At 40.9% G+C, this 144179-nt stretch overlaps 2 protein-coding genes across 6 annotated transcripts; one reads left to right on the top strand and one right to left on the bottom strand.

Moving 5' to 3' along the window:
* Positions 1–22727: 22727 nt before the first annotated feature.
* On the top strand, positions 22728–98443 carry LOC145435789 (receptor-type tyrosine-protein phosphatase delta-like). 5 transcript variants are annotated; one of them, XM_080313058.1, is made up of 41 exons: positions 22731–23285; positions 23730–23795; positions 25009–25133; positions 27834–28011; positions 59762–59944; positions 62555–62587; positions 64768–64878; positions 66760–66885; positions 67538–67719; positions 68384–68547; positions 69503–69618; positions 70100–70246; positions 70357–70509; positions 71059–71216; positions 71423–71576; positions 72593–72928; positions 74251–74462; positions 76239–76286; positions 77699–77816; positions 78730–78844; positions 78916–79058; positions 79748–80054; positions 80926–81123; positions 82134–82270; positions 82779–82920; positions 82979–83105; positions 83750–83911; positions 84824–84978; positions 86544–86656; positions 87205–87302; positions 87368–87540; positions 87714–87840; positions 88392–88511; positions 89250–89528; positions 90734–90895; positions 91963–92141; positions 92692–92818; positions 94436–94546; positions 94614–94727; positions 95381–95524; positions 97146–98443. In XM_080313058.1, the coding sequence occupies exons 1-41, from the start codon at positions 23186–23188 to the stop codon at positions 97266–97268; spliced, it is 6066 nt and encodes a 2021-aa protein (XP_080169184.1). In that variant the 5' UTR covers positions 22731–23185; the 3' UTR covers positions 97269–98443. The 5 variants fall into 5 exon arrangements, with proteins under 5 accessions (XP_080169188.1, XP_080169184.1, XP_080169186.1 ...); XM_080313062.1 differs by lacking the exon at positions 72593–72928 and having other exon boundaries at positions 22728–23285; XM_080313060.1 differs by lacking the exon at positions 76239–76286 and having other exon boundaries at positions 22732–23285.
* A 36485-nt stretch (positions 98444–134928) lies between these two features.
* Positions 134929–141274, bottom strand: LOC145435788 (uncharacterized). Its single transcript, XM_080313057.1, has 7 exons — positions 141145–141274; positions 140379–140514; positions 138924–139054; positions 138474–138547; positions 138066–138131; positions 136276–136356; positions 134929–135194 (listed from the first exon to the last, which is right to left on the bottom strand). Exons 2-7 carry the CDS (start codon positions 140490–140492, stop codon positions 135058–135060), a joined length of 603 nt encoding a protein of 200 aa, XP_080169183.1. The 5' UTR covers positions 140493–140514; positions 141145–141274; the 3' UTR covers positions 134929–135057.
* Between the last annotated feature and the right edge of the window lie 2905 nt (positions 141275–144179).

The raw sequence follows: 144179 nt of genomic DNA, 5'->3' as shown, positions 1-144179 counted from the left end.
TAACGATTTAATAAAGTAACCCGCAAGATTCAGGAAAAAAGGTTACTTTTGAACAGCCCTACTGCACAATGTAGCACTGAGCCGTGATACGTTGCTATTAGATCAATCTACTGCTAGTACATCAACGTAAGCTGTGATTATTTCGTTTGCAGTTAACTTATTTGTGATGTATTCATTGGCGGATCATTGAAACGTACAATCAATGAATGACCGGTTTCTCTCACAAGTGACACCGGCGTATCGCTCATAATCCGAACAATACCAAATCACAGCGATTTATTCGACACCGTTTACTTGATGACTTGAAACTGACTCGTAAATGTTTCCTGAGTCACGAGTCAATCCACATTTCTGAAGCGCCGAGTCAAATCATGTCAAGTCATACTAAAAAGTTGACTCGACGCAAGTCATGACTCGAGACATCCCAACACTGCCCCGGATATGATGTCCGAGTAGCAACAAAGCCGGAACATGCCCCAGAGATGGTGTCTTAGTATTTATACTGTCCTAATCCACGCCAGACATAAGGCTGCCCGGCCGCATGCATCTACAATATATGTTCACGATGAGACCAGCAATCGCTAGCTGCATCTGGGTATACTCAACTGCGAGTCACGTGCTGCGCATCTAACTTCGACGTGCAGCCGATTGCTCCACTCAAACCGAGGGCGCCGCGTCTGATTACTTATACCAAGAATAAGCCGAGAAAACGTTAGTGGGAAACAGAAATACTAAATTCTGTTCCCTATTAACCTTGGTATATATATTTGATGACGATAGGGTCATACTGTATTGCATGTACTGTATTGTATGTATTGCATAGGTACATAATTCAACGTTGTAGAGAGCCCTGAGTCGACACTCTACGTCGAGCAGGCGATAATTTCTGATCAAAACAATACCGACCGTTTTAGTAAACTCATATAAGCTATGAAAATTCACAGATACGATCTATGAAGGTATATCACTATTAGAACTCGATGCATATCCCGTTATGGGACGGGTATTCATTAGGGCTGTTCAGAAACAACTTTTTTCTGGATTCCAGTCATTCAGTAGGTTTAGAATAACCTGACAATTTAATCACTGAATGGCTGGAATCCAAACAAAAAGTAATTTTTGAACAGCCCTAGTATTCATCTATCAGCTTGAAGCTGGTACGGTAGTCTGTGAGAATCCGCTTCCCTATTTTCAAATGCAACCTTGAGCGGTGTAGACAGCTAGTGTACAGAGGTGGTCAGTAACGAAGTACTTCTACTCTTTGAAGTTCTTGAAGTAGATTTCGCCTACTCACACTACTTTTTAAGTAGTTATGATTTTAGACTACTTCTACTTCTACTTGACTGTTTTCAGTTTCTTAAGCAAAAAATAAGCGTAGAATACCATTTACTTACTTACATGTGAACCACCACTCCTACTTGAGTAGAAATTCCGACGTTACTTCTACTTCTACTTGAGTAGCGATGGTGACTACTTTGACCACCCCTGCTAGTATAGTTGTTTTAGCAAAAAACAGAAGCTGACAAGTGCTATTCATAACAACAAACTACAAATGGCTATGACGAATAAAACTAAATATACGACAGTTACGACGGTTATCAGGAACGCGCGTGTCCGCGAAATGATGCGATCGGCGGATATTTTGTCACGCGGTCTATCACATAGCTTTTGAACACCTTATATGTAACTAATATGAGCTATGAGGATATGCGTGGACTTGTATGGACACTAGCTTTTCACAGAATGAAGCAACTATGCCCTATAAGACGGCTAGAACGAAGCACACAGGATGTTATCTGACAGTGGACAGTGACGCGCGCGTTGCCGAGACAGTGTATTTTGCGACATATTTATCTACGGTGTTTGATATCCGATTTCGACGTCTTCGATGCAATAAATATCAAAGAACAAGGTATCAAAGAACTTGCACGAACAATATCCATTCACAGAAATGAACAGCAACGACGCAGCACGATTAGAATGAAATATATCGTGGTTTCGATCGTACCGGAATGTCGAAAAATAGACACGCTGGTGCCAAACGGTAGCGGGGTATCTTAAAGGATGGCTCGAGCCCTCGAACATTGGCATCGGAGTGATGGAATTTCTTTTCCGAAAAATTGTTCTTCGCTCTTCTCACGATTATTGTTCGATCGTTTATCTCAGGGGTGGGCAAACTACGGCCCGCGGGCCGCATGCGGCCCGCAACACCGTTCTGTGCGGCCCGCGAGAGTCAACAGAATTATTTTTAAACATTGAGAAAATGCGTACTAAAAATCGAATTAATGCAGAGACTTGATTAAACGTTTTCTTAATATATTTCACCATGATGATTCTAAGACAGTGGTTCTCAAACTGGGTGGCTCACCCCATTTGGGGGCGTGAAAGCATCTGAAGGGGGGCGCGAAGTTGAGCTAAACTGAATTTTTTTTTCGCGCTTCACGTGATTTACATCCAGTTCATATTTGTTGCTCTGTATTTAGTCTGAATTTCATATTTCAAAATATCTCATTCACAGTCGTAACCTGCCATGCCATTAAACTATCCGTTAGGTCTGCTAGCATCGTGGTTACGTTATGTGATGTGACGATAGGGGGGAGCGAAATCTTTCATCATCATAAGGGGGGGGGTGTCCTAAAAAATTGAGAACCATTGTTCTAAGGTAAATACTTCCTATATTCTTTTTTACGTTTAATTTCTGGCGCGACAGCCCGATCTCAAGGCCCACGCAGTTTGAAAGGTTTCAACTGCTAAACATCACAGAAATCCTAAACGAGATTGACATAATTCGGATCGCGAGTGTGATTTTAGATCGGCCACTCCAGTTTTAAGTATTTCAGTGATGTGCTTATAAAAACGATTCGAGCGTGTTTTAGGTAGATTCGTTCTCTCTGTATACGTAGAATTGGGGTATTAATATATTATATCTACACATAGTAAAAACTTGTCTGAAGCTAGCGCATGGTTATGATGCTGTCAGCATTGTGTGTCACGGAACTGAACCTAAACTGGAATTAGTAAATCTATGAACAGATCGCTGCTCACAGATTTAAATTTCAATCCCGTTCTAAGAATCGGGACAGCCGACTTTCATCTCTGTAGTTTTGACAAATTGGTTATTGAGGTCGACCAGCCTATAAAATCTCTCCACTATGTTTCTGAAGGCTGCTGCACACTGACTTTGCGACACGACTAAAACAGGTACGTAATTCCCCGATCGTGTCGCACTCACGATCGCGGTGGTTGCGTTCCGCTGCACACTGGGACACCGAGTCGTAACGTAGGCCTATCTGTTCAGTAGCAGCTTAATGATTTCGTAACAGTATAGGTTCTTGGTCATTAGTATTGAAGAACATATCAAGATACTTCCTAGACATAAATGTGTTTTCTCCTACACATAAATGTGTTTTCTATGTGTCCTGACAGCATTTTGCTGATGCCACGAATTTTGATAAGGAATACACCATAGTGCCACTAAGATATTCTCAAATTCGAAAACTCAGTTTATTATTTCAACTCAAGACGCAGATGCACAATACAAAGTACCGAAGATACAAATAATATAAACAAGAAGGTGTCTAGTCGTTGAAATGCCCTGACATAGTCCATCAATCAGATATCTGTATGATATAGAGGCCTACCGGGGCCTACTCTTCTTGGCCTACCGGTACTTTCGTAATGTCAAGCATTTCAGTGGCATTGGCGGGCTAGGGGTCATGTTCTCTGTTATTCATCTTGTATTGTGAACATATAGTAATTTAATCATCAAATATATCTTCACTTCACTTCACGTTCATCCACCTTTAAGTTATCAACTTGAGGTTGAATCATTCTTTTTCTGGGCTTGTTGGATATCATACAGCGCCGTGAGTCAATCCCAAGATAAATTACGCATCTGGTACACGAGAATGTTAAATTATGAAGTTGAACGACTAGAAAAGATTGCAACAGCACCGTCGAAATAAGAGCGCGTGTTTATTTTCTACTGCGACTGAGCCCGCAACTCGCGACAAAGTTGAAAAATTTTCAACTTTGTCGGCGAGTTGCGCAGCCCGCTCGCCGACGCTTTGTTGCGTAGTCTGGTGACGCGGTGTGCATGGTTTTGTCACAGACAGGCGCTCTCGTTTTGTCGTGTCGCGAGAGCCAGTGTGCAGCAGCCTAGACTCGTGTACGAACTATACGATATCATCAAAGCAATGTTTGGTTTGTTTTAAATAGTCACATATATTATCTCTATGTCCTCACTATATGTAATCAAAAACCAATATTGCGTTTTGGTTTATAATCCCAATTTTATATAGTGCGGCCCGCGGATGGTTTCATATGTTGAATGCGGCCCGCGAGCTCAAAAGTTTGCCCACCCCTGGTTTATCTGTATCTGAGGTCACTCGTTGGGCATTGCAGCCAAAAAGCGATACATGCTGAGATGCCGTTAAAATATGGCTAAATCATGAAAATGTACAGCCGTTTGTATTGCACAATTTGGATTGAATTCACGATGAGATTATTCGACACTGGTTTCTCTGAAAAACACCGTCGCAGACTTTACGGAGGCTTTAGTGCAGCAGTGTACCTGTACAACCAGCGGGTGTGAGACTAATAGACACATTTCGTGGCTAACCCTTTCCGTGCCAGGACATATGAAGACATAAAGATCTGGCCAACATGCGACTGAGCAAAGTGCGGTGTCGAGAAGATCGGCCACAACCTTGGCCAGCGGCCAGGATCGCAAACCACAAGCGTATTGCCGATTGTCGAACAAGCGATTGGGCATTTGCTCGCTTGCTCCTGAGCTGTTTCATCGTCATCTAGACCAGTGCTCTTCAACCTTTTTCGTCGTGGTACACCCTTTTTAGGTTTACTTGAAACTGGTACACCCCTGACCGGATAACTCCGTATAGTAAGCCTAGACCAGGGGTGTTCACTGTTCAACCTCCTTGTTATTCACGGTCGTGCTTCGATTCCTTACATAGCATACTACCGCATTCCGGCGTAGAGTCGTAGTGGCCCATCTGGGCGTCATATAATCAGGACTCTAACTGCCGCACCCCAAACCCATCGATTGGGGAGGAGGCGAGCTCGAAGGGGTCCCAAAATTATTTCTTGAATAAACATAAATTATAGAGTATATTTTTAAAAATTTGTTCAACTTTATTCAATTTTTTTCGTCCTATGCTCGATTTAATGTCAAATTTCTTGATTATTGGGTGGCCTTCCCCCCAAAAAATATGCAAGATTAATAGCAATGGGCATTTCTGGTGTCGGCCATTACTGTGCCACGACGCTCCAAGACATTTAACCAAATGCGATCCTAGAAGTGTGCCAGAATGATCGGCAGCGAGAAAACATTGGTCAAAAAGGACCGCCCTTGTCCTGACTGAAAACCCCGAGGGGACCAAGGGGCCCACCCGAATTATTTTTATTTACGGGCCCTCCATTTTCCAAAACATTCCATTTTAATTGTTAATCTTGAAGTAAATCTGATTACCTGGGCAGAGAGAGAGAATAACAAAATTTATAACAATATGTATGCAATTTCTGATATTATTGACGGATTCAATCACGAATTATAGAAAATTTCACGCCTCGCGCGATCTTACGCTATAAAGTAGCACACTAACGTGTATAACAAATTTCGCTGACAAAGTAGCGGTTATAAATCGTAGACCGTGATGAGGGGTCTACTGTTTGGTTTATGACGCTATGGGGGCCCAAGACCAACGTTTTTTTAGGAGGGGCTGACGAAGTGCTGTTTCGGCCCTGCATATACTCATGTTAAATTGGCTACTGGCAACTACACACCGCGATGAGCGCTTGTGGTGTTCTGCGCCATCACTAGAAGTTTTTAATTATAACAGTAGTCGCACGGGCGCTATAAACTTTTACATGTGGAAGATTTGTTTTGTCTATAATATGGGTAGTTTCATATATTACTGTCAACTAATTATCCATTATTGGCCCACGGGAATGATTAAGCGATGGAGCTGATGGAGGGGGTGTAGGCATACACGCATACGAATCCGTCTTTGTATTTCTTTATGGGGTGCATCCTTTTCCTTTACGGTTTGCATTGGTTCGGTGGGACTCAGATTACACTATATACAAAATACGAAAAATCCGGGTCCCCTGAATCGCGCAAGCGTGAATAAAATTTTCAAGTTCAAAATCTCTCAAAGATTTGAGAACCTATTCGTTAATTCAAATTTCATTTTAAGGGACGCCAAAACACGCTCTAATTTAATTAATATGTTTTGCGTAAATATTGTTTAACGGCTGCATGCGATCGTATGACTGCAGGTGCTGGCCTGTTGAAATGAGGATGAACAATGCTGCAACGTGTTTGAATTGCTAAATACTAATCTGGGCTCGAGGATCCGGACCACCAGCTAGCAAAGTGGGTCTCAAACTAGACCCCTCGAGACCCCCTGGCTACGCCCCTGTAATGATGTACACTGCGCTATTTATAAGCAGCTCACAGAAAGTACAAATTCAATATTTCTGAACCGTCGCAGTGGTTTCCTCAAGCATCATTATAGACGGATATTGCAACCGAAACACATGTCATCTCCATCCCTTTCTACTCCAAAAGGAATCAAAAAATCCATATACCAACATTTAAGTGATGTGCACATTGCACAAACATATGCTTATGATACACCAAAAGGAATATAGCTTACAAGCTCGTACAGCTGATATCAACATATTTACGATAATGCACGCCCGGTCAACATATTGATGTTCTGAAGCATACATTGCCAGTTTATTGTGATAGCTATATAGTCATCGGTCCATTTTAATTCGGATCTGGAACACCCCTGTACACCTCATGTGAGTGGTACACCCTTTTAAAATTTTTGTACACCCTAGGGTGTACGAAAACCCCGGTTGAAGAGCACTGATCTAGACCTGTGGTTCCAAACCTATTTCGACTCATCACCCCATTATCACGCTCGACCCAAATTTTCGCCACCAAATTTACGGATCCGCAAAAGAGGTCATATAAAAGGGAAATTTATTCACCAAACCCTGATTCTTGGTGAATTGACTAATAAAAGGGTCATTTGTTTTCGAGTAGACACTCGGAAAATCGGTTTTCGCGTATACTTTCTGTTGAGTTGACCTGTTGTTGCGTCATATGCTGAATAAACTGTCTTCTCGTACATATGTTGCCCGTGTTTCCGCAATCAGTACCTCGGTAGTTTTCGATTGATGCCAATTTTATCAAATTTTCCTGTCGATAATCCAGCTCAAATAGTGCCGTATATTGCACTTGGTCACATGGACAACATGACGTAACCCAATCACTGTGAACCGTGCGATTTGGTTGTGTCCACACAGCTGTAGGACACTATGCTTCCATAACTCATTTTAACACCCGCTAACATGCGCTAAAAGTGCGCGGAATTTGAGCCACACAAACATCGTAACCCTAGCCCAGTCCCAATTGTAAGTTTCAAGAGATACTGCCCGGGAAACCGTCCCTCACACTAATTAACAATGTCAGCCGTATCTAGAGAGGAATAAAACTAACGTATTTGGCTAATGTGTTTTCAGTCTGATGGTCACCATTAGTTGCAAACATACGGACTGATTTCACCATCACTTTGAAAAGAACAGGTAATAATGTAGCGTATCCGGACAACAGCTAAGAGTGCAAGTTCTGAAAACAAGATAAAATCAAGCAGGGCAGTTTCCGATTCACAGTCAGTCTCATTTTTATACCGTCGACTCGGGTCAATTCGATTTATTTTCAATTGAAAACCGTGTTAAGTCCTAGTCAGGGTGCCAATGGACAAATCAAATCCACAGTGCTTACGCGGGTGAGATGGCAAGGAGGAGCCCAGATACACCTCCAATACTTGTGCAGGAATTCAAAAGTCGACCTCGGTCGTACTCGAATGAACAACACATCGGTGTTCCAGCTGTGGATTATACCACTACGCTATCTCGTCACATGTCACATTCATAATATATTGATATCTCTCACTCCCATAACATGTTCAATTGTTCATGGAACACATAAAGACAATTCAAACACTGTTTTAAAGTCCCGGCATGGACATACGAGACACCAATATTACATTAACTTTATTAGTTTTCTAAGTTACAATAAAGCTACTGTCTTCGCTGTCTGATGCACCACCAATAACTAGGGTTACCATATGTCCTCTTTAAGGCGGATTTGTCCTCATTTCCCGTATTAATGAATGCTTCTTTATCTTTGTCGCCTTGTAAAAATAATCCTTATTCGGCGCTCAGAATATAGGAGCCCTGACAATGTTTCCTATGAGCTGCGCACGTGCGCAATTGCGCACTGCGCAGTGCCAACACGGTCTCAGTGCAAAAAAATGTACGCTGCGCAAAAAAAGGCCGAAGTGATGACTGTTCTTTAGTCGACCAAGGGACCGCGCAGTGAGTTGGTGAGTGCGCGCAGACTGGTGAAAAATTGAGGGAACATCGGACCCTATAATAGCCTATATTTACCTGCGTGTCTTCTATTCGAATTCCCTGGCTGTGGCCCGCAAATAATTGATTATCGGGTTATGTAAAGTTATTTGAAGTATATATATATATATATATCGATATGTGATATTGTGTCACGCGTTTACCCACTGAGCCTGCATCCATGTAAAAATACCACCGGAGACTACACGAAAAACATGCGATCTGCGATTCCGGGAGATGGCGCTAAATAGCTAATAGAGATGTGTGTCATTTGAGCTGGTAAAGGGCAACGGTGTATGATATTAATTGGACACATGATTAATAGACTATTTCGCATTAAATGATTTGACATAATCTTCAACTCTATAAAACATTTTATGCAATACTATACCATAGATATCGCAATGAAAGAGTAGTGAGTTTTGTTGAAATTCAAATAGTAAGTTGGAAGGTGCTTATCTTGTTTTAATCAAATATTGCACCGACTGTGTCTATGATGCATACCCATTACCCAGACATATGCGCAGTTTACATTTCACGCGATAATTTTAATAACCCGCGTTTGTCGAAATCAAGTAAGAAATTCGGAAGATGGCGCAAATTCCCTGATCGTGAGGTAAAGCTGAATCACACTTATTAAAAGTAATGACCTATTTACCTATCATTACATAGTGTTTGCTATCCAGGATTTCAGGGTAAAAAACACACCATAAAATACGTTACGGCTTCGTTGGCGGATGGCGAGTGGATATGTGATGTACGTAAACATCCGATTTCTATATATGATATCTCTATTATCAGATACGGTTATCGCTATAACTGTTATCTGTTTATTCCGCACCAAATTAATCCATAGATTTACGTGCTTCGTGGCGTTGCCCATCTTCAGTTTTTCTCATCAGCGCCTTGTAACCTCTTTTCAGCGGTGTGAATATAATTACTAAACAAGGTCTGGAAAATGCCTTTGCTGTATGAGGCAAGCGTTGGCATTCTTTGTGTGGCGCAATGATGGTAAATGTGATTAATTAGCAATTGGTCGCAACCTGGTCGCGAGAGGTTGATGTTATTGCTGTTGTCGTTGTTTGTGGTATTTCCCGGGTATGATGATAATTTACATCGAGCCGATATTGTCTCATGATCCCGAATCCACCTATTCTTGTAGCACTGCCCACTTCTGAGCCTCTTAAAAATATAAGATGGACCGAGGTAATACATAATATCAGGGGTGGCCATTGGCCAACTTGCGGCCGTAGAGCGAAATTTGTGCGGCCGTCGACACGTAATTCAATTAGTATGTGTTGACGGCCGTCGTCATGCAATTTGAATTTAAGGAATTGACTCCCGATTTCTTGAAAGATTTTATTTATCCTTGAAATTTTCTTCGCGCTGGCACGATTCAATGTGACTTCATTTATCGATGTTACTATAATAGCGCCCATTGCAATCAGAGCCCTACGATACAGATGCGAACAGCAGAGGAAAATCCTGAAAAAAATGGTAAATTTTTCCCACTTCGTGGTCGTTAACTAAAAAAAGGTCAACTTTCTCGCTCAGCTCCAATCCAATACAGTTCATTATCAGTTGGTTTACTTAAAAAAGGCAATTTTGCGGCTCAGCTCCCCAAATAGCCGCCGCAGCGTCACTTCAATGCCGATTTACTGTATCTCAGTCGGACTTTGCCCTCTATTTATGCGAAATTCTCAGAAAAGAGGACACAATCTATAAAAAAAAGATGACATTTGGGCGTCCTCCGAGGACACTTTCAAATAAGTCGAAACAGAGGACAAATCCTTTTAAAAGAGGACGTATGGTAACACCTACTTTTATGGGTACACATACGGACACGCCGCCGGTTGTACCAGTGCCGATTAGTTTTTGGACTAGACATACCATAACTTACAAACCTTCCTACGACAGAACACCTCCCTAATATCGATATCCACTGTCCAATCAAAGATTTACCAGCAATCTCGCCGAAGGATTGTTTTGATACATACTCGCAGCCGCTGTCAACGTGATATACTCGTGACATCTCGGGAAGGAAAAACATCGGCGCCAAGAAACGCACTGAAATCCACGACTTTTCATTTGAGTGATGATTCAGAATAACGTTGATTTGATTGGAATATAATTCAAGTTAGATTAGGATCAACTTAATATCAGTGAAAATTCATTATAGTCGCAATGCAGATGATGGTCATTTGAATGAAAAAAATTTCCGAGTTGTCTTTGGATTCGGGTTAAGATTTAGACAGGACGAATCAATTATATAGAACCGACAAAAGTGGCGGTCCAAACAAAGGTATTGCTGCCACTCAAACTATTAAAACATCAATTTTAAATATCCACCTCAAAAGCAGGCAATCCTGTTATTGAAAAGAGCTGTCACTCTGCTGATATACACCCTGAGTAAATATTGTATTGTGCGCTAAATATGGCTAGTTTTATACTCCATCACAAAAAAACGTACGATCTAATGCGGATGCATTGTCAGATACTCAAGTCAAAATAAGTTTGCTGGAAAAATGAGAATATTTGTTTATAAAGCAACAAATCGGCATGGCACGGCGTTGCACGTAACGTTTGCACAAAACGTTCATCACATCGATTTAACACCATCAAGTTTACGATGTTTACTTTGTTTTCCCGCGAATATTTGGCACATATCATCGCACCTGCAGCAGCATGAATTTAAGTTATAGTGGCGGAAGAGCGTCTAGGTATCAAACCCCCACATGAGTATAACGTGATACATGTATACGTACACTTATACAAACTCGATTTATTGCGTGCCGAAGTGTAACGCCACGCCGCAACCTCCACTTCATTCTTCATTGAATTCATTTCGAGATTTGTACGTTCTAACCATAGCATAAAATGCCTCACGTAGCGGCAATACAAACTCTATCGTGTGTAAAGTAATGATTGTCCTCATACATGCCGAAAGAAGACAGGGACTATAATTTAGGCTTACCATATTTCGGAAATGAAAAAAGAGGACACTTTTTCAGAAATTTCAGACAAGCAAAACTGGAGAAGAATTCTCAAAAACAGGTAAATTTCACCCGCTTCATGATCGGTTGACTAAAAAAAAAAAAAAAGAAAAAAAAAAAGGTCATCACTTCCGCTCAGAGCTCAAAAACACGTTTTTCACTCCACATTGCTAGGTTGATGACTAAAAAAAAAAAAAAAAGGTCTTCTTTCCGCTCAGAGCTGAAATCACCACTTTTCCCTCCGAAATACCCGCCGGAGCTTCACTGCTGCGCTAATTTACGGCATATCACTCGCAATTTCCTCTAAATCTGACCTAAATTTTCAAAAAAGAGGACAAAATCTCAAAAAAGAGGACAAAAGGGCGTCCTCCGAGGACACTTTCAAAAAAGTCAAAAAAGAGGACAAATCCTCTTAAAAGAGGACGTATGGTAAGCCTACTATAATTGGACTTGATAATAACCGTGCAGGACCCAATGCACTCTATCCTAAATTCTATCCGAAGCTAAATGTCCTAAAAACTATCTCAACCTTGTCATTTATCTGTGGAACGTACAGCATAGACATTGTGAACCTAGACATAGAGGATTCATTTGTTTTAGTCGGTGGTGGCGTGTTACCAAGTAACTCAAGTAGGTTTTGACAACGCAAATCGCTACTTCTATTTGTAATTCAGTAGCGTTTACGCTTACGCAAACTACTTTTATCGCATCTGCCCTTAGTAAGGGAATGAATTGTGGTATTGGGTCGGACGCATATTTGAGTAGGGCAGCGCACCCTGACGGCAGCTATTCTACATTCCGATATCACCGCGCACAGAGTCAGAATCCTTTCCCGCTTCCTATCGACGTTTTGCGGCTGCCTAAGGCAAGGGTCACCAACTTGAAGCGGGTCGCGGACCACTTTTCAAATTTCGTAGAGGCCGCGGGCTGCAAGAATGCAATGTCGAGACAAAATAGGCCACGCCTGTAGCAATCACGTTTAAAACTTTACGTCGGTACATCGTGGTGCCCTTTAACATGGTCGACAGTCACAGTTACCACAAAATGAATAATATCTTATAAAATAAATACAAATACAACAAAAAAGATCACGATCATTACTGTCATTTTATTTTGAACTATGAGCAGCGATACCCGACAACGCTTTTCAGAGACTAAGACATCGGCATTGGGGATAGAGGGACAGTACATCCGTAAAGCTTGATCTTGTGAGGAAGCCCTCCGCCGTTTTCGAAGCGTCTCGGTCTTGGCAGTGTCTGGGCCATTGCACGTCAAAGCAATATGACCATCAGCTGATTCTCCCTTGATACAATGTTGTTGCAGTCGTCAAAGCCAGTTCAGCTATTGACGAATCGCGATGTTGGGCAGAGCCGAATAACTTATTTCGAAACAACAACAATAATATTTTGAAACCTATATCAATTTTGTGTTGGTGACCCCTGTCCTAAGGTATACTCGACTTGCGTCTCAGTGTATGTTTGAGTTTAACGGTGTGAAGTCCCTTCTGCAACATATAGAAGAGGAATACAAAATGTCGAGTTCGCTGCAGTACAAACGAACAAACAATTTCAAATCTTTGTATGTTGTAGGCGTGTTCCCTATCCACGAGGGCCACATACTAATAAACCAAAATATACAATTGCAGCGAACTTAATTGCCATTTTAACAGGTAGTAAAATATTTTACGGCTCATTATGGCGACGGCAGCATTTTGCTGCCACGATTGTTTCGACTTTTACAACGACTGGGTTGTGAAAGGCGATAAAACTCTGGTTACCTGCCACCCCGAGAATAATTAATAAACTGACAATGTTCCTGAGATATATACATGGTGAACAGGGAATCGAGTTTGCTCTCAATCAGAGCTGGTAGAGCAGCAATATAATGCGATCTCTTTTCTCAATTGCGGTAGATGTCTGTAACGACGTCCTTCCACTTTTTCGAGTATTCTGACCGAGGATTTCCCCTACTTGTGTCGTATAGGGTTTTATTTGAAACAAATTGTTGTTTAAACCATGTTTTGAACAAAGGTATTTAAAAAAATTGTTTTTTTTAAGTTGTATAATTATGCCATTATTGTGTAAATACTTTCCAAAAAACACGTTGTTGTGCCTATACGGACAATTACCACCCGATGTAGCAAACGTATGCGATATGGGATGGTTACAACTCTCAAAATAGTCGGTTCGACAGCTATAGTAAGTAGGTATTTTGTCAAAGGAGCTATATTTACCCTAAATTTTCAATTGTTAATGTCACTTCACTATGATGTAACAATTGAATATTCGGCCTTTGTTTTAAACATGTTTATTTTAAATTGCTTTTTGTTTGAAATGCAACACTAGTGACGCGTTTTGAAGCAAGTTCGATTGTATATTGTATATTGCACATCAGTGGTTCTGAAACCTTTTTCATACTGCATGCTACCGAGGTTCTATGATTTTGTTGAGTACCACCAAATTAAACGTAGCTTTACTCGAAATGTTTTCAAAACATTGTTAATTGGCGAGCCAGTAAATACGCTGGCCCGGACATTTCGAAACAAATGCGTCCCACGAGCTAATTATCCAATGATTATTAATTACACACACTATAACGATGCAAAATTGAATGTCACGGTTGCAGTTGTTTCTTCTCCGCAATCCGATATAGGCGGGCTACAACTGATTCGAATGACGCATGCAGTAGTTATCTGTGGATTTCATGAATACATTTCTTAAATTAAAAATAAAATACGCCAACAATTTGCGAAAACTGTAATTGTACTTAAAAGGAAATGCATTTACTGCGTACACGCTGAAATGACATGTTCAAAACCTCTGATCTACATGGCATTGAGTGCCGCACTGAACTACGACATTTTTCCTGTTCTAATGTTTGATTCGCGACAAAATCGAAAGTCGCATTCTCCGATGATACCCATTAACTGTGTGTGATAGGATGTTCAAATCTCAAAGAGTTACTATCATGCACAAGAATTTCTCACCCTTTAATGAAGGAGATCTTTTGAATAATCTACAACGCTCTAATCGAGAGATGATATGGGATGTTGCTTCGTATGTCTAACGTCCATGGATCCCTGAAAATACACAGATCAGGCATCTCAATAAGACCAAGCAAACAGCAAAAGGTCATAATTTTGTTTGCATTACCTCAAACCTTCCTAATTATTTCCTGAGAGACGAGCCAGCTGATGTGTATCGTGTAGAAAGCAGTTTGACGACCATCTGCAAACATACGCGATCCGCTTTCAACTTGTTTAAACAGGGACAGTGCGAAGACCCTCATTAAAATTGCCATGAACAAATTAGGGTGAGCAATTTTTAATTATTTCGAACTGCATTGTTGGAGGGTTCAATAGATTGTGGCGACAAAGGATGTAGCAAGTGGTAAACTCGAGAAATAATTTGACCAGCACACAAGCTACTTTGCGATCAATATCTTTTAATCAGGTGAACACTTCGACCCAGTGACCAAGTCATATGCCGTGGATTTCATGAATAGAGATTTATCATCTGATAGAACAGGTGATATAGATAACTGTTAGAGGTTTGCTAAGGCCGCTGTTACAAAGCAATTATTTTAAGGCGCACGCGAGTGCGTATCAAGAAAGCTTTTTTAAAGCATCCGTCAGATGTCAGGCAAGGGGAAGTTTGAAGACAGTCTTCAAAAGGCAAAGGTGGGGAAGTTTGAAGACAGTCTTCAGAAGGCAATGGTAGAGACGTCCCCGTGTATATGAGTCGGGGTGACCAGACAGCTTTTGATAAAATGGGCCAAACAGAGTTTAAACAATGGCCAAAAAGGGCCATATTATTCAATAGCGTTGAAAACGATATTAATAATACACAATAATGTTACAACGTCAATAACGTTGCAATCTTGCCCATAGACCTTTTTTCAATAGCCGGGAATTCTAGATTTATATTGTTGATACCGTTGGACACCAGATGAACTACAACTGTTGATAGTATAGTAGGACACCGAATCCAATTGCAATAACTGCGATTATTTCAAGCCTTTTCGAGCTGAATACCCAATCGTAAAATGAAACTTTGTCGTATGAGAGTTATGAAAATTTTAATGATCAAATTTTATGATTTTTTAGGAAAAGTTTGAAACTTATCTAACTTGTATACTTAATGTTTTTGAATTTTTGATTAAAATATAGCTAGTTTGATTTTATATGCCAAGTGCTTCCGAGAAGAGCCAAATATTGAAAACAAAGGACTAAGGGGTCAAACAATTTTTTCGGAGCCAACTGCCTCTAAAATGGGCCAATCTGGCAACCCTGATATGAGTAGGAATTGGATCATTTGTTTTGTTATTGCTACATAAGTACATATCGACCAGGCTTTCAATATTTACGCAGTGTGTTATGAACATTGTGCATTTTTCAGATGATATCGGTATATGTGCAGATACATTGATTTGAATGGAAATCATGGTTTCGACAATAACGAGTGAGGTCATGGTAAGGTATAGGTTAGGGGTTCGAGAACTGGGGTACGCGGCAAAATTCTTGGGGGAAAGCAAGCTTTGCATTGTCCTCCCACTGAGACAATTTTCTGCAACAGCGATTTTCACGTTTATGTGACCAGTGAGTAAAGTTGAAGCATACTAAATGCAACGATTATTAGGGCCTCAACCACCATGATTCTTCATCGCCGCGCAACGTTACTTGTCTCAACTGTAGGGAAATTCTGTTTCTCTACTGCAGTGATGCTGAGTGATAGTACGTATACCACTGTAGATCTCGGTTCAGTTCTACGAGAACCAATGTCATCTGCCTATAAGGCTTCTCAGCGCTAATGTAAGCATCAGTGTTTTGCGTATGTAGAATGGTGAGCAGGCTATGATGTCTGATGTGAGAGACTAGTCTAATATTTCAATGTCGTATCCAGCAGAGATGAGCACGGATTAGGATTAGGTTTTGAAAAAACAGGATTTGTGAAATTTTGTAGGATTTGGATTGGATTTGGATTAGACATTTTTTCAGAACGGATTAGGATTTGGATTGGATTTACCTATTTTCTGGGAGATTGAAATGTCGTGTGGCGAATGGCGACAAACTGTATTCAGATCAGTTATTAATGTAGTTATGGTAACTAAGTTATCTTGAATCAAGTGAATCGTTGGTTGTGAAAGAAAATTTTCGAATCCCTCCATTGCATAAATTAGTATTTTTTCTGAATTTCTAGTTGGAATCGGATTAGGATTGGACATGGACTTGAATAAGAAAAAGTTATGGATTAGGATTTGGATTTGGATTTTAATGTTCGGATTTGGATTGGATTAGGACATGGAAATTTCAAATCCGCTCATCTCTGGTATCCAGCTGTGCAAAAAACGATGCGGAAATTCTTTTGCTCTCCCCCTCCACTTACAGTTATGACTTGTCAGCAAGGTTTTTCAAGCGTGTGCTTCCTGAAGAACAGATTTAAGGCATACTTTATCTTGCACTTGCACATATGTTACAGGCGAGCATCTCTAAAACACTTCGAAGAATAAATGGACTTAAGGTTTCATTTATAGCAAAAATCAATTCAAAACAAACATGTTCACAATGGTGTCCGATCAATACCGAGAAAACCTTTACCGAGAATGGACACCAGCGAGAATGCAATGCAGGCATGTTATGTATTATGTACAGGTCGTGTGTATGTGCATGACGGCCTTGCCACAATCGATGGCCATTCTCGGATATAAATTTCTCGACAGCTCGGACTCGGTAAGTTAGATTCTTGGCATTGGCCATTCTCGATAATGTCCTTTCTCCGTGGAGTCCATTCCCGGTAATGGTTTTCGCGGTATTGGTATAGAACCGCGCAAAACGTGGCTATTGTTTGCATATCTTGTCTTTGTTTTTGTTCAGCCAAAACGAAACGAATCTTTAATTGTGACGCCACAGTGGATTGACATTGACACTGGAAAATTATTTTTAACCGCGACTACATTGATATACCACATTGATATGCAGCATTTTTACGGTCCGCGGTCATCATCATCAGAACACCCATTTCATACCTATAATCTATATCTACTTGCTGTAACTGTTGAAGCAACTACGTCCTACGATTCCGAGGTTTCCAACCACTCACCATCGTATCCGTCGACTATGACGGGTATAAATTGTCCGTAGTATACGGCAGTGGCGGCTCGTCCTATAGGGCAACCGGGGCATTGCCCCACCTAAAATTCTGTTCAATAACAATTTAACCATTTATAGACGCACAGCAATCAATATATACCGAGATCATAGCGAAACCCGCGTTCTTCTTGTGCTTTCGCTAACAAATGCCCATACATAGCGAAGTCTCTGCGAAAATCGAAGTCTCTTCTGTGTTTTCGCTTTGTGAATGCCTAGCCGGGGCTTGCCCCGGTAGCGCTCATAACAAGCTTTCACTATCTATTCTCTCAAAGCTGCGCACAATAAAGAAACGGTGATTTACTCTCTCCTATTCGTAAAATGGCCGAGCAAGTGGGGCAACTATGCTTGTTCGCCCCTAAGGTGTGATGTAACAATCGTATCTATATCTGAACTCGGTTACCGTAATATGCGTTGAGTCGACCTTTGCTGGTATATGTCGATTTTGACGGTGTTTCGCACCATGATAATTCTTGAAACTTCGTATGATATGTCGTGAAGGTAGTATTTAGCACTGCTCCAAGTTTCAGGCTTGCTACTTGAAGATAAGGGTAGTAATTTCGTTTCCTAAGTTCAGTGTGTGCTGATCTATCATGTACATTGTACAGCAAACAGATTTTACTCAAAAGCCGGTATTGGTCTCCATTGATTTTGACGATGTTCCATACCGAGATCGGTCATGACATTTGGCACAGTGAGTCTTAATGTTAGTATCGACCGCTGTAACAAGTTTTAAGTGTGTCACTGAACTATGTGGGTGGTAATTTCGTTTCCAAATTCGAGTGAGAGCTGACTCTTCATTTATCGCTAACAGATTTACGCAAAAGCCGTTATTGGTCTCTATTGATTTTAACGATGTTCCATACCTAGATCTGTCATGAGCTTTTGCACAGTATGTCTTGATTTTAGTATCGAACACGGTGCCAAGTCTTAAAGTTGACACTCAATGATTGAGGCAGTTATTTCGTTTTCGAAGTCGAGTATGGTAGAGATGCGCGCTGATCTGATACTTAGCCTACCTACGCTACATCATTGCGGATCTCACGCAAAAGTCGGTGTCTGTCTGTGCTAATCTAGTCTGCGTTCCATAACGAGATCGGTGATGATATTTCCAATGGTATATCTCGATGATCGCATGAAACAGCTAACTAAGATTCTCGGTTTGCATTCAAATATTCACATAATTTTATGTTCGCCTATGTGCATTTCACTGTGAAATTGTGGCCTTCAAACCATTTGCTTACAATCCCCTGTCGAATGCGATTCATTTTCGATGTCGGCTAACAGCTGATCATTTGATCAGCCTATTCCTCGATCTATTTGACTCAAAGTTCGGTGTTCGTCTGTTTGTATTGATTTTGACAGTGTACCATGCCGGAATGGGTTATGAGATTGCGAATGCTACTTCTCGATGATTTCATGTAACAGTATGCTAAGTTTACGGCTTTTATGCATGTATTTAATGATTAATATATTTTCCAACGGCGATTTCGCAGCAGACTTATAGACAGTAAGCCGTATGTGTTGCGTCACAATCTCCAGTTTCAAGGCCAAAATGTACTATGTTGTTCCGAGACCGAAGTTCCGAGGCTGCTGTCCTTAGTTCTTCAAAGACCATTCAAATTGATGTTCTGGATTCAATATGACAGGCCCAATCTATGAGATAACAATTGCGTAAGTGTCCGAAGTCGTTGACCTTTGCAGTTAGGCTTACGCAATCTCTCGAGTTCTAGTCATTGGAATTAGTCTGGTCAAGTCAAGTGCGAACATGAATCGTATTGAATCTTTGCTCCGTACGTAGGCTAGTTTACGCAGTTGCCTTTAGAGCGAAAATTAGAGGTCTAAAAATTGTCCAGTCCATTGATCCAATCGTACGTCGGGTACCTCCGCTTTGGTTGCCTATCACCTGGTCGTAACTCGTAACCACCAGCTCCGTGGTCGTAACACACCAGGATCGTGTACGAAACACTTTCGGACGGGCTTAGAAAAATTAGGGCCTATCGATTTGCGTAATCTCTAACTCTACCATGAAATCATAACGCATGCTACTAGGGCATAGGGACGATTCTTAGTTCACGTACATTATGTAAAATAATCCTTTGATTAAAAAAAAATGAATAAAACATTTGTTACCACACTTCAAGTCACGGCTCACCGGCAGACCTCTCGCGGCACCTACGTTAAAATCACTGTTGTCGGGAAATTCATGTGACCATCATAAAGTTACTTTTTTACGTTGGAAACGCCATTGTGACGTCATGTTGATAAAAGTCGCTCGCAGCCCTTGCCCCACCACCCGATATTGTCACGAGCCGCCACTGGTATACGGGAGTTGTATGAAAGCACCATAGACATGGTGAAGGTGTAATATCTTTGAAACAACCCCAGGATTAACTGGTCCCATCTTCATCCGTTCAGATATATTAGCATTTCAGCACACATACACAATATACATGTTTACGTATTAAGGGGTACATGAGCTTGGTGTTTGCCGCAAATATTGGACCTTGTAGTTAATGACGTCGATTCTATAACTCTGTTGTCGTTATCAATGACTCCACAAGAATATTTAAAAAAAAAACAATAATTGTTATCCCTATCCACGATTATGCGAAAGCGATGCTGACTGAAGACAACTTTCCGTTTGTCATCGGCAAAGTCGCGGGCAGTAATTATTAGGAGATATTTCAACTCGCGATTCTTCCAGAACAATGTATCCATTTTACTGTAGATACGATTAAAACCGCTGGTAACGATTGTATGACGCCTATAACCCGCTGTTTTGTCACCGCAAACCAGTCTTTGTAACAGCGCATCTCAGCGTTGGAAGTGTTGGAACAGTTTGACGATTTCCTTACTGACTGCGATCACACCTTCTGATGTGGAAGGAGGATATGCAAATTATTTTCGTACGTAGTAAAATTTCCGAATTACCGACACTTGATACGCGGCGCGTGATGACGCAATATTAACAGTTTAGATTGTGAAAAGCTTCGATTTTCCAATACTTTGATCTTGGCGGATCTCTAGCGGAGATGCTAGATCCCAATACTGATGCGTAACTCAATTTTTATTGGTCAGTGTTTTTAAATAGCAGATTTCAAAATCTCCGAAAGTTGAACGCAATCCTATTTAGTGTTAATTCCCAGCAGGAAACGACGGGTTTTATCTGATTTTCAGAGTGACCTGTTTTTCTATGGTACGACAAAACCATTTCGACATAATCTACATTCTGCAGTGCTGTAACCATGAGATGTATGATATTGTGTTATGTTTCATTACTTTCCATTCAGTTTACAATACATGCCTATTCTTTACATCGCCTAGGCCCAACTTGGTGTCTTATTTGAAAGACTATTCCAAGTTGTTTCGACACTATCATATCGGGGCCTGCGATACTTATATCTTTTCATTGTATCGCAATCTTGTGGTGTATTGATCTGATGAAATTTGTACTAATAAACTGAACTGAAATGAACAGATCGGGTAATATTGCAAGGCTGGAAAACAGTACGCATGCGAATCCTCCACACTAAATATAACAGTCGATAACATACTAATGCAGTACAGTACACAATTAAGACCGCAGTCAATTCTACAATATATTTGGTAAATCAACAACCTTGAACAGACGGTGTAATGATTTTGATAACCTCGCCTGCATAATTGTCACCTTATCAATCACTGATCCCGGCGATTGATCAGTGATCACATACGAGGTATGACATATTTGCGGTTTTATAATGTTCCCAGCTATTTTAAGCCTGTTTACATTTAGGCAATGGCTATGGCATGAACTCTGTAAGAGGCCAATGATGCGATGTACTTCCCCGAGACACAATAGACCTGGAAACTCAAACGAGTGTTTTGTCACTGCTAGTGTGCCCCCGAGCAATCTATATTCATAGGATCTTTTGGCATCGGACAGGTGGATTACCGGCGTTATCAACTTAATAACTCGCCGGTAGCTCCGCAACTTTACGCGGGTTTCACGACCGATGGACACAGCGTTGATCGTTCAATGAGAGTTACCCAAATCAGACTACACTCTCTCGCATCACTGGAGTATCGCTTTCTCCGCACTCCGGCGTGCGGAGCGTAAACAATTCGATAGCGAGCATAGAAAAACCGCGTGGAAACGTTGGCGAGTTGTGAAGCGCCCCTACAAAGTATATCATATCATTGTTATTTATTGAAGTAGCAAGGTTTGCGGTGGTGAGTGTATGAAATGAAACGTCAGAATCCACGAGCGTGTAACGATAACGCACACAACTGTTTGGTAGCTTATCGAGGTAACTGCGGACGATTGATACGAGGTCTATTTTGAGGCTTGGACGTTGGTAGGATATTAAACAGACACCGCATTAATCATCTCGTTAGCAGTGAATGTGTGCTTTGTAAGTGACATTGTTAGCTGGTGGGTTATCTTAGCACGTTGCAAACGCGGCGGTGGCAGAATTGTAGTCGAATGAAGATGGGTGTTGAAGTCTCCCACTACTATATATTATGTTACGGATAAGCTGTTGGCGTACTTCTCAGTAGTACGAAGAGGGGTGCTATTTGGATTTACATGCTTGTAGAATACGTATCCATGGCCATGGGGCTCGGCATATACTGAACGTCTAGCCGAGTAAGAGGAATTGAAATTCGGCAAAATATCGCTAGGATGGTCGATCTATCATCGCTCGTTATTAGGTGTTCGAGGTGTTCCTTCGCAGTGTGTCACATTGGCAGAGACTGTCTAATCGTACGTACCTTATCATATCAGGTGGGAGGTTGGATGGATCAGGGTGTCCTCAAGTGTTCTCAGCCGGGTGTAGCGTAAGGGAGACCTCATCTGGGTAATAAAATAGACAGGCAGTTAGTAAATCCAGTGTTTAGAGGGCATTTCGTTGTGACATGACTACATGCTACGGCATTAAATATATCCTGGGTATCATTTAGCGTTTTATCAAACTGTGCTGCGGTGGGTAGATATGACACACAAAGTTGCGGGTGAATATAAATGTCGAATATATATCAGTTTCACTTAGTTGTTCGGTGTGCATTCACGAGAAAACATTTCCAATATCGTTGTTCAGTTCAGTGATCATTCAATTTTGCTTTGATATGTGGTATTCTCATGTAACTCAAGTTCTCGTGTATAGGTGGAAGGAAATATCGAACAGCAATCAGCTTCTTGTAGTTGTCGCCAGATTAAATTACGTCTCGCGGTGAGGGTGACCTAAATTAATTAGCAACAGCGCGAAACGCGTATAGCGCATTCTGGATCCGATTGATTATTATGAATGCCCATAGCGAATTAAGGGAGCTTATGCCAGTATCGCCAATCGATGAAATCATAAATATTAGCAGGCGTGAGGTATCATAGCAACCAATCTCAGTTGTGTATCATTTAGGATTTCAAGAGCAACGGGTTTCTGCAGTGTCATTGTTAACAACTTCCGATTTTATCCAGAGCAGTTCGATATATATTCTATCAAACGCTGCACTGATTATCTGGTTTGGAATATGATCAATGCGACAAAGCGTGTGCTGTAGAAGCGTGCGTATTCCTGGACTATCTGCCTACTGGTTTTAACGGATAATCTTGAAAGCGAGCATGGTTATGACCTCGTGGATGACAAGGATCGCTCTGATCTGCATATGTTTGGAATGTGCCGTATCTGGGTTACGGAGTAGGAAACGACAAAACAGAGAAGGTACGTTGATTACTAACAGCTGACGCGATAGCGCGTTTAGACGGGAGATCTATATATTGTTTTTTTGTATCTAATGATTGTGTAAGAAATGTTCTCTTACTTCAGCATTATCGCCTCTGCATTACTTCCAAAACTCTTTGACTTTGCGTGATACATATAAGATAAATTCAATATTTTAATTCGGTGTGAAGATCATGCAAGTACGTGTTTACGATAACGGGGTAGCATTGCTAAAAATAAAGTGCTTACAAGATATAAGCATAAAAGCAACTTGCGCGGGAGATTAGGGATATTATTCGGCATTAGAAATCTTTTGGAGTGCGACCACAAAAATATTTTCCTTTGACTGTAATTATATTCCGAATCCGTTGTATCTTCTTTGTACGAGACTTGATTAGTGCAATGTGTTAATGTGTAAGCATATTCCCATTACCGATTTGTCAGCTATCCATCCCTCAACCGAACCAACGATGGATAATTCACAAGCACAACTGCAAAGTGATTCCGCAGGTAGAAATGCTCCGCGTGATTGGTTTTATGATTGCACGCACAATGTTTTACACGGCATGGTTTTACTTCCGCGCGCCTGTGTGGGTTACTGAATCGTGAATTCCAGGATTTTAAAGAAGTTTGTGAATACAGTGCTGGTTTTAGTACGCTTGATTGTTAATGTTTCTCCCTGGTCTGCGAAAGCTACTCGCAACTTGATAAAAGGTTTCAAATTTTTATAAAGTTAATTCCTGTTGGGTTATTGTCATATATCGACACAATATTCAGCATACGCGGGAGGCACTGGCTGTCGGAGCTCATGAGTGTGAATTACTAATGGTTGAAACCGGATGGATTACCGCTGAAATAGCTATTCCCGACTCGAATTTAATTTAAATTCAACTTATTGTGAATGTAAACTCAACCATGAGTTTGTGAACATGTCTATTCGCAGTTTGAAGTTTATTTGGCATTGCAAAGCTTGTTTAAGACTCATTTGAATGTGTTCAAATGATCATATTGTGGTCTGATTCCTGTTTTCAGCCTGTCTGTTATGTGTGGCGACGAGAGAATTTTTTTCTCAATTTACATCGATTACAGGACGCCGAATTTGCTACCATTTTGCATAATTCATTTTGCATTGAATTGAACATTGCACTTGAATCAAAGTCGAAATTAGGAGAATTGCATCGCTGAATGAAAGTACCAATTCGACTTTGACATCACAGATACATGGGATTCGAGTGCGGTATTAGTCTGCCTCGTATATCCAACTGTCCATTTCTTTTCAATAGCAATTTAGATTAATACAGGTAAATAGTTGCGTACTGTATTACTCCTACTTTAGTAGAGTAACGTAAGAATTTCATTCCGTGTATTATTGACATCCAATATTTTTAGGACAAGACCTAACATAGGCATAAGAATGACATGCACATGCCCATAAAAAGGTTTCTTCACGCGCTTCCTTGCCATATTCCCTCACATCTTCTTTGTAGTCTGAAGATGTAACATGTGATTTGCGATAGCACTTTCGAGGGTAAATGATGGCTTTGAACCACGTATTAAGGCTAGGTGCAAGCTTCACATCATGTACATTTGCAGGATCAAATACTGTGTGTTTTCGTGTGTCGCATTGCTTCGCGAACATCTGTTGGTTAAAACCTATCTTTTTTGATAAATCACGGTATGGAGGTAGGAGGTTACTGACGTGTTCTCTTTACAATATCTTCAGTTGCTGCCACCATCACCCTCGAACCATTCTCACAAGATGCATTGGAACAACAGCCCGTGGCCTTGAGTTGTGAAGCGCAGGGTACGCCACGTCCGAAAATAACCTGGTCCCGGAACGGAAGAGAGGTGATTATGACATCACATTTGTATTCTTACCGCATTGGTTCTTTTCGCGTGCTGCTGCAACAATTATTTGCGATTCGGCCCAGAGTTAGATTACTCGATAATTCCGGTTATTTTTAAACTTATTATAGCGAAATACCGGTGACCCTGTTCTTGTCTGATTTGTGGAAATGTTTCCATGCTTTAATTTCAATTCTAATCTGATTCATAGTTTTGCTTAAAATGTTACACGACAACAGTATCGTGCGATACCAGCCAGGCTTCGTGTACAGAAAATCGCCGTTCTCGTGCTTATGAGTATGGATTCTGTCTGGTTTCATATGAACCGAACTTGATTTTTCGTGCTCATGCTAAATCTAATTCAATTTCGAGTTATTGCGAATTCAGCAATTCCAATTCTAATCTAATTCGGAAAAACTGTGTAGCTGAAATTCGTCCGGAGTAATCATCAGCAACTAGTAAAGAATTGGAAAATATTCGGGGGTCATTTCAATATGAATATACCAGGGGTGGGCATTTGCTAAACTGCGTGCGGCTCTTTCATCCTTTGATTGCCGTTCTTTAATGATTTCACAAATGGAAGAACATTGTATATCAATCGCATCACAAAATATGACGTCACCAGCTGAAATATTTCGAATAAGAGATCGTTCAAAAAGCTAAAAACGTTGTACTTGTCCAGTGTCCAGATATGTTTCTGCCAATGTGCCGGGGTTCGTACATCCACTGTGAAAATTGTCGGAAAGGGACTGCGACTCGCTCCACTGGTTTTGTCTAGTTTCTAATGACGACACGCCTCTCCACCAAAGTCAAAAACGGGAGCATGACTCACTCTTTTGAAGTGCGATAGTGATTTTTGATGCTCCCTGCCTCCTTGCGACGTAGCGTATCGTCTTTAGTTTGCTTGCACTACAATGCCCGATGACACGGTCCCGATACATTCCTTGCTACTACATCAATTGTTTGTGTCAGTGTGAATTACGACTCCAGACACAATTTTGGCTCCCGTGGATTGAAAATGAATGACTCGTGCTACGAACTCGCAAGCAGCCGGTCTTGGAAATGCGACTTTGTGCGATAGCACGCAAATAGAAATTTTCACGGCTAGTTATTGTACTGATATTAGAATGCACATTGCACAGTATAGTTATATTCCATTCTAAATGTGGTTGTTTCAAACGGTTGTTCGACATGTCAGCCCTTTTGCTTGTAGGTATTATGACGGTGACGGTCCATCAAATGCTGTACTCCTGTCCCGCTATATCCTACTAAAAGTGTGCGTGCTGTTTCTATCTGTGATTGCCCACTCAATTCGTGCTCTGCGAATTTACGATGGCAGATCAGACTCTTCGACCTGGCCCGATTGGATACTTCACCGATATTATCCATATTGCACAATCCTCAACAGAAAAGCGCCAGAACAGGATCAGTTGCACGCATAATTGTAGTGGAACGTAAATTATAACACCACTTGTTGATTTAAAAGTTTTCAGCAGTAGTAATGATAAAGGTTCAAAACCACTGGTCAGAGCACTGAAGTTATTCATCACGTGACTTCCGAGAGTGACCACTATTTCGACCATCGTGCATGCGTCCTACTTAGATGAACACTGAACGGTAAACAGTAGAACACTCATCAACTACCGCGTCGTAGCGATCCTAATCTAAATTACAGCATCCAATGATGGTCACGCTAATTGCAAATATATGGAGCACAATTTTATCGGGGACGATGTTTGACTTGCACTTCGCAGACTCCTGTAAATACACAGCTGTACACGCGGTACTGGTGCGATAACACGTTACAGTAGTCGCAAACACCATAATCCAGATGGCTCGCAGTTTACTCAAAAGTGGCTTCAGATACCAAGTCGAGATTTTCTAGGGTATATTGTAATAAGTCGAGCTGATAATATCCTTAATGAATTTAGAGAATATCAATGACCTCGATCCTAAGCTGCTTATAAATAGTTCTCGTGAACAGTCCATACCTACTGCAATCCATTCTCACAGTCACCGGTACAGCGTGTACTGCACGTGCGGTTGTTTTATCACGTATCATAGTGTTACACAGCTAGCATAAACCTAATGTTATTCCGTATTGCACATGTAGTGATTGAGCACACAGTTGCGCTTTCATATAAATGTCGTTTCGACTATTGCGTATTAAACGCGTGTTTCCATCCACACAATATCCCTATGCACTTCAAGTTCGCTTTTGCAATAATCAAACCATCCAATACACATCGGTATCAATTGCCTTTCGTAACATAAGCAAATAGACACTTGGCAGAACGGCAGCACTTTCCCAAGACGGCGTGTTGACAAACATTGTCGCGGTGATGCTAAACGCCGTCGTCCTAATTGATTACGTCGATTGTTTGCGTTGCGGTTCGAGCACCAGTTTTCGCGCAATGATCCAGTCAGTTTGACGCGCAATCGGTTACACCTCTGCACTCGCACAAATGTTATTTCTCACTATATTCAGCTATGGATAGAAATTCCTGTGAATATAGCAAACTGTGACAGAATTCACAGTCAGTTTTTCGATATCCTTGCCTATTCTACTAGTATTCCGGATTCAGTCCGGCTCTTTCTCTAAGTCTCAACCAGATTAGGAATTTATCAAAATAATCTAGCACGCCACAGAATTTCAAGAGTCAGGGGCTCTCGCTATTTCAGTACCAAGATGTTCTGTTTTAGGTGTCAAGCAATAAATTCGACATCAAAACGTACTCGGATAACAAGCAACATTACGGCTCCACGCTGTGGATCGAAAAGATCAAAAAGTCTAAGAAATCCGCATTTTACAACTTCACCTGTAAAGCCCAAAACAGCGTGGGGTCCGACCAGAGGTCCGCCGTGGTATCCGTTGTTAGTGGTGAGTCTTTTCATATATTCCGCGTGACAGACCATTCAAATTATAAGGGTCATGGACATTGGACACTTTCAGATCAGTATAATTTGCTTTGAGTTATTTTTGAGTGCGGTGTAGTCTATAATAATGTTACTGGGTACACTTTATCGATAAGGTAGATACCGGTAGTGTCTGCGCCGCTTTGAATATTCCACCAATAATGAATATTGAATATAGATCATTGAAATCTAGCATTTGTATGTTTAGTTTATATATCTTGCAACAGTCTGTATCGGTATGCCAAGTCGCCAACTTTAGTGGTAATAACAATAATTCTGTTAACGCAATATCATCGTAGTTACCCGTATCGTAATTCGTAAGGCGCATTGCTCACTCTTAAGATACCGAGTGCTTTCAAACACTTGGAATTATGCTGTTGACTTAATGTCTACTTTTGTGTTTCCTTATGGGTCGGACATAATTGCTTTCCATTGAACGCTGAAGTATTGTGTGGTATGGGCGTCGTATTGTGTTTGCTACCTGTGATTTCACGGTACTGCGGGTAATAGAATCTGGGATGAGATCGGCGTATTCCAGTTCATTGTGAGACAGATACTACGTGATGACGCAATACCACGCACGTTGACTTTTGTGAATCGCGGTTTAGGTCGTACATGGGATTATTGCAAATAATACCCACGTTACAGTACCGGCACTTATATTTTAACTGACCATTCAGCGCTAATGTGGCACATCATCGCATTTCAAATGTGCTAACGCATATTCGCGATACAGGAGGCATCAATCTGTGTGTCTTATCACTGATAATGTCTTCAAATATGTAATATTAGTTAGTACACGTCGTGATAAATCAGTCGAACGTTTGTTTCGCAGTCATGGAACCACAGTGTCGCATTTGTAGCCTACGCGTGGGAACGTGGTACAATCGTATCGTGGATGATTGACTTCCCGTCGAATCCCGTAAAGAGTTCCTCTTCTGAGTTCGTCCATATCTGAATTCAGTTATCACGTTATAAACCGCTGCCATTAAACAGCCTACATATCTAAGTCGTCACTGATTTGATACTCCTCTAAATACGCATTAATTCTTCATCAAACCACCGCATAGGTGATGTGAGTAACACGTGATTGATAGGTACCTTGTCAAACATACTGTTCAGTACATTCCGTTTTACAATATGCACTTATCACCAGTATAATCCTGTAAGAGACTTATGTCATCGTCTGTCTATGTTTTACGTATTCCGCTCAGCAATCTTTCCCTTCCTCCTCCATCTCTGAGATTGACATATGCGATTACGAGCATGTGGGTTTATGGGTGTTGTACGATGACGTGTGTCGCATTTAGTATCGCTGTCATTATTATGACGATAGCTAGTCACGTGTAAAAGGGATGAGAATAATCCTTTCATGAATCCTGGAGGATCGCAGATCCCTTGTTACGGCAATGGCGCGCTTGTAAAACGACATCATTTTAGTCTGGTCGGCGATAGTCCGCGTAGCTAGGCATATATTCATTCGCTATGTCACTGATCACCTATTTCTGAAATTTAACTTTCACGCATCGAACACTTTACTCCGAGTATGCGTTTTCAATTTCCTGACGTCGGTGTGCTTAGTTGACAATAGTATTACCGCGATCGTGTGGATTATCCTTACTGATGTTGTGATAGTGGCTGCTTGGTAGAAAGGTCAGCCGTGAATGTATTGGGTTTGTTCACAAGTAATCCTGTTTGATGCTATACTGACTTCGCCGATACACGGTACAGTGCGTGATAAAGTTATGGCATTTGAAACACGCAGTGGGATAGCTTGGTATCCATATGGTAGACATTATAATTGAGTATAGTTGACTGGGTAATTATGTTTACTTCTCCTCAGCGCTTGTTTCTGCCCCTACATATTTGTATTCCATACCACTCCTGTGGCTCTGTCACTGGGCTTCCAGCACTGTATATGATAAAGGCCACGTGATTATGTGTCTTCTAGCTTGTCTAGTACAATTGGATGTATTGGACCGGCTTGGCCCCGAGCGTCCATTCAATCGACACAATTGTCGTAATCTGTGTCACTATTGCTGAACGATTAGGACATTCTCTTATTTGTTGCTGCAAATTCGCGTCAACACATCCAAGACAACTGGCAATGGGGGTCTTTGCGGCTTATGAGAATCAACATTAGCTCCCGGGCATACGCCATATGTCAGCTGGTATGCGCAATGTTTCTCGGTAAAAGCAAGCGTCGTTTTTTGCTGATCGATTAGGGATTAGTCGCATGTTGCCAATTACTTAACTATGCGTCTCTTACTGCCGTTTAATCGAGCGGCCCGCTTCGCGTCTCGCGAGACCACGGCTTGTCTGCCCGTTGCGCATGTTTTTTTTTTCTGGCGCGGTGCCTCTGGGATTTAAAACATACGACCAAGATGTATAGGAATTATCGTAGGCCCCGGAAGTATCCGTCTGAATTTTATCCGATAATTGGTGCGATGTCATGCTTGATCGGTATGGGAATGGGAAGCCGTATTATACTCAAATGTCACCTTTGGCACCAAATGTACATTGCACATGGATTGGATAGCTCCTGTAAGTTTGTTACGTCCCACGCAGGAATCTCGTGGGCCTGTTTGGGTCTGTGAAGCAACTTTAAAAAGTCCGCTATATATCCTCCATTATGTTTGATTTGTGTTTGTTTCGATTAGAAAGCTGAATTTTGCACCAAATTGTTGACTTGGTTTGCAACTCACACTATGTTTCAAATTGGAAATGTCTGCGTTTCTCGTTTGCAGGCAGTAAATTTCTGATCCATCAGCCATGTATCACTGACGTTTTATGTATGTATATAAATGCTATTTTCTGAAATCATCCGGATGTCTTCATCGTCGATTATCGTATCGTGGGTTGATCAATATCACGAAAAACCAAATATGACGCTTTCCACCTTGCATTCCCAAGGCGGGCACCAAATGATCGTTCTTCTGCGGTAATCAATCTGCGATATCTTCGCTAAATCTTGGCGCCGGATTATACCGCTATACAACATTCTCTGCGTTGATGACCAGATACGCTTTTGTGTGGTTTGTTACGCCATAATTCCATTTTATGCCTCATGAGGAAGGTCACGGGTAGATTGTTGTACCAGAGGCGGTCATCTTGATATTATTGCGGCGTCGATTACACGAGTTTGAGTTATCTTGTTTTAAACGCTGGGTCCGTTTTAGCGATCTTGCGTCGCGGTTTTGTGAATTTGGAGTCGCAGTAATCACAGGAAGTGTGATCTTAACGTCTTCCGCACTGAACATCGGGTTATTTGTGGGATTTCGTTTGCAGGTTTCCTTACAAATCAATGCAAATCAGATCGCAAATGCGTGTTGTGGTGTATATGGAAGATATGACAAAAATCACAGTTTTCAAACAATAAAATAATACCGGTCCTTGTTCGTATTTATGCTCTGGGGCGTTGTGATGAGACATATGTCCTATTTCGGCGCTATAGCACTTATTATATAGGTCGAAGAATCTTCAAAATGCTAGTAAAACGCATTTTACATTCTGGGTCGCCCAAGAACCGATGCTTAAATTGAAGTTCAGATCTGGTCTTGCTAAAGTTACTAATATAGATCCTATATTACAGATCCGGCCAGACTAGAATTTATCCTCAAATCTTAATAGCAAATAAAGCTGACATCTGATAGTCAAAAAGCTCGAAAAAACTTGCTTCAATTTCAAATCTTTCGAAATTCATGATCGCGGATCCTGTCTCGGTAAAAATACAAATGTAAAGTACAAATTATATCTTCATATCCGGAAAAAGGCAGAGCCGGACGACCTGAATCACACTAGTATTGCACTAATTGTTGCGTCACAAGGCCATAACCTCTCCCGTCGTCATTTACCCTGTACGCATCTTTTTGGTTCGCGGACGGTGTTTCCCGCTGCGAAATTCCAACGATTTCTTATCTGCGTTTTCCGAAACACTCTCACATTACCCCGGACCCCAAACCCCGTAATTGCCGCTGTGGAATGCCAAGCATCCCTCTCTCCAGCGTCAAGTGCTACTTTCCAGACGCACATGGTCTTGTTTCTGCACTCGGGAAACAAAAACCGCGCTCGTTGAAGTGTGATTTATTGTGGAATCGGGAAAAATCTCGCTCCGCTACACCCCTCCGCTTCACTTCAGCGTGCCATTAACTAATCTTATGTCTGCGTGAATGGTAGGCATTATTTTGTTGATATTGCGTTCCCGAAATCGCATTGCTGTTGTGATTTCCGTGCCACACGTGGTCGATTCTCGCCTTGGTGATGAAGTGCCAGATTGTGTTTTCACAACGGATACTCTTCTGGGTTCAGAAATGCCATGGCTAAAATTTGAACTTTTGCTCTGTCTTACAAATACACACAATTCTCATTCTCATCATTGCAAATGTTACGATAATGATAAATTATTCATCAAGGCGATGTATATATGCGGTCAGTTTCGTGTATAGAGCTTGCGTTTTGTCAATTTATAGAACCGCAGCGTAACACATAACGATTCTTGGTAGAAGATGTATTTTCCCCATTCAATGCCTTGTTATTCTGCCGGATAAATCGATTTTCTTCAATCTAATTGATCGCATGATCATGTATTTTTACTGCGCAATTTTGCGCTGGGTTACGTGGGCTACCGTGACCGTGGAGTGGTTGCTTTGTGCAGTGAAACATTTGCGTGGCGTCCAATATATATACGAGACAGTCGTGCGAGACTTGTTGATCTTTACATACCCTTTAGTTGAAGACTGACCAATGTGACCATCCCCAATAATTTTGCAAAATGATGCTTGCGTTTCTACAATATACATACATACCAGAAAATCTTAAAGGGAATATTGCTGTTGAACCGTATCAAAAATGTACTTAATCTAAATTTTAGCTTTAAGAGTACATTTCATGAAACAGGTAGTTTCATGCAAATTTAATGAGAATTCGTATGTCGCTTTGTTTGGACCAAAATATGGAATCAATTCACGACGCTATAATATATATAAGAATTGTTTCCACCCAACAAGTGTATGCTTAAATCCGACATACAAAATGTCATTTTGAAGATTCTCATTCAATTCTGCAAATTCCCTGTGTCCTCGAGGAACCGTAAGTAGTCCCTGTACTCTTAGTTAGTAACCAGTAATCTAAGGCGTGAACCTGATGAATAATTTCTTTAAGACACTGGGTTGAATTTCAATATTGCACATGACACTATACACCAAAATACGTTTCGATTTTTACTTGAATTTTCAAGCAGAATGAGGAGCGTCAGCGTCACTTCGTACGTAGCGGCGATGTTGTGAGAAGTCACTTTGGGTGTAAATCCCGAGAATGTGCATATACTGCACAATTCTCCCGAGATAGCACATTTCATGTCCTGCGTAAATTTGAAATGAAATTGCAGATGTCTATTTGGAGGGCAAGGAGAGAGCTGCTTTACGCGGAATCGTTTGACGTTTAATTTCCGGGTTTTCGTGGCGACATGCGACTTATATCGATTGCGAACTTTTGATTTTAACGTCGAATGTCGTTCCGCCTCCCCGGGGGCCTCTCGACCTGATTTGATACATTCTCGATATATTCAATCGATTGCGTCCACCGTTGGCAGTGTGCGATATGTGAAATCTGCGGCCTGGGCCTAGCAAGGATTATTAAGTTTTACGGACGCGATAAAAGCTTAGAAGCACATGGTAGGGTGATAGTGTTTCGTTTGACGATATATAAATTAACTCCGTCGCAATAAAAGAACCCTATATATAATGTCACCGAAACGTTGATGGACTGAAACTCACGGTTCTACGGCACTGATTTTAGCTATCTTATGACATCATTAGCGATATCCTTGAGACCTTGACAGTTTCGTAGCACCAAACGAATGACACTGCCCCCAAACGAACACACCATCAGATATGAAAGCGGGAAAGCCCTCTATATAACTTGAACAGATTATTTTAATTACTACCGTTACTCTCCACCGTAATCTGACGACAGGTCTGCCACGCTTCGATTGCCGGATTATGACATCATAAAAACGTATAGAGCAGTTCCATCGCCTAATTACCCAGCATAACCCCATAACTCATTGTACTACGTTGTCGCACAGCCCATTATTCGCGGTGCAAACGGACTTACCCTGTTTTAACTACCGGCTCTGCGTCAAATAAATAATGTAGGAAAGTAGGTTAAATGCGCATTTGTTGTGCCCGAGCGAAAAAGTACCGTGTCCTGTGTTCAATTGTCGGCGGCGCGCGCATGAGCGAAACTAGAGCGGAACAAATAGAATTTTGTCATAAATCAGAGGAAGAGATGAACGTAATATTTTGTAACTTTTCCAGCCACACGGCCGACATCGCTCTTTTTAAAAACATGACATCATATGAAATTTATGGGAAAGTGTTAATTTGCGGTGTCGGTGGTATGAAAGGCGATGTTCCCAGCAGTTACGTTTCTCTTAAATGCCTTTAAGAGATTAGGTTTGCCCCGTGTCTGGCAACATTGTCATTTTGACAACCTACCTATCGACGCCTCTATTAAGCCTATTGCGCTAAGTTGATCCTCGATAAAGCAGCAAGGTATTATCTAGCATTCTGTTTCGTTGAATGATTGCTACCAGTAGCGCACCAATGAACCAGTGCGCAGTCATATTGCGCTGTAAGAATAAGGATATTTGGGCTTGTTACTAAAATGTAGCTTGATATACTTGGGGTAATGCGTCTTGAAATGCAACATTTCCAAGACATGGTAACCTGATATCAATAAAGTCTGCGGCGCGCAACCAAATTCTGTGACATCAACTTACAAAGTACGTTGTTCATTACACCTGATAATACTGAAAGAACATAGTGCTCCTGCTGTATACTAAGATTTAGGTTTCCAGTCGGTGAATACTTGATTTCTTGTACCATGGTATCTCTCGCACTGACTGAATATTACGTCACAAAGTTACCGAATGTGTCCGAGTAAGATTTAGAGCTGTTATCTAGCCTAGTAGGATTGAAAGCAGTTTGGGTGCGGAGTGATGTGTCAAGTCTCTAGTCTCTATTTAGGCACAATTTCCCGAATTTAAATCAAAACCAATAGACGGGGAATACCATGTCGGTGTGCACATCTATATGTGACAAACGCTGGCAAGTCTGGGAGGTCAAATAATGTAATAAAGTCACGGCAAACAACACCTGGCGATTTGGTGTAGTAGCCGCGATATCAATGCGACCGATGTGACCCGTCACGTTTTATTTTATCGAATTTACCGTCGTAACAAATCATCAATATTGAGTCAACCGCGACGCCGTGCATCACCCGTTGTGTTACGTGCGTGACCTACTTCTGAAACTGATAGTGCTCAAATGTAAACTGCTGTTAGCACCCATATGCGTGCACCGGATGGCTGTCCCCCGTAATGATACGAAATTAACCGGCAAAGATACATCGTTTCAAGTGCGAACAGATCACAGATATTCGGACAGAGAATGTAGTTGAATTTGTCTAAATTTTGGTCTGTGAACGATTATGCAAATTCTAACATCCAATCTATTCCTGTTTTTGTGGTTCTCGGTCTGCGGGTTGTAACCCATATCTAGACTACACGACACTTGTTTAAAATGTACAGTTTATGTCATAGATCACAAGTTAATGCCAACTCGATATCAATAATACGCGCTCTACAATTTCGATATGTAATCCGCCCCGTCAAAATGCGGTGTTTAGTCACTTCTTCTCTGCTCATAAAGAGCCCGCTCATTGTAATGCACATTGCGTACTACGTGTCCGCGATAATGATAATGCCTCAACTAACAGTTTTGTGCACGGTGGTAAATAGAGTTGTTGAAATCAAGACAGGATTGCATGCTTGGCAGATCAATTTCATTAGTTATGTCATGTGGACCGATTGGTAGACGCTTGAGGGTATTTGGTAGCTTTGATTAACGCTTCCGAAATTATGTGTTGAATATTTATAGATTTTTAGGATTTTGACGCGTTTCAAACGCGCCGTTGCCTAAAGATTACGATCATTTTCCGCCGTAAGAATCGTGTAATTATCATAGAGAATTTAATTGTCGATCGCAGAGCGAATGCAGCGCTAACAGATGTGGTTGTACTTAGCCATTAGCATAGTTGACTAATTGCCGGCTGCCAGGCGAGAAGGCGAGATCACCTCCGCTGCGACTTGATAGATGGTTTGTTGTTAGTTTTCGAAATATACGCTATCGCTTTTAATCACATAGCGCCGGACATCTGGAGCTGTGGTACTAACTTTCACGGAAATAACGAAATTCCTCTTCGAATACCGGTGAATTGTTAATTGGGGTCCGTTCTACGAGCGCACAGTGAATGATGAACTAGAGTGTAGCTATTCTGTTGAAAGCCGTATCGATGTAAATATCGTTGATTAAAACGTACCTGCGATGAAGGAGATGAAATATTCCCAGTCAAAGGTGATTGCACACATTTCACGATGCATTGAGTCAACGTATTGTATCTCAATCGGGACCAGAATACAAAATGCTTATATTTTCCAATTATAATTAACTGCAAGTTTAAATGTTGGTATCTTTTGTCGCACAGACTTCAAAACACCTTGTACTGTAATTGTACATTGCACAAAGTCCACACATAGTACATGTCTAATTATCTACATTGCTATTTTTCTGAATACTTCTCATTTATCAAGACGCGTTCCGTAACGTTATCAGACACAGTATCGTAGAGCATTCAAGGCTATCACTAACCCATACTGTGGGTAAATGTATTCCTAATTTATAACTTAATCAAACCAGCCCGAGTGCCATAATAAACACGTCCGTGCGCAATGCATTTGATATTGATAGGCTTGAACAATAGTTGGTGCGTGAGAGTCGGCCGAGATGCAAGCATACCGGTGCTCTAGGAAGAAGTTTACAAGATTAGTAATCATCACATTTGATTCTCTGATACTATGAACGCGAAGAACCCGGTATTGAGCAGTGCATAGCTGAGATGTTTCAGATTTTTCCAATACATGATGAAACTACTTCCAATGGACGTAAATAATCAAGGTTCCAAGAGTACTCGCTCGAGTAGCTAATAATGCAGATGTATCTAAGCTAACAATGAAGAATGTCTAATGACACTACAACTAGGTACGATTTTCGAAGATATAATCAGTTGCCGTGTTACATGAGCTATTTCACGCGGCTCTGATGACAATTTCACTCATAAAGTTGATGTAAACTTATCTCAAAATTACATAGCTTTCCAAATCCAAATTATAAAAGCGAGTACAAATAGGCACAATTGTATATTGAGTACTCCATATCTGAGTACAAGATATAACAAGATTCCCCCCGTTGCATTAATGGTCCATTGTATAGTGCAGGTCGATTTACATCTGGGAATTTTCCATTCCGCTGCAATGTAATCGACCCCGAGATCCGTAATGCATTATTCGCAAATAAGGCATGGATACCTGCGCGTTGCGGTCGTTCATCTCGGCACCACGCATTAAAGCATTAGTCCAAGTCTGGATGGATGGATTCATTAGACCTTCGATCAAATTAACTTCGATTTCGCGTTCTTGGGACGCGCGGCTTGTATTCCCACGGGGCCGACGAAAAATTAAAGAAACCGCTTTTACTTGTGTTTTTCATTTAAGCCCGTCTGCCTCGGATAAGACGGAGTGATATCGAAATTTATGCCATTACTGGAATATATGAGAAACTTTTTAGCGGCTCTGGTATCGATTTGATTTCGCCCGGGTCGTTCTGGTCTGTCGTATTTTGACGGCTGTGAATTTATTGTGCATGGCGCCAGTGGAAATATATCGAATCCATAATTTTACCGAGAAATATATGAGTCAGTGCAACCCCCAATCGAATAACGACCCTCTATGATTATTGTGGAGGTTTCTTGTTACATTTAAAATTAAATTGCTTGCGATTAACCGCGAAGTCGCTACGTCCACACTCATTGCGATGTTTTTGGATAATCCCACGTTGCATGTTGCTGTATTGCGGCATATGCATGCGTTTTGAATTCGGTTGGTGGTATTCGTTGAGTTTGCGCACCTGTGGCGAAGCGGTTGCTAGGTATTAAAGCCTCTATCGTGGAGTGCGTTTAGCTCAGCTCCTTACTGATACTGACTCTCACATAATTTACGTGAAGTAAAAGTACTCAATAGCCGCTGCTACCAATCACATTTGGTAACACATTCCAATTAATGATATCTACATCTACTCAACGCGTTATAAAAACATAAAAAAAAGTACTAGCAGAGTGGGTTTTGCTAAAGCATATCCTGCTGGGGTTCGCATTTCTTAATTGAGGATCACTCAGCTCTGGAAAATTGTGGAGACATCTGCATTGATCGGGGATTACTCTGGGTCTTGTGTCCATTGGGGCCACTTACTAACAATGATGTCACACCACACTAGCTCTATATCTTGCCAGGAAAGGATATCTCAAATGTAGAGTATCGTTTCATACAGATATATGCCATGTGTAGTGTAGAAAGGTTCTTCGAAACTGGCCAAGCATGTATCCGTGAATTAAGGAAGGCACATGTTAAGTACAAAGCCGAGTTTTCGAAAAATCGTGGGAAAGCGCTAATTTATAAATAACATTTTCCCTTGTCATCGTAGTGACCGCGAGCGTATACTTCACACTGTGGTTAAGCAAAACAGGTTTAAACATGACGTAAATGATTCGTCCATGCGTGTCCCGTTGTGGCATCTTGTTTATTGAAGCGCCTTTCCGAGATCGTCAAGCACCCATTCGTAGGGGTATGTTTGGAAAGAGAGAGTAGCTGCTATAATAGGAATTTGATTTTGTACATGGTTTTCCAGAGGTAGCCCATCGATTATCTATAAGCTATAGTAGATATGGTCCTATGTGGTACGATAACAGTCGTAGTAACTACGTCAACGTCACAGGCATAACGTTTCTGTGGGACGGGTCACTTTGTTATGGAAAATTGACTTGAAATATCCGTAGGTACTGGATACATCTCTGACCGTACGTCATATCAGTCGGTTCTATACCAATACCGAGAAAACCATTACCGAGAATGGACATTACCGAGAAAACCATTACCGAGAATGGACATTACCGAGAATGGACATTACCGAGAAGGGTCATTACCGAGAATGGACACCACCGAGAATGGACATTACCGAGAATGGCCAATTCGAGTAACTGAGTGATTCGATTCGTAATCACGTATTATGCTTCGAGTCGAGTTGAGTAATCAAGTATCACTCATTATGACGTCACAACGGAATGCAATATGTCAAAGCTCACATATGTGCCTATTATGCGACCACAAAGAATATTATGCCTGTTACCCATCACATTAAAGCAGTGGCGGCTCGTCCTATAGGGCAACTGGGGCATTGCCCCACCTAAAATTCTGTTCAATAACAATTCTTCACAATTTATAGACGCACACCTATCTATATAAACCGAAATCACAGCGAAAATCGTATACTTCTTGTCCTTTCGCTTGTAAATGCCCATATATAGCGAAGTTTATGCGAAAATCGAATTCTCTTCTGTGTTTTCGCTTTGCGAATGCCTAGCCGGGGCTTGCCCCGGTAGCGCTCATAACAAGCTTTCACTGTCTATTCTCTCAAAACCGCGCACAATAAAGAAACGGTGATTTACTCTCTCCTATTCATAAAATTACCGAGCAACCGGGGCACGATAGCTCTGTGCCCTTAAGGTGTGATGTAACAATCGTATCTATAGCTGAACTCTGTTACCGTCATCTGCGTTTAGTCGACCTTCGCTGGTATAGGTCGATTTTAATGGGGTTTTACACCATGAAAACTCTTGAAACTTGTTATGTCATGTCGTGATGGTGGTATTTAACACTGCCCCGAGTTTCAGGGTTTCTACTTAAAGTTTAGGGTAGTAATTCCGTTTCCGAAGTTGAGTGTGTGCTGATCCGTCATGTATCGCAAACAGATTTTACTCAAAAGCCGGTATTGGTATCCATTGGTTTTGACGATGTTCAATACCGAGATCGGTTATGACATTTGGCACGGTAAGTCTTAATGTTAGTATCGAACGCTGTACCAAGTTTTAAGTTTGTCACTGAACTGTGTTAGTGGTAATTTGGTTTCCTAATTCGAGTGAGAGCTGACTAGTCATTTATCGCTAACAGATTATACGCAAAGCCGGTATTGGTCTCTATTGATTTTAACGATGCTCCTTACCTAGATCCGTCATAAGCTTTTGCACGGTATGTCTTGATTTTAGTATCGAACGCTGTGCCAAGTCTCAAGGTTGACACTCAATGATTAGGGCAGTAATTTCGTTATCAAGGTCGAGTGTGGTAAAGATGTGCTTCGATCTGACACTTTAGCCTACAACACATTGCGGATTTCACGCAAAAGCCGGTGTATCTGCGGTAACGTTAACTGAGATGATGATATCATTCTCAGTTTGCATTCAAATATTTACTTTGATATTATATTCTCCAATGTCAATTTCACCGTGAAATTGTGGCCTTCAAGCCATTTGCTTACAACCCCCTGTCAAGCGCGATAGTTATTTCGTTTTCGATGGCGGCTAACAGCTGATCACTTGATCAGCCTATTCCTCAGTAAATTTTACGCAAAATTCGGTGTTGGTCTGTTCGCATTAATTTTGACAGTGTACCATACCGAAAAGGGCCATGAGGCCACTTCTCGATAATGTCATGTAACAGTGTACCAAGTTTAAGGCTTTCATCCACGTATTTATTCGGTAATATATTTTCCAAAGGCCATTTCGCAGCAGACCTATAAGACAGTAATAAAAACGTATGTGTCGTGTTACAGTCTCCAGTTTCAAGACCAAAATCTCTTATGCTGTACCGACTACCGAGACCAAATTTCCGAGGCTGCTATTCTTAGTTCTTTAGAATGATGTTTTGGATTCAATAAGACAGGCCCAATCTATGAGATAACAATTGCGTATCTGTCCGAATTCGTTGACCTTTCCAATTAGGCTTACGCTATCTCTCGAGTTATAGTCATTTCCAATTCTGCAGATAATTAGTCAGGTCTAATGCGAACATGAACCGTGTTGAATCTTTGTTCCGTACGCCGTTTACGCAGTTACCACACTTCAAGTCACAGCTCACCAGCAGACCTCTCGTGGCACATACGTTAAAATCACTGTTGCCGGGAAATTCATGTTACCGTACTATCATTAAGTTACTTGTTTACGTTGGAAAACGCCATTGTGACGTCATCTTGATAAAAGTCGCTTGCAGCCCTTGCCCCACCACCCGATATTGTCACGAGCCGCCACTGCATTAAAGATACTTTGGTATTTGTTCGGCCATACCGATTTCATTGCACTTGGTTACGATGTTGTGGGATGATCATGACCTCGGAAATGTGCCATTTCCAGTAATGTTTGTACTCTGTACGATATGTTTCGTATGCTATGATACGGCCAGTCAGGTTTTCAAGGCTTCAACTGTGAAAATTAGTATCGAAACTATAATTCTCGTTAATAAATTAACTTTCAGTGGCGAGGAGCGTATAATTTCAGTACTCGAAAAAATCGTCTTTTACTACTCGACTCGAATCATTAAAATTAATACTCGATTCAGATTCGAGTACTCGAATCATTGTGCCCAGCCCTAGTTACAAGTATTGGGAGCGTCGATTATTTTGATTATTTTGTTATTACTAGATTTATTTTGGTATTTTTGGTATCGATTAACGATTATAGTCTCTGCAACACAGCGTGTGAATATATCCCAATGATGATTTACAAACAGTTGCAACCAGTCTATGACTTGCTGTAGCATGGCAACACCATTAAGCCATAATACAGATATGAAATGATTGGCTTGTTCTCACCACGTTCTCACAATAATAAGCCCTGTCTCACGCCGGTAGCGTTACCAATTTACCATTCAAAGGCAGTCGCGACATTGTATTGATTGCAGGCATGCGACATTAACATCACTGTCGTTGATTCAAACGTAAGGACCTGCTGTGTTCCGATTTTTGTAAGACCTGCATAATGATGAGCCCTATTTGTTCGATATATAGTTTCAGTCGTTTTACGAATGTTGCACCGTCATGGAAACGCAAGAAGGCGAAATAGAGTAACAGACGCCAGGGCAGGTGCTGTGTGGTGTCGAATATCTGTATCGAACTTCCATTGCGCGACTTCTTGGAGCTACATTGCCCAAGATGACTTGCAATGGAATTTTTTCAAGTGTCTCGAACTGCAATAGGTGATGCTGCTAGTTCTTCAGCATGCAGACATAAAACTGTGAAAACGCAATCTGAAACTAGATAGAACTGTCACATACGTACTTCCACGCTCTGCACTCCGGTATGCGACAGTGCGACCCGGCTCTACTGAAATCGGAAGTTAAAATACAAACCGCAGATTCTGTTTTTCATTGACCTTTCCAGAATTCATGTTGTCCAAACCAGCCTTCTAAAATTTCTATAAAGTAGATTCGGATTTGTACATGTTGCGACTTTTCAATGAGCTATTATAGGATTTCAAAATAATAAATCCTCTCGTTATTGGAAGAAAGAAATGGTAGGGTCCGGACATTGCCGAAGCGCTTCTACATCATTTATAGTGGGTTCGAACGTCAGCCAACACATATATGCCCTTCGCATTGCCTTTATCAGACATTCGCAAATCCGCCGCTAAGATTGCGTAGCGTGGATTCGTGCTGACTGCGCTACAAGTGCACTATCGCTTTAAAACTGTAACAATGGATATATTTTGATGTAGGACACTGTGAACCGAGTGTTCACAGTCGACCAATTCCCAATTAACACTCGTGTAATTGAGTGCCCCATTGTTGTTCGCGTGTGGTGCTAGTTTATTATCGTTTATCATTGTTGCTACGCTCAAATGACTGTGTGTCAGGATAGCACACGATGTCTTCCAAATCATATTAATCACTGTCTGGCGTCTGTCTCACTTGTCCTGAGACTTGGGATCGCCGGTAACGAGATGTTTATTGCCGTCCATACGACGTTTATCTTTGCAACCAGCTATTAGCCGAGAGATTACCAGCTTCGTTCATGACGGACGACCCATTGTAATGGTACTCGGTGTGACAGGTGAAAGACTGATTGTACCATCATCATCCTCGTATACACCGGTTTCACAACTGTGTGAATAATCGGGGTTGCGTAGAAAGATTTAAACATCGAATTTGTGGTTTGAAACATCTACACATCTTAAGATAACAGTAATGAATTATTGAATATTCAGTGGGGCACTACGCCATAGGTAACACGTCACTGTTTATATACGAAAATGCGTTGGCTGTCTTGGAGACCGGTCCAGAAGAGCTACTGTGTTCTAGGAACCGGTACCGTGTTTATATAAAACACACTCATCCGACATGTTTTAGTTCGGATTCAATAGAGGTGTCTCGTTTCCTGCAAATTCCGATCATTCCTTCATCATAACATACATCCGATTTCCGAACCATGTGAACATTGCTTGCTATGCGTAGGACCTTCCCAGTAATGGCCGGTGTACATTACTGGAATGGCGTGCTATGCGGTTCAATCGTACGTGTAGTATTGTCCAACTTGCCTTTTGTGGTAAGTTAATATTCGTCCGAGGTAACGGTGACTGATAACCAGCTTTAGTAATCGTTTGTGTAACGCGGTGTGTGATGGGACAATGCGCAGAGTAGTGCCAATCCAGTAAATCTATGTCACCGAACAATGGTCTTGTTATGATTGTTCGCGAAACGGTTATGTAAGTTTGCGGGCATGTTCGGAGAGCGGACGCCTTTTAAAGTGTTGGCAATTTGAATTGCATTCGATTACGACCAAAGAAGGATTGCTAAACTGAACACACACTGAACAGTGAAAACTAGTACAAAATCGCTGACAGTTCCAATTATATTATATCCAGCTGTATTTGACGCAAGCTCCGACGTCAAGCGAATTCTTCAGCCCATTGTTCGCCTTTCGACACTCGATAAATATTCCACGCGGACATTGCATAAAAATCTCGCGGGATTCAATATCCTATAAATCGAATATTAAATGATTCCTCGGGCTAGTTAGCAACAATGCTATTGACGGATATCTGAACAGCAGCTGGGCGTATTATACCAAGATTTCAGTTAAGTCGTTAAGCGTACCAGATTCCATGTGTACTGCTGTAATTAAATTTACTAAACAAGTAAAACAACTCGCTTTGAAGGACGATTTTGTTCAGCGCCTATAACCATTACCAATAATTGGCCAGCTTGCCTAAACAAACCCTTGAGTTTCATTTCGCCAGCTCATTTATTCCGGTACCTTGAGAGTGGTTGCCATGCGACCAATGGTAATTCAACCGTGACAAATCTCGTTGCCTGTATGCATGCATGGATGGATGCATTCGAATCATCGCCAAGAGATTTCACAAATCGAGGTCGCATTTAGTAGTCTAGTTCTGACATTAGGACTATAATAGAACCTAAATCATCGTGCAATTATACACCAGATTATCTTGTATTGTCAATTATTCGGGCGATGCCATTCTGGGTACTCGGGGATTCACTGTAGCGCATCGATTTTACGCTGTATAGTTGCGATGACATACAAATTATTCCGGTCGAGGCCTAACTAATGTGCTTATGTGACAAGCTTAATTCAAATCGTGCATTTATATAAGCACATCACTCGTGTAACTGACGTTGCTACAGGATATAATAGTAGGTCCGGAAGCCAACCAAGTGTTGTTGTCCTAACTTCGGTAAGTTTAATGGCGTTATTCCAGTGCAAATAATATTTGAAGTCTTATGGAAGCACGCGGCGGGAGGCGATAACGCAAACACACTTAACCGCCAAAGCAGATGTGAATAAACAGTCGGAAATATGGATCACACTTTTGAGTGTGAATTAACCTATTATGACGACGTAGGAGAGCTAGCTATGTAATGATCTACATTAATTTTGGCCTACTTCCAAAATGAGATGATCATCCCGTTGGAATTATTCTAAACAAACGGTTCTGCAGAGAATGTAGGGAGATCCCAGCAGCATATGAATGAATAAGTCCCCGTCTACTTGAATCTGGACGATATGATTAAACACGTTGTTGTATTTGCTATATATTTAATTCCAACCGTTATCTTTCCAAGGCCTCATGATCCCAAAAGGATTAGATTTAGTACTGTTTCCATTTTGGGAAAGGTGAAACGACCAGTAGGACATTACAGTTTCTTCTTTAGCATACTAATTATATTACAATTGCGTTTGGGTGGGTTCGAACCCTTGCGTCATCGCGATTTTTGCGTCATAATACAAAACTTTATTCCGCATTTATCAGTTATTATTTAGGCCTACTTCATCATTACGTGGACGGACAGCGGAATGCAATATATTTAGTACATCACATGTCATATCGTGCTGTTTTAAATCACCCATAATTGATGACAATCCAGTGTCGGCAACCTTTTTCGCTGTGCGGTCTGGCATTTCTTCACGCGGATCAGTCTTCAAATACACAAATGTGACATTGACTGCAGCTCATATGCAATAAGGGCATCTAAGGCTACCTATAAGTATGGCAGTAAAACACTTGTTTCGATAGAAGAGATTTCCTTGATATAATCAAAGTTTTATCAGTGATCCTCACGACTATATCTCTGAACCTGTACTTAGCTTGCAAGAACTTTTCGCGGACCATTAACAAACTTCTCCGCGGACCAGAAGTTGCCGAAAACTTGATTACATCATTGTATTTTGTATTCATTTATCAGATTGCTGCGAAAACACGTCGTGTAGTTCACGACCTGGGCCTGTTTTCCAAAATCTTGCAGCAGAAGATTGCTGTATTTGCGTTCATTGTTCCTTATCACGATTTCGCCCGGTGTATCGTTCCCTTTTTCCATATCTTCCCCCACTTAGCAGTAATTACCGATACGTAATTGGCAAATCTGCACACAGTGCGGTTCCGTAGATACTGTCTTCGCGAATATGAAATGAACCGTTAACGCCAAACTATCCAACGTTGGTCCATCGTCGTCTGTCAGTTTGGGTATGAGGCATTACATGGTAATGCAAACAAGACAGATGAAATCCGAGCCGAGTCGAAATGGGTCACACACACACAGTGCAAGCGATAACAGATATATTGTACCCGTGTACAGTTATTTACCCCTGAGTAATTTGATAGGCAAACCGCACGCCACCGCCAACGGTTTACTAACCTTTATACTAGAAATTATATCCCCTTTCTATATTCGGCAAGTAGGTAAGGCCTGGTCGCTGATCCGTGAGTCGGGTCAAAGATGTGCGTTTAAATCAATCATTTCTCGGATTTTCCTGTGGCTTTACGCGTATCAATGATCGTCAAGCTTGGAAGGCGGACAATAAACTTTATCCACTTCGTCACGAGGGAGTCCGAGCGCATTTATCAGAGTGCAGTCGTCAAGTTTAATGACACCGCCCCATCTACCTGTGCCACATCGACTGCGGCTAATGAACCGATCATTAAACTCGGTAACTTCTAAATAGGCGGGAGGATTCTGTTGGGCACGGTCGCGATTGCTGGAATTTCTTTGCCTTGGTTTATTTCTTTGCTGTCTTTGGTGGTCGGGCGTTTTGCGAGGCATATTTGACCTAATTGCGTTTAACTCAAGGTATCAACTCATAAATACGTTACTGTCACCCAGAATGTTTACTGTGTTTTGCCTGCTTGTCAATGCCAGTAAAGGAATAGATACCCACCCGACCCCCTTTAGTTGTCAGTGACTGTTTCGATGATTTATAATATCCTTCATAAACACAGTGTAAGATTAGGGAAAAATGGCCTGGCATCATGGCAGTGGCGAAGATTTTTTACGTTTTGAATTGTCAAAAGGCGTTTCAACGTTGCCGTGACGTCTAAACGCGCAACACACAAAAATCTAAAGAACGAGGGACCACATTTGCTCCCGATGTGGATGCCCGGCGTACATTAGATGCAGGTGTAACCTAAAACGACGCATATTAACAAGCAGATTATGTAAATGATATTATAGCACAATGATACAATGCACTTGGTATACAGGTCAATACTGCGCTGCCATCAATTGATAGCTTAACAATTTCACTACTTTTTAAACAGTAATTTTGTCACCATGGCATGCACCAGGTTTAACCAGAAACTAGATAGATCATTTGCTCTAGTAAGATTCTTACTTTGGAAATTGGTGAAGGGACAGACAATTTATAACCGACAAGACGCCTTGCATCTTACAGCGTCTACGCTTGGCAAATTCATCTCCATCGCGTGCGATTACAAATGACCAATAGTGTAAATACCGAAATACCCCAATATCTTAAACCGTGATTCCATTGTTGACTAAATAGCTTCATATCACACGGAGCGTGAAAGCATACTTATCAATTCATACGATGTGTCGACGATGTTCGAATTCTTTGGCATATCCGTATATCCGGATATGACTGGACATTGTGCCCACGTAAAATTACTAGTTGTTTCATAGAGTTGTCTATTCGTCACCGTTCGATGGTTTTGGATTTATGCCGCTTTGTCTAAACGGAAGATACCGTAGTCTTCAGCTTGAGATTATAATCTGGGTGCGGACTGTGGAAATATAGACTTCCTATACCGCTTCTGATTGAATCTTGTCGAAATCCGTCCGTTGTACATCGTTTTCGTTGTATAGTGAATGTAGGTCAAATGCCAAATATGGCGATAATTTCAATTTCAACTTTCTGCGTGGGATCGTAGTTGACTTTCTGATCTTATCGAACTCGTTGATAAATTTCGATTCGATTGATAGCAGTAGTATTTGTTATGGTTGACAATAAGAAGCCAAAACATTAGCAACAATTCTCCTGTTTTCTTGTTTAACCCGTAACACGTTTAGTAGCCCTTGACCCGAAGACTTGATATTCGCACGGTCGTGTTTTCGTTTGCAAAACTGTACTGACTTGACTCCAGAAAATAGTTTGGTTTTACAATCCCTATGTTACGGTGTATCAGCCTATTCGTTCTGTTGAAGTAGGCACTTGTGTGCAACTAACCTTTGTCTACGATGCTTGGGGCGGTCTCTTCCCCGATTCCTATATTATATTGTGGATTAGTTATCCTATTGCCCATATCCGGAAACTCGTAAAAACTGTAAATTTTTCGTGCCTTTGATTACTACACGCGTGGCAACTCTAATACATGATCTTCAATATCGGTATAGGTATGGCAGGTCTTCAAGTTCACACGACAATCCCGAAACCAGCAGACTGTTTATGATCACATATTTGGGAATGCAATTGACCTCATATTTCTGTCTCGAAGTTGTAGTCACCAGATGTGGTCAAAGTACTCAGCGCTGCTACTCAAGTAGAAGTAGAAGTAGTTTTTCACTCAATTTCACAAGTAAGTCATTTCAAAGACTTGTCAAGACCACTTACGGAAAGGTCGAACATTATTCAAGTAATTTCGAGGAACGCATACATTTAGCAGTTGCATCGTGTCGTATGAGGTTATATTCGAAATCGCATCGCGACTAATGCAAAATGTCTGATGACCCAAAAAAATGTCTCACGTATATTCGTTTACTGTAATAATGGGTTATTTCAAGACGTGGTCGCTTTGATCGAAAGTAAGTAATTAGCTTTGCTCAAAAACTGTGGAAGCGGAAGTCAGGGTAGTAATCAAGTTACAAGATTCTGAGTGGCGACTCAATCTCACTTTTATAGTTTTGACTCGAGAGTCGAATCGAGTCATTTTCACTTCACCGCCGAGTCAAGTCCGAGTCCAAGTCAGTGAGTAGAGGGCCGAGTCCGAGGCATAGTGTCACCAAGAAATTGTGACTCGGGCCATTACAACCTGGCGGAAGTAGTCCAAAACAAGCCATTGAGTACCTAGTACAGGTAGGCAGAATCTACTTGCATACTCCGAAATGTGTAAGTACTTCGTTACTGACCACCTCTTAATCGCGTTATCCTTTGACATCCGAGAACAGTCCCTGACAACTTCAATGTCAGTATTACTGTTGAGTTATGACACCACATTAGGCATATCCATCAGTAGGTACTGTGACTTCATATAAGCTGCAGATTTACCGAGACCAATCGGAGCCGGTTATAATACCCCGATCCACACGCCACAATGAAGCCGATGACATATCCCCCGAAATAGCTTGTCCCTCAATTATTATTCGCCGCGACAAACATTGTCCCCAGTGTTCACGTTTCATCACTCTGTCAATTTTGACGGTTGCTTACACAGACCTTCCCATGTTGTTGATAAAGAGAGATGCGCTCGACTGCCAACAAATGGGCTTACCTAGTTTTCGTAGGCCCGCGTCCTTCTCTGTTGCTTTGTGTTTATGTCTGGTTTGGAATCTCAACCACACTTCTAGGGCTGCGGACACGCGACGCCTTGACATTGTATGAAATTAAAATAGCCTTGTCGATGTTTGGCAATGATATTGTGGAAGATGTAGTTGAATGGAAACCAATTAACACTGTTCACTGTCACTCGCTGAGTGAGCATGAGCAATCGAGCATTGGCACTCAGTAGTGAGCACTCATAACGAAGTTGTGTGCTTGCCTAAACAATGTCCTTGAAACTGGCATTTCTTATACACAGGACATGACAGCTTCATAGGGTGGTTATCTGACATGAATTGTAGGTGACAAATGATCAGTACTTCAAATGCGACTTTGCTATGTAAGGAAGCGTGCTCGAACCAGGTCGTAGCCATGCAGAACGACATTGTGCAAGGGCGGTAAGCTTTTGATAACGATGCCATTACGTTGCTGTGACAATGTCAGAATTTAAATTTCGCCCAAATTGATGAAGAGACTGTGCAACGTACTATCATCGTTTATGCGATTTTCGTTAGAAACTATATTGGGTGTAGTTTAGAACGCGTAACCTGCATTTCATCGTCATTCCTCCGACGCTGCCCAATAACACTTTACGACGACGGATTTACGATTGAACAATGATACCACACGGGACAGTTATTATCGGTCACGTTTCTATCAATATTAATTCATGTCATCGATTTATTCCCGCCGTAATGGACGTGACTATACCGAGGCTGGAATGTGTATTTGGATTAGCATCTGAACTGATGCGATCGTTACGGCGTACAAAGAACTACGCAAATCAATAGTAATTGACGGATATATGCGATCTGATCACTATCTTCCAATATTTGCTGAGATAGCCAAACGTATAGCATTGGCTTCTAGGGCGATATGTCAGTAACTCATATTTCACGGTAAGTATTCCGGCAATCGACTAGTCTCGTATTACGCTCCAAAGTCGCTAATCGCGGCGTAAATCAGCAGCATCAGTTAGTAATTTTGCAAAATAATATCGATGCAATCGCCTTCCATATGAAATGCTACGGGTATTATTTGGAATCAGTTGCACAATGGACATTCGCAGTATTTATACACGAGTTGGTTATGTAAGATGACAATCAGACCTGGAAAACTAGATAACGGTAATTACACCAATTGGCGCGAAATGATTTAATGTGCAAGTTTTCCCGAAATCCGTAATTCTAGTTCTAATCTCATTTGGAAAAAAACGTGCAGCTCTAAGTTTACTATAAATCTGATTTGGAAATAAATGTGAAGCAGAACAGCGTCTTGGAGGTACAGAACTTCAATATTCCTCCAATATTCCTTCAATTAAATGTGAAGCTATAATTCTAATTCTACATTAATTTGAAAAAAACCTTTATAGGTGTAATTCCATATCAAATCTAATTCGGAAAAGCTATAAAATAGACATTGTTTGTCAATGCGCTGATTGGATTGCCTGATATGAAACCGCGAGATTAGGTGTCGGATTAGGATGGTGAAATCAAATCCTATAGTGTGGATACATGATACATATCGTACGTGCATTTTGTATCAGCAATAAAATCTCGGTCTTGTCAAACGCAAATGCTTAGGAATTTTGTCTAATTCCAACTGTTTGGAATTTGATCAAAATGAAATGTAAAGTTGACAGGGTGATTCCGAAGACTTTAGCATGACCTGTTGTCCATTTTCAACACAATATTCGCCCGATTAACAGTTTGTATGCATATCACTTAATCAATTTATAAAGATTAAATAATAATCCCAAAATTCTCGTCTATTATTTTCGTGGATCCCGAGTAGATATATAAAAGAAAATTAAGATCATAAATCTCAGTGTGACAGCAGCTTGTCAGCTACGGCACATATTCTTGGTGGGAGCGTGATTGATCGAGACGCTTCTATTTGCCCTTCCCGGTAGATGTCAATAGATCAATACTGTTCGCCATGTCAGAATATAAAAATGTTTACACGTATTTGCGCACTATTTATATCCATTAAATCATGATCTCCTCTTCGAGTCACAACCTTTCTCGTCTGATTTTATCTCCCAACGCCGTACAAACTGGGCCGAATCGTTTCGCGAATTGTGTTTGTCCTGGCATAATACGTCTCATTTAATGGCTTGGAATGCTATTCGTAGATTATATCAAATTTTATATCTGCGCGTGTCAATACCCTTGAATATCGTAGGGCTGTGAAGACGGATGTAGGATTGACAATCTTGCGTGCTGTAGCTATGGGTTGTTTGATATTCTACTGATCAAGATACTTTGATAGCGGACTGTTATCGAATGACCATGATCATAGGTGGCCTGTATTGTAACTGGTAATTGTAATATTTCGCAGTAAAGTAGGTCCTGCCTTCAGGCTTCAGTAGTTACTCAAGTAGGAAAGTTGTTAGCGTACTTCAACTATTACATAACGGATTTTAATGCGAATATACTCATTCCTGAGGCCTAACACTTATATTTGCGAAGTATAAAATGTAGTTTTTGAGGGTATGTTATGTTAGTATCACATATGCGTATGAAATTGTCATTGTAGCTGAGCGAAATATCCCTCCATCAAGGGAACTGTTTTTAATTTCCAACATCGCACCTATTTGTAGTGTCATTAGTCGTTAAGATGTACTTTGTAATTTTGAAAATAGCCCACCTTCAATTAACTACTGGAAGATTCCGGCTTCCGTGCACCTGATTTGACAAATGAAACGCTAAATAATACAAGTGTAGCATGCTTCTGATGCGTGCCAATTCCTGTAAATTGCACGTTTCAATAGTTCGTACATGAACAAGTACATGTATATCAAATTGAACCCGTAGTAGCAGCTCTTCAGTTCGGCTTGAAAACCTTCCTTATGGTCTCAATTGAGTCAATGCTTTCAACACCATCTTACCGTCTGAAAAAGGAAGCATCAAACAGTCACTTTCATGGCCCCGTCCGCGACGGAACCAATCATGTTTTACCACAACATAATTGTAACTGCACATATATGCTCTGCAAGATTGTTTGTTTCGGATAGGTCGGGGTTATCGTGTTATGCACTCGACTGATCATCCCCATCATGATAATTGGTAATTATTAGCTTTTTTTCGTGAAATGGTGTGGCCTCTTCGTCTCCTCTATCAAGATATTGTGTATGGTGTATTTACTACCACTCATTAGTGGTGTAATGTATTGGGGGGGTAAATATTAGAAAGATTTTATATACGTTGCATTGGGATATATGTATTGTTAGCAGCAAGCTAGCAACACTTGGCCAACAAAGTCTGAGACGCCTTCCGTGCATTGCATTGGGCCTGCGCTGGTACCCGACTCGCCATATTGATTACGTCAAATGTGCAGCTACCAAATGCGCTTCTCCTACACCTTGCTATAAGTTTCGTAAGGTTGAGTCACGCCTTCGGTGGGTTTCTAATAAATTATTGAGTGTCTCGACTGGATGTGCTGTAATCTGTGGCAGGTGCTTGTGAACTTTTCATCCGGTATCAAATTCCGTCATGTCGATGACGTAACCGCTGTGTGAAAAGACTGTTGGGTTGGACATGCGAGATGTCATTGAGATCCATTGGATATCCTGGGTTTTCAGTGGTGTTGTATAAAAGCAATATTTTTTTTTTGTGAAATCTTACTCCGTGCGAGTACATTCCCAAAATGATATCTCTTTCTGTATACTTTTGGCCATCCACAGCTGTATATCAAGACATGTAAGGTCGAAACAAGCTACTTTCTACCTACTGAGAAAGTCCTACTACTGACCTTTCTAATCGACCTGAAGTATGGTATGGCTTGATGACACGAAGGGACACATTACATGTATCGATGTGTGTATCACAAAAATGCAATTTGCATTTCTATAACCGTGATACCATACTGGTCATTGGAAACAATTATTCATAAATCAGATCTTGAAATTCAATTTGATTATCGGAATACTATTTCACGTGGTGGGGGTCGATTTTACGGGAGAAAATAACGATAACAGAAAGTTGACGTTAATACTAATCGAATATAAGGGCGAAACGCTTAAAAACAATACCTCGGTGGTCATCGCAAAATTCTGCCCCCACTGTTGTATTGACGGCAATACAGCAGTATGTGAATCATCGAGCTTAAACCATGGTCATATGTATCAGATCGGCCATAGGTGTCAGCAATAGGTATCGACCATAGGTGTCAGCCATAGGCATCGGATCGGCCATAGGTACCAATCGTTTTTTCTCAAGTGTAGTGGACTTGCTCGATATTACGATGTCTTTACTATAGATAGCATTGTCGATGGTTACGACCAATGTTCCCGTTAATTTTTGACGAGTCCGCGCACACTCACCGACTCACTGCGCAGGCCCTTGCACAACACTGCGTAAGAACTAAAAACAAAGGTCATCACTTCGGATTTTTTGTGCTCAACTTAGACTTTCTGCGCGCAGAGATCGTGTCAGCACTGCGCATTTGCGCACGTGCGCAGCTTAGAGGGGACATTGGTTACGACAAATGTTCTGAAATTGGACTTGAGAATTCTATCTCGCCGCATGCATCGACATCGCGCCTAACTGCAACGTAAATTGTAATGATTTTCGTGATGGAATTCGGTTAACGGTAATATGCAATGAATAAATCATTAGCAGGCGTTTCAGTGTACCGGAAACGGGTGGGCGTTCCTTTAGTGACGACAAGCACGCGATTAGTGTTACTTGTTTTCCGTTGTCTATTCCCGATGGGGCCCACATTTTCTCCTGTATTGAAGTCAAGCGACTCGGTGATTGCCTTGATTGGATTATATTTGTTGATTCTATGTGATTGCGTGTTCCGTTTCTTCCATACTTTGTGGTTGTAGCGACTAATCATTTCGGAAAATGGCGGTGAGCAATGTTTTGGTTTGAGAATGTTCATTTGCGGTAGCACAATTGATGAGTTGTCATCGTAATTGATACCGCTAAACTGTCCTTTTCTTTATGTTCATGAATGTAAAATCCATGTGTTACTTCACACGAAATACACAATAAATAGCTTACTGCCTAAACCAGTGGTTCTCAACCTTTTTGTCTTCGCGGACCCCTTTCGGAAGTTTCAGTTCAAATTTAGCTCAATAATAGTACAATGGTTATCTGCGTCTCGTGCAAATGATAACTGCAGGCTTAGTGCTAAACAGCAAGAAAATGACTTTTCTTGAAAATAAGACCACACTATTCATGTAAAAATTGGGTTGACTTATTTTATTTCAAAACGATTTCTGCAACTGCATTTCTTGAAATACGTGGTCGTGTAGGTCGTGTACGTGTTCCTTCGAATTGATATGAACGAGTGCCGAAAATCCATTTCCACAAATATAGGTGGTGGCGAATGAATTAGTAACGCGTAACGCTTCCGTCGACACATTCGGGTATGATCGCAACAAATATGCCACCAAAATTGACAAACAGTTTTTTTATAATGAACAATGTTCATTGAACATATAACGACAAGCCTGGTCATTTATATCTAGCAGCTTATCTTTAAGTTATTATGGAAAACATGGTTATGTATATCACAGGAGAAAATGGATTTTTGTAAATATTTCGAAGATTGACTTTTCTCATCCATTTTTTTCAACAATCCCCAACAAAACATCTCTAAACAGCAAAATGTTTGTATCAGTAGGCGATTGACAATTTAGCAATTAAAATGAGCCTGCACAGCAGGATAGTTCATATCAAATAGCTAATATGTTGATGTGAGCTCTGGAGTTTTACTATTAATGAAGTGAAGCTATCTCGTGATTTTCCGAATTTGAAAAAATACAAATCAGGTTATCAAAATGTTTGTATCAGTAGGCTATTGACCATTTAGCAATCAAAATGAGTCTGCACAGTAGGATATTTCATCTAAGATGGCCATATTCTGTTGATTTGAGCTCTGGAGTTTTACTAGTAACGAAGCGAAACTGCCTCGTGATTTTCCGAAATAAAAAAATACAAATTAGGTTATCAAATATTTTAAGGCCTTGCGGACCCCCTGAAAATACTTCGCGGACCCCCGGTTGAGAACCGCTGGCCTAAACGATTGTTCATTTTCACCTATCTTGGGACGGAAATTTTTCCCGGTTATACCACACTACCATTGGTACGTTGTCTATGTATAAATAGCGAATACGCACTAGGTAGGCTTCCCTCACCGAAGTGTTGGAAGGCGTATACTTTCTGAAATCTTTACCATCACGTATTGCAACAGCATATTATGTGAATGTGATGGGATGCCTGTCGCGACTGGGTAATTGTGACACTGAGTACCCCGCTGTTTAAGACCAGATTTGAATTCGACTCGAGAGTGCTCCAATCGGATATAAGTGAAACTCGGGGTATTCCGAAATTGCATGGTTCAGATGTACGGCCAGATATGGTAGGCGATACACGTCAATACTAGGCTTGCTAGTGTTAAGATAGATTTTTACACCACTCAAAACACCAGAAAGCATACTAAACGAGTTGATTCACCAATTCGTCGGTTTATCACAGGGGTGGTCCTCTTCTAGCGTACACAGGGCATTCGTAGCTATGATTTTAGCAGGATTTAAACTAGGTCAATACATACCGATACACTATTCGCATGTAACGGACCACGCATTTTGTCCAGTCCCGAATCGCGTATCTTACTCATCCATCGCACAAAAGATTCGAAATAATGGACACCGGTAATACGACGCTTTTATAGTATTATTCGAATTGGGAACGCGACAAACCAGTCGCCGGCTCTCAATGGGAGAATGTACGAACAAACCAGTACGAGACATTTCGCCCACAAAGACCATATAAGGAATTGGACATCGCTTGTAAATGTAGGTTATTGTGTCCGCCGCGATTCTGATTTGTAAATAGATACGTCACGGGGCGATATACGTTCGTTCTCCGCAAATATTTTGCGGTGGGACTGTGTTTGAGCCGGATACGTGGTCTATGGTTGAGTGTGCTTTCGGATTAGGTCCCTACGGTACTTTATGAACTGGTTGCTTGTACTGCGTACCTGGTGTAAATTATGCCTGTGATATGATCGACCTCAATGTGCTAGCCGAGCGTATATCACGCAGCGTTAGCTTTCCCTACACGAAACGCTGGGTAAATCCCTAGACGACTGCAAAACTGTCATCTAGAATTGCTTTAACGCTAGGCGCAAATTTATACGCAGTGGTTGGTCATATTCGTGGTGACTGTAAATTGAGATATAGATCTTAAGAGCATCTTGGAGGGTACAGAACTTCAATATGCAACTGAACAGTTTATTCAGATTATAATAAACCTCAATGCATTATTTTTAGATGATACACGAACTCCTGTTGGCTTGGCACAATTAGGTTGCCGTATGATGATTCTAAATTTCCTACTTGTGACGTCATATTTGGTGATACGGTTGTTGATATACAATGTTCGTTCCGATTATCTACTAGCTGCTGACGATTAGCTACGAAGAGTGTCAGCCAGAAATATTCGTGCTCATTTCAATATGAATATACTAATCTATTATATATACATCTGCTGAGAAATGACCGTAGCAGCTGAAGCATCGTTCTTTATAACTACCGATAGATCCAGTTTCAACGACCGATTCAGTTATCATGTTATCCCAGTTATTCTGCTTGCTTTTGCTGCGATAGTGATTTCATATCACATTTACTTGTTCATTTGTTCATTTCTATCAACCTACATTTTTATATGTTTTGGTCGGCTTAGGGTGTAAGTATTCCATCCAAATCTTCGTGACGTCGGGTATTGTTGTTCTTTGTGGTATTCATGGTGTTTTCCGACTACCATGGTCATTTACACCTGACCCCAATTCTTTATTGCGATTCCATATCTGCACTTGCAGACTTCAAGTATAATATACCGGCTCATTGCGTTTCCGTTGCTAGTATCCCACTGGGATATTTCGATGTTATCAATATTGTTTAAAAGCTGAAAAATAAGAATCTATCTTTGGAAGAAACTCACTGCTGTACCATTCGTGAAGGGCGATGTAGCTTAACCCAAATATTTAAGTTTTCCTCGTGTATTTTGAGTTCAGTCATATTGGCGTCAAGGTATAATTCCCGTGTTTGGTAAATATGGAAGACAATCGTTTGTGGCGGAGTTTTGACTTTCATAACTCTCGCGCACTTGTTTATCATACGCGTCTTTGGGTATGGTTTCGTTGCCATACACGCCTTGCCTGGATGTTTTCGTATAAATTTCACGGCGAAATTGATTCGACACCTGTGTTATTTTCGCGGCAGTACTGAGGCCTCCTCGAAGTTTCTTTAATTATTATTATGAACATTGCGCTGTTATATAAATTAGCTAGAAATCACTGGATTTTCACCCATTTTCCAGGTCGTAAACTGAAGTAACGTAGTCCACTTTAATTTCAACTTCATCAAGGTCCACACCACCCACGCACGATTACCAAGTGATGTCTGATCCAACTTGCGCAAGGGCGGTTACTGCCATATTACCATTGATCAGAGTTAACCTCTGTCAATGGCGGTTTTTGTGTCGTCATTCTCCAATTCTTAGTTACTCGATCCTACTACCCAGCAGATAAAGCTGTTAACCGTCGCATAACCGTTGTTGATGGCCCACTAAAGTTTAGCATTACCTGTTATCGGGGTACTTTATCGGACATTGTATCATATTGGTACAAAGTTAAGACTCGTCGAGGGTGGTATGACTGGGATATTATGGAACACTTTTCTCCACTGAATAACCACAAACGCCGTTCTTAGTGTTAGATATTACTTAGTCAGTTTCAAGTTCCGGCATGCGACAGGCTGTTGATATTTTTCACACCAGTATTGCTACCACCAAATAGATAGTTTTGTTTCGTACATACCTAAGTTTACTAAAGATTGGTATCAAAAGTGTGATCTTTGTACGGTATATTTCCCTCAATTTTTTATAACTTAACTTTGTCTAAAGAGTACAGACATAGACATCTAATCTGACATCTTGAATAATAAATCGATGGTAAGCACCGTTTATCGCCCTACATTACCCTATACCCACCTCTAGGTGGTAATTGTTCAAATACCTCATTACTATGTGAATTGGTGCTGGTTTGTGTGTTTTCGTGTGCTTGGCTGGTCGGGTTGCTCACAACCTTTAGGTAATTTTGCTAAGCGAAACGTAAACAATGCTGGTTTTGTGACGCCATTTATTTATCGCCCCTGGGCTGCGTTGTGTCTCGTTACTTACCAAGATATATCGAATGAAGTTGGATCTATACGTAATTTTTGTAGGCGCCGTGTATATACGGTCGAATTACGTTGGTTCTGCACAATTCATACCATCGATCATACCATGCTAATCTATCACGAACGATATTTATCGCGCAGGTTTTTGTTGATACTCAAGCCCGCGCTATCGGCTTTGTGGGCTGCTTAGTAGAAATGTAGTGCAAATCTGTTTTGACCAAGCCGGGTTTTCTGTAAACAACGTTCGAAAATTGAGGCGATTGCTTACTTTTATGGTCTTCTGAACTTAATGATGACTTCGTCACTAGATCGTTCACTATACTCCCAACGGACTACCGCTTAATTGATGCTGATTGGGCACTCCATTCTGTGCTATGGATATCATTGTTTACATTACGTTAACACATGCTTTGTGGTTATTTTAATTTAGTGGTGCATGCAGAGGCGTAGGCCTCGTGAGAATCTGACCCTAGCGTAAGATTAGGCTGTACCGTTGATTTACTAAACACGCTGGTGGTGTGCGATACCCGTCAGGGTGTATTTATTGCTAACCTGCTAAAGCTCTAAACTAAGCTCATGATCTATAACTAAGGTAGTAAATCCAATTCTGCGATGCTCGAGTCGGTTTACACTGTTGACGAAGTGCGTTAATTATAATTACTATCGCCGTATTATCTTCACGGGAGTAGATCCCGCTGCTAAATACGGGTCGTGCACACAATTATTTTCGTTCCTTCGTTCTAAATTCGCTGCAACTCGCAGTGCCGAAGGGGACAAGACTTTTCCGAATTTCAGACTATGTAAAAAGCTATTCCGCCTACTCCTGATTTGATACAAACTACTGGATTTTCATAGCGTGCAATTAGAAATAGATCTACGGGTACCGATAATATCCGTAATATCCATGGTGCGGATCGGTCGGAACTGTAGAAGTGTATTGTATATTAGGCTAGATGTCCGTCGATGAATTGTATGTATGGGAATGAAGCGACTCATTGGCGACACTAAGCGGTGCAATTGTCATATTTGTAATTTGATACGCAGTGTGTTCAATTTTCGAGTACGTTTGGCGTTCGTTATCTGCATATTTGCATTCGTTCTGTCCTGTACGAATTGAAGCGGTACTTATCCGTGTCTGATTACAGGAATTCGATATTGTGTCGACTATTTACGCAACGCGGCATAAGCGTTGTGGGTTAAAATCGGTGTCTAAATTTGAAGTGTCGATTCCGTTTCAGAATCGGACTTGCCGTCTGGATATCCCGTGATCACGATTCATCCAGTCGTGAAGACTATCGCCTTGGGCGAAGATGGGGCGTTGGTGTGCGCCGCTCATGGGTATCCTGCCCCCAGAATGTTTTGGTATAAGGATTTCAGGCGGATGACGATTACGGACGAAAGAATCACGCTTTTACCGCAAGGTATGTAAAGATCATATGTCATGAATTGTTGGGTTGTTATCTGACAAATTTAGAAGCTTCTGTGAATAAATCGTTGAACCTTGAATAGTATTTGAGTAATTTGACCCAAAGTTTTTTTTTAGACAGTTTGGAGTGTGATATTCAGTGAGTGGCTGCCTATGAATTAGATCAACATGAACAGGCCATTAGTACCAACGGGAATGTGTGTGCAATACACAAAAAAATTGGTATGTGTTAAGGGGGTAGCAAGATTTTATTACTTGACCCGTTGCCCAGGAGGCGTTGTGTAAAAAAGTATGGATAAATCTGTCCTAAACGAAAATCGTGTAATATACCGATTTCACTCTACCGTTAGGTGTCAATAAAATCATCAAATTCTGCATTCTTGCCCATTCCATTCGGCGTAAATGAGCCAAATGCACCGTATTGTATGCAGCTATATCACAATGATGCAGCAGGTTGTTCTCTTGTAGCACCCCAAGATAGCGCAAAAAGGTGGTACGCCACACGGCACCCACTGCATACCGGGACATATCCCCATAAGATACGGTACATTTGGCACATTTCGACCAACTTAACGGGTTCGTGGCGGAATGATTTAAACCCCACGCTATGGCCGAAATTTGTTAAATAGACCGATGTCCCAAGTATTCAAATCTAACATGTTAAGTACGGTAATCCAAATAGCTTTTATGTCGATGTCGGGGGATTGTAACTGCAATATGTTACCTGCAACATGGCCACGCCTTGGACTGTAATATTTTTATCGCGCGACTTGCCCATATTTAGCGCGACTGCAGTTTGCTCCAGACTTTTGGTCTCCGCGCAAACGGGCAATACATAACCAAGTTGATTTTTGTTACCTGGCGTTGTGTTGTGATTTATAGCGGCGTTGTCGCGCTGATTGTGGGTCGTAAATTTCCCGTGCAGTAATTTCAGGGCGGGCAAATAATTATGGTATTTTGTGGTAGTCAAATGTGTTTAACGACTTGTCTGCGTGATACTATCCGCAACAACCGTAATATTCTACACTATAAATTTTGAGGTGGACCTCAGTGTGATCAGTTGTACCTATTTAGACATATTACGACGATATGATGTGATACAGCGGCAATAAATCTTAAGAAGTATCGCTGACATAATATCATTTTGCGGTTGTCCTGCCCATGTGTGATATATGTGGTGTTGTTCATGATAAATCAAAACTAGTATTGTGTTGTGTGGTTTGTAACGGCGTCTAATGACAACCATTCGTGGATTTAGTTAAATAACGTTCCCATAGCTTGAACTCTGTAGCATGGTTGTATTGACTCCTAGTGGCAGTATTTTGCTGGATCGACTTGTACTCGAGTTATTGCGCATGACTCTACCGAGTCACATGACTCGACGCATTCTATGTTACTATTGATGATTGAAAAATAGGTCCTGAAAATGAATTTTTGTCTGTTCGAATAAGCATGTTTAGAATAATGTAAATGGCGGATATCGTGAATCCGAGGCCTTCGATATCATCCGGGAGTTCCACATAAGACGGTTGAACCTGCATTGAACTCGATACTGAACAGTAGACACTATGACCCGAACTCGACCCTGAGCTCCGTGATTTGGACTCGGTCTCGAATTTGACTCGGTGGTGAATTAATATGACTCGAATTGACTCGAGCCTAATATATATAAAAGTCAAATTGAATTGTAACTCGGAATCTTGTGACTTATGTTACCACCCTGGTTTGAAGTGTCATCATTGTGATATTGTTGTAATTTCGGTCCGTGAATTGGCCCATTGCTGAAAATTTATGATTGATTTTAGCACTACCGTCTTGTAATACTCTACATTCCAAGTCATACTATTTAATCACAAAGATATGTCTTCTGGATCATAACATAATAATGCAATAAAGACCTGTACGCATCGTACTTGATCCGAGGCTCGAATTTAAACGTCATTGAGAGCTTGTTTAAGCGAGGGATTAGCGATCTCCTGATCACGGATCTAGCAGATTTCCCGTATAAGCAAGCTTGAATGATTCTTGAAACCCAAAGTCCGCGAGTATGCGTGCCCCGGCCATGTAAGATTATGTAACTTAAACCCTTGTTTATAGACTTGAGCAAGAGCAGAAAGTTAGATGGGCGCACACCGTCCCTGTATTTTGTTCTTCTACAATGCCCAGAATAAACACACCCTTTAGAGCGTGTATACTGTTATAGCGTATGCAGGGCTACGTCACGGCAGTTAAATCTGATCACTCACCTTGACAACACAATGGGTATTCTCAAAGTCTAGCTCTGCTGTGTATAGTCTTGTATCCTGTTTTTAAGCGAAAACCGTCCCTAAGCGCCAGGATAAGTCATGCCCTTTCAAGTATTAAAATAGCCAACAATTTGTGACCTGCATAACTGATGAGATTAGTCACTATTGTAATTTGTAATGATTAATCACATTTTCAAACTTGATTTTCAATGACGACAATTAAGGCTTTCGGGTCGTTACCCTCCATGACATCGAGCCAACGCTATATCAGCTGTTTTACCGATCATTTGCAGATACCCGTAATTCACTTATGCGTTATGCGATTATAGCCTAACGATCTCATTTTATGGCATATGTAGATACCGGCGGGGTCGTTGCGTCAAATGGAACTGGTAAGACCGTTTTACTGCGCACGCGCATATCTCTACTTCGCGTTTCGAGAATGCATGCAATACGCGAGTGGCAGATTGATCCTACATCCACATGCACCCTCCATTTGATTCCAACATGGATTTTCTTCATCGACTTATGCGGTGTTCCTTTTTAGATGCGTGATGAAGTCATCACACGATATGGAGATATTTATTTGTTTCATAATTGTCAATCTATGGACAAAATTAGCGAATCAGTTACGAAGCATAGGCGTTACGGTAAACTGTACCTACTAACTTTTTTACTCGCTTAGAAACAGCCACTTCTACATGTACAGTGGAAATATTGAACGTTACTGAGTACCAACAATGACTATTGTGACCGACCACCTATGGGCATTAGAGGGAACATTGTTAGTAACGCTGTAGGCTCATTACACCAAACTGTGGACAAATTTAGCATTAGTTCTAGGCAGGGTTGTGACCAAGTCACAAGGTTCCGAGTCATGCACAAGTCAATCTCACTTTTATAGTTTTAAGTCGAGTCAAGTCGAGTCAATTTCAATGCACCGCCGAGTCAAGTCCAAGTCAGCTAGTAGAGGGTCGATTCCGAGTCATAGTGTTTTGACTCGAGTCCGAGTCAAGTCATTTTGTTCGCTGTTCAGTTGTCAGTTGAATCCACTTTTTTCCACTCTACTCGAGTGATATAGAATGGCTCGCAGTCCCAGTCGTAATATAGTAATTTTCCTCAGTCCTAACAGTTTCTGGCCCTGTTTTTCAAGTATCAGGACTGATAGACGAAATACCAATAATGTGATAACTAGGGCAAGTTTTTGCAACTTGTGCAACTTTACAGCTTCCGGCAGCTTCCTAAATACTCGTAACTCGTAAGATATGTAGAATGCTGTTTTAAGCTGTTTGAAGGAATCTTATAGTGCAACTTTTTGCAGCTTTTGTCCATTTTTTTCATGCAACTTTTTGCAACATTTTGCAACTTTTTCGATTTGTCATGAAAGTAATTTTGATTTTGGTGAAATGCACGGCCAAATTCGACTGAAATACCGTAAATCAGCACTGAAGTACCGCTCTTACGGGTATTTCGGGAGCTGAGCCGGAAAGTTGACCTTTTTTTTCTAGTCAACCGAGCAAAATGTGTTCTTTTAGTGCAACTTTTGTGAAAAAATAAATGCAACTTTTTACGGCAACTTTTGTCATAAATAAATGCATCTTTCCACGGATTTAACTGCAACAAAAACTTGCCCTAGCCCCTAGTGATAGCATTACGATTCTTCAAAGTTACAATGAAATGCCTGTCTTGGCCTTCCTAGTCTCGAGTCGTATGACTTGGTTGGAGTCATGCACATGCAATGACTCGAGTACAAGTCGAGTCAATACAAAAATTGACTCAAGTCGAGTCATTTTAGGAATTTGACAAAAATGACTCTGACTCGAGTCAAGTCGAGCATGGCCATGAGTGGAGTCACCAAAAAATCGCGACTCGAGTCATTATAACCCTGGCAAAGATACCACACATGGCAAAGATACCACATAACTTCCGTAATCATCTCACTGTTGAGTGTTGATGCTACGAGATGAATCACTCCTAACAACGGTGGAATTTAGGATTAGTCTTAGGTTAATTCCACACACTGCGTATGAACAATTTAAATGAATCCATTCATAGACGCAACTTTACCACTACGAGACTAATATAATTAATCACATAGCAAAGACTAAAAAGATCCTTTAGATTTGATACCTACAGCCCCTGCAGGATGACCGGTGTAACCGTCTTTAATCTCTATATAGAGATACGTGTCTACTTAGAAGCGTTCGCGTTGGTGGCACGCATGTACGATAAATGCTGCCGAACTCTACGTCTCCGATAGTATAGCATGTATCGCGGAATCAGCATGTTTCCGTTCCCATGAAATGCGTGAATACTGCCGCGGAAAAGGTTATTATTTTTCCTGTAGCAGACCCGCGCCGTGCCTGCTTCTCGTATGGTGCCAGACATTGTCACGCTTTGGGGATTAGGTAACGAAGCGGTTCATTGCCAACGAATTTTCCCATGAAACCAACTCGCTCCCCCACCGGGATGAAAGAGCATGTTGTGGAAAATGCCAAACTACTGATTAGGATAATATGATATCTTGCACAGTGATCCGATTTCGAAATAAATATCTTCGCCCCCGTTGAAGGTACCTTGCAAATTCGAAAGACGAGCAACAGCGACATGGCGAAGTATCACTGTGCGGCGGAGAACTCCATTGGAACCGCCATCTCAAAGCCTGCTATGCTATATGTGAAAAGTATGTTTGATATTTACGTATTGTACTACCTGTACTATCTGTGGTCTAGGATTGAACAAGCAAAGGTTTAGCGTAAGTTGCCTCTGGTTAGATAACGATAGTCATCTACGCGTAGTCTAACTTTTACCACCAGTTAAGGCTGACTGTATGCATTACTGAATTATGTAATGCATATTACGAAGTAAGTGGTCAGGCGCGCTTATATAGTAGTTATATAAATTTTTAATTCCAGCTGTGGGAATGATTGATTGTTTTTACTTCATTCCGACATTCTCGTTAGTGTGGATTATCCCCATTTACAAAACAACTCGGTATTTCCACTGTACGTTTTACACGTTTCAAACGAGAGACAAATACAGAAAAACGCCCAAGAATGATTCCGTTCTCCCTTATTTTGCTGCTATTATGAGACAACAATTGGTTTTTCGCTTATCCAATAGGATAGTTCCATTCTTAGCTGCGACCTGTGATAACGTCGACTTGTGTGGAAATTATATATTCTAATTCAATCAAGTGCGTAATTGCACCTTGATCAATGACGATGCTAATTCTAATCTTCTTTTCTCGGCACATTTATTACTTTGAACCTGCAACAGGTAGAGCACGTAAAGGTATTATCGAATTTCCATACACACATATATGCATTTTACGTGTCGAACCAATGAAGGTTTCCTTTGTATGTTTGGTCGTTAACGAAAAAGGAAAGCGTTGGCATCCTTCGAAGTATTTCGAGGCTTCTGCGTCTTCCTATTTTCCTTAACGCTATTGATTCTATCAAATTCGTGAATTCCATTGTCCGTGAAATCGCATTTCATCCTTGAAATGCGTCTCAAGATCACAAGATGAGCTTCTTCTTACATAAGAACTGTACCTTGGTATTATACGGCCTTGAGACCAAATCGAGACGAGCAATGCAGGAATCTTACTCTCCAGTCAGAACCCTGGTATCTTGACTCCAAAACGCCTGCAAAATGAACACGGCAGAAGTAGGCAAAAAATCGTATCATCATGACCATGTCGATTTAATATGTAGGTAAGCCATACCACCACGTATCATCTCTGGCTACACCCATATACGCTCTCATGCTCAATTCTGTGGGATAACACATTTGGAGCGATTTTTGATAACAAAATACCACTCACCGATATTATCATGGCCAGGTTAAAGCATATTTCTCAAAGGATAGGATAGGTTCTCTTGACTTGTTATGACGGACTTACTTGACTGACAATGTTAACTTATGTATCATAAAACTATTGAGATACATTATTATGATATTGTAGTCCTTTTAACTCCAACAACCTGCCAAAAGTAACAAGATTTATGGAATTAAGATGATTTAATATCGCTGTGGCAGGGAGTGTTACTGGTACATACGGACCTGTTGTATCGAATCTTTTCATGAGGTATTTCGGTGTTGTTTCAACTGGCTAATGGCTTCTTGAGCAGAGTAGTCAGTATCGGTGTCGTAACACCAGTTGGCGAAAATGTTTTGATTTTTTGTCCATCTGAATATGATTGTTTGTGTTCTCAACAGCCTTATGGGAATTATGGTATTGTATGGGAACCGTTGTGGGTTTTACTATTGTTTACTTATTTTTACCGCGGACGAGGCATCAATCATGATTACAGTTCTCATTTGGGAGTGGCTTCCGAAAATGGTGGTATGTAGTACATGACATGTAGGACTATCATGTTTTGAATGAAAGTAACTTTGTCCTACAAAGGAACTCGAATTTCACAAGCTGTGCTTGAAAATTGTGCTGCGTACTACCTAACTATAGCCTACCTGGGACATATTTGATGGCCACTAGCTAGATGTATAACAAAATGAAAATGTTGCATTGTTTCCGTTAACACGGCACATTTGCGTGTTGAAGGGCGGGTATTTCCGAGCAAATTTTCGATCGCACCTTACAAGCAATATGACGTCGTGAAAGGGGAGAATTTGAACATTACCTGCGTGGCAGTCGGCGGGCCGATGCCGAGTGTTACTTGGCAGAAGGGTGAGTGAAGATGTCGTTTTTTCTATGCTTTGTATAGGTGACTGGAAAATTGTCCTCTTACACTCCATGGCTTAATTTAATCACTGGCAAGTAACTATTACCAATTAATCCGGGATCACTACGTTCGTCTTCTTGTGATGTGATAAATCATGAAAGAATTGGGTGTTTAGTTTTCAGATATTTTTGATACAGTATGCGATTCAACATAAGATGAAATTACTGAAATAATTTCAGTCGAGGTAGTCGAATATTCTCGTCCTTGGATGAACGTTATGCTTTTGAAAGCTATACCAATTTCCTTTTGGTATATATAATGCAAGTCTTGATGTCTGGACTAGACTCTATCACCCAATTAATTATTAAAAACAATGGAAATGATGCATGCTAACTATGGATATTCGACAAGAATGATGTTATTACTTTGGCTTTCAGAGACTCTTGGAGAGACTGTTGAATGTTGATATAGGTAGCTATTGAACAAGGTTCCTTGATTAAGAAAAACAAGTATATAGCATATCTACACTGCCGTACCTAAATAGTATTCAATTGAGATTCAAATGCATTGCAATCGACCTCTTCTGGGCTTCATGCCATAGATTTAGTCGTAAATGATTGGACATTGGTCGAATTGCAATATTTTCTTTCTCCACAGAGAATGGACCTTCTGCCGACCCTGAAATACTCCTTCCAAAACCTGGAGAACCTCCCGTTTCCGGAAGATTAGTTCTGCCCTTAGTCAACGTCCAGAAGTCTGCCAATTACACTTGTGTGGCTGTTTCGGAAGTCAATAGGATCCATTTCACCACTCACGTGCGAGTTAGAGCTCTGCCGTCGGTAAGTTGTGTTAAGGTGGTGCCTGGTAAACTGGTTAATTTGTAAAGTATATTTTCGTCGCTCAAATTTCCACGATTTTGCAGTAATCTCACGTGGATAGTGAAATCCATGTACTGTAAAACCAAGGCATCTACTCATTGAGCAGTGTATATGAAAAAGTCTTTCTTCAGTATGGCGAAAATGCTTGGCTGTACAGGTTTTTCTAAGAATCTAGGTAGAAAATGCAGGGTTTAATAGTATTCAAGTTTGTAGTTTCATAAGATAGAAGTTTTCGAGGGATCGCAAGCCTTGGCTTTGGCCTACATTCGAATGCTGGTACTTTTGAAATTGCAGGGTGCATCTTCAAGACTAACGCAAAAGAAACCACTAATAGGTGGAATTTTGAATGTATATTCAATTCACGCGATACTGGAGCTATTTCCACCATTCGTTATCACAATTTCACGCATAAAATTGATGCAAACATCTCCAGACTACTTTCTAATTTACAATATGCAAAGTGTAAAAAGTATGTGGTTTAGCCCAAAAACGTGAAGTAGAACTGGAAGTAACTTGGAGTAATTAGTGGAATCAGTCAAAACCTAGTTAAGTAACTCATGATCACCATGACGTACATCTGCGTGTTGTAATTTTGCTAACACAATATATATTCTACGATTTGCAGGCTCCTGGTTCCTTGTCGCTACTGGAATCACCCTCAAGCTCGTCAGCGGCACTTTCTTGGGCGCCAGCTGAGGACGAAACGCCGTCCAGTTACGTTCTGTATTACAGGGAAGCAGAGAAGACGGACGATCCGTATTTTATTGTACCGGATATAGGGTCCAACACGTGAGTAATACTTCTAGGAGGCCACAGATTGTATGAAGGGTGTTTGGTTAATCCTTGTTATGCACAAACTTATTATTGCCCAAGTAAATGCATTAGTAATCAAGATGTAAATCCGTCAGGGCTGACGTACAGCGGATAAACATCAACAATAGCATGACATCACAAACTGTACAAAAGGACGTAACAGCGTCCAAGGTCCGAAATTTGCAGCAAGCAGCTACAAAATAGGCATTTTCTTGCTCCTAGCCGCACTGATGTCTATATCCCAGGGTTGTAATGACTCGAGTCCGGCTCAAGTGGTGATTTTCTGATTGCTCGACTTGAATCGAGTCATTTATCAGAATACGGAAATGACTCGACTCGACTTGAGTTATAAGAAGTAGGTTAAACAAGACTTTAACTAGAAACTGAGCAGTCAACGCAATGACTTGGACTCGCACTCCAGTCCTAATACCATAACTCGGACTCGACCATCTGCTCGCTGACTTAGACTTGGAATTGACTCGGTAATGAATTGAAAATAACTTGACTCGAGTCAAAACTACAAAAGTCAGATTGACTTGTGACTCGGAGCCTTGTGACTTGGTTACAACCCTGCTATATACCTGCATAAATAGGAATATATTGACATTTTGTAGGACAGATGTCCATAACGAATTACAGCAAAGGGGGTTGCAAATTGAAGAGAATAGAATATGGTGATATACGTGTGTACAGATGGATAAATTATCCTAGCTTCTACCATTTAACCGTTTGATTAGTGATTCCTTAAAATTCAAAGGCAGTTCCGGAAGTAATTCCTCAGCACTGCTACCATTTGAAATTGCCTTTATAGCTTAACTTGCAACCATAAAGCACAGCGTTAATATGTTTTAGAAGGCTCTTCATGCCAACCTTTTCAATTCGCGATATGGAGCTCTCAATGTGTTTGCTAATTGATTTCTGTCGTCTTCAGATATACTCTGCTTGGTCTGAAGCCGTTTACTTTGTACGAAGTGTCAGTGTCTGGTATAAACGATTTGGGCGAAGGCTGTAAAAGCGAACCGGCAAACTTCCGTACCGCGGGGAAAAGTAAGTAATAATGCGTTAAGCAAAATGTTCCCGTCTGCCATCTAGTGGCGATAAAATTCAACAGCGTTGACCGCGATGGTATTTTGCAATGTCGGAAAGACATTCCGGTTAACTATTCATTTGCTACTGCTCAGTCCACTTTGACTACCTCTGCTCGCGAGTCGCGATCAACATAAAATGACTAATATCCCCGAAAATGGATGTAGTTTTTGCAATTATCTCGACCTTTTTCAGTCCATTTACCAGCGATCAGATTTAGCTTAATGTCCTCATTCTTTGATCCTACAATATGGGAGGCGGCAAATATATATCTTGTCAGATAACGGGGTGATGATTCGTAAAAGGTGGGGAACCAATGGTTTACAATATGCCAACTGCAGGCCACTTCCATGATTGCGTGCTGTTATATGTAAAAATTGAGATGATGGGGTATCTCGATTGATATAATGAATATAATATATTTAAACTTACTCTGATTTAGTACCCACAAGTGCACCACGCAACATCAAAGCCTTTCTGGAGAATTCTCGCTCGATCATGGTCGTCTGGCAACCACCGATTGAGGCGAATGGATTTATTACGCGGTACAAGATATACTACACCAGTGTTCCGTCTCTGAATAAAAGTGGTGAGTGGGCCTATATCTAATTTCATTTGGGTGAATTTGTTGTTGGAGTCTGTACACTGTCCAGGCCTATGTGCCGCCGTGTCGGTACTGTAACCTATTGTTATTTTCAGAGTGGAACCACAAAGAAGCCGAGGGCCAGTCCAGAGCGTTGGTGATCAGAGAATTGACAGAGCATGTCAGATACACATTGACTGTCACGTCGATCAATGAGTTCGGCGAAGGGCCTGGGTCGGATCCCATAACTGTTAAGACAACCACCGGAGGTGAGTGTGTTGCTAGGTAATAAGTCTAGGACTGGAGTGCTCAAATTAGTCTGTGGTATTATTTGTGTAGAAATAGTACTGCGTAATACTATCAAAGTATAGATGTAGGATTGAAGGATGTGAAATGTGGTTTGAGACCGCAAATACCCCCTTATCCATGGAAAATTGAGATAAAATAACACAAAATGAAATAAAACGAGTAATTAATGCTCTAGTGATACCAAAACAAGATGTTTCAAGACTAGATTATTCGGTAACTCAGGGAGGGTGAATTTGGACCAGTGGCACTCCTTGGAACGATACACAGTCAAATTCAGTTTCACTCGATGAAATTCGCAATTAGAATTGTTGTATCCAGATAGGATATTCCATTTACGGCATACCTTGTCTGAAAGCAAGCCACAATTAATGACAAGCCTTATGAGGATACAGTGTAAGAAGAAATGCTACATTAGCGACTTGTCTTCGTTGGGCTTAAAAGCCAAAATTATATTGCTTCATGTGTTTCAAGATTTCAATATGAACTCTGATGATACCATTGCCTTACAGTTCCGCCGCAGCCTGGTAATTTCCAAGGTGTTTCCGACGACCCATATCAAATAGCGTTGAACTGGACTGCGCCGGATTGGGGCAGCCAACCCGACGAGAACGACCCGGCTATTTTGAGCTACCTGCTTGTCTACAACTGCTCCGAGTCAGGGTGCCCGGTAAGCATCAAAACTTTGCTGATTTGTGTTGGAAAAAGAACTCAGTTTTGTTCAACTCTGGAATCTCTCTCTCTGCAGTAAGAATCGGCTCATATATTTTATGAGAATATTCGCACAGTTGTAATTGTTGAAGTGTAAATCATGCAATTTATGTAACTGGAAACTGATATATTTTGCGGCTTAAATAATCTGTTGATGTCATGCAGGGAAATCCTGTGGAAGTGACTATCGAGCCGGTAACTGCGACTACACTGAAAGGTTTGATGTCGGACACCGTGTACGAAATAAAACTAGCTGGCCGGACTAGCAATGGTTTGGGAGCGTTCACTCCTACTCTGCGGATCAAGACTCGTCAAACTGGTGAGATTTACTGGTTGAATTATATCAAAACCATGAAAGCCACGATACTATGATATGTATGGAGATACATAGAGAAAGCCAAAATTGTGTAGTACATTTGTAAGCTCTCCTATGTTAACGGAAAGCTACCTTGTTTATGTCAATGCACTTGAACTTATATATGATAACACTCATGATCATATGTATCTTTGTGTGTGTCTTGATGTTTGTAACCTTCATCTCTGTGTTTGTTTGTGGTATAAGAAATGTAAGAATAGGAATACAAATTTGTGTCAGTCCAGATATGTGGTAAATGGGGAGAATCTAAGATTAGAATATGAAACCCAATCCATTATTTCAATGACGTAGTAACTCCATGTTGTAAAGACCAATAGGTATAAGAAAATCCTAGTACAGGCGCAATTGCAGTGAGTAAATTGTTTGCTTTATCTTCACGTGTTTTCCCACCTACCTAATGGATTTTAGTCATGAGTTCTAAATGCTTATAAAATTTCGACTAACCCGTCCAAGTGTCCAATCAGTCCAGTATTTGGCATATTAGCAAACCAAGTACTATACTACTACACTAAGTTGTAGTTAACCGATCAAGTAACAAGCGTGTTCACTGGTTGGCTTAATGACTACTGTATTTGCACCTGACATTCAAATATTAGAAAAAAAATATATATACTTCACTTCATCAAGAAACACAATCATTGCCCCTTCATCATTCTTTATTGCTCGTATAAAATATACTTGCACTTTATATTCATGAGCTAAGATGATTGATGTAACACATTTATGATAGCATCATTGAATCATTTAACCTTATAGGAGTTTTTATAGTCACGAATTCTACAGATTTAATTTCATAGTCCGTAAATTGTGCAGTCTGCAGAGGGTAGATAGTTATGTGTAATTCAGACTGTTCTTACTACACGCAATGCTACCTGTTTTCAATGTAACTCATCATATATTGTTTGTTCTTTTTCATGTTATGTTGCATGCTCCGTTGAACGTCGAATCTCCGTCAACAGAACCCTCTGCCCCGCCACAAGATGTACGTGGTCGAACCCTCGATTCCAAGCGTATCGCGGTGTCCTGGTCCGAGCCCCCTCCCGGCACCCACAACGGAATCCTCAGATTCTACATGGTCTATTATTCGATTGTGTACCCTGTCAAGGAGCCCACTCTGACTCATGTTTTGCAAGAAGAGCCCAGCCATAAGGCGGTCCGTGTTGGTCCCGACACCACAGCCGCTGTCATAGACCAGCTAACCCCCTACACCCGATACTCAATCCGTGTCTGCGCATCGAACACGATCGGAGAAGGCCCCTGCAGTGCGTCAGTTGAAGTTTTAACTGATGAAGCAAGTATGTGGATTACTGTGTCATATTGCGTTACTAAAGCTCGGTGTGTACGGCATGGGAATCCATATTTGAGGAGCTAGTCACTGTTAGGTGTTGTCAAACACTTTGTCTTTTTGAGACGTTTTAACTCTGTATGGAATATCGTCTGATTATTCCGAAAGTTGTACACAAATTACAATATGCAATCTTGGCCACAGCATACTGGGAACACATGAAATAAGTTATGATGTGGGATCAGTGGGATATGCTTCTGATTACAGTGCTCTATTCCTGTCTTCAGATGTAGGGTTATAACCAAGTCATAAGCTTACTTTTATAGTTTTGACTCTAGTCAAGTCGAGTCATTTTCAATTCGCCGCTTAGTCAAGTCCCAGTATAAGTCTTGAAACAAAGGTTCGTGTCCAAGTCATAATGTTCACTGTTGATAATCGAGAAGGAGTCAGGTTCGACTCACTTTTTGAAACTTTTGGGTGAAATCGATGGCCTCACATTCGGAATAAATCTTTTCCTGACCCTTAATATGTTTATTAGGGTTGTTCAAAAATCACTTTTTTGGCCCGAATCTGGCGATTCACTGATTATATTGTTAGGTTGCCTAAAAAATGCCGCACGCCAAATTTCGACCGATTCCAACCAGCACAAGCCGACGCAGAGCCAATTAAGATGTTTAAATTTATTATTAAAAATGAAAAAATAAAATTTCAAATTTTACCGTCAACTCCATAAAGTTGTTAAGTTTCTTAAAAGAACAATGCATAACAATTTTTGCTGAATTCCAACCGATATAAGCGAAGTTATTGCAAATGAAAGCTTTAAAATTGCAAAAAACAGCATTGCCGGGTGGGAAAACCTAGAATTATTAATGAAAAACTGAAATAACTCTGCTTCTACAGGTTAAAATTGCATCAATTTTTCTCTGCGTCGTTTTTGTAGACAACTCTAACAATTTCGTGAGGTTTGCATTAAAATTTGAAAAAAATATTTCTTTGTATCATAAATAATAACTTTTTAATGGCTTTGTGTCGGCTTCTTCTGGTAGTAATTGAGCCAAATTTGTCGTGCAGCAGCGCAGCGTTTTTTTAGGCGACCTAACAATTTAATAAGTGAATCCCCGGGATCTGGAAAAAAAGTTATTTTTGAACAGGGTCTATTATAGTCTCGAGTCAGTCGTGCGCCATGACTCGAGTACAAATCAAGTGGATCATACACAGTCCAGTAGAGTCATTTCCTGTTTTTTAAGAAAATAATTTGAATCCGACTCTGGTCGAGTCATGACTCAAGCTATTACAGCCCTTGTTCAAACGGTCCTTGAACTTTTCGCTAAGGACCTTCCGGACCGCCAAGGCACGTAATCGCGACAGCCGAAAACTCCACCACGATTATGGTGAAATGGTCGCCGCCTGGCACGAAACAACGTAATGGTAAAATAGTCAGCTACCAGCTCACGTACGGGCCCTGCGACAGAACTGGAAAAGCCATTGGGGACATAGAAATTGCGGCTGTCAGCGCTGACCCGACGCGCGCGGACATTGAAAACGTGAGTGTGTAGATAAACAATATGTATGATAACCTATTCTCATTGTGTTCATCAGTATCTTGCTAGCGTTATCACTGAATTGTATGTCTTCTCACAAATCGCATATGTGCAATATCATGTCTCATGGGAGCCTGTGATTATGCAAGCCTACAGTTGATTCGGTCTACATTGATTTGTATCTATGTACGCAATCAAAATGATCCAACCTATCTTAAATTTTAAGGGTGAAAAAGAGTTGAGATTGCATTCCTCAACACTATTGATTCGTTGAAATGATTGTTCGATTTCAGAGGTGAACGCAATTTCATACCAGTGTTTTATACTGGTTTTGGGGTTTAATTCCTGCTGAGAGATTATGGCGAAGGCGATGTTACTACACCAAAGTTCATTGCACATATGTGACAGGGCTGTCTAGACTTTCATTTCTGGCATTATATGAACACATGACGTGTTACTGCTTGCATTATATGAACACATGACGTGTTGCTGCTTTTTATTGGTTTCAAATTAGGCCTAAAAACTTTTTAACGGGAGATAAAGTATTTTTCAATTTGTTCAGGGATTTGAGTGGGTTACTCCATACTGATTCAAAAGGCGTGCAAAGTGCAATGTTTTACTCGTTTAAAAATCGAAAAGACGACATTTCCTGCACGAAATGCAATAATCCGCATATTCAACGGTGTTCTAAATGTATTCCAAACCTACATAGCAGGGGTTCTTGAACAGGGCTCTGCGATATAGTTATAGAGGATCCATGAATTGGCAATACATCATGAAGAAACTACAAAACCACGTTACCTGTGGGTACGACGCCGAGACTATTACCTTGTCTAGTCATTAGTTGTCTTATTTTAGGCATGGAAGAGCCTGAATAGAGTGCAGGTTCTTGTGATGACTAGGGCTGGGCAAAATCGAGTACCTGAGTGATTCGATTCTGAATCACGTAAAATGCTTCGAGTCGAGTCGAGTATTCGAGTATCGCTCATTATGACGTCATAGCAGAATGTAATATGTCAACTATCAAATGAGCACCTTTCATATGCAACCACAGAAAATATAATGCCGGTTATCCATCACATAAAAGATAATTTTTTCGACCATACCGATTTCATTGCACTTGGTTACCATGTTGTGGGATGATCATGACTTCGGAAATGTGTTATTTTCACTTACGCGCGTAGCTTTGTACTATATGTTTCGTACGTTGTGATACGGCCAGTTTAGGTTTCAGGGCTTCCACAGTGGAAAATAGTATCGAAACTATAATTCTCGTCGATAAATTACCCTTCAGTGGAGAGGAGCGTGTAATTTCATTACTCGAAAAAATCGTCTTTTACTACTCGACTCGAATCATTAAAATTAATACTCGATTCCGAATCGAGTACTCGAATCATTGTGCCCAGCCCTAGTGATGACCTCGTAGTCATCTGTTTCTGAAATTATTTGGGTACGCTAAATCGCCCACATTACCCAACTCTAAGGGGTCCTCGATCACAAAGTTAAAGAACCCCCGCTGTACCATATTGCACTATCCTGCGTTTTTTACTGTCGCTTGGTCGGCAACAGGCTGTACTCAAATTGACTTTAACTGTAGTCCTTGAATCTGTGAGACCTCAAGTGCTCAATGATTCCAATCCTGCTATAGCAAGCAGTTATATCACAATCTCATTAGTGTTTACAATAAAAACCTATGTTTACAAAAATTCGTCTGGATACAATATAATATGATAACTGATTTTTGTTATTACTCTTAACGCCAACCGTGCTTTTGAACAGTGTAAACAGGCACACAGACATGGAGACAAAAATGAGTGTCGCAAGCGGGTAAGCGACGATGCATGAACGCCCTTAACTGAACGTACGAATGCACCGTAATCCTCTGCAAGAATCTGTACACTCTTGCCCTGCTTTCCATAACTTGTAAAACGTTTCCTGGCAATTGCGGATACTAGCATACAATCTCTATACTGTAACTTCTCATTCATATCTCAAGTATGCCGTAGTTTATCGTATTGGATATCTGGTTATTAATTTTGGTGCTACTGGTATTGGCCATGCTAAAGATGCCTGTGTTGGGAAGGCATTCTGTGGATAATCCCAAAGTCTGTGTTTAGGCTATTTTCTTTCGGTATGTAGATGAATCACTTTGTAGTGAGGTAGTCATACAATTCGTGCACCCATGGATTAATTTTATGAATAGCACAGTGCCTTTTCTTTGAAGGTGTTAAATTCAAACAATGTCAACTACTCGAAAATATGTGAATACACCCTTGTAGCTATACCTCAGCTGGTGGCCCTATTCTCTGTTGTAAACCGGAGGTTTCCAATGTTACATTTTTCTCATGCCGTTGTTCAAACTACCTAGCTCATTCTGGTGGTGTTATGATTAGATCTCAATTGTTATTGCATCTTAGCCTATGACTGAAACTTCTGGAATGACTGGACTGGACTATTTGACTAGGTTGTTGACTGGAATGTTGGCTATTTGAAAGGTTGACAAAACCCAAAATTTGATGAACTATGCACATTTTCAGCAATGCAATAAAACCTTCCAGTGGGTCTAGAGAGGATTAGACATTCTATGTTGCAATACTGCAAATTTTTCATTTATTACGTATTGGAAATCCCTGGTTAACACACTACACCAGACAACAAAGCCTTCGCATATACTAATGTTACTCAAATGTGCTTGTAAAGTCTAATTTGTAATTAGCTTTACCGGTGGCGAATCCTACCTACTAAAGGAATAATATTGACAACAATAACCTGCTTGATCGATTTGAATAATATGTTTATCGCCTTTTCTTGCCTGTTCGAATTACTCTTGTGCATATTCTATCCTGCTAACGTATTTATCTGTAGCCTATGTACTTCGAACAGCAATTTACGTCACATTTACATGCTGTATGCTGAGTATGCATCATTGAAATTTCAACTTTCCTTACATATGTAATTATTTCTTTGAGAATCATCTAGCAGTTGCTTTGGATGTGGTGCTCGCCACCCTAGACAGAAGACATCAGATATTTGAAGTACCACGTTTTATAGACATTCAGAAAACTGTTGATATTTCCAGTTTTTGTGCTTTACGGCAATCTATACGCGTGATACAGTTTAAAGTAATTCTGTTTGTAACACGAAAAACTCAACATTTTGAGATATAAAAGTCTTTAGAATGGGTTTTTCATTATTTTCGCCTACTATAGTAGGCTCACGATTATCCTCTTTGAATTCAGAGGCACCAACTTTCCAATCTACAAGTTGATACGTACTATTCCATTCAAATTGCTGCTGCGACTAGTAAAGGCGCTGGAGAATACAGTGATGCAGCCGTTATAAAAACTCGTGGTCCAGGTGAGACAATGACGCGGTAGAGAAGTCTTTGCTATTACTAACAACTACTTCTACTATTCCTACTCCTCTTCTACGGTGGCCTTTATTGTGAATTTCATCAGGATTGCTTACTTTAAGTGCTCACATTTTCATTTGAATGTGAAATTTGGAGAAAAGCTGTTGGTCAATTAGTTTGGTCATTAACATTTATAATCATGCATAATTGTTAAGTACAGCTTCTTTCCTAGGTACTCGAGTATTTTCTCCTTTCACTACCCACCCATAGTTTTTGGCTACTCTACCTTTACAGGTTTTTTAATACAAATTACAAACTCTCTATCATTCAAATTTATTCAAGTCCAAAGTACGCTCTGAATAATTGTGCTTATTAGATAAATCCCGCAGTATGGCTGTTCAAAAATAACTTCGTTTCCAAATCTCGCTTGCTAGGCGATTATTTCGTCTGGTTGCCGTAAAAAAACGATGCACACCAACTTTGAACCTCTTCCAACCGGTAGAAGCGAAGTTATTTCAGTTTTTTGTTGATAGTTCTGGGATTATCCACCATAAATGCTATAATTTCAAATCCGAAATTTAAAGCTGCAATAACTTCACTTCTACCGGTTGGATTTGAGTCAAATTTGTTTTGCATCATTTTTATAGACAAAGTATCAATTTCATTGGTTAGTGAGATTTAGAAAATAAAGTATATTTTGAACAGCGTTACCTCACAGACACAAAACACAGCCTCGAAATATGAATATACACCGTGGTCACGCAACATAAATAAATGTTGTCCCTTCTCTCAACTATAATGGTCAAGCTTGTCGCCCCGATTTCGTCTTGGTTTCACTCTACCGATGTGTAAATCATATACTATCATGACTCATAATGGCGCAGGGATTTCATTCATTTTCTATTTCTACTTTCTCAGCCCCGTCAAAGCCAGCAATGTCGATAACAACCATTAACAACAATAAGATTAAGGTATCCTGGGAGCCTCCGGTATCTACCAACGGCCCGTTGCTTAATTTCATTCTCACATACGGGTAAGACATTCAACATTATCTGGGACACATTATGGAGACAAGCGAGGTCATGCCAAATTGTATTTGCGCAGAAAGAAACAGAGCCAAGGGGCTACCGATTCGACTTGGAAAACTCTGAAATTTTCAGCGCGGGATACGCAAAGGTTTTACATACCTCCTGACGTATATCCTGGTTGGACTTATGAATTTCGTCTCGCCGCTGAGAACTCGGAAGGTACAGAGCTTCTTTGACGAGTGTTTCAATACAACCATTAACTATCCCTAAACATACAGCTAACTTTAACCCTAACCTGTTCTCGCCCCAAACTGTGAAATAAGCTATCCAAACCTCCCAATGTTTACAAGGGTTGTAATGACGCAACTCGAGTCACGATTTTCTGATGACTCGACTAGACTCGAGTCAGTATGTGCATTGACTCGACTTGGACTCGAGTCATTTCGCATGACTCGAACCAAGTCATACGACTCGAGACTCAGACGGCCAAGACCGACATATCATTGTAATTTCGAAGAATAGTAAAGTAACGACACTATTGGGAATTCGTCTATTGGTACTGGTACTTGAAAATGCGACCAGAAACTGCTAAAAGTGTGGAAAATTAGTATATTATAAATGCGAACCATTCGAATCGATATCACCAGAGTTATAAAAAGTGGGTTTAACAAGACTCTAACTGGAAACTGAGCAGTCAACACAATGACTTGGACTCGAGTCATAATACCATGACTCAGACTCGACATCTGCTCACTGACTTGGAATCGGACTTGACGCGGTAGTGAATTGAAAATGACTCGATTTGACTCGAGTCAAAACTATAAAATCAAGATTGACTTGCAATTTTGTCTGGACACCATTTTATTTGATGCATCTCATTTTTAAATTTCCCCCATTCATATTTTCAGGAATCGGACTCCAAGATATCACGTCTTACAGCATCGGCGCTGCATTGCCGTCGGTCGCCCCTCGAAATCTGACTGTAACACAGGCGCCAACCAAGCTAGGTTCTCCTTTAAATGACGAGGTGCCGAGTGCTTTCCTCGTGTCTTGGAACGCGTTGCCGACGCAGCACAGCAACGGCCTGGTGATTGGGTACGTGCTGTACGCGAAGAAATCTCCGTCCCTGGTGAACGAGGCCGAGCCGGAGGAGATTGAGATTAATTCGGGGAAGCAAACTTCGTATCTGTACGACAACCTGAAAGTCGGCGACCAGTAAGTTGGAATCGATGTTACTCTGATGTCACTAAGACCGGGTTTGAGGTTCTATCAGGGTATTCAGGATTACATTTGAAGTTGATATTGTGAATATCTCGTATTCCTTTACGAAAGTAATCAACTAGCTCATGTTGTTGTTCATTGTTATAAGCACTGTGCTCTATAACATAAATTTAACAATTAATAGTAATATTATTAACAAAATTTAAAGTAAGCGATTTACCAACACAAAATTAAGTATCCGAATGACTCTGAATCCATTATTAAGCTGTGACTCAAGTGGAGTATTCGAGTAACATCCATTATAGATAATAAGAATGAATAACAAATTTAACTTTTGCGGATTTTACATAACCAGAATAAAAGCATATCCAGTTGGAATTACCATAATTAAAATTAAGTTATTATGTCGCTACACAAGAAGGTCTTTTTTATTAGCTTGCGTTACCTCATGATACAAGTTTTTTACACTGTAATAAAGCCAATCTCGGTTTCAGAACATAGACTGTGGGAAGAAATTGTCATAATGATAATTCTCCTAAGAATATTGCTTTGTCAGGTTTCTTACATTGTAATAAAGCCAGTTTTGAGTTCCAGAGATTCTACGATGGCGAGAAGGTGTCCAAATGAATATTCCTCATTGAAATCATTCTTCTCAGGTTTTCAAACTCTAAAGAACAGACTTACACTATTACAATCGCATCTCGGATTCTGATACTCGAATCATTGTGTCCAGCCTTAGTGCCTTCATTTAGTATGGGTAGCATTCTGAATATTGTATTCTTGAAGTGACTGGATGTTACACTGACAAATGAAAATTGCTGACCTTGCTTACCCCCTAGTAAATTTTATCAATCCTCTTATAAAGGTACGGATTCGAAATCGCTGCCGTCAACTCAGCGGGGGCCGGCCCCAAATCTCCGATGGTGATCACGACTGTCCATCGGAAGGAAGTCGAAAACCTACGGAATTTCAAAATTGATGAGATTACTTCGTCAACGGTTTGGCTGTCGTGGGAACTGCCGTACGCTTACAACGGCGATGTACAATACCGCATATGGTATTGGTAAGTGCCGCTTTATCCGTGCATGAATACTGAATAGTCTGCTTTTCAGTTAAAGCAATGTTTCTGATCAAGCAGTGTAATCATATTTGCCGCAGATGTTGAGTACCATGCATAGTTTGTAGTTATAATATTATATCTTTTTACATCGACCACATATTTGCATTATTTACACTTCTACACCGACAGTTCTTCAAGCCAGTGTATTTATTTCATGTAGATAGCATTTCTGGTCTGACTTGCAACATTTCCCTTGGTAAACTCTTCACAGTCAGAGAGATAGAGATAGGGTATTCTTTTTTGCCTGCACCATCGAGATGCCTTTGACGACGGGCATGCGGTACAGCTTTTATTGTAAGGTCATCTAGTCAGCTCCCCCGGATTTTTCTCTTCCATGCTATCCTTGATTGCTGAGCGCCTAGCAGGATAACCGCGGACACCAGTTTTAGAGTCTTTGGTCCGACCCGGCCGGGGATAGAATCCGCGACCTATTGATCGAGAAGAACGCATAACCATTACGCTATCTCGCTCGGTCAGCTGAAAGTTATTGCTCCTGTATCATGATCGTTGATTACGGCATAATCTTGCGCAAATTTCCCTTGCATCATAGCCATCCCGCATTGATATACCTGGAATGTTTTAAAAGTTGAAGCAGACAAATATAATGCCCTCACTATTCTTGAGCAACTTTATGCAGCAATTTACATGGCTGCTTTTCGAACTTGTCGTTTTGTGCTTGATATAGTTTTGATCCTTTAGCAATATCGCTGTTTCTGCATGTACTTTGGTACGAATATACAGTTTGCACCACCTCTTAATTTTGTACAGATAAATATACGTATTGATAATAACATATTTAATCTCTATTATGTTTCCATGGATATATTTGAGAATGATATACCTATTTCATGTGACTTTTAAATCTGAATTTCGTGGAATACAGAGATGGCATAAGCTTGCTTTGTGAAATTGTATGTCTACTCCGCCTTTATTGTTATGCGTTTCTCTCTTAGCCCGCTGCCAAATAACTCGGAAAAGCGTTCTATGGCTATCCCTGACCCCACTGTTATGGGAATGGTGATAAGTGGACTGACGCCTGACACCAGCTATAACTTCACTGTCAATCCGAGAATGCAGTTGTATGAAACAGGTATTTTGAAGTATAGATATATGCATGGTTTCGCTTGTAGCCTATGAGAGGAATTTGCCATATGGACTACGTGAATGGCCCCTGTGTCACGGGAACGAAATGTAGTTTCAAAGATACCGCCTATTTATAGTGTAATTAGTCATTTTGCGTTAGCTGCTAAGATAATCTTTCAATTTCGAAAATATCCATCGTTGATAAACAGCTGAAAGTATGTGACCCGTATGAAAGTGTGAAAATGTACTTTTTGAAATTATAGGTACTTGACTAGTTTTTATACTTTCAATTTCTACTTCCAATGAAGTAGTCGTGAGATGACTTAGAAATCTCTATTTTTACTTGTAATTCAGTAGTATTTTCCTGTATTACTTTCACTTTAGCTTGAGCAGCAGTTTTGAGCATTTTGACCACCTCTGGATCAAATCTATTGTAAATATAGACATGCTGTTATCACAACGTAAATGAATGAAATATTTGTTGACTTTAAACTGTATACAATTGTTATGTTCAGCTCCAAAGCAGCCTGCATTCGCCAAGGGTAGAACAATCAGCGACAGGATGTTCCCTCGCGACCCACGTCAGTTAGTAACCCACACCAACGGTACTGCGGGAATCGTACTGGAGCGACCTGCCTTTTCTCAAGATATCGAATTGTAAGTCCCGATCGCGGTTTTGTGAAGTTACACTATTCGATATGTTCCCATCTTGTAGCTACCAGCTTGTTATCGTGCCGATTGTCAACGCGAGATTCGACAGCATTCCCAAACCGGATGAGATCAGCACCGAGATGTTACTGCGAAATTCTGTCGCTATGAGGAAAAGACGCAGACGTCGACAGGTGGGATTTCAATATTTTCAGTTTTTTTTCAATTTTTAATTTCATAATATTTTTCATACTGTTTCATTTCGTCATTTAATAATCCATCATATCTCAGTGGTTGGAGTTCTAGCTGGTCATTAGGGCTGTTCAAAAATAACTTATTAAACTCTTGTGGTAGAAAATTTTGAATTTATTTAATAAAAAAAATATAAATTTGTTTCAAATTTCAATGACTGCCCCGTGAAATTGTTAGGTTGTTTGAAAAAATGCTGCACAAGAAATTTGGCTCAATTCCAACCAGTAGAAGTGAAGTTATTGATGGAGTACAAAGTTTTAGAGATAGTAAATATAGTATTTACATTGATAAATGCTTTGATTATTTGTTATAGATCTACCCACCGTAAATATTTGAGATCCTAAATTTTGAACATCCATAACCTCGTTTCTACTGGTTGGAATTGTGCCATACTTCTTGTGCATCGTTTTTTCAGACGTTTTGTATGCTAAAATTGACTGCCTCAATGTATAAGAGGAAGGCGAATTGACTGCCAAATTGCCAAACACGCTGCTATACACGTAAATGCGCCCTAACATTATTGCATAAATCATAAGGAATGTACTTGACCCTGTATCTTAAATCTGAAAATATTTTGAATTTTCAGGTGGATTCCGGGCTTAGGCCATATATCACAGCGGAATTCAAGAGTTTGCGGGTCAGGGAATTCCTCATCGGCGACGGGAAGAACGTCGGCGGGTACATCAACAAGAAATTGCAAAGCGGCGTGTCCTACCGAGCGTTCTTACGGGCACGAATGAACGGGCCGGTGAGTTATTTGTCATGTCATATTTAGGAGTATTCAACTTTCCTTAAGATATTAATTACGTTACTTTTGTTCTTGTCATCTCGCCCAAATGAGTTGCCATTAGGCATGGTAATTCGTAAAAAGCGTTTCGGTTTACCGTCATCAATTTCTTCAAAATCGAATCATTGGAAAGTCAAATCTGCATCTTAACCAGTCTACAGAGCAAATTAAAGATATTGGAAAACAGTGAGAAATATGTTTCAATTGAAGGGTCAGGGTTGAAGCCAAGTCACAAGGTTCGGAGAATCGGAGTCACAAGTCAATCTCACTTTCATAGTTTTCACTCGAGTCAAGTTGAGTCATTTTCAATTCAACACTTAGTCAAGTCCAAGTCCAGGTCAGCTAGTAGAGGGTCGAGTCTGAGTCATAGTGTTTTGACTCGAGTCCAAGTCATTATGTTTACTGTTCAGTTTTCAGTTCAACCTATTTTCTCAACTCTGCTCGAGTGATATAGAATGGCTCGCAAGTTGCATTCATAATACAGTAATTTTCCTCAGTCTTAACAGTTTCCGTCACTATTTTCCAAGTATCAGAACTGATAGAAGAAACACCAATAATGCGGCAACTTTACTATTCTTCGAAGTTGCAAGAAAATGTCTGTCTTGGCCGACCTAGTCTCGAGTCTTGCACAACGACTCGAGTATTAGTCGAGTCAATGCAAAACTCTACTCGAGTCGATTCATTTCACTCACTTGAAAAAATGACTCGAGTCATTAAAACCTTGTGAATGGTGACATGATAGTTACACTGCTGTAATAAACCTATACGACATCATGATGCCGTACACTTGAAGAGTGTGAGGCAAAAGAATGGCTCCTCTGTAGACTCAGTTGTTATCTTTTTGTATGCCTTACGTCAAACTCCTTGTCGTAGATCTTGAGCTACGCTACGACCGGCTACTCGGAACCATTCTCGATTCCGAAAATAGAAGCGCAGACGTCGTGGTTGGATCAGCTGTGGATTATCGGCCCGATAGCGGGCGGTGTTTTGATCATCCTCATTGTTGTAATCTTCCTGCTTTTGAAAAGGTGAGTTTTCAGTACCACGACTTGCATCTTGTTGGGTAGAGTGTAGAGTGGAATGATCAACATCGTAGACTTGACTATAATGCTGCTAAAGCCCATTTGAGTGTCCAGGGCGAATTGTGACCGCCATTATACTCAGTAATAGTCAAAGTATTCGCTGATACTATTGGGGAAATAGATGTAATGAAGTTCGACACCGCTTGAGTATAGAGGTTGAAGCAATAAATTAAAGGTTGGAATGGTATTTGAGTAAAAATCTTCAGAAGTAGTCCAAGAGTTGTTTTGAGTTTGTAGTACAAGCGTAAACAACCAAATTGATAAAAAATACTACCGTTTAGTAAACAAAATTATCTTATTTAGGTATCATTCATGCTATTGTGTATTATGATAACTGTAATACACCCTGTGATTCATGATCATTGCTACATTGGTCGGGTACAATGTGGTACATCAAAATCTAACTTGCTGTATTTGTGTTGGGTCGGTATGGTCCTTTTAGGTAAATGAAGGTATTTGGATACTGACCATTGGTTATTCCTTGATTTATTCGACTGAGATTGGAGCAATAAAACTGGTTTGACATTGAAAACTGTGAACGCACTAATAGAGGTACCATATCAATGAAAGTGCTGCAATTCGTGTCTATTGCAGAACTTCTAAAGTGTAAAGATACTAATTTACCTTTATTAAGACCGTTGAAGTAGTCATAGAAGAAGTCTAAAACCAGAAATGGTCACTTAACATAATTAGAGGCATTCTGAGTAATTTAACTTCTATGGATACTGTATTTGCAATGTAAAGTTATTGTTTCCATTTTCTTCACAGTAAAACAAGGTATGAATCAATGTCACCGAGTCAACGGTTGTCATGTTGCTTTGTTGCATGTCACGTAATTGCTCACCAGCATAGATTCGAACGTTGTTGTGAGACTACTATTTGTCATTGTACGCAATTTTTATTCAGTTGTATGATTCATGTAGCTATACCTTCGTCCTCCATTTAACCTCTGTTGGATTGGATGTCAATGCATGACTTTTTCAAATGTGACCTTGACAGAAGAAGACACATGTAAATCTTGCATCTGTACAACAACGTACCGTGTTTTTGTGTACAGTCAATCAGCTTAATTCATAACAAATTCATCCTTCAGTTATGGATTAAGGTTACTATTTTTATATAAACATTCTATTTGTCTTCCATTTTTGTTTGTTTATTTTCATCATCCATCTCCCCATATTCCTACGATTCCACCATGCATGAGTAGCTGTTAAATATGCCCCCATACCTTCACTTTCATATCGTACAACGCAGAGGTCACTCATTTCCAGCATGATGGATTGCAGTTACGATTCAACCGTTTGTTTTAGTACTTGTTACTTTGGTGTGGCCTGATCTAAGATGCGTCATGGCTTCACAAATTTTCCGTGAATAAGTTGATTGCTAATTTCGTGTTGATACAAATCGAATCTTGAATTGTCAGCGACTGCTTTTCCCCTTTGACTATAGGCTATGATTGAGATTCAGCACAGTTTGAGATGGCATTAGTGACATTGCTTCTGTATTTGCAGGAAAAAATCCAAAGGACCCCATCCGGTGAAATACACAGCCCCAGTCAGTGCAAAAGTCACCTCGTCGCTTGTCGATCCAGTCGAGATGAGAAGATTGAATTGCCAATCTCCAGGTAATGTATTAGCTACGTCACGCAGTGCTGTACTCGAAATGATTCCCAAACTGTTGTTATTGTAATATTCTATCCGTTAGGCCTTGGCTAGAGTTTAGTTTCGTTCGCGTACATATAGTAGTGGTAGTTCTTACAAACGCCCGTGCACTGCGTGCTGTGCAGTCATACTCAGCTAGTATACAAATTGTTTTGTAATACTTGAGCGACAGTAGAAGTGATTTGGAGTGATTTTATGACAACTGAAACCATGGAGAATGATGTCACATTTTTCAGGGTTATCCAAGCAGGTGCCTACTTGTACAACATAGTAAATTGGTTATGATTTCAGCCAGCTTCCACTTCTACTTGACAGTGTTGTAGGCAAAATTGCAGGCCTACAGTACTTGATTTTTAACTCAATTGGTTATCGTTACTTCCAATTGAGTACCAAACATGATTAGTGTGACCATCTCTGGTATCATCCAATTTAAAGCAGTGGTCTTGTACCTCCATTGACAGTACACAACTATTTCTTTCTATGAATGTTTGTTTTCCATTCTGTTATCTAGGAATGATCAATCATCCACCGATTCCTATTGCCGATTTCGAATCGCACATAGAACGGCTTAAAGCGAACGACAATCTGAAATTTTCTCAAGAATACGACGTGAGTATAGTAAAATGTTGACTGGTTATAGCATTTGCTTGATCGTTGCGCTTTCTTGTCGTCAGTCTATAGATCCGGGCCAGCCGTTTACATGGGACCACTCTAACATGGAGATCAACAAACCCAAGAATAGATACGCTAACGTTATAGCTTACGACCACTCGAGGGTGATACTTTCGCCTATAGACGGAGTGCCTGGATCGGACTATATCAACGCTAACTACCATAGCGGATACAGGTATGCATAATAAAGGTTTTGGTTCTAGTAACGTGTTTAAAGTGAGGTCAAAATCATTGTTCCTTCCTCTTGGACTATTTGAAAACTAGGTTTTACAAATGGGGGGAATTGGCTTTTGTAAAGGAATATTGCATATATGAGTGTGTATGATAAAAAATACACTTTGTTTTCAGGCGGCAGAATGCGTACATCGCGACGCAAGGGCCCACCGTCGATACATCTAGTGATTTCTGGAGGATGGTCTGGGAACAACGAACGTCGACTATTGTCATGATGACGAAATGCGAGGAAAGAGGAAAGGTATGTAAAAGCATTTTCTGTTTCTCGTGTAGGTTAAGGAGAGTGAGATGCATGGGGTGCAAAGATATCGCAAATTTTTGAAAATCTTGAAAAATATTTGTGCATAAAATTTCGAAAGTCGCCCGTTTCTCTGTAGATATTACTAATTTCCTGTGTCATGTCCTCGCTCTGTGTTACATGGCTTGATTCCTGGATAATATTCTGTATATTTGGGGTGTAAAGCGGCATTACAGCTCTTTTTTATCAGGATCTGTGGACTCCCTTTCAGAAAACAGGAATATAAGAGAGGACAAAACATTTGTTACAGTCCCTAGTTTCATTTGTCTCGTGTACCAATACATTCTAGCTTGCTGGAAGTTAAATTAGCTGTAGTCATTGCAAACGAAGTGTGTATGTTCATTTCACACTATACATCTAATATAGTCGTATTAAGCTTGAATTATTCATTCATATCTAACGCCTAGACATGGAATTCTAGATACTACTTTTAATATGTCCTTTGAACAAGAATCTGACAATATGCATAGGTTTATAAACTTCACTTTGTACAGGTGAAGTGCGACCAGTATTGGCCTGTAAGCGGCACTGAGACTTACGGCATCATGCAAGTCAGCTTGCTTGACGAGATAGAACTGGCCACGTACTGCATCAGAAGCTTCGCCCTCTTCAAGGTTAGTTAGAGTGTTTCGTTACTATTTGATATTTTCCGGGCAAAGTTTTGGGATGATACTCCCAACCACTGTAGCGTAGTGCCGTATACCATTTGTTCGGGGTTATGACGATACATCTGGCCCCAGTCTAGGTTTTCGTGGGCCCGTTACAAACCTGAGTTTTTTGGCTTATCATCAAAAATTGACTCTCAAACCTACTGCAGTGATTTCTGTTGTCCGCAAAGCTCATTTAGACCTAATGCTCTGTCCAATATTTGGAGTTAACGTTGAAGAGGCAGTTAACTCCAACAGTTTGACAGCCAGTTTAAATCGCGCTTCGCACATAGTCAGTGGTTAATTAATCATCATGTGCGATACCATGCATTTGTCCAATGATCCAAATTCAGCCTTTGTTTACACGAAAATTTGAATCCAAATGACTACAGATTATACACACACACAAAAATGCCAAATTTTTAGTAACTCCGTGTCCGAATTCAAATCTAAATTACTCAAATTTAACTCTAAACACATCAGATTCAGTATTGGGTTACATGAAAATGTAAAATCATCGGAAATTATTTGTCTATGTCTAAATTCAAATTGAAAATACAAAATTATCCAAAATTCTACGTTCCTTCTTCAAATTCAAGTCTAGTTTACCTGAATAAAATATGATCGAAATCCCCCCGAAATTTTCAAACAATGGTTTTGCGTAGCAGACGTCCCCGCTAATTTTTTTAGCGCGCTACATTTCAGAGCAACTCAAACGAGCGACGCGAAGTTCGCCACTACCAATTCATCGCCTGGCCCGACCACGGCGTACCAGAGCACGCGACCCCGGTCCTCAATTTCATGAGGCGGGTCAAAACCACCAATCCGAACGACGCCGGTCCGATAGTCGTCCACTGCAGCGCCGGCGTGGGCAGGGCCGGGTGTTTTATCTGCATTGATGTGGTGCTGGAGAGGATAAGGAATGAGAAAGTGGTGGATGTCTACGGGCAGGTTACATGCATGAGAGCGGAAAGAAATTATATGGTACGGTCTCTTCGATTTACCTAGTGCTTGGCTAAAGCGATTAGGCCTACGTGGATAATTCGATTCAGAGTCGTGTACTAATCTTCGATTCCAGTCTGGTATTCGAGGGCCCCTCACTAGGACATTAAAACAGCAAAAATAACTACTTGACGTCAAATGTGTATCTCATTTCGTGCCGCAGGAAAAATCATGCCAGTTGCGCCTCATCCAAAATGATTTCATATCTTAGGGCCATGACTATTTTGTAGCCCTTTGTGACCATGGTGAGGCTCGCTTACAATACTTTACAAAAATGCGCTCTCGATAGTATTCATGACCTTTTGACAGGGTTGTAACCAAGTCGCAAGGTTTCGAGTCACAAGTCAATCTCAATTTTATAGTTTTGACCGGAGTCAATTCGAGTCATTTTCAATTCACCACCGAGTCCAAGTCATCGAGCAGAGTGCCGAGTCCGAGTCGTGATATTATGACTCGAGTCCAAGCCCAAGCCACAGCGTTTAGAGCGTAGCTTCGAGTTAGAGTCTTGTTAAACCCACTTTCTTTAACTCTAATTGATGATATCGAATGGTTCGCATTTATAATATACTAATTTTCCTCACTTTTAGCAGTTTCTGGTCACATTTCCAAATACCAGTGCTAATAGACGAAATACCAGTTGTGTGGTTACTTAACTATTCTTCGAAATTACAATGAAACTTCGGTCTTGTTCGTCAGAGTGTCGAGTCGTATGACTTGGTCCGAGTCATCCGCATTGACTCGAGTCCAAGTCGAGTCGATAAACAGATTGACTCGATTCAAGTAATTTCCGTATTTTGAGAAAATGACTCGAGTCATCACAACCCTGCCTTTTGAAAGATGATTTACGATTCTGAGGTACGTGCAACCGAGATTTCAAGGCTCTGACCATGAAAATGAAGTATTGAAAATTGGATTTACGTTTTTAAAACATGTAAACAAACCATTGGGATACAACTCTTCAGAATCATATGAAACGATTACATCGCGTAAACGGTAAAGATATCGACAGTATGAAGTTGTAATTTTGTGTTAATATATTTCTCTTGATGTGAAAGAGTACATTTTCGTTACTTGAAGAACTCAACTGTTACTGCATAACCCGAATAATTACAGTAGATGCTTCACTTGTTGTGCTAAGGTCCAACTATCTCTCAATACTTCCTATAACGAATAATATTGTTACACAGGTGCAAACTGAGGATCAATATATCTTCATACACGACGCTCTTATGGAAGCGATATCGTGCGGCAATACGGAATTGCCTGCGAAAAATCTATATGCGCATCTTCATAAACTCACAAACACGGAGACAGTCGATAATGTCACCGGGATGGAACTTGAATTTAAGGTATGCTGCATGGTAGTTAGGTACCGTATCAGAGTTTTTCAGTGTGACGAATCCATGTTTTTTTAAAGAGCTTCTTGGAGGTACAGAACTTTTGTTTTGGTTGACAGTTGTTTATTTAATATTTCATCCAGATTATCTAATTCTAGTGTTTGATAAACTGGTTTCAATATGTTATGCCTTCTAATTTTGCTAGAGTTTTGGGATTAAGTATTCGTATTACTGTCAAAAGTTGAGGAATAGATCTGTTCCACTTTTTTTAGTGAATTGTCGCAGTCACAAGACAGTGTATAATGATAATCACACTCTCTGAGAATAGTTGTGAAATTGGCCATATTCGCTAGGCCGCTTTTCAGCGCTAGACTAATCTTGCAAATACACTCCTTTGTGACAATGTATGAAATACATCACAAAGTCACTATATAACAAACTTGGTCAAAGTAATCACCGTTGCTACTCAGGTAGAAATAGATGTAACGACTAAAATTTCGACTCCATTAGAAATAGAAGTAGACGTGTCAAAATTGCTTGAAGTGGAGCCAGAGAACAAGGCGCTGAAAAGTGAAAAGTATATGTGGCTCGCTTACTTCTAGCGTTTACTCGAAGGTAGCTACTTTCGTAATTGCAGTGTGCATGCTTGCGGCTAACGCAAAAGAACCAATGACACTAGAAATGGTGCCATTTCCGACAATGCATTCACTTATAGTCGTACAGTGTCTCTTTTCTTATAGTTGTCATGACAATTTCACTGATAACAGAGATGTAAGCAAACTAAGCATATCCTAAAACTACTTTCTGCTTTAGAAAATCCAAAGTGCATAATTTCATTTGTTTCGTTTAAAAACTTATCAAGCAGATGTGGATTCATGTAACAGGATGACCTCATCACTATGTGGTGCAAACAGGAATAAAATATAGTAGTTCTTTACTGACATTCTCCGCTATAAAGCCATCCGTTGCTATTCAATGGTTTTGTTTCCCACTTCTTCTCAAAGAACGCCTGATTTCCACATAGTAACTTATACATCGGTAACTTTGAGATCATAAATACCTTGCAATTTCCATTTCAGCGTCTCGCAAGTCACAAGTCACCGTCTTCACGCTTCGTCAGCGCTAACATGCCGTGCAATAAATTCAAGAACCGTCTCGTCAATATTTTGCCATACGAGGGCACCAGAGTGTGCTTACAGCCTATCCGCGGGGTCGAGGGATCCGACTACATCAACGCCAGTTTTGTAGATGGATACCGGTAGGTTTTGCCATAACTATCATGCTCTTACTGCAGTGCTAATGTGAGCTATCGCAGACATTGATTCCGACGATGCACACTGACATGAAGTACCACCATACCATATATCATTTTCACTCATGATTCAATTATGACCAAAATCTATTCTTGCTTATTACATTTCAAAGCAATAAGAAGACCAGGTAGTATTGGTACAGAGTAACTGTTATATCACTATCGAGGGTATAAATGAATTCATTGATATTTAGGCCTACTGGTTATAACGTTGACTCCTAATTACTAATGCAAATAACACATTATAAATAACATTCCCTTGGGAAATAATTTCACTTCAACATATTTCTCTTATTGAAATACAGTTTGATCAGTAATCTCATTATTTTCAATATTTTTCATAATTTACCACATTTCACGGTGTGTATAAATGCGTATCTAGGCTTCTATTCACAGTCAAATGATATTGTGGGAAGTGATAACATCCTCACTCATGGCCGTGCTTCACTCTGCACCGCAAAGAACACTATTCAATGTGGTTCTGGTTGCTTTCCAGGGACCGTGAAGCTTACATCGCGACGCAAGGGCCCCTTCCCGAGACGACAGAAGATTTCTGGAGGATGCTGTGGGAACATAACTCAACGATCGTCGTAATGCTCACGAAACGACGAGAAATGGGCCGGGTATGTATATTTGAGAAAACTATGACAGACAATAGACATGTTTTAAACAACGGAGCTCAATATCCCTGTGATGGACTTTAGTGCCAGAAAAATGTAATATATCTTCCATCCTGCCAGCATGTTATACTCCTTGCATATATGTAATGACTCGGGATTGTTTGATGACTCGACTTGACGCGATTCAGTTAATTAAAAACTAAAAGTGACTCAACTCTAGCCAATTTGTGTATCAACTCGACTTGTACTCGAGTCATTGCGCATGACTCGGACCAAGTCATATGACTCGAGACTGGGTCTACCAAAATAGACATTCCATCGTAATTTCGGAGAATAGTAATGTTATCACACTATAATTATTTGGTCGATCAGTACTGGTAATTAAAAATGCTATCAGAAACTGTTAAAAGTCAGGAAAATGACTATATTATGAATGCGAAGCATTCAATATCACCGAGCGGAGTTGTAAAAAATGGGTTTCAAATCACATTAACTCGGAAATGAACAGTCACCACAATGACTTGGACTTGACTCGGTGGTGAATTGGAAATTACTCGACTTGACTCGAGTTAAAACTATAAGAGTGAGATTGACTTGTGACTCGAAACCTTGTGACTTGGTTACAACCCTGTGCATTACATCCAAGAATATAGTTTAATCAGGATAGCAGTAACGAGTTAATTCTATTTTTTTTGTAAAACTTAATTAGATTTTGCGTACTTCAACCACAGACTCAACCAGATACGTCTATTTCCACTCTTATATCACCGATCTTGAAGCAGAACTTATTTATTTTCGTTACTGTACACTTTGGATTAACAGTATAAAGTAGTCTTTTGACAGCTTTGTATTAATTTTACAAGTGAAATTACTATAAGAACCAAGCGAAATAGACACTATGCAGGGTTGTAACTAAGTCACAAGGTTCCGAGTCACAAGTCAATCTCACTTACATAGTTTTGCCTCGAGTCATTTTCAATTTACCGTAGAGTCGAGTCCGAGTCATAGTGTTGTGACCCGAGTCCAAGCTATTGTGTTCAATGTTTAGTTTTGAGTTCGATGCGACTCAACCCGCTCTTTTCAACTATGCTTAAGTGATATAGGATGGCTTGCATTCATGATATAGGAATTTTCCTCAATTTTAACAGTTTCCGGTCCACTTTTCTAAAGTGTCAGTACTGATAAACAAAATTCCAATAATGCGGGAACTTTACTATTCTTCGAAGTAACAATGAAATTTCTGTCTGGGCCATCCTAGTCTCGAGTCATGCACAATGACTCGAGTACAAGTCGAGTCAATACAGAAATTGACTTGAGTCGAGTCATTCTACGTATTGGAAAAAATGACTCGAGTCAAGTCCATTCGCTAAAAATCACGACTCGTGTCGGTCTCGAGCCATTACGGCCGTGCATATTGGTTCTCCATTAGAAATTCACGGTGGTAATTCTACTTCTATCCGAATAGCTGCACTGATTACTTTTAACCATCTATTCTCGTATGTACGATGTGCAACACATATACGCTTGATGGAAGCTTTATTTTGCAGGAAGTGTTTAATGCATTGTAAATTACATGTCATCTTACACGGCATAGCAATGCATTATCTTTCTCTTTTTCAGGACAAATGCCATCAGTACTGGCCAGTAGACCGGTCAGCGAGATACCAATACTTTGTCGTCGACCCAATGTCGGAATACAGCATGCACCAGTACACTTTGAGAGAATTTAAGGTAAGACCTGCACTACATGTTCGTCGTTCCGTCACTGGTATTTATGTAACCAATGGTTGATATTTAGGTAACTGACGCCAGAGACGGGCAATCGCGGACAGTGAGACAGTTTCAGTTCACGGATTGGCCAGAGCAAGGAGTGCCCAGGTCTGGGGAAGGATTTATCGACTTCATTGGCCAGGTGTGTGGTTGTACGCAGAGACTGCTTTTGTCGGGGCGAAATGCGAATTTACACCATTAGAGATTTGTTTGTATTAGTGAATTTTAGGTGGCCATCTCAATTTCCCCCCTAATTTATTATATTGGTGGTCTACTGATATGCTAATATGCTGGAAAAGGCCAAAGACCAACTACTTGATAAAGCATCATACTTTTGAGGCACACTCACGGGTCTGCTTTCATCCAAATGACTCTGGAGGCAAATCGGGGACTTTGTACCCTGTAAAATTGATGACAGATCAACAATTTCAATAGCGAAATCGCCAGCATCTAAATGGATACTTACCTGGATTTGTTGGCTCCCAATATTCACGACACAAAAATAAATCTCAAATTGATCTATACCCAGCTTGGTGAAGCTCACGGCGAAATCATACGTTTGAGTGTATAGATTTGTGTTGTTGGTCCAATCCCTTAGTCATGTACGTAAAAGAATACTTGGGGTATGGAAAATAAAGCCACTTGTGTTGTAATCGTCAATCAACAATTACATGAGAACTGTCAGGGAATGTCACTGTATATTCCTCATCTATCAATACTCTATATAATGGAATTAGAATGAACTTGATCCGACCGCTGATATTAGATGTGCCAACCTTTTTTCTTGCTTTCAAGGTGCATAAGACGAAAGAGCAATTCGGCCAGGAAGGGCCAATCACGATACACTGCAGTGCGGGCGTCGGCAGAACGGGTGTCTTCATAACGTTAAGTATCGCGCTCGAAAGGATGAGATACGAAGGCGTCGTCGATATGTTTCAGGTACGCATATATAGTAACTTATGTTTCTTGATAGACCTATTTCGCATCGTTTTGCCCGTTACTTCAAATGATATGTAGACTATCTATGCATTGACAAACTCAGTGTATTACTCCACTGCAGGTCATATTGTAGATGTGGTCAGTAAAAAATAACATTACAGTTATAGACAACTTAAATAATATTTCCAACATGCAAAGATTTCTTATCACTTCTGAATTCTTGTCAAGTAGAAAATCTTTACGGTTATATCTGCAAAAGCATTTACTTTTTGTGCTTTGAATTTTGTGGTATGGAATAATCCTGCATCATATTTGAATTATATATTAATAATGAAATGAACTAGGATATTTTCGGCTGACACTCCTCTGGGGTTATCGTCAGCAACTAGTATAGAATTAGAAAGAACATTGTAGATCAACAATTCTATCACGAAATATGACATCACCGCCTCACTTTCATTAAATTTTAAATAATCATGGCAAAGTGATCCCTTGAGCTCAATGTAGGCCTACTATTTTTAGATGGTACACAAATTTATGTATGTTCGCAATGACTACATCGGCGTATTATGATGAAAGTCGACGCCAACCTAGATTTCACCAATAGAAGGAGCTCTTGTACCATCTAAAAATAGTACATTGAGCTCACACGATCTCTTCGCCTCGATAATTCGAAATTTCATGCAGGTGACGTCATATTTCGTGATACGATTGTTGATATACAATGTTCTTTCCAATTCTCTACTAGTTGCTGACGATTAGTGTGTGCCAGAGATCCATAACTTTTGTTGGTCCAAGGATTTGGAACTCCTTATCAATAGAGCACAGAGGTTTGTCATTTGCATCATTCTGTCGGAATTTTAAGTCTCAGCTCATTTCTACATATTGAGACCTGAGAGTATAATCTGGTATTTATTTTGAACTAGTGTTATAGGTTTTTTTTTCTACTACCACTGTTTTGCGTTTGCGTTTTGTTGCTTAATCTTTTGTTGAAGTGTTACTGACCGACAGTTGCATGATATAAATGTTCTAACGTTACGCCTTGACTACAGCTGACTTGAAGACTACATATCTTGATGTGGTCATATCGCTGTGTTTGTCTTTTTTACATATTTGTGTGAACAACCATCGTACGAATAAAGAATCTGTCTGTCTGTCTTACCCCTGACGAGTGCCAGCCGAAAATATTCGGGTTCATTTCAATATGAACATACTATTCAATTGTATATTGAAGTTCTGTACCTCTAAGAAGCTATGCAGCATATTTATGAGTGAAAACTGCAATGAAAACTACGCGAAATAGCCCCTGTATCACGTTACTAAATATAATTTCAAAAATTGCTCGTATAGTAGTGTCATCGGTCCATATGTGTTAGTCGCTAAGATGCATCCAGCTATTTCTAAAGAAGCTGCCTTATCGCAATGTACCTTTTTATGCTACTATCTTGAGTTCTTATCCTACATTTATTTTCTACATCAATCCCAAGTAGGAAATATCTCTTTGAAAATGCTACTTGTACTTGAGTAGCAACGCTGACAACTTTGAACTATTCTGAGAATTGGAATTTTTTCCCTTAATGACACGTCTACGTGGTATTCATGCTTCTATTTCTCTACCCAGACCGTTAAAATACTGCGCACGCAACGGCCCGCCATGGTGCAAACGGAAGATCAGTATCAGTTCTGTTACCGGGCCGCCCTCGAATATCTGGGATCCTTCGATCACTACTCGACAAACAGCTGAAGATGTGAACAATGACTGACGAGCCAATCGCGAATGATGACGCTCCGCGCGGGCAATAGTATGGTTGTCACAGTGACAAAATACGCGTTGTCAAAATCATGGTTCTTCCATATTGCCGGGCGTATTTCCTAATCAAGTAACGGTCTGTTTTATTGGATGTTGTACGCCACGAAAGCCGTGTGTTATATCATATCGTATTTTTCTTTTTTTTAATCACAATTTCACTGTTGATTAGGCTAGTATTTTATTCCGTCAGTTTTCCTGTAATTCATGTTGCGTCGCTGATAGTGTCACGTATAATGTGCCATTTTCATATCGGTATATTTTCTGTTTATCGCAAGTATGTTTGTGGTGCTGCGTTGAAATTCGATGCTATATAGTTGCTGCCATCTGTGAGACTTGCTGGAAGGGTCATAGCTTTGTCTTTATGATTTTGCACCGGAGATTTTAAACATTTTATTTTTATGTGTCGTGTCCCCAGTTGCTCGTGGGTATCTGTCTCGTGCAGTAAATTATGTGAGAAGTCGGAATTCGGCTGCTCTGAATCCTATCCACGCTTTCGGAATGATATACAAGCTCGTTAGCTTATTGCACAATGCTCTCAAGTACTTGGTGTTTGAATTTGAAATCCATACCGAGAATTTGAACATCGCTGTTTTAAAGTCCATGTAAATCGTGCATGATGATGAGCATTGTACAATGTACAGAGCATGTTTGATGAATGAATACTCATGATATAGAAAGCGATATTGGCACGATTTAGCATGAATCTCCCAGGTACGCAACGATTGCTGCATAGAATTTTGACACATTATGAACTCATGCATTTTGCAGACTGCAACCCGTTTCAAAATACGAATCATCTGCCTATGTCTAGAAATCGGGCCTTTCAGAGTAAATATCTTGTGTTTCGGCGTCGTTGAAGTGCCCGTTTAAATCTTTAATTATTATCGGTTCATGAGATGAAATTGTATCGTTCAAGCGGGCATCCAATTGCTACAGTCCTGATTGCTAATGAGTCGAATTTTTGATATGAAAGATCAATTACTGAGAAATTTATTTCTCTTACTTTACTTATCAATTTCTTGCCTTTATATGACTCCAAAAACAGTGTCGGTGCAGCATAAATGTCTTTATTGGTATCGACATTGGCCGATAACGTTTCCCAACTCAAATGTCCATTTCACTGAGATTTTCTGATGGCTCATATCAGCAAAATAGCCACCTTGAAAGATTAAAGCTCGCTTCGCCCATCTCATTTACACGGCGTGCATCTCATGTGATTATTTACCTCTAATTACCACAACTACCGAACGCTTGTGTGTAACAAATTAACGTTTTATCGAAATGTATGTATTTCCATAACGTCAGTGCGTTTTCATGATGGCGAGCCTGTATTTTTGCATTTTTCCTGTTTACTAAGACGTGAATCATCAGTTGTTTTTACTTCTGTATAAATATTATTCATTATTAAAAACATTTTATCTTCTCAGTGCTTGTTCATTTAGCACGGCGTCGAAAATGTCTCGACATGTGTGATCTCTTGCGTGTAATGTTTAGAAATTTAGGAAAGGCTGTGGTAATGGCCCATCATTTTATGCTACATATGACACAAAACGAAACAGCGTGAACCTGGTGCTACAATGTCATGGTATTGCACTTCGACTCACGACCCTGTTATCAATTACCATGACTACTCATGAGATTCTCAAATCTAAAAGTAAAAAGGGGTCATGTTCCCAGATTCGTACGAGCCCCTGGTACATGGATCACACTTCATCAAGGGTCGATGGGCACCCCGGGGGTGCGAAACACCAAATCGACATAAAGTCGAATGCTATCAGTCGGATGTCCTCAACTCGAAACTTTTCTTTGCTTCCTGCGCGATTTCGTTTCAATAGGATTGTTGATTTCTTATTTGGGAACAAAATTTCGAGAAAATTATAGTGGGCTATTAGTAAAAAATAAGACTTAAGTTACAGAAACGAGTCTAACTTTTCCCGCAATTATGAGAGAATGGTGGCTCGAGGCTAGTCCAGACGGTGTTAAACCAGAAACCACCATTTCGGCACCGCTGCCGTAAATTCCGCTCCAGAACCTGTGACGTTTCGGTGCAGCCAAAGAGATTGGCGTCGATAAACATTTGGTGGTTTTTCGTTTTTGTGACCCACCGTAAATGCAGGCTTTCATAGTACTGTAAGCTTTCTCCTGGTTATGTCAAGAACCGCTGGTACAAGGCAGTGTTGGGATCAAGTCACTATCTTCGAGTCACGAGTCATTGCACATTTTGGCTCACGCCAAGTCAATCGATTTTCGAAGGTGACTCGAGTCAAGTCAAGTCACAATTCAAGTCAAGTTGTCTTTTCGAAGTATGAAGCATGATTACGTCATTGCATTTTGCTAGCTGTATGAAATGAATATTCAGTGGTCATTAATTCTGGTACGATGAACGAATATAGAGTTAAATATACATGCAAGAAGGCGCTGCATCGCTCACATATACGTAGAACTGTTGAAATACGTTAGTAATTGCATAACCTCAGTTTATAGTTACCAGCCAACATAGAGAATTGAGAATAGAGAAACGAATTGCTAAGATGCAATACATGTACAATTCGAGCCTGCGCCAATTGTCGAAGAGTATATAAATTGCATTCGAATTAAATTTCAATGAAACAAGAGGTTTAGTTAAGGTAAGAACAGAGAACAGAAATATACATTTTGCTACTAAATTACTTTAGGCCCTACTACTAGTTTACGACAACGTAAGTTGTAAGCTTCAATCACTTCGTTTATGGTCATTTTAATTGTGAGAGAGCAATGGAGGCTCAGTAAAACACACGATCATTGAATCCTTGGTCGCTCGCACGGGTTACACCAGCGTTCCGCGAACAATCCGAACATATGCAAGATACAGTGATTTTTATCGACACAGATTATTTGATGACTTGAAACTGACTTGTGAATTTTGCTCCGGGTAACGAGTCAATCCACATTTCTGATAGACCGAGTCAAGTCAAGTCAAATCCAGTGTTGGGATGACTCGAGTCGACTTTTTCGTATGACTTGAGTTGACTCAAGTCACTTTGCAAAAATGACTTGACTTGACTTGACTTGACTCAGCGCTTCAAAAATGTCAATTGACTCATGACTCGGAGCGAAATTTACGAGTCAATTTCAAGTCATCAAGTAAACTGTGTCGATTGAATCACCCTGTCTTATGTATGTTCTGATTGTTCGCGATACGTCGATGTCATTTATTAGGGCAACCAGTTATTCACGGATTGTAAATTGACCGTAAACGAAACGATCACAGCTTCGGTTGTAGTAGTAGTAGTATATTAATAATAGCAACGTCTCTTTTTTAGACGGCTCAGTGCTTACATTACGCAGCACTCACCTTTACCAATCCCCTTGTATTATTTAAATCGAACGAACATATAGTTTGTACGTTTATATTCTCGCGAATGTGTACAGGGGTAGTGAACTAAGCATATCAATTTGTTTCGACTTCTCAGAGCTTCGTATTCTATCCTCTATTTTGATTGATAATAACAGACTGTAGCATGTATAGCTACACGCAGCAGTTACTCACGTATTTTATTAGTAGTTCCGAGTGAGCGTGAGCGATATAACGCATTTTTCCATGTATATTTAACTTTATATTTGTTAGTTTATTCAACACAAATGGCCAATTAAGCTATCTTTCACCCAGTAAGCAAAATGTAATGACTATGCATCATCACTCATACTTCGAAAATCCAATTTGACTTGAATCGTGACTTGACTCGTGACTTGACTTGACTCGACTTAACTCGAGTCACCTCGAAAAACGAGTGACTTGACTTGACTCGAGTCACCTTCGAAAATCGATTGACTTGACTTGACTCGAGTCAAAATGTGAAATGACTCGAAAGGACTCGTGTCTCGAAGGTAGTGACTTCATCCCAACACTGGCCAAGTCATTTTAGCAAAGTGACTCGCCGAGTCAAGTCAAGTCATACGAAAAAGGTGACTCGAGTCATCCCAACACTGGTACAAGGACAAGAAGACACGCGGTGGTCGAAGGCCGATTCCAAGCTTTCAGCCGAAACGGTTTTCTAGCAATCAAACAGTCCAGAAGTGTTATCATGTAAACGAGTCATAGTATCGTTTCGGATAGGATTGAAGAGTAGCCTACCGCAACAAGTGAAAACATGTAGTTATTTGAGTGAGCCATATTGTGGATAAGGCAAAAGGCTGCTGCCATTTGACAAGGCGGCCTTGATGACTTCGCTGAATATAGTTATGCTCAAACTCACACAACCACAAGCTACCACCTGCAATGCCTTGGGAGTGGGACAGGGAAAGTATAACATGCTAAATGTAAACGACGTGAAATATTTTACCAACAATAAACGCTCTGGGAAAGGGCTAGCCAGTGGTTCCCAGCCGGGTGGATTCACCCCGTAGGAGGCATATTGAAATTTTTAGGGTGGAATCTGGCTTTAGGGTTGTATCGAAAGATACACTGGGGTCACAAGGTGTTTCGATTTGGTGGAACTGTTAAGTATAAACTAGTTCTTTGATTGTGAGTCTTACTTCCACGGCAGTTTACTTCTCGCCGGAGATCAGAAAGACGATATCTATTTGAAAACAATATTGTGACACAGGCATCGCCATGTCTCTTAGTATCTTTGATCAATCAATGGATCATGCCATTAAAGATTTCGTACCGGGTATACATCGAATTTGCGAGTGATATTAGTCTCCGGCGCGACATTAACTTAAATTGAAGGATTTTGAAAAGGGGGTCCGAACCCCTAACCTTGAATAGGTTACGTCACTGTATTAACCTCTCGAGGACATTTTATACTGTTACAAGAATAACAAGTTCGTGCCGAAGATTTAAGAAAAAGTTGCTGCAATATTGATAAATTGGGCACAAAAATGAAAATTCCGCGAAGGCGAATTTCTCAATAGGTTCCCGATCACCGGCCTATATCAAAAGGTCGTAGCGAGTGTTGCGCAATATGCGCAGCGTAGCGGATTTCGCTATCTAAGAAGGTAGATATGGCAACCATTCGCATGCTGTTGCTGAATATAGTTAGTTACATCTTGGGTATCTCTATCCATGTTATTATCGCCAATAAAAGGTGGCTATTGCCAATTGAAGGTGGCGAGTAACAATAACAAAGCGGTACGCTAGACAGCGGTAACACCGATGGATTGTCTGGCGACTTGACAACGGACATTTCATTAGTATGAAGAATTAATTTTGTATTTGTATGTTATTTATCTGATCCAATATTCGAAGGTAAATCTAACGCTGATTTATTTTGACTTTGGCAACGACATGATCAAAAGCAGGGCCGGCCAACCCGTGGCCCGCGGGCCACATGTGTCCCGCGAGTAGGTTTTGAGTGGCCCGCGAGGTAATTTCCGAAATTTCTAATATCATCAGAAATGGATTGCACAGATTTTTAACTTGTCAGGCCAACCAAAAACTTGATTAGTCTGGCCGCAACACTTGAGATGTTATGGCTAAAATATCAGTTCCAACGCATTGACAGATCCATCAGCCATTCACATATTGGTATATATCTTCGTACACTACAATAAAGCAGAATAATTTGCGATAGATGTATCAAAGGTAAAAAATTTCTACAAGCCTAGCGCAATATGTTGTCACTCGATTGCTTGTTTTTAATATTTTTGCCATTTTGTGAAAATGGAAGAACACCTAATGTATCAGATCGAGTCTAACAATATTCGCGATTACGAGACAAAGTGTCGTTCAGCTTGCGTTTGCGCTCGCGGTAAGACCGTAGACTATGAAACCTAGACACGAAATGCTTGACCCATCTTGGTCGCAGCATTCGATATCGATATGTCCATGCGCCGAATATCCCAGTCCTCGAAAACTTAGCCGAGCGATATACAGCAGGCCCGCAATATAATCAAATGACAACATTATTGATCTATGAAATTCAAAAATTTTTCGCGCTTCATGCGGATAGTGGCCCGCGCAAAAGTTCGTAAATCGAATGTGGCCCTTTGGCCAAAAAGGTTGGCCAGCCCTGATCAAAAGTCTACTTATCGGGAGTAGGCCTATGCCCGAAACCTGGGCTGCCGCTTGGGCTGTACTGCTCAAATGCTCTGATAGCATATCAATCGTTGGTAAAACATTCTAGCAATAACTGTGGCACATATAATGTCAGCTAGCTGCTAAATTGTCACGCGACCAGTGGCGGCTCGTGACAATATCGGGTGGTGGGGCAAGGGCCGCAAGCGACTTGTTATCAATATGACGTCACAGTAGCGTTTTTCAACGTTCATGATGGCCACATGAATTTCCCGTAAACAATGATTTTTAACGTAGGTGCCGCGAGAGGTTTGCCGGTGGCGTGACTTGAAGTGCGGTAACAAATGTTTTATTCATTGTTTTTTATTTAAATGATTATTTTACAAAATGTACGCGAACTAAGAATCGTTCCCATGCCACGAATCAATCATCAGGTTATCCTTAGTAGCATGCGTTATGATTTCGTGGTAGAGATTACGCAAGCGCCGAGTAAGACTATACCAAAAATACACAGACCAACTACCTACAAAGAGCATTCGCATGACACCTTGTGGTGTTTTAATCGTTCCATGCTCAGAAATTCTGTAAAGTGCTGCAGCGCCTCCGACCCGATTTGTATATGGATTCTCGTCCCGAAAGCGAGTCAAATCGATTTGCCCTCGTCCGAAAGTGTTTGGTACACGATCCTGATGCGTTGCGACCAGGGGATAGGCAATCAAAGCGGTGGCACCCATAAACGTAAAACATTATAAAAAGCCAGCTGTTATCCATGGAAGATTAATTACGAGTCTGCCTGCCATCATTCAAGCAGGAATCAAAGCATTGTGTTAAATTGAAATGCGAGCACATATCGCATTAAACAATTTCATGAATAAATTATTTCATCTTGATGAATTTTTCACTTTTTTTCCATAGCCATAACAAAATATATCGGTAAATTAACTGTCAGTGTGCCTCGAGTAATAAGGATGAAAACCACTCACTTTTCCTTAGCCATAGACATGGTTGAGTTACCTGGGCTCACTTGATTGAAATTATTCGGAAAGAACATGATGTGTACAGTCGTCCGCCCACCAGCATTAATTTATGTCTTGTATAAGTATTGTGCGCGACGTGATTTCTTATTAGCAAAATGTTCAATAACGAGTTTATTGAAATCTGGAATTCCCAGAACCACGTCGTTGTGAATCGAGAGAACAGCCAACGCATTAAGCCTATCTTGGCCCATCCTGTTTCTGAGAAAGGTCTTGATACGTTTCAATGTGCTGAAACTGCGCTCGGATTCCGCGGATGAAATCGGGGTGGTCAAAATGATATTCAGAAAGCTAGTTACTGTAGCAAAGTTGATCGAAAGCGAATTTTCAACTAGGAATTTTGAAAGTTCACTAGTGGTTTTAATTTCCGAAAAGGATGTGTTAGAATACAAACAAGTCAACTCGCTCTCCAACCGAGCAATGTCGATCATCGGGTAATAACGAGGCACGCTGCGCAGTAGTCCAGAAGGAAAATGAATTTTGTAGGCAGGCAAATTTCTCGGATTTAACAGGGCGAAAGTAACCAACTGGTCACTATTCAGACGATGTTGGATTTGGGACATCAGTATATCGCAACATTCGTAAGCCGCAACAAGAAGGTTTTGCACACTTATCCCACGACGTAAAAGCGCTGTGTCACCAGCGAAGCGTACATTCGCCCGGATATGCGAAATTGCCTCACAAAAATGTGCAATACACAATTGCGCAGTAGTACCATCGGCCATACGCGACTGAAAAGTGCTGTACAGTGTATCGACGTGCATGAAGATGTCACAAAAAAGCTTCAAAAAGAACAAAAATTCTTCGTCTTCCAGGAGTCGTTTAAGCCCCGCCGCTTCACGTATGGAAGTATCATCCCAGACAGGAGAGCTCTCAATCACTGAGAAGCATTCCAGAAGCTCCACCCTACTCTCTGACACTCGTTGCACAACTCTGGATTGGAAGTTCCACCGTGTTGATACGCATCTAGGTAACCGGTGCTTGCATATGTCGCGCAATAGATCAGATCGCTTTGGCGAAACAGAGAAAAAGGAGGAGAACCCTGAAAGATTTGCAAAGAATATCTTGACAGAAGATATTCCTAAGCACATTTTTTTCACTACAAGATTGAGCTGATGCGCGTAGCAATGCAAAAAATGCGCATGCGGGTAAACTTCTTTCATTAAAACTTGTACGCTATGTCGCAATCCGCTCATGACTGCTGCGCCGTCGTAGGTTTGCGCAATAAGTTTCGACTCGACTGAATAGGGCTGTAATGTTTTTTTTTAATACGTAAGAAATTCCGACAGCAGTGCGATCGTCAACAGCCACAAAGCTGTGGAATCGTTCGACTGGCATACCAAATTTCGTGAACCGAATAATCACGACTAGTTGTGACAAACACGTAATGTCAGTTGTTTCGTCAGACTGAATAGATAGAAATTCAGCGTCAACAATCTCGGTAAACAAATGCTGTAGATAGATGTGATATATCGAATCAAGCACATCATTTTGAATAGTCTTTGAGGTACCCTTAGCTGCTGTCGCGGTGTCGAGATGTTCGCGCAAAATGCTATCAATGGAAGCCGTGTATTTAATTAGATCCAAAAATACCCCCCTATTGAGAGAGCATTCCTTCTCATCGTGGCCTCGAAGGGGCAATTCATGAACTCCAATAAATTTAATGGCATCAATCACCCGAGAGAGAACATGCCTATTCTTATCTACAAGCTCATTGTGCTTGCAGACTGATACGCGATAACTTTCATTGAGCTGCGACATTACATTTACTCTGCCAAACAATTTATATTTAACTGCACTAGCCATGTGCACTTGGGATTTTTGGTGCGTTTTCAGACGCTCTGACAAATGCTTCAGATCGCGATAATCAATTTTGTTCCAACAAGAGCCACTGCTTCCGGTACCGGCACTGTCGAATAAAAGACAGTAAAAGCAAAACAAGGCGTTTTTATCCTCGCCATAAGTAAGCCATTCATTTTTATCGAAATGCGCTGAAGAAAAGGCACGAGTGCGCTTTCCTCCGGCGTACGATTGGATCAATGGGCAATTTCTAGGCTGATACGGACCTAGTCGCTTTACCTCTAATTTTTGCTCCAAAGGCAGCTGGCTAAACGGCGTACGGAGCAAAGATTCAACTCGATTCATGTTCGCACTTGACCTGACTACTTATCTGCAGAAATGGAAATGACTATAAATCGAGAGATTGCGTATGCCTAACTGGAAAGGTCAACGAGTTCGGACACATACGCAATTGTTATCTCATAGATTGGACAAGGAAATGTCATATTGAATCCAAAACATCATTCTGAAGAACTACGGATAGCAGCCTCGGAAATTCGGTCCCGGTACAGCTTGGGAGATTCTGGCCTTGAGGCTGGAGACTGTCACACGACACATACGGCTTACGGTCTATAGTGTCTATATGTCTGCTGCAAAATCGCCTTCGGAAAATATATTACCGAATAAATACGTGGATGAAAGCCGAAAACTTGGTACACTGTTACATGAAATCATCGAGAAGTATAGCCTCATGACCGTTTTCGGTATGGTACACTGTCAAAATCAATACGAACAGATCAACGCCGAATTTTGCGTAATATTTACTGAGGAATCGGCTGATCAAGCGATCAGCTGTTAGCCGCCATCGAAAACGAAACAGCTATCGCGCTTGACAGGGGTTGTAATTGTGAGCAAATGGCCCGAAGGCCACCATTCCACGGTGAAATTGACATTGGAGAATATAAAATAAAACTAAATATTTGAATGCAAACCGAGGATGTTAGTAAACTGTTTCATGATATCATCATCTCATCACCTATCTCAGTATGGAACACAGATACACCGGCTTTTGCGTGAAATCCGCAATGCGTTAGGTAGGCTAAGTGTCAGATCAGCGCACATCTCTACCATACTCGAACTTAATAACGAAATTGCTGCCCTAATCATGGAGTGTCAACCTTGAGACTTAGCACAGCGTTCGATACTAAAATCAAGACATACCATGTAAAAGTTCATGACGGATCTAGCTAAGGAGCATCGTTAAAATCAATGGAGACCAATACCGGCTTTGCGTGAAATATGTTTGCGATACATGACCGATCAGCACACACTAGACTTTGGAAACGGAATTACTACTCTAAACTTTGAGTAGAAACCCTGAAACTTAGGACAGTGTTAAATACCACCATCACGACATGACATACCAAGTTTCAAGAATTATCATGGTGTGAAACACCATCAAAATCGACCTGTACCAGCAACGGTCGACTCAAAGCATATCACGGTATCCGAGTTCAGATATAGATACGATTGTTACATCACACCTTAGGGGCGAGCAAGCATATTTGCCCCGGTTGCTCGGCCATTTTACGAATAGGAGAGAGTAAAGCAACGTTTCTTAATTGTGCGCAGCTTTGAGAGAATAGATAGTGAAAGCTTGTTATGAGCGCTACCGGGGCAAGCCCCGGCTAGGCATTCACAAAGCGAAAACACAGAAGAGAATTCGATTTTCGCGGAGACTTCGCTATGTATGGGCATTTGCAAGCGAAAGCACAAGAAGAACGCGGGTTTCGCTGTGATCTCGATATATATTGAGCGCTGTGCGTCTATAAATGGTTAAATTGTTATTGAACAGAATTTTAGGTGGGGCAATGCTCCAGTTGCCCTATAGGACGAGCCGCCACTGCACGCGACAGTTTTTACGTTGTCACGATGCATTTGTCTCATTGCATTGTGTCTGTATCTCATTATTTTGCCAAGTAGCCTACAACAACAATTCTAATATAATGTTCAAAATATGTTAATGATCATGCCAGGCGTGACTATTACGATATTACATCGCATTACTTGTGAATGCCATACATGGTCCCGTCAAATAAGACCTATACTTTGAAATACAGTGAATGCCCCTATTATTGATGCTGCGGCACGCGGTGTCATCGAACCGTCCAAAGACGCACATTGATGATTTTTTTTGGTTTTCGACTCGCAAGCATTCGCTTTCTCTGCACGAAGACATAGTCATGCTCAATATTGATGGTTTTCAGCGCGTAGTAATTCCGCAGTCACTTCGCTCGCGAGCCTTATCATTGTTGCACCATAGTGTTCTAAGGTGTTGTAGACCCTAGCGATCGTTCCGCTTCGGCAGTTTGGGAAGGCTGTCGCCAAGATGCATTCTCTGCCGCATGAGCATAGGGAAAAGTTGCGCTCTAGTCAGATGTAGGAAGTTAATTGGTTAGCGCGGTATGTTTTCTGTGTGCCATTCTTGATGATGAGATATCAATTAATAAATTAAGATGTCAAATTTTGCTGCCGGTAAGGTTTTTCAGGCAGTGTTAGCGGCATGTTATCGTGTTACATTGCAGCTGGAGTATAACCTGTCATAGCTTCCTTGTTAATGTTATCGTTATCATGCTATATGTACGCCAACATGCCTTTTGTATCATATCAGGCAAGTAATATATCCGACGATTCTATAATTTTTCAAAATGCGAGCTGTGACTGGCACCAAGAATCCTATTCGTACAGTGAGACACCTCAGAGAATTGCAAAGTTCAAGGAATTTATTGAAGAGTTAGAAGCTGTGGTGAAAGATGATTATCCGTTACAAAAATTCCATGCCATTGATCGCCTATGAGAGGAAATGAATGGATTTAAGCGGGCAACAAGTTTATTGTAAGCAGCCCTTGAGCGAACTGACTAAAAGCACAATCAACGGCTTTACATATAAAGCGACATGAAAATATAAGAAAGCACTGTACGCTTCGATGACAGCAGTGGTGGTGCCGCATGGTGTCGCCACATAGCATCCTTCAGAAGCGGGCAGTTCAGGCCTGGTAACGTTGCGAAGGCCGAGTGTGACGTCGTGGTCTTCCTCGTGGCTTCGGTTGTGCTACCGGAACTGGTATGGAGAGGTCCACGTGTGCCGGGTTCAAACGGTCGATAGAAATCGTCTCTTCCCTTCCCCCAACTTGAAGCTTGAATGTCTTTGTGGTCCTTTCGAGGACCTTGGAGGGACCGTCGTACGGTTTCGTCAGTGGAGGTCTGTGTGTATCTCGCCGCACGAACACGTAACTGCAATTTGTCAAACAATTTGGAATTAATACTCGTGTATTGCCGTGCCTGGACATTGACGTAGGCAGTAACTTGCGAAGCGTTCTCGCAGCGACGGCATAAACTTTTCTGGTTCTTGTGTGGCTTCCGGGGAGATAAACTGGCCAGGTACGTTGAGTGTAGTCCCGTAAACCAGTTCGGCTGATGTAGTCTTTAGATCTTCCTTGGGAGCGGTCCGGATCCCGAGCAAAACCCACGGAAGATGGTCGACCCAGTTTGCATCGGTCAAACGAGCCATTAACGCACTTTTCAGATGTCGATGAAACCGTTCCACCAGACCGTTTGCTTGTGGATGGAAAGATGTAGTGCGGTGAAGTTCGATACCTAAAAGTTGGCTGATTGTTGACCACAATACCGATGTAAATTGGGGCCCACGATCGGAAGACAGATGGTAGGGGACACCAAACCTAGAAATCCAATGAAATATGAACGCCTTCGCGCACGTGATAGTTGTGGAGTTTTCAATTGGGATCGCTTCGGGCAACGAGTGTATCGGTCGACTATTGTAAGTAAATAGGTTTTGCCTTGGCATTGAGGCAAAGGGCCTACCAGATCAATGTTTATATGGCTGAAGCGCGCTGAGGGTGTTGGGTAATCTTGAACCGGCGAAGAGACATGCTGATGTATTTTTGAACGCTGGCACGCCAGGCATTGCTTGGCCCACAACCCGACTTCTTTCTGCATACCGTGCCAAACGAATTTCGAGCTAACGAGTTTTTTCGTTATGCAAATGGACGGATGTGACAAACCGTGGATTGTTTCGAAAACTTTCCTTCTCCAAGGTTTGGGAACCACGGGACGAGGTTGTCCGCAGGATATATCACATAGCAGCGTGACTGCCGAGTTTCCGAGAGTAATATCTCTGAGCTGTAGGTTGGTAACCGCAGTGCGATAAGCCCGTACCTCGTCGGTTTCTTGGGCTTTAGCTAAGTTTTCGAGGTTTAGGTCTAAAAGCGTCGGCTGTTGGCCGGTAGTAGCGATCGTTGGTCTCCAAAGTGCGTCCGCGACCGTGTTGTTTTTTCCTTTGATGTGCTTGACATCAGTGGTATATTCGGAAATCGCGCACAGGTGCCGCTGTTGTCGTGCTGACCAAGGCTCCGAAGGTTTTGTGAATGCGTAGGTGAGTGGCTTGTGGTCAGTAAAAGCTGTGAAAGGGCGTCCATCTAGGAAATATCGGAACGGCCTGATGCACAAATGTAGCGCCAAAAGTTCTCGGTCGAAAGCGCTGTATTTTGTCTCCGGCTTACGAAGCTGCCGACTGAAAAAGGGAAGGGGACACCATTCCCCGTCGACCAGTTGTTCTAGGACTCCCCCAACTGCCGTTTGTGAAGCGTCGACAGTGAGGGCGGTTTTAGCAGCGCATCTTGGATGGTGCAACATTGTTGCGTTGGCTAATGCTTCCTTCGCTGAGAGAGAGAGAGAGAAATATTTATTGATTCGTCCAACCGAAACGAAAATAACATTGGCGCATGAAATTATAACAAGATACTTAACGGTGTAGGACAGGGTGTAATCGATATGACTCTGGGTAGGGTCAACTAGTCTGATCACACCCTGCATTACCAGTGACAGATATTCTTTATAAATTTGGTTGCAGTTGGTTGGGATTATCTAATTCATCATAGCATAACATAAATAATAACAATAACAATAACATGGAAAAAAGGGTAAGACAAGTGGTGTTAGTAATAGGAGATAAGGTGTCTGAATAATTCTTCTTTGAATAGGTGATAAGGAAGGTCTCTGATAGATGTAGGTATAGTGTTCCAGATATCAGGACCGACATATTCGATTGATTTCTTTGTGAGGTTACTGGTGGGAGGGCGTACATGGATGTTGCCCTTGGAAGAATATCTGGTGTTGTGGGAGTGTACACTTCGAGCAAGCACGAATAAATGGTTGAAGACGGGAGGCAAGTCATTCGAAAAATATCGATGCATTAATTTTGCAACTTCAAATACAAATATGTCATCAAATTTCAAGATTCTGTGTTTGCGGTAGAACTGGGACAGTCTGGTTCGAAGGGGCAGGCCGGCCATCAAACGCATGGCTCGGTTTTGCAGGGTTCGAATTTTAGAGCAATGAGAGGTGCATGCAGTACCCCATACAATACTGCCATACTGCAGATACGAGTAGAAAAGTGAAAAATAAATTGTCCTAAGTACAGATCTAGGAGCTATGTGCCTGAGTCGGGTCATTACACCAACACATCTAGAAAGCTGAGTAATGGTATGAGCAATGTGTGGTTTCCATGACAATTTAGAGTCAATGACAATTCCAAGATATTTTGTTGAGTCACAGAGGGAAATACGGTTGTTATTCAGATTCACAGTAAAGTTATCAGAGGCAGTATTAAAGAGTAGCATCACAGTTTTATCAGTATTTAAACTCAGTTTGTTGGCAGCAAGCCATTGAGAGACTTTAATAACTTCACTCTGCACAGTACTTTGTAGGTTGTTTACATTATCAGATGAAATGAAAAGATGTGTATCATCTGCAAACAGTGTGGTATAAAAGGAAGAACAGTTAATGATGTCATTGATATAGATCAGAAATAGGGTTGGCCCTAAAACTGAGCCCTGTGGAACGCCACATTCAACTTCCATTTCTACTGATTTTGATGAACCCAGTTTCACAAATTGCTTACGGTTTGCGAGGTAGTTCATGAGTAAGGACTTGGCAATCCCTCTAATTCCATAATGCTCTAGTTTACTTATTAGTATCTCATGGTTCACAGTGTCGAAAGCTTTTCTGAGATCAATAAAAATGCTGCAACCAACCCGTTTCTGTTTAATAATTTGGTAGTAGTTCGTCACAATTGACAGAGTGGCATGGTTGTTGTTATGGCCTGCTCTGAAGCCAAATTGGGATGGAGTGAATACTGAGTGCATTTCGAAAAATTTCTTGAGCCTATGATCTAGCAATTTCTCAAATAGAGTGGAAAGGTTTGACAGAATCGATATAGGACGGTAGTTAGACATCAAATTTTTGCTGCCTTTTTTATGAACAGGAACTACCCTGGCAGTTTTCAAGGCACTAGGAAAAATTCCCAAGTTCAATGAACCATTGAACAACATACAGATTGTATCGCCTATAATATTGAATACCAATTTTACGAAACAGATTGGTATTGAGTCAGGTCCTACTGCTTTGGTGTTTTTCATTCCAGATAATATCGTTGCTGTCTCTCCTACGTTGGTCGGTTCCATAAAGATAGAGTTCATGGGACGACGCTGCATTGAAAGCTTTTTCTAGCTCGGGGCCCCAGACTACGTTTCGTGGCTTGCCGGCCAGCGCACGATAAAGGGGTCTCATGATGTCGACAATTGCTGGGATGAATCTGTGATAGAAATTATTCATCCCATTAAATTCTTGCAGAGCCTTGAGGGTTTTGAGCGGCGGAAATTGCGTGATTGCGTCTACTTTGGTGGGCAAGGGTTCGATTCCTCGGTGGTCCACGATGTGACCCAAGAGCTCAAGCTTGTCCTTCCCAAATTGGCACTTCTCTTTCTTGATAACTAAGCCGTGATCGCACAGTCTCTGAAAGAGAGTGCGAAGATGCTCGAGATGCGTCGCGAAGTTCGGGCTACCCTCCAAGATGTCATCAAGATAAACGTACACGAATGGCAAATCTTGACAGACGGTGTCCATTAGTCGTTGAAACGTCTGGGCAGCGTTTTCAAGACCAAATGGCATGCGAAGGAACTCGAATAGTCCAAAAGGTGTGATAACCGCGGTTTTCGGAATGTCGGTGGGTGCTACCGGGGCTTGGTGGTATCCTCTGACGAGGTCCGCTTTCGAAAATATGCGACTCCCCGCTAAGCGAGCGGTGAAGTCGTGAATATGCGGAATGGAGTAACGGTCCGGTGTTGTTGCAGCGTTCAGACGCTGATAGTCCCCGCAGGGTCGCCAGCCCCCAGATGACTTCGGAACCATGTGTAAAGGTGACGACCAAGGACTGGATGATCTCCGGACAATTCCCAAACTTATCATTCGTTGGAACTTCGCTTTGGCAATAGCTAATCTGTCTGGTGGAAGACGTCTTGCCCGTGCGTGCACTGGCTGTCCTGAAGTCACTATGTGGTGTTCTACTCCATGTCTCGTTGACGACGAAGAGAACTTGGGGACCGACAGTTGGGGGTGCGTGGCAAGGAGCTCGTCATACGGAGAAGCTATCGTATTCAGCTGTGGTACCGGCTGAGCGTACCTGCTCACTGGGTAGGTTTTGCGCTGATTTGGGTTGATAAGAAGCTGCTTGTGCATGTCGATCAGCAAATGATGGGCGCGCAGGAAGTCGGCTCCGATGAGTGGTCGAGAGACGTCGGCCTGCACAAACTTCGATGTGAATGTCCCTGCGGGGATGTTGAGCGTCACGTCTCTGTGACCGTATGTGGTTATTATGTTGCCGTTAGCTGCTTGCAACGGACCGCGTTTCTCGTTGAATCGGCGCTCGTAGTTTGTAGGCGGTAGTGCACTAACTTCCGCGCCGGTGTCTATGAGGAAATTTTTCCGGGAGACGAGATCGTGCACTAAAAAAAGGCTAGAATGCTGACCGCTTGCTCCAGCCATCAAGGGCAACCGGCCATGGTGTTTCCCTGGTGGGAACAAGGAGGAGAGCATTTGCGTGCTTTGTCGCCGAAAGTCTTGTGATAGTAGCACATGTCCGCAAAAGTACTGCTGCTATCTGTATCAGAGGTGGTCAAAGTAGTCAAGAAAGCTACTCAAGTAGAAGTAGAAGTAGTGACGAATAAATCTACTCAAGTACGAGTAGAAGTACTTCTTACATGAACAACCTAAAACTACTTGAAGTAGAAGTAAATTGACTGGCTTTAAATCTACTCAAGTAAGTAAGTAGTTGTGAAAACGGACGTAATTCGTTCGCATGGACTGTCAAAAAGCTGCAAATTGAGCTATGCGGAAAGTGCAGAGTGCTTGATTCATATTGATGCATCCTAGGAGGTGTCAATTTTTTACAGAATAAGCAATCGTCCACATCATGGGATGTAAATGATTGTATTGATATGGAAATGCGATAATAATCCTTTGTTTGCTCGAACATCCCATCTAGAGAATATCATGGTATGGCACCCTCCCCCATATTATAAGGCCGAAAAGCAATACGGAGAAATTGTGTTGAATACGGCTTTAACACTTTGCACGATTAGTATACGTTATTTAAAAATATGGCAGACCGTAAAAATATCATACAGTATATAGTTTTATTTTCGGAAAATATAAGGCATTACTACACTTGCTTTTATATTTCAATATATATGTTCTCCGAACAAAAGAACTGAAACTATAATTAGAACTCAACGTATAATACTCGTAATTGAAAGAAAAAATGCCAATACTACTACTAAAAAGCAGAAAATATATTGCATGTCTTTTGTCCAGAAAGTTTCAAGGGTGGTCTGCTATGACAGGTCCAACGTTTAAAAAAAACCGAAGTCCACTTTTCCAGATTAGGACACGTCATGGGCTGCTAGGTATAAAAGATAATTGCTTGCTAGATGGCGAAACGGTGGTTTCAAACGTTATGGGGGCCATACTTACTGAGATGAAATATTTGGTATAGGCGACAATGCGGTGTCAACGGAGCCACGCAACCCGGTATCTTGATTATATTCAGCGATACTCTCGTTAAAACATATTTTCCACTCCGTATCTACTGTACGCGAAGCGCAATGAAAATTCAGTGTATTACATGACTTTTATGAGTATTAAATGTTGGTACTGCGTGAACACAGCCCCGAAATTCCTTCGGCTATCTTTCTTATTGGGGGATTAAACTACTTCTACTTGACAAACTGAAAGTAGCGAGAAGAAAGTAAGTAGTTGGCAAAATATTCCGAAGTAGAAGTAGAAGTAGCGAAAAAAAGATCTACTTGAGTAAGTACCAGAAGTAGAGGAAAACTACTTGAGTACTTCGAAAAAGTAGAAGTACTTCGTTACTGACCACCTCTGATCTGTATTAACGTGTTTTGGGCGCTTTTTTGATATGTCAATCGCATATTCTGCGTGTGTGCTACGTGCGTGCCATAGCAAGTCGGCTCGCTTGGCCAACTCCCTAGGATTTGTGATATTTTGCTCGACGAGTGCGAGGCGAATATCCTCTTGCATATGCTGCAAGAAGAGGTGTTCGAATAGTAAACACGGTTGATGATCACCTTGTAAAGAGAGCATCTCGTCCATGAGTGCGGAGGGCTTACGATTGCTCGAACGCGGGATGCTAATTAGTCTCGCTGCGCGCTCTTGTCGTGGAATGTCGAAAGTGTGTAGAAGGCGTTGTTTTATTGCTGTGTATTTGTTCTCCTGTGGAGGCTGCTCTAAAAAATATCGACGAGTCGACTTGCTGTTTCCTGGTCTAATGCGGAGACCACGTAGTAGAACTTTGTACTGTCTGCTGTGATTCGTCGAATCTGGAATTGGGCCTCGGCCTGGCAAAAACCAGATGCGCGGCTGAGCGGCCCAAAAGACAGGAAGCTTGATAGCCACTGCGTTCTCCGCTGGTGTATCCAAACCTGCCTGATTCTCCGGATTCATTTTGTTGCGTGAACTATCCAGAATTCTCTGGATCGCGGGGTCACCAGTTAAGCGGGCAACAAGTTTATTGTAATTAAGCAGCACTTGAGCGAACTGACTAAAAGCACAATCGGCTTTATAAGGCTTTGTATATAAAGCGACATGAAAATATAAGAAAGCACTCTACGCTTCGATGACCGCAGTTGTGGTGCTGCATGGTGTCGCCACAGGATTCTATCAATAGAAAGGCTCATTACTCCTGAATAACTGATGCTTGATGAAGACATTTTGCAGATGCATTCGTCGTAGAAAAATATCTATGTCGGATGTAACTGACGACGAATTTCTAGAATGAAAATCGTTTAGACTACAAAATGTCCAAATGTGGATGCATGACTATGGTCTGGCACAAAACTGTGATTTTTACTCAGCAAGAGCAAAGCAATTAAGCCATACCTTGAAGCATTCGTAATATTTTAAAGATACTGATGAACATAATGATGATCCTCTTCATTCTCTACTTCTAATCTCTAAAGCAATTTCCAAATATCAATGCTCATTAGAATTATTGAAAGACTAACGGAAATACAGACGGATGAATGTGACAATCTTCTACACTTAAGGGATTTGCTCAGTATCCGCATCTGAAAACAGCTTGCTCACGGCTACTTTGAATTGTCAACCAAAACGTGAAAGCTCAAATCACATTTATGGAATCACCAATCAGCTTTTGAACAAACTTTAATGGATAGTTGGTGAGGATTTCAACAAGAGAACTGCAAGATAGATATAACTATCTTCACCAGTGAGCTCAGATGCAATTTGTATTACATGTAGCCTCTGTTGAAAGGCTACTATCATGACTTGAATACAGAGATTATATTGCATGTTGTTACCATGGTAATTCCTCTTGGTAAATGAGCTTGCAAAAATATATTTATGCATAGGCATATATGTAGTAAATCCCTTCATTCGCATCACTTGAGAGGGGATCTCTAATCGCAGGTCCAGCGGTAGATCTTCTTGACATTTTTCATAGTCATACCAACAAGACTTCCAAGTGATAAGCTTCCAACTAGAACCACTTATAGTTACCTGCACTATATTGTGATAGCGTTGGTTCAAGCACCAGTCAGGGTTCACATCGGGTTTATTAAATATATTCAAGAGATATTGCAACGAGTCAGCAAAATAGTTGAGACCAGAGGCATACTCAAGAGTTGCAAGTTGTACGAGGAAATTTCAAAAGGCATACATATAAATTGTATGATACAATCATAATGATCAAAGTGCGATACTTTTTTAACTAATTTGACCAAAATTTATGTTCTGTTCTGCACAGTTTTGGACAAAAGGTTTATGCTATATAAATGCGTGAATGTAGTCACCTATGCCATTTATGCAGAAACAATTATTCAAGTACAAGTGCTATAGTTTACTCAAGCAGGAAGTAGAAATTGTAACTCAAACATCTTCATCTGATTATGCAAGTTATCTTTGAAACATATATTTCAGAAGAACCGACTGTTGGGTGACAAAGATGCGTGGTTTTCAGCGTTCATATGCAGAGATCAGTTAACACCGACAGAAGATTGAGGAATTTATAAAAATGAATGAGATGTATGCGAGCAACCATACCAAAACTACCTTGGATCTCTGGCTACCATCATATTTTCGGCGCTTCGATAAAGGCTCATAACTAGGGCAATTTTTTTGACATGTCAAAAAAGTTGTAGCGTTAGGTCAGTGCCAAAAAAGTTGAAACTTTTTTGCAACCTGCATTTCGTTTGTATCGTAGATTTTGCACTGTCGGTGAACTTATCATTTGGCAACTTGTAGCAGCGGCTTTACCGTTGTAGATGGCCCATTGTCTACTCATTGTGAATCATAAACATTCAAATGAAACATGGTGTTATGCTCAACGTACCGCGATATCTCAACTGAGGCAAGACTGCGTGGGCATTGGATGGTTCTTATATCAAGAAGCGCATGATGAAAATTGTGATGTAGACATCATTGCCAGAATAACGCAACACGGTTTGTTACCAGCAGTGTACGCACAACTTCAGTGTTATCAGCCCAAAAGTAGGTGCTGTTGAACGTTCTTACTCCATTCTTGGCAAGCTATTTAGTAAGGGGACAGACTCTTTCTACTCGTGAATGTAGGAAAGTATCTTTCGTTGTACTACATTTTTAAAAAAATTATTTCTAACATAATACGTAATGAATTATTTCCACCATAATGCGTAATGTAAGAATGTAACTATTGGAATTCTTCATAGGGCCAGTTTTGTTAAAATGAAGTTTTTTCATGTAAAAATTTGTCAGTTTTTGAGGCAAAAAAGTTATGTTTCAGGCCTTACTACTTCGGAAGGACAGACAGTTCCGACCAGAAATGAAGATGAGCATTACAATTCTAACATGTGGTAAAACACCTAATTTGCATACGCTAGGTCAAATTTTAAAAAAATCATGATTTTTAGGGTCAAAAAAATGTAAAAATTATGATTTTTTTAGGTCGAAATCTTCTGTTTTCAAGGTAAAAAAATCGCCCTACTCATAACATTTAGTTGGTGGTGGTCAGGAACGAAGTATTTCTACATTTTCAAAGTAGGCTGTGACATAAGTAAACGTTTGCCTATCTGCACTATTTATTCAGGTGGCTATGTCTTGGAATACTTCCAGTTCCACCTGGAACAGTTTTTAGTCAAAAGTCCTTTTCACAATATGGATTTCGAAAAGTACAAATTTGATTTGGTAAAAGTTTGCATCACATTTACAAATTTTCTTAAGAACCGCGCGATATAGCCGTATCAAGGTAACTGAATAGATTTTCGAGGAATCTACCTGTTGCATCATGCCGGTATTGAAATGAACTTATATATTTTCAGCTGGCACTCTCGTCTGGGGTAATCGTCTGTAGTCGAGTAGATATTTACACCGTTATCTCTATTTCTACTTGAGTAGCATATGCTTCATTGATCTCTCTTTGAATTCCACTTCCAGGATGCAGTGGCGGCTCGTCCTATAGGGCAACTGGGGCATTGCCCCACCTAAAATTCTGTTCAATAACAATTTAACCATTTATAGACGCACAGCGCTCAATATATATCGAGATCACAGCGAAACCCGCGTTCTTCTTGTGCTTTCGCTTGCAAATGCCCATACATAGCGAAGTCTCCGCGAAAATCGAATTCTCTTCTGTGTTTTCGCTTTGTGAATGCCTAGCCGGGGCTTGCCCCGGTAGCGCTCATAACAAGCTTTCACTATCTATTTTCTCAAAGCTGCGCACAATTAAGAAACGTTGCTTTACTCTCTCCTATTCGTAAAATGGCCGAGCAACCGGGGCAAATATGCTTGCTCGCCCCTAAGGTGTGATGTAACAATCGTATCTATATCTGAACTCGGATACCGTGATATGCGTTGAGTCGACCGTTGCTGGTACAGGTCGATTTTGATGGTGTTTCACACCATGATAATTCTTGAAACTTGGTATGTCATGTCGTGATGGTTGTATTTAACACTGTCCTAAGTTTCAGGGTTTCTACTCAAAGTTTAGGGTAGTAATTCCGTTTCCAAAGTCGAGTGTGTGCTGATCGGTCATGTATCGCAAACATATTTCACGCAAAGCCGGTATTGGTCTCCATTGATTTTAACGATGCTCCTTAGCTAGATCCGTCATGAACTTTTACATGGTATGTCTTGATTTTAGTATCGAACGCTGTGCCAAGTCTCAAGGTTGACACTCAATGATTAGGGCAGCAATTTCGTTATTAAGTTCGAGTATGGTAGAGATGTGCGCTGATCTGACACTTAGCCTACCTAACGCATTGCGGATTTCACGCAAAAGCCGGTGTGCAGTGGCGGCTCGTCCTATAGGGCAACTGGGGCATTGCCCCACCTAAAATTCTGTTCAATAACAATTTAACCATTTATAGACGCACAGCAATCAGTATATACCGAGATCACAGCGAAACCCGCATTATTCTTGTGCTTTCGCTAACAAATGCCCATACATAGCGAAGTCTCTGCGAAAATCGAATTCTCTTCTGTGTTTTCGCTTTGTGAATGCCTAGCCGGGGCTTGCCCCGGTAGCGCTCATAACAAGCTTTCACTATCTATTCTCTCAAAGCCGCGCACAATAAAGAAACGGTGATTTACTCTCTCTTATTCGTAAAATGGCCGATCAAGTGGGGCAACTATGCCTGTCGCCCTTAAGGTGTGATGTACCAATCGTATCTATATCTGAACTCGGTTACCATGATATGCGTTGAGTCGACCTTTGCTGGTATATGTCGATTTTGACGGTGTTTCGCACCATGATAATTCTTGAAACTTGGTATGATATGTCGTGAAGGTAGTATTTAGCACTGCTCCAAGTTTCAGGCTTGCTACTTAAAGATAAGGGTAGTAATTTCGTTTCCGAAGTTCAGTGTGTGCTGATCTATCATGTACATTGTACAGCAAACAGATTTTACTCAAAAGCCGGCATTGGTCTCCATTGATTTTGACGTTCCATACCGAGATCGGTCATGACATTTGGCACAGTAAGTCTTAATGTTAGTATCTACCGCTGTAACAAGTTTTAAGTTTGTCACTGAACTATGTGGGTGGTAATTTCGTTTCCAAAGTCGAGTGAGAGCTGACTCTTCATTTATCGCTAACAGATTTACGCAAAAGCCGTTATTGGTCTCTATTGATTTTAACGATGTTCCATACCTAGATCTGTCATGAGCTTTTGCACGGTATGTCTTGATTTTAGTATCGAACGCGGTGCCAAGTCTTAAAGTTGACGCTCAATGATTGAGGCAGTTATTTCGTTTTCGAGGTCGAGTATGGTAGAGATGCGCGCTGATCTGATACTTAGCCTACCCACATCATTGCGGATCTCACGCAAAAGCCGGTGTCTGTCTGTGCTAATCTAGTCTGCGTTCCATAACGAGATCGGTGATGATATTTCCAATGGTATATCTCGATGATCGCATGAAACAGCTAACTAAGTTTCTCGGTTTGCATTCAAATATTCACATAATTTTATGTTCGCCAATGTGCATTTCACTGTGAAATTGTGGCCTTCAAACCATTTGCTTACAATCCCCTGTCAAATGCGATAGCTATTTCATTTTCGATGTCGGCTAACAGCTGATCATTAGATCAGCCTATTCCTCGATCTATTTTACTCAAAGTTCGGTGTTCGTCTGTTTGTATTGATTTTGACAGTGTACCATGCCGGAATGGGTTACGAGATTGCGAATGCTACTTCTCGATGATTTCATGTAACAGTATGCTAAGTTTACGGCTTTCATTCATGTATTTATTGATTAATATATTTTCCAACGGCTATTTCGCAGCAGACTTATAGACAGTAAGCCGTATGTGTTGCGTCACAATCTCCAGTTTCAAGGCCAAAATGTACTATGTTGTTCCGAGACCGAAGTTCCGAGGCTGCTGTCCTTAGTTCTTCAAAGACCATTCAAATTGATGTTCTGGATTCAATATGACAGGCCCAATCAATGAGATAACAATTGCGTATGTGTCCGAAGTCGTTGACCTTTGCAGTTAGGCTTACGCAATCTCTCGAGTTCTAGTCATTGGAATTAGTCTGGTCAAGTCAAGTGCGAACATGAATCGTATTGAATCTTTGCTCCGTACGTAGGCTAGTTTACGCAGTTGCCTTTAGAGCGAAAATTAAAGGTCTAGAAATTGTCCAGTCCATTGATCCAATCGTACGCCGGGTACCTCCGCTTTGGTTGCCTATCACCTGTTCGTAACTCGTAACCACCAGCTCAGTGGTCGTAACACACCAGGATCGTGTACGAAACACTTTCGGACGGCCTATCGATTTGCGTAATCTCTAACTCTACCATGAAATCAAAACGCATGCTACTAAGGATGACCTGATAATCGATTCGTGGCATAGGGACGATTCTTAGTTCACGTACATTATGTAAAATAATCCTTTGTTTAAAAAAAAATGAATAAAACATTTGTTACCACACTTCAAGTCACGGCTCACCGGCAAACCTCTCGCGGCACCTACGTTAAAATCACTGTTGTCGGGAAATTCATGTGACCATCATATTAAAGTTACTTTTTAACGTTGGAAAACGCCATTGTGACGTCATGTTGATAAAAGTCGCTCGCAGCCCTTGCCCCACCGCCCGATATTGTCACGAGCCGCCACTGCCGGTGTGTCTGTGTTCCATACTGAGATAGGTGATGAGATGATGATATCATGAAACAGTTTACTAACATCCTCGGTTTGCATTCAAATATTTAGTTTTATTTTATATTCTCCAATGTCAATTTCACCGTGGAATGGTGGCCTTCGGGCCATTTGCTCACAATTACAACCCCTGTCAAGCGCGATAGCTGTTTCGTTTTCGATGGCGGCTAACAGCTGATCGCTTGATCAGCCGATTCCTCAGTAAATATTACGCAAAATTCGGTGTTGATCTGTTCGTATTAATTTTGACAGTGTACCATACCGAAAACGGTCATGAGGCTATACTTCTCGATGATTTCATGTAACAGTGTACCAAGTTTTCGGCTTTCATCCACGTATTTATTCGGTAATATATTTTCCGAAGGCGATTTTGCAGCAGACATATAGACACTATAGACCGTAAGCCGTATGTGTCGTGTGACAGTCTCCAGCCTCAAGGCCAGAATCTCCCAAGCTGTACCGGGACCGAATTTCCGAGGCTGCTATCCGTAGTTCTTCAGAATGATGTTTTGGATTCAATATGACATTTCCTTGTCCAATCTATGAGATAACAATTGCGTATGTGTCCGAACTCGTTGACCTTTCCAGTTAGGCATACGCAATCTCTCGATTTATAGTCATTTCCATTTCTGCAGATAAGTAGTCAGGTCAAGTGCGAACATGAATCGAGTTGAATCTTTGCTCCGTACGCCGTTTAGCCAGCTGCCTTTAGAGCAAAAATTAGAGGTAAAGCGACTAGGTCCGTATCAGCCTAGAAATTGCCCATTGATCCAATCGTACGCCGGAGGAAAGCGCACTCGTGCCTTTTCTTCAGCGCATTTCGATAAAAATGAATGGCTTACTTATGGCGAGGATAAAAACGCCTTGTTTTGCTTTTACTGTCTTTTATTCGACAGTGCCGGTACCGGAAGCAGTGGCTCTTGTTGGAACAAAATTGGTTATCGCGATCTGAAGCATTTGTCAGAGCGTCTGAAAACGCACCAAAAATCCCAAGTGCACATGGCTAGTGCAGTTAAATATAAATTGTTTGGCAGAGTAAATGTAATGTCGCAGCTCAATGAAAGTTATCGCGTATCAGTCTGCAAGCACAATGAGCTTGTAGATAAGAATAGGCATGTTCTCTCTCGGGTGATTGATGCCATTAAATTTATTGGAGTTCATGAATTGCCCCTTCGAGACCACGATGAGAAGGAATGCTCTCTCAATAGGGGGGTATTTTTGGATCTAATTAAATACACGGCTTCCATTGATAGCATTTTGCGCGAACATCTCGACACCGCGACAGTAGCTAAGGGTACTAGGGCTGGGCAAAATGATTCGAGTACTCGAATCTGAATCGAGTATTAATTTTAATGATTCGAGTCGAGTAGGAAAATACGATTTTTTCGAGTACTGAAATTATACGCTCCTCGCCACTGAAAGTTAATTTAACAACGAGAATTATAGTTTCAATACTAATTTTTACTGTTAAAGCCTTGAAACCTTGATTGGCGGTATCGTAGCATACGAAACATGTTGTTGTCACCAAGTGGAATGAAATCGAGTGGTCAAAATAATACCAAAGTATCATTTATGAGATGTATAAGAGGCATTATATTCTTTATGGTTGCATAAACGTTACGTATTTGAACTTTGACTTATTACATTCAGTAATGACGTCATAATGAATGATACTCGATTACTCGACTCGACTCGAAGCATATTACGTGATTCAGAATCGAATCACTCAGATACTCGATTTTGCCCAGCCCTAAAGGGTACCTCAAAGACTATTCAAAATGATGTGCTTGATTCGATATATCACATCTATCTACAGCATTTGTTTACCGAGATTGTTGACGCTGAATTTCTATCTATTCAGTCTGACGAAACAACTGACATTACGTGTTTGTCACAACTAGTCGTGATTTTTCGGTTCACGAAATTTGGTATGCCAGTCGAACGATTCCACAGCTTTGTGGCTGTTGACGATCGCACTGCTGTCGGAATTTCTTACGTATTAAAAAAAAACATTACAGCCCTATTCAGTCGAGTCGAAACTTATTGCGCAAACCTACGAAGGCGCAGCAGTCATGAGCGGATCGCGACATAGCGTACAAGTTTTAATGAAAGAAGTTTACCCGCATGCGCATTTTTTGCATTGCTACGCGCATCAGCTCAATCTTGTAGTGAAAAAAATGTGCTTAGGAATATCTTCTGTCAAGATATTCTTTGCAAATCTTTCAGGGTTCTCCTCCTTTTTCTCTGTTTCGCCAAAGCGATCTGATCTATTGCGCGACATATGCAAGCACCGGTTACCTAGATGCGTATCAACACGGTGGAACTTCCAATCCAGAGTTGTGCAACGAGTGTCAGAGAGTAGGGTGGAGCTTCTGGAATGCTTCTCAGTGATTGAGAGCTCTCCTGTCTGGGATGATACTTCCATACGTGAAGCGGCGGGGCTTAAACGACTCCTGGAAGACGAAGAATTTTTGTTCTTTTTGAAGCTTTTTTGTGACATCTTCATGCACGTCGATACACTGTACAGCACTTTTCAGTCGCGTATGGCCGATGGTACTACTGCGCAATTGTGTATTGCACATTTTTGTGAGGCAATTTCGCATATCCGGGCGAATGTACGCTTCGCTGGTGACACAGCGCTTTTACGTCGTGGGATAAGTGTGCAAAACCTTCTTGTTGCGGCTTACGAATGTTGCGATATACTGATGTCCCAAATCCAACATCGTCTGAATAGTGACCAGTTGGTTACTTTCGCCCTGTTAAATCCGAGAAATTTGCCTGCCTACAAAATTCATTTTCCTTCTGGACTACTGCGCAGCGTGCCTCGTTATTACCCGATGATCGACATTGCTCGGTTGGAGAGCGAGTTGACTTGTTTGTATTCTAACACATCCTTTTCGGAAATTAAAACCACTAGTGAACTTTCAAAATTCCTAGTTGAAAATTCGCTTTCGATCAACTTTGCTACAGTAACTAGCTTTCTGAATATCATTTTGACCACCCCGATTTCATCCGCGGAATCCGAGCGCAGTTTCAGCACATTGAAACGTATCAAGACCTTTCTCAGAAACAGGATGGGCCAAGATAGGCTTAATGCGTTGGCTGTTCTCTCGATTCACAACGACGTGGTTCTGGGAATTCCAGATTTCAATAAACTCGTTATTGAACATTTTGCTAATAAGAAATCACGTCGCGCACAATACTTATACAAGACATAAATTAATGCTGGTGGGCGGACGACTGTACACATCATGTTCTTTCCGAATAATTTCAATCAAGTGAGCCCAGGTAACTCAACCATGTCTATGGCTAAGGAAAAGTGAGTGGTTTTCATCCTTATTACTCGAGGCACACTGACAGTTAATTTACCGATATATTTTGTTATGGCTATGGAAAAAAAGTGAAAAATTCATCAAGATGAAATAATTTATTCATGAAATTGTTTAATGCGATATGTGCTCGCATTTCAATTTAACACAATGCTTTGATTCCTGCTTGAATGATGGCAGGCAGACTCGTAATTAATCTTCCATGGATAACAGCTGGCTTTTTATAATGTTTTACGTTTATGGGTGCCACCGCTTTGATTGCCTATCCCCTGGTCGTAACGCATCAGGATCGTGTACCAAACACTTTCGGACGAGGGCAAATCGATTTGACTCGCTTTCGGGACGAGAATCCATATACAAATCGGGTCGGAGGCGCTGCAGCACTTTACAGAATTTCTGAGCATGGAACGATTAAAACACCACAAGGTGTCATGCGAATGCTCTTTGTAGGTAGTTGGTCTGTGTATTTTTGGTATAGTCTTACTCGGCGCTTGCGTAATCTCTACCACGAAATCATAACGCATGCTACTAAGGATAACCTGATGATTGATTCGTGGCATGGGAACGATTCTTAGTTCGCGTACATTTTGTAAAATAATCATTTGAATAAAAAACAATGAATAAAACATTTGTTACCGCACTTCAAGTCGCGCCACCGGCAAACCTCTCGCGGCACCTACGTTAAAAATCATTGTTTACGGGAAATTCATGTGGCCATCATGAACGTTGGAAAACGCTACTGTGACGTCATATTGATAACAAGTCGCTTGCGGCCCTTTCCCCACCACCCGATATTGTCACGAGCCGCCACTGCTAGGATGTCAGAATTGTGCGACAAATTTTCCCAACATTAGCTGTTTAAAACAGGATGAGCAGCTGCTGTGCTATTCACGGCCGTAAATCGATTACTTATGTAGCCTACGGCCGCATACCAAGGCATGTCCGTAATGGACGCCAAATACCCATGTTTACGGCCGCTAGCACATAGTACTAATTGAGTTACTGGTCGACGGCCGCACAAATTTCTCACTACGGCCGCAGGTTGGCCACCCCTGATTTGAAGGTTTCATCTTGACTAAGGGAAATATGTGACCCCGAACCTCAACGATCCTAAAAAGGTTTCCAAAAAAGCTTCTGACATACCGTGAGAATATGTGCATGACCTCACAAAATCCATTTCCCGAGGAAGCCTCTCGCACAAAAAGACGAAGTTTTTGCTAGGCAATATATGATTCCGTTGCCCGAATTATTCCACTTCCTCATGTAAGTGATCAATGTCATAGAAGATATATGGCTGAATTCTTTCAACTGACACACATCTTTCACCGCAGTAGCTCTTCAACAAATTCCTCGAACTTTGCGATTCTTTTGTCTCTCACTGTACGGACAGGATTCTTGGTACCAGCCACATGTCACTTTTTGAAAAATTATAGAATAGTCAGATATATTACTTGCCTGATATGATACAAAAGACATGTTGGCGTACATATAGCATGATAACAATTACATTAACAAGGAAGCTATGACAGGTTATACTAGGGTTACCATACGTCCTCTTTTAAGAGGATTTGTCCTCTTTTTTGAAAGTGTCCTTGGAGGACGCCCTTTTGTCCTCTTTTTTGAGATTTTGTCCTCTTTTTTGAAAACGACGAAAACGGTTCACGACCACTGCCATAGACACATCCTTTTAAACGACACCAAAATGTAAGGGATGTTACAGCTTGGTCACTATCACGAGTGGTGTACAGCTTATTGGTAAAGTCGTCATGTTGTTTTGGTAATTTTGCTGGTGTAGCGACCCTGTTACGGCGTATACTCGTATACTCGTTCCTGGGCTAGGGGACCTCGTCTCTTTGCGACTGCCGCCTGCTCAGATGACCGCACACACAATACGGGGGGAACGACATACGGATATGTACAATGTACATTAACGAAACAGCGGATATGTTCAAACCATTAATTGTCTATGTCTGCAAATCCGTGACTGAATTTACAATCATTGATGTTCCTCGTTACAACGGTTTGCACTTCCACTGTTCAGCCAAATACTATATATCTTGTAATAGTTTCTGATTAAAATTTGTGATACTCATTTCAGTTTTAAATCTACTAGTTATTTTTTGCTATATTTAGCCTTTATTTTACGATGGAGACTGAAGCAATAAAGTGATTGCGATATGCCCAAATATCCCTATAAGTCTGATGGTGGATTGAAAAGAACGCAGCGTTGGCGAAGGCAACAGTTTATAAAATATCATCCCCCAAGCATTGGTTCTACCTGCAGTGACAATGTTCGGGATCAGCCGATTATCACTACTAATGATAACTGGCTGACAGTAGGCTTCATCGCACGAATATGAGGCCAGTGGAATTACCCAGATATAAGAGACCACGCCAAGCCTAAACTTGGGAGAAATCATTCACAATTGGGCTTTGAATAAAGTTAGCGTGCCACACAGTGAGTTGGCTGCTGATGGTAGCTCCGCGTTGTAGCCTATTTCAATTCAAGAGCAGGAATAGTTGTATCAAACTTGTCCCGGAAGAAGAGCTATCTGTATCTCGACTGAAATCAATATGTCGTTTTATGCATTTTATATGACTGTCTATCTGTATTTGACCGGTATTTTGAATGTATGCTCGTGGTGGCTTTCATTATAACAAACACGATAATGAAAACATATTGTCAAATTGCGATCTCTTGCAACATAAGGTTAATATGTCTGCCAGAAAGCAACAATGATTCAGGTAGCGATAGGGTTACTAGCGGTTGTAGGCTGCAGTAGCGAGAGGGTTAATGAACAGCAACAAAAGGGTTAATGAACGGCAACAAAAGGATTAATGAGTCTGCAGCTGAAGTGCATAAATCAGTGATTCCCAAGCGCGGCCCCGAGGGCCGCATGCGGCTCCCAGATAGCCTTGTTGCGGCCCCCAAAATATATTAAGAAATCGATTTATGACAAAAATAAAATTTATATTTATAAAATACTCTTGCTTGGCTTGACCTCCGTGGTTTTTAATTTTAGAATTGCAGGAAAGTTGTGACTATAGACTGCTAACGTTGTGTCACTGCTGTTTCAATGCAATGTGCCCTAACTTTCCAGTCGAACGAGAAGTAGCTATAGATATAAATAGGTATTGATAACTTTCAAAACCGGAGGAAAATCTCTCCCTCGTGGTCGCTTGACTAAAAAAGAAAAAGAGGCTCAACTCCCGGAAAATACAGTTTTTCTCGTTACGTTAACAGGTGGTTGACTGAAAAAAACCTTCCCGGTCCAGTTCCGAAATAGCCGCCGTAGCGTTCCTACAGTGCTGAATTAATGCATATCAGTAGAATTTGGCCCTATATGTAACCAAAATCCTCAAAAAATGAAGACATAATCTCAAAAAAGAAGACATTTGGGCGTCCTCCGAGGACACTTTAAAAAAAATCAAAAAAGAGGACAAATCATCTTAAAAGAGGACGTATGGTAAGGTAACCCTATGATAACTAGATGTGCAACACGTGACTCACGGTAAAATACGCCGTGATGCATATTGCTTAGTCGGCTAAAAGCAGCATAATTGGTAGTCCTATATTCAGGGCCGTAACTGCCGCACCCCAAACCCCCCAATTGAGGGGGATGAGCTCGAAGGGGGCCCAAAATTATTTCGTGAATTAGCATAAATTATAGAGTATTTTTTGAAAATTTATGCAACTTCTTCAAAAAAATTTCGCGCCAGGCGCGATTTTAATTCGCCGCATATCTTGATTATTGAGTACTCTTCCCCAAGAAAAAATACGCAGGATTTATAGAAATGAGCATATCAGCGTTGGCCATGACCGCACCACAACGCACCAAGACGTATAAAGTTTTTGGCCATGTAACATGTGACTCCGAGAAGTGTGTCAGAACGATCGGCAGCGAGAAAGCCTTGGTCGTAAAGGACTGCTTTTATGCTGACCAAAAACTTCGAAATACCAAAAACTTCGTTATGTATACAAAATATATCTAGGTTTATTTGTCCATATAGGTGCCTAAGTGACTGGCGTCGAATGTTCTTGTCTTGGCAATCTGAACCTCACAAGATAAATACCCTCCCGCAGGAAAGAAAATTATATGCCAGTGAAGAAATACCAATCTGAAATCGTGTGATCTTCCAGTTTAGTAGGTTTGGGCAATTCTATTTACCAATCATGCCTGTCTGCATCTCATCTTGAAAATCGTCATATAATCTCGGGCAGATCCGACTTGAACGGATAGACTGCGATAGAATTTAAATCGCGAAAGACGTCGCTGAAGCTGTCTTAGAATCATCTGTATAAATCTCAATAGCTTGGTCGCGACACTCATAGAGGTTTGTTTGTTGGTTTGCTTTTGATGTATATTCATGGCGTTTGTCGACTACTATGGTCATTCACACCAGGCCGATCTTCTTCATTTTCATTCCGTAATTGCCGACTTATAGCACGGCCACTTCTAGGCTTTTTGTAAGACATCGCTTACGCGGATGAGTTGGCGAGGAGGAGCCTAGATAAACCTCCAACAAAAAGTTGTCTTAATTTAGACCTGGCTTAAGGCCAGTGAATGACTTGCCCAAGACGCCAGACATCGGCGGTCTTAGATCGGTTTTAAATGTCAATTTGGCGCCGGGCTCGGCCAAGTCCGTCAGTTGCGAGTAATTACTGTCTACTTCGTCGCTGTAGCGAGTTCAACACGGAGCCGAGGCCAGATTGTTATTGTTTCTTGCGAGTTGCTCGCTGATGTTGAGTATAGCGATGCAGTGAAGGAATATGGAATTGCTTGAGTTGTTGAAATTTACGGACGGATGATCAGAACGGAACCCCGAGGAAGTAACTGGCAGATGTTCAGCACGTTATCGCAAAGTATTCGAAGAAATAGTGCGGCTGTGATTCCGATTTTTGAAGACACAACTGCCCAGCATTTTGGCATAACTAATGATGAAGATTATGCTCCAGGAGACGCTGAATATCCACTGAGGATGGACTCACTTACTCACGCCACTATTATGCCCAAGAACTTTGACCGAAAAAAGTCACTATTGTTTTCGTACATATTGTTACCCTCTGGCAGAGCGCAGTGCTTTCTGTGTTGAAGAAAATATCTCGCGCATTGGCTATATTCAAGGAAGAACCTCAGAATATCGATATGACAATAGCCTGCCTCTGCCTTCACAATCAGAGCAATGCAGACAAGGCAGATGAAGCTGAATTCGATGACATACTGCAACTGGAAGCGTTGAACGCACTCGCACGGTATCGACTCCTACAGAGAAACCTGCACGACAACGCATGATCTAGAGATTTTTTCTAGCTAGCATTCATGGGCATTCTTGTTTGCAATACATCTGATTACATTCAAAAACATACTCGTGCTATATTTCTTGTGACAAGTTAAAATGAGGTAAAATGAGTATTATGGCTTTAAGTAAGTTCAAGTTCATAAACTTGTGACACAAGATAGCGAAGTTATTGCAAGGGGCTTGGAAAACTGAAGCAGGCGAACATGAACAGCTGAACAAAATTGAATCAAATGTACAAAAGACATGTTTTGACTCTAGATTCGGCTAGCGTAAAATTAATGTTGTTCAGCATCTTCTATAATTATTAAAGTTGAGACCATGCTCAACTTGTTTCATTCTCTTCTGCTTCATCACTGATTTTCAAATCTTCGCTGCTTCATAGTTGACTTTGGGCCTGGACTTCGGTGAGCTGTTTGTAGAGATATAACTGATGAATTTCGAACAAATTGGATACTGGATATTGGTATGCGCATTCACACTCACATATACAGATAGATCAGTGGTTCCCAACCTGTGGTACGCGTACCACTAGTGGTACGCGGAGGTCTTCCAGGTGGTACGCGAGTAGATTCTGCTTTTTTTTCGGCCGAATGGACTCATTAGTTAAGGTGGTGTTGAACACAAAGATTGATAGCTCTCCAATAAACTGCAGGCTTAGCGTGGCCTCCTCGTAATCGACCCTAGCTTCTCACGCTATTCTCCAGCTGCTAATTTTCCCTTCTACGTGGGAGTTCGAGCAACGATTTTCATCTCTGATAACTATCAAGTCGAAGAAACGAAACCGACTTGTTGCGCCCACGCATGACTTTCGATGCGCTGTGAGGAAACATATGCCAAACATCGACCAGCTAGTGCAGTGGTTCTCAAACTGGGGGGCGTGAAGACATCTGAAGGGGGGCGCGAAGCTGTGACAAACTGAAAAGATTTTGCGCGCTTCACGCGATTTACCTCCAATTCATTGTTTTGGTCTGTGTATAGTCCTAATTGCATATTTAAGAATCATCTTATCAACTGTCATAACCTTCCATGCCATAAAGTTATTCGTTGAGATTGCTAGCATTCTGGTCGCATTTTGTGATCTGACGATAAGGGGGGCGCCAAATTTTTCACCATCATAAACGGAGGCGTGTCTAAAAAAGTTTGAGAATCGCTGGGCTAGTGGAAAATAAGCAAATGCAGTCATTGCATTAAAACAATTGACGTTTGTTGTTTGCTGTTATTTCATTATCAAGTTGTTCTTCTTGTGACTGGTGGTGAAAAAACAATTTCATGCATCCCATTTTAACCCTGGTTGATAATGCCTAGTGTAATAGTATTTACTATCACGCCTCGTATACTTCAAATACGTCATTATGATGTCATAAACAGTGTAAACATTTTTGACCTCCTTCAGCGCGCGTAACTTATGTAGGTGGTACGCGAGCACTGCATAAAACCTCGAAATGGTACGTGGGTGAAAAAAGGTTGGGAACCACTGAGATAGATAGATAAATACCTATTTGATGGCTTGCCACATCACTGCTTGTTTGATTTTCTCTGTGTTCCAAAAGAATGGTGCTATCATTTGTTTCACAGCCTGCAGCTCACTCTGGTGCCACATTGCACAGCTATATAATAATTTTTAGATTGACTGATTATGCTACTATGATGATACTATGACTGGGTAGCAAATCTGTGAAAATCAATGTTGAATTGACATATATCTCAAAAAATTTGGATTACTGTAGCGTTAGCATGTACTGCACTTTGAAGGGGAAGCGAGTGGCGCAGTTGGTTAAGCGCCAGCGTCGAATCCCGTCGAATCCCGTCCCAGCGTCGAATCCCGGTTCGGATCAACTTCTATGTGTCGGAGGTTTCTCTGGGCTCCTCATCGCCGACCTCACTGCATAGTGCATATGCAGTGTCGTACGAAAAGCCCAGATGTTGGTGAGCCGCGCCATAAAAGTCGGCAGCACAGACGAAGATATACGGGCGCATGAAAATCGAGGGAGAACGATGGTGAAAGAGTGCGAGCGTGAAAAGTCGCCCGGAAGATGACGAAAAATCAAAGACAATGAAATGTTACACATGTTACTGTCGTGGCGCACATAGCCTGAAAAGGCGATAAGCGCCACTGTGTTGTGCAAATAATATTAATAATAATAATACTGCACTTTGAAGATTATTGGCATATATCACTTCACATCAATGGCCCCTTTAAGCTGCATAACTGCGCAAATGCGCAGTGCTGACACGATTTATGCACACAGAAAATCTGAAGTCATGACCCTTTTTTAGTCGTTACGCACCGTTTTCCGAGGGTCTGCGTAGTGAGTTCTTGAGTGTACGCACAGACTCGTCAAAAATTAGAGGGAACATTGCTTCACATCTATAGCAATTCACTAACAACTTCATGCAAAGTCATATCATTTTTCTTTCCGAAACTTCTGGATCTTTATCCACTATGCTGAAATTCGGTGCGCGTGCAGTGAACGGAATATCAATACAATGCTGGTTGAATAGACACATATTGATCAAAGTTACATGTAGTCGGCACTATTCTAGAAAGTAGCAGTTAAACATATTTATGACAATGCTCATAGGGGTGGAGCGAAAATGTATATTTAGGGGAACCCTGCAATCAATCACAGTTGCGTGCAACATTGATTAGGCTCAACGAAATGAGCATGATACATATTTTCAATTTTCTGGTGACGCTTCGTGTGTTCACTTTTTGGCTATAACCACAGCAAAGCCAAACTGACAAAACGTCAACGTGCCTAAGTTAAAAGACGTAACCAGTCGAGAAAACTATAATGATGAGTTGACGTAGCACGTAGGCAGTGTTCCCTCTAAGCTGCGCACGTGCGCAAATGCGCAGTTCTGAGACGGTCTCTGCGCACAGAAAATCCAAGTTGCGCACAAAACATCTGAGGTGATGACCTTTTTTCAGTCCTTACGCACTGTTGTCCAAGGGTCTGCGCAGTTAATTGGTGAGTGTGCGCAGACTCGTCGAAAATTAGAGGGAACATTGCACGTAGGCTATCAATAAAGGATCTGTTGATCTGCCGCAACCTAAAATCTCATCTTGGGGCTTCTTCGATACACGCACTATATTAACTTATGTTCCCCATGACCACTGATCAGCATCATTAACCGTAGCGGATTCTTATCGCTGAACTTTCTTTACCAAAATGGGCGGCATTCCAACGCTAGGCACACCTTTACGCCCTACCCCAAATATCACTTCCCGTGTCTCGTAACCATAGTCATATCATATTCGTAACCGAATCGATTGGGGCCAGCGAACGCGGGTTATGGTGGTCATGGGGAACATTGCTTGATACTATATGGTGCGGTTATGGAAGAAGTGCTGATGTGTCCTGTGTGCCTCAGGGCTCTGGCTATCCATTTGAATTGAAATCCGTTCAGTATACGAAGACCCCTGCAGCATTCCACTGTAAATCCCACTATAACGGTATATGATACCAACTTGTCACGTTTGTGATATATAAACATTGTTCCAAACTGCCTGACATAAATATACAATGATCTAATCTGATTTGACAAGCTATACATCAGAAGAACGGCCAGTATCCTTCAACAAACAGCACAACAGTTATCAGCACTGTTGACTTCAGCCTACGCCCTAGCTGGCTTGGATATGTCTTAACAAAGCGCACGCTGGAGGGGAAATCCCCTCAAGTCACAGTTTTGAAACCGGCTTGAGCCTGAGGGGTGCGCTTCAAGCCCGATGATGGGCCTAAGTCGACTTTTTGAAACCCACCCTTAGGAATTCTTAAGTCGACCTCGGTCGTACTCGGACCCGCAACCCATTGCAGCCGCGGATTATAGCCTACCACTGCGCTATCTCGCCACACCCTCACAGAGGTAATCATTGAAGCACACGTTGTTCAGCTTGTCCCGTGCTCTCGTGCAACACGCATCAGTGATATGACTGGTTGTTTCTGAAATTTGATCTTTATCTTAAACACGACCTTTTTTCGCGAGTCTGCATTTCATTGACCGTTGTGCGAAAGGTCTTAAGGCGATAAGCACCGGATCATTTAGTTAAGAAGCAGCAACGACATTGAATTGCTTTAGTTTATTCAGACAATACCAATGATATGGTTGCTTCAGGAGTTTTGAATACATATTATAATCCTAATTAATTCATAATCACATTATGCAATCGAACTCTGCATATAGCAGTTGGATTTTAAATGTGCTTTATATCTTTGCAGCCACTCAATCGAAGAGGCGCAGACACTCCATGCTTCAGCAAATCGTTGTGAATATATATGAGTAGCTCGGCCGATACCTTTTTCACGTTTGTCCAAATATAAATCACCCAACCTGTAATAGTGGGAAATCTTTTAAAACAGTAAAGTAACATAGAATCGCACTTATTATTTATCACATGGTGCTGCATGGCAACCTGATTCGTGCTGGTTGCATCGGTCAGAATAATCTAATATAGTGGTTCGCCAACCTTTTTGTCTTAATTCCCCACATCAGATTTATTCCGAGCCTTATTCATTCCCCACTACCCAAAACTTTTGTCATTATGGGTCAGCTATTTGGTTGTTTGAGTACACAAATACACACAACCACACCAGCACGCAATGCAATTGCCTTCAACTGCAACATAAAACGCACCACGTCATACTGGTCGTGCTGGATGCGTTTGTGACGCCATCATTGGTTATCCAGAGTTGAAATGAGTTTATGTGTACAACACGCAATATAATTTTCGATACATATATTCCAGAGCAGTTAACTGGTAACGGCAATTGCGCATGTGTCTCTGTGAATATATAGACTGTCCTGTATATAATGTTTAACGAATGCGTCTATTCCCCACCAGAAACCATTGAATTCCCCACCAGTGGGGAATTCCCAGCCGGTTGGGAACCACTGATCTAATATGAGTCGAGTATCGATTGTGATGCTTCGAGTCAAGAAGCAAGAGTTGATTCCCTCGAGTAACGAGAATATGTGATGTCACACTGCGAAAATTAAAATTCATTTTATAACTTAACGCAGAAGCCCATAAATCCCTGTTGACCCCAACTCAACATTGAAAAACAGGTTTCACAAAACTATTCATGGTGCGATATCATATTGCGTACCGAACAAGTTCTTGAACTGCAGGTGGCATAGAGAGACTATTTGTGACACTAATATGTTGCAGGTTGTGATATATGCCGTTTTTCGTAGTCGATAAGTCATTCCCTAGAAAGCTCAAGTTCAACATATTTGTTTACGAGTTCGCCAGTATATTGTTGTGAAGAATTGCTGCAACATCTCATCATTAATCACACAGGTTTTTCAATGCGAAGAATTATGTCACTACCGAATTTCCGTTTGAGTCAACCCATGAGTAGGCTACGTTCTTAATGACATGTGGAATGACGAGGAGGCAAACATAACATACCGTGCTTAGAGCATCGAACGTAAGCAACATAGTGATGGGAGTCTCCGAGATACGTTTGAGTCGCATTTTCCATGTTCAGGCCTGTAAAAGTGCAATGCCCAGACAATTGAAAATTCCACCATTAATGAGAATAAGAATGCATGTATGGTGACATTATGGTAACCGGCAAGGTTGTTTTATCTAGTATCGAAATGTTTCGAAGCAAAGTCGACTATATTTGCCAGAGCCAAACAACGATAGGAGGACGGATGACATAGCTCGATGGTTCTATCTCAAGAACCGCATTACAAATTATTATTATTATTATTATCATTAGTATGGTAAAAATTGGTAGTGGTGCTTATCTGCCGTCAAGGTCTGATGCACCACGGTCTGTAATTACCTCCTGGTATACCTGAGTACCTTTGCAATGTAATTCAACCTCGGCTATATACGGATCAAAAATTAAAGGATTCTACGACATGATATCACGAATTCAGTCACACGGGTAATAGCTCGGGCTGGACCAAGAGGTCGTAAGTCTTGAATGGGATGTCATGATTACGGCATGACTCGATGAGAAAGGACCATGGAAAATTATATCTTGCACAATTCAGTAGAAAATGGTCGACGGGTTCGGCGATATTACGATGAAGACATAGCGGAGTATCCGAACATCCTATTTTGCACGAATGAGCGCTAAGCCTACAGTGACCGGAGCGTAGACGGAACATGACGACCTAAAATGGCCGACATGCATGCATTGACGGGAATTTAGTTGAAATGCAACTATGGAAACGCTCATAATGCACCCCTTTATTTTCACATGCGTACAGTTTCTGCCAGAGAGTTCGGGAATATTGGCGGCCAAGTGACTTGGCTTCTCCGATGGTCACATTACAAATAAATTCTGTTAATCTAGACCCCAACTAGCAACAGCCAGGACTTTTGATTGCGATAGCAGCATATTGCCGATAAGGCATTGTTTGGGTTCTGCAAAAGCATGCAGATCTACGTAGGCGTTAGGCGGGTTAGTAAAGGTTGAGAACGGTTGCGGTGAAAGTATTTCAGATCATTTTTCGACATAACTTTACGTAATTCGATACGCAATCTAAGCACTACTTCGTAAATTGACTTCTTGGAAAAATAAAAATGGAAGACTATACCGAAGACATGTTAAGCGCAACGCTAATGTGAATCTAGCACGATTTTGCATTGACTCGACATTGACTCAAGTCAGTTTTTTCAAATGCGTATAAAATTACTCAACTCGACTTTTGATATGTGTATTGACTCGACTTGTAGTCGAGTCATTGTGTACAACTCGAACCAAGTCCTACGACTCGGGATTAGGACGGCCAAGACAGACATTTCATTGCAATTTCGAAGAATAGAAAAGTCACCACATTATTGGTATTGCGTCTATCAATTCTGATACTTGGGAAATAGGGTCAAAAACTGTTGGGATTGAGAAAATTAACGATATTATGAACGCGTGCCAGTCTATATTACTCGAGCAGGGTTGAAAAAATTGGGTTAAACCGGATCGAACTCAAAATTTAACAGTGAGCAGTAGGACTTGGACTCGGACGAGTCACAACACTATGATTCGGACTCGACCCTCTACTCACTGACTTGGACTCGAACTTGGCTCGGTGGTGAGTTTAAAATGACTCGACTTTACTCGAGTAAATACTATAAAAGTGAGACTGACTTGCGACTCGGAACCTAGTGACTCGATTACAATCCTGGAATCTAGGCTCATATCCTATCAGTTTGTAATTATATAACAGTATTTTAAAGGTACAAACTTTCCGCTGCTGATTTCTCATTGATGTGTCCATTTTCGTCGTAGCCTTCAGCGGTAAATTCTTCGGCTAGACAGAAAAAGAACATGTACTTGATATCTGCTGAAACGTTAGTATTCTCACAGCCCTTGGAATATTCCTTGCTCACAGCAGCACTATGCGTAAAAGAAGAGAGACTAAGTTCAGCCCCATACATCTCCAATATACCACTCTGCTAGCATTTGAAATTTAGCCGAGTCCTCTTCACTATCCAATCATTAACTCTCTCATCGTTAGAGCCATGAATTATCTTATCGCGACATGGCTTTCGTCAAAAATAACAGACCGTAGTGCCGAGTGACAGGGGTGAAATCCACACAGTAGCCCTGAAATTTGGGATTGCAAACATCTCAGGACTTTAGAGATACTCACGATCTTCATCGATGTGTTTAAAGTATCCGTTTCTCTCATTGGCTATATGCTCGCGAAACGTTCTCTTCAAGCCACTGTCAACAAGATGAATATTTGACTGAAATATGACGCATCGAACTATTGGAATAGGTACGATGTCTATTTCTACAAGCAATGTCGTTGGTTAGAATTAGAATTCGGTATGTAATTTTACAGGATAATATTTTGAAATTAGGCGTTGAAGGGGGCTATTCCTGTCAGTATTGTTGGAACCTCGCTGATCTAAATACAATGATTAGAACAAACGCCGATCGCGGCGTTGTATTTGAAGGCTTACTGTGGCCAACCTACGTTTTATTACAATATAGCAAATATTGGAGTTCGCATTCACAAGAAAAGTATATCCAAAATATTGACTATAGTGAATTCTAATAACAAATTGAATATTTGCAGCATAAATCTCATATTCACTTGTCGTAGTAAACGGTACCGTCGTCTCCATGTCCTGTACTTAGCCTAGGTATATCGGATGATGTCATGCAGGCATGATCCAAAGCGATCGGGTCGAAGGTAGTCACGGTTTCATACCAGGTTCCCGTGTACTAAAAGTAGAATTCGACAATTAACATTTTAACATCGATTTAATGGTTTATAATAGCAACAGAACTACTGCACAGTGCACACTTGATACTAAACACGTGGTGTGAATGAGATTTGCGACGAAACCAGAATGCTTTTCATTCAGGACTTTGACAGCCGGGGGTCCGAGTGTGACAGTGGCGGAAAGACAAATTTCTCATGGCAATCCCAGTTTAGTGAGCAGTTTTTGATTGAAAACCAGTGCAAACGTGAGAATGTGAATGTGAATAAATAGGTAGATCGAAAGGCAAAGAGTTAATAAATAGCCAGCATAGAGGGGGTCAGCCAAGTAGTACTCATAGCGACTACAGCCCTAAACATGAATGTTCCTAGTCAAATGTACATTCATTTTCGACTATCATTTCGACTCGGAAAATGAATGACAAACCTTGAAGTCACATTACCGTCTGAACTACAGACTACACCAGCGTTTCCGAAACTTTTTCGACTTGCGGTACACTGGAGGAAATATACTACAATCGTGACACACTTGGAAGAACGTTGCGTGTTATCGCGACAGCTAATCGGTCCAATTGGTCTCTCGGTTACGGCTTTCTATTTCAGTCAAAACGCGAAAAACATGTTCACATACCGATTAAGGTGAAAATTACAACAACAACAAAATATTGCATATTTAATTATCATGGAATGGAATTTAGGAGGAGACATACAAAACTTTTCGCCAAAGTAGGGTTTCCAAATACGGGACGTTTATAAAATCAAGTTGTTTGTCTTCTGCAAAACGATTGCTGAAGTTACGTTTTCCAAATGGATTGATTATCCACTTATATTTGTTTACAGCGGATCCCGAGGTGTATTGTTGAAGTGTGAGTTGAATTCCAGACAATGTGCCCGTAAATTACGGCACATTATCTAGTTTAAGAGTTGATTTGACACGAAGTAAGGAATTTTATTCCTACATAGCCGCCAACTATAATGTAAACATTACATTATTAATCGACAAAGCCATGACTGGTTTCATTGACATTGTCATTTGTGCTTGTGATTATTTATCACCCCCTGAAGAAGTTAACGCGATTTTAAGTCACCTCTGCTTGTCTGCATTGCATCAATATTACACAGAGTTTTCCCCAAATTTTACAAATGACTTGCTTCACAGCTGAGAATATGCGGCGACGCGGTACACAGTTTGGGAATCACTGGACTACACCAATAGATTATAGAAATCAGTGTTTGCATTCAGACAGCTAAAGTTCCCCCGACAGAATGAATGCGATCGACCAGTAACAACTAAAGCAAACATTGGTGGAACATTCCCATTCCTACCTTTGTCCAGTCGAATGAATGGCCGGCTGTTGGTAAAGGAGAGTTCATATCGCATGCCAGACAAATCGAATAAGTCAGCAGAGCTACGTAGGAGACAAGCTTCGTAGTCAGCATCCTGTCGGTAGATTCGGCAGTGCTGTAGATATTCGAAATGATACACGTTACATAAGTTGACAAATGCCTGCGCAGGGCGAGAAAGTACGTCTTCCATCAAAACAAAATGAATATATCAATAATGACATTTTCCACTTTCAACAACAGGGGTTCTTAAACATTTTTTCTACCGTCAAAGTGAAATATTTTGGACCGTTGTGGCGGCCCTCATTGTGACCTAATCAAAGCTACTTTTCTGAACTGAAGAGCCAGGGTTCTGAGTAGCCCAACCACGAGGACTTGGGCTTACATACGATTCCTAGTAGAAGTGCAATAACCAGTAACTGTATTGACCGTGTGGCAATTGTTGCGTGTAGTGAGCACTGGAAATAAGACTGAATAAGGACACGATGTAGTCAACTATTTTATTGCTGCAGACGTGATGGCGAGTATGACTCCAAAAGAGTGACCCAGTATTTTACTTCCAAAGTTGCAATGTAACGATAATTTAATTTATAATGAAACCGCTCTGGCAACATCTAGTCCAGGGTTTTGGATATTCAGACATAACATCTTCATATCACGTAACTTGTTATTAGCACTCATTTCCTAAATGTGGTATATTCATTCAACGCTAAGTTTATCTAACCAAAAGTATAAAACAAAATTTTACCCCTTTCTTCGTTCTATAGTCACGATTCTGAATGTATCCGATGCGAACCAGCTATCGATATTTATTCATTACGGCTGGAAATGAGCGTGTCAACCGTCAACCGATAAATCATTGAAACGATCAATTTTCTTAACTGTCAAAACAAACCAAACCGTCAAGCTTTTACTGCGTTTCTATACTTGATTAACACATATCAAACCCGAGTGCGATAATGGCTGTAGCCAAGGTGTAGACCGTCACCGTGAAACACCAACTTTAATAACCTGAATAGGCTACCATAGGCAATTTGCTATGTAAAATATTGCATTCTACAAATGATCAAATTATCATTTAGCGGGCATACACACACACACACACACACAGTGTTGCTCTACGTTGCCGTATCTAGCTGATGCATGTAGGCCCAAGCCAAGTTCAGCGAACAGTTCGTTTCTGTGGGGAATACCTGCCTGTTTCATATATCGACAAGGGATCTGATAAAAAAATATAGCGCGGCATTCAAGTACAAATACGCTGAGCTCCGTTTCATGTTTCTGGATGGAAATAGATTGAAGTAGTTGCAGGATTGTTGCTTCATAAAGATTGAGCGGACCGTTCGCTATAAAAACATTTACCACGAACACAAGACATTACAATTTTCATTGAAACACAAATCGCTAATTGCCCCCTGGTATATGTCCCTATCCAATTAGGTATAAGACGGTTGGGGAGTAGCAGTTTACTCTTCACCATTCGTATTACGTAGTGTGTCATTAGGAAGATTACACTCATCATGACGTGAGTGCAGCGAAACTCTTCTATAATAAGATAATATGTGATTATACTTACTCAGTATCGTTCGACTAAATCCTAATGATTTGACTCGTGAAATCGCAAGAGGATTATGAATTAGTTCGTGTACAATGACAACCGATATCAGCGATAAAGTAAGAATGTAAGAATACAAGTATGCTGATTGGTTTATGAATGCAGACTAGATCATTCCAAACGCGACTTTGCGCACCTAGCACCTAGAACTTCATACCGAGAAGCGACGACATCAATGTTTATTGATGGCATTAGGATGTGCATGGGAAATGATATCCTCCACAAACTGTATCATGTGATCACGTTAGGATGTGCATGAGAAATGATTTCCTCCACAAACTGTATCATGGTATCACGAAGGAGATCGTATAGCATCGATATCATTGCAATATGGGAATCGATTGTTTTTACTCCATTTGTCATCCGATTGAGGTTCGACAACCGTTTATGCTTTTTCGGCGATGAGTCTATGCACCGTCTAGTATTTGCTAACGAGAGCTGAACTTCCACATGCATTGTACATGTACATTGTGCATGTACGCTATTACAGGTGGGGTGTTTTGGATTTACACAAACTTGAAAACGGTATCGGGGTCGAGCTGTTCTTATGTATTCGCAATGATTTACTGAAGCATGAAGTTTATGGACCTCATCGATTGAGTCTTTGTAAACACAGGTATATTTGAATTCATATCTCGGCTATGCTGTAAGAATATGATAATCTCCATTCAAAATGTTTGGGAGCACGGTATCGCTAGACACTTCGCGGTAATGAAACATAAACGTCAGTCAATGTAAATTTAACTAACACAAATCAGGTATTCTCACTTTACACGCCAAACTGTAATGTTACAGTCACCTTCGGCATATCCAATCTCCATGTTCTCCGGCACATTTGCGACCAATACTGTAATTTTACTACCTAACTACATGATGTCCGTGTAAATCAGGATTACATGCCAGCATGTAAATCAACGTACATCCATACCTATCGCGTAGAAATGCGATGCTAAAATATCACCAAAATAATTCACGCCCCCAAAACGACATTGAAACAAACTGTGTATTCATTCATGATTCACGATGGCAAGGTATTGCTGCTGGAGGTCTAATCCTTCTTTAGGAGGAATGAAGTAGCATGACTGGTCTCAAGAAAGGGTGAATTAATTTTACCACCGGATAATATTCCTATTGTTTCCGTTTCTCGTGCTCATTCCTTCTGTGGAACTCCTATCTTGCAGTTCCACTAAAAAGAATTCATGCGTTAGTCGGCATGATAAGCAAAAGCTCCTAACCTATACATTACATCTCAAAGACCAACACAAATAGGCAAACAAAAGTATCAGATTTTGAAGTACAGGTACTGGTACATTTTGTGATTGCGGTTCCTCATTTTAAATGATATGGCAGGGATTCATGACTTACTCCATCTAGTATATTGCAGCAAAAGCTTCCTCGTTTGAAGTGGCATGTGCTTCAACCATATCCTGCAGTGGATGAAAACATATCTAAGCTCTGGCCCGATAAATGACATTAAAAAGCCGACATTTCCAACTCATCCGCGGAGTATGTGGTGTCACAGGTCAATATATAAGGTGACTAATATACCAAAATGGAAAAGAGAATGCGGCGAATGAAATCGTTCAATCATGGAAACAAAGACATCGCGATGCCGTGCACAGTCATAGATATTTACGGCAACTAATCCTATGTTGTACTGAACATTTTACGATGCGTATCACATTCATCATTCCTTGGAATCTTCAATGACCGATTCCACTTTCTTCAAGCACAACACGCTTCGCACTACCATTTGCTAAAAACTCACAAGTTCAGTAATGACCATGACCAAACGGCGAGCAGACGATTTCGAAATGAGTGACATTCATCCGCTCACATATGCCACCAATAATATTTAGTGACAAAGTTATATTGTTCATTGTAGATCGCTTTTTTCATACAGAAACATTTATCAACACATATAGTTCCTTTCATTTCCCTATAATTTCGTATAGATTGAAATGTATTCTATATGTTGTTCACTACTTACTTACCTTCCTAACCGTTTTGTGATTTTCATTCAATTATGTTTACATAAAATAGCAATAATTTCATAAATGCAATTCTTTCGGTTTGGTTCGTCCCCATCATCAGGTGATCTCATCGCAGTCGTTGTCGCTGGCGAATTTGTAGTTGAAGTCGTAGTAGAAGCCGCCGCTAATTTGCGT

Source organism: Botryllus schlosseri, chromosome 3, assembly GCF_051294905.1.
Source record: "Botryllus schlosseri isolate E-star chromosome 3, Bs_hap1, whole genome shotgun sequence".
Taxonomy (NCBI): domain Eukaryota; kingdom Metazoa; phylum Chordata; class Ascidiacea; order Stolidobranchia; family Styelidae; genus Botryllus; species Botryllus schlosseri.
The sequence above is the reverse complement of the archived record's forward strand: the minus strand, read 5'-3'. Positions and strand labels throughout refer to the sequence as shown.

Bases quoted from the DNA above. Each gene is read 5' to 3' on its own strand.
- LOC145435789 (XM_080313058.1), top strand. From the start codon at position 23,186: ATGGTTATGACCTCGTGGATGACAAGGATCGCTCTGATCTGCATATGT. The intron at 71,217-71,422 runs GTAAGCATCAAA...GATGTCATGCAG, and splicing joins GCTCCGAGTCAGGGTGCCCG to GGAAATCCTGTGGAAGTGAC. The intron at 74,463-76,238 runs GTGAGTGTGTAG...GCTTTTGAACAG, and splicing joins CGCGCGCGGACATTGAAAAC to TGTAAACAGGCACACAGACA.
- LOC145435788 (XM_080313057.1), bottom strand. From the start codon at position 140,492: ATGCTGACTACGAAGCTTGTCTCCTACGTAGCTCTGCTGACTTATTCG. The intron at 138,548-138,923 runs GTGAATATGAGA...TCTTGTTGACAG, and splicing joins GGTACCGTTTACTACGACAA to TGGCTTGAAGAGAACGTTTC. The intron at 136,357-138,065 runs GTTTGTACCTTT...GCACTTTTACAG, and splicing joins TGAGAAATCAGCAGCGGAAA to GCCTGAACATGGAAAATGCG.